General features: G+C 37.4%; 15 protein-coding genes, 1 long non-coding RNA gene and 1 other non-coding gene across 22 annotated transcripts; 6 read left to right on the top strand and 11 right to left on the bottom strand.

Moving 5' to 3' along the window:
* Positions 1-5,062: 5,062 nt before the first annotated feature.
* On the bottom strand, positions 5,063-5,740 carry LOC113771953 (F-box/kelch-repeat protein At1g57790-like). Its single transcript, XM_027316498.1, has one exon. The coding sequence runs from the start codon at positions 5,738-5,740 to the stop codon at positions 5,063-5,065; it is 678 nt and encodes a 225-aa protein (XP_027172299.1).
* Positions 5,741-24,900: 19,160 nt separating this feature from the next.
* Positions 24,901-31,907, bottom strand: LOC113770733 (protein farnesyltransferase/geranylgeranyltransferase type-1 subunit alpha-like). 3 transcript variants are annotated; one of them, XM_027315299.1, is made up of 7 exons: positions 31,708-31,907; positions 30,462-30,574; positions 28,686-28,940; positions 28,188-28,297; positions 27,179-27,299; positions 26,913-27,008; positions 24,901-25,774 (listed from the first exon to the last, which is right to left on the bottom strand). In XM_027315299.1, exons 3-7 carry the CDS (start codon positions 28,920-28,922, stop codon positions 25,307-25,309), a joined length of 1,032 nt encoding a protein of 343 aa, XP_027171100.1. In that variant the 5' UTR covers positions 28,923-28,940; positions 30,462-30,574; positions 31,708-31,907; the 3' UTR covers positions 24,901-25,306. The 3 variants fall into 3 exon arrangements, with proteins under 3 accessions (XP_027171100.1, XP_027171101.1, XP_027171102.1); XM_027315300.1 differs by having other exon boundaries at positions 30,462-30,569; XM_027315301.1 differs by lacking the exon at positions 30,462-30,574.
* Positions 31,908-34,260: 2,353 nt separating this feature from the next.
* On the top strand, positions 34,261-44,314 carry LOC113769959 (DNA mismatch repair protein MSH5-like). The gene is made up of 33 exons (XM_027314307.1): positions 34,261-34,289; positions 34,415-34,509; positions 34,722-34,802; positions 34,880-34,952; positions 35,551-35,614; positions 35,980-36,134; positions 36,250-36,351; positions 36,428-36,455; positions 36,542-36,573; positions 36,663-36,720; positions 36,952-37,038; positions 37,184-37,240; positions 37,865-37,966; positions 38,060-38,104; positions 38,636-38,713; positions 38,826-38,876; positions 38,978-39,059; positions 39,751-39,824; positions 39,937-40,036; positions 40,249-40,345; positions 40,444-40,533; positions 40,663-40,727; positions 40,831-40,889; positions 41,520-41,596; positions 41,673-41,759; positions 41,878-41,939; positions 42,031-42,092; positions 42,885-42,938; positions 43,037-43,122; positions 43,388-43,419; positions 43,511-43,534; positions 43,769-43,884; positions 43,999-44,314. The coding sequence occupies exons 1-33, from the start codon at positions 34,264-34,266 to the stop codon at positions 44,074-44,076; spliced, it is 2,379 nt and encodes a 792-aa protein (XP_027170108.1). The 5' UTR covers positions 34,261-34,263; the 3' UTR covers positions 44,077-44,314.
* Positions 44,315-44,398: 84 nt separating this feature from the next.
* Positions 44,399-47,399, bottom strand: LOC113770678 (GDSL esterase/lipase At5g55050). Its single transcript, XM_027315216.1, has 5 exons — positions 47,070-47,399; positions 46,318-46,442; positions 45,213-45,452; positions 44,884-45,133; positions 44,399-44,772 (listed from the first exon to the last, which is right to left on the bottom strand). The coding sequence occupies exons 1-5, from the start codon at positions 47,347-47,349 to the stop codon at positions 44,552-44,554; spliced, it is 1,116 nt and encodes a 371-aa protein (XP_027171017.1). The 5' UTR covers positions 47,350-47,399; the 3' UTR covers positions 44,399-44,551.
* Positions 45,511-45,583, top strand: TRNAF-GAA. Its single transcript has one exon. It is a non-coding gene; the product is annotated as a tRNA-Phe (tRNA).
* A 5,889-nt stretch (positions 47,400-53,288) lies between the features above and the next one.
* On the bottom strand, positions 53,289-57,070 carry LOC113772066 (probable tetraacyldisaccharide 4'-kinase, mitochondrial). 2 transcript variants are annotated; one of them, XM_027316602.1, is made up of 8 exons: positions 56,889-57,070; positions 56,485-56,608; positions 55,505-55,738; positions 55,130-55,279; positions 54,788-54,997; positions 54,543-54,602; positions 54,091-54,171; positions 53,289-53,712 (listed from the first exon to the last, which is right to left on the bottom strand). In XM_027316602.1, the coding sequence occupies exons 1-8, from the start codon at positions 57,068-57,070 to the stop codon at positions 53,548-53,550; spliced, it is 1,206 nt and encodes a 401-aa protein (XP_027172403.1). In that variant the 3' UTR covers positions 53,289-53,547. The 2 variants fall into 2 exon arrangements, with proteins under 2 accessions (XP_027172403.1, XP_027172404.1); XM_027316603.1 differs by having other exon boundaries at positions 55,130-55,270.
* Positions 57,071-60,641: 3,571 nt separating this feature from the next.
* LOC113770013 lies at positions 60,642-67,519 on the top strand. The gene is made up of 9 exons (XM_027314355.1): positions 60,642-61,664; positions 62,333-62,390; positions 62,485-62,563; positions 62,668-62,713; positions 62,809-62,907; positions 64,413-64,481; positions 64,598-64,922; positions 65,175-65,320; positions 65,395-67,519. Exons 1-9 carry the CDS (start codon positions 61,137-61,139, stop codon positions 66,877-66,879), a joined length of 2,835 nt encoding a protein of 944 aa, XP_027170156.1. The 5' UTR covers positions 60,642-61,136; the 3' UTR covers positions 66,880-67,519.
* An 883-nt stretch (positions 67,520-68,402) lies between these two features.
* Positions 68,403-69,402, bottom strand: LOC113769926. Its single transcript, XM_027314245.1, has 2 exons — positions 68,799-69,402; positions 68,403-68,653 (listed from the first exon to the last, which is right to left on the bottom strand). The coding sequence occupies exon 1, from the start codon at positions 69,314-69,316 to the stop codon at positions 68,921-68,923; it is 396 nt and encodes a 131-aa protein (XP_027170046.1). The 5' UTR covers positions 69,317-69,402; the 3' UTR covers positions 68,403-68,653; positions 68,799-68,920.
* A 2,754-nt stretch (positions 69,403-72,156) lies between these two features.
* Positions 72,157-77,442, top strand: LOC113771952. The gene is made up of 3 exons (XM_027316497.1): positions 72,157-73,025; positions 73,554-76,149; positions 76,624-77,442. The coding sequence occupies exons 1-3, from the start codon at positions 72,552-72,554 to the stop codon at positions 76,800-76,802; spliced, it is 3,249 nt and encodes a 1,082-aa protein (XP_027172298.1). The 5' UTR covers positions 72,157-72,551; the 3' UTR covers positions 76,803-77,442.
* A 751-nt stretch (positions 77,443-78,193) lies between these two features.
* Positions 78,194-80,154, bottom strand: LOC113770468 (autophagy-related protein 8C-like). 2 transcript variants are annotated; one of them, XM_027314932.1, is made up of 6 exons: positions 80,013-80,154; positions 79,771-79,879; positions 79,207-79,262; positions 79,050-79,102; positions 78,593-78,711; positions 78,194-78,467 (listed from the first exon to the last, which is right to left on the bottom strand). In XM_027314932.1, exons 2-6 carry the CDS (start codon positions 79,805-79,807, stop codon positions 78,373-78,375), a joined length of 360 nt encoding a protein of 119 aa, XP_027170733.1. In that variant the 5' UTR covers positions 79,808-79,879; positions 80,013-80,154; the 3' UTR covers positions 78,194-78,372. The 2 variants fall into 2 exon arrangements, with proteins under 2 accessions (XP_027170733.1, XP_027170732.1); XM_027314931.1 differs by having other exon boundaries at positions 79,771-79,870; positions 80,013-80,123.
* A 2,860-nt stretch (positions 80,155-83,014) lies between these two features.
* LOC113770190 (CASP-like protein 2D1) lies at positions 83,015-84,671 on the bottom strand. The gene is made up of 3 exons (XM_027314584.1): positions 84,148-84,671; positions 83,942-84,053; positions 83,015-83,510 (listed from the first exon to the last, which is right to left on the bottom strand). The coding sequence occupies exons 1-3, from the start codon at positions 84,309-84,311 to the stop codon at positions 83,247-83,249; spliced, it is 540 nt and encodes a 179-aa protein (XP_027170385.1). The 5' UTR covers positions 84,312-84,671; the 3' UTR covers positions 83,015-83,246.
* A 676-nt stretch (positions 84,672-85,347) lies between these two features.
* LOC113772297 (probable beta-1,3-galactosyltransferase 2) lies at positions 85,348-90,081 on the bottom strand. Its single transcript, XM_027316886.1, has 11 exons — positions 89,279-90,081; positions 88,313-88,403; positions 88,059-88,120; positions 87,767-87,978; positions 87,606-87,669; positions 87,280-87,352; positions 86,970-87,090; positions 86,680-86,767; positions 86,459-86,584; positions 86,255-86,364; positions 85,348-85,864 (listed from the first exon to the last, which is right to left on the bottom strand). Exons 1-11 carry the CDS (start codon positions 89,392-89,394, stop codon positions 85,716-85,718), a joined length of 1,212 nt encoding a protein of 403 aa, XP_027172687.1. The 5' UTR covers positions 89,395-90,081; the 3' UTR covers positions 85,348-85,715.
* A 4,931-nt stretch (positions 90,082-95,012) lies between these two features.
* Positions 95,013-96,458, top strand: LOC113770438 (heterodimeric geranylgeranyl pyrophosphate synthase small subunit, chloroplastic-like). Its single transcript, XM_027314889.1, has one exon. It carries the CDS (start codon positions 95,347-95,349, stop codon positions 96,268-96,270), a length of 924 nt encoding a protein of 307 aa, XP_027170690.1. The 5' UTR covers positions 95,013-95,346; the 3' UTR covers positions 96,271-96,458.
* An 888-nt stretch (positions 96,459-97,346) lies between these two features.
* On the bottom strand, positions 97,347-98,736 carry LOC113772315. Its single transcript, XM_027316908.1, has 3 exons — positions 98,665-98,736; positions 97,709-98,223; positions 97,347-97,407 (listed from the first exon to the last, which is right to left on the bottom strand). The coding sequence occupies exons 1-3, from the start codon at positions 98,679-98,681 to the stop codon at positions 97,388-97,390; spliced, it is 552 nt and encodes a 183-aa protein (XP_027172709.1). The 5' UTR covers positions 98,682-98,736; the 3' UTR covers positions 97,347-97,387.
* Positions 98,737-103,383: 4,647 nt separating this feature from the next.
* Positions 103,384-104,897, bottom strand: LOC113770590 (ATP synthase gamma chain, chloroplastic-like). The gene has a single exon (XM_027315100.1). The coding sequence runs from the start codon at positions 104,618-104,620 to the stop codon at positions 103,475-103,477; it is 1,146 nt and encodes a 381-aa protein (XP_027170901.1). The 5' UTR covers positions 104,621-104,897; the 3' UTR covers positions 103,384-103,474.
* A 968-nt stretch (positions 104,898-105,865) lies between these two features.
* Positions 105,866-106,150, bottom strand: LOC113772411. The gene is made up of 2 exons (XR_003468537.1): positions 106,010-106,150; positions 105,866-105,935 (listed from the first exon to the last, which is right to left on the bottom strand). It is a non-coding gene; the product is annotated as an uncharacterized LOC113772411 (long non-coding RNA).
* A 75-nt stretch (positions 106,151-106,225) lies between these two features.
* LOC113770854 (NADH dehydrogenase [ubiquinone] 1 alpha subcomplex assembly factor 2) lies at positions 106,226-110,470 on the top strand. 2 transcript variants are annotated; one of them, XM_027315462.1, is made up of 9 exons: positions 106,226-106,790; positions 107,458-107,514; positions 107,831-107,883; positions 108,158-108,209; positions 108,698-108,760; positions 108,837-108,896; positions 109,624-109,660; positions 109,826-109,888; positions 110,164-110,470. In XM_027315462.1, exons 1-9 carry the CDS (start codon positions 106,679-106,681, stop codon positions 110,225-110,227), a joined length of 561 nt encoding a protein of 186 aa, XP_027171263.1. In that variant the 5' UTR covers positions 106,226-106,678; the 3' UTR covers positions 110,228-110,470. The 2 variants fall into 2 exon arrangements, with proteins under 2 accessions (XP_027171263.1, XP_027171264.1); XM_027315463.1 differs by having other exon boundaries at positions 106,712-106,794.
* Positions 110,471-111,160: the final 690 nt, after the last annotated feature.

The following is a 111,160-nucleotide window of genomic DNA, read 5'->3' as shown; positions in this document are numbered from 1 at the left end:
CAAAATCAATTATAATGTGAAACAAATTCAATAAACAAATACTAAAGAAGAAATTAGTTATCAAGATTCAACACAGTGATAAGAGATTTGCAGAAAAAATAACAGTAATACTGTGGCCAAAGTTGTGTTTTACTCAGAACCTTTGGAGCCTTTAAATAGGCAAAATGCACAACTGAAATCCCTAAAGATTGGGTCCCATATCTGGCACCTTCTTCATAACCCAACTACTCCTAAAGACTAGACCAATAAACCACTAAATCTGCTGACTAAATCAAAACTGAAAGACTCCAACGTACAGCAAATCCCTAAACTCTAGGCCACTCCATTTGAAAAACAAATTTAACAATAATATAAATAAAATTTTCAACAATCCCTCCCTTAAACTGATGTTTACTAACATCAGTTTACAACCTTGACTGAACCTAGGGTGCAGAGACCTAGTAATCCTCTGAGCTTCACAAACGATTCCCTCTTGTGCGCCTTGGTGAATATATCAGCAACTTGATCATCACTTTTGCAATGCATCAAATCAACAGTTCCATCTTTGCAAAGATCTTTCAAAAAGTAAAGCTTCACATCAATGTGCTTGCTTCTTCCGTGTAGCACTGGATTCTTTGACAACTTGATTGTAGAGCTGTTATCACATAGCATTATAGTAACTCCATATTGCTTGAACTGCAACTCCTCAAGTATTCTTCTCAGCCATATGGCTTGGCAAGCATAAGTCGTAGCTGCAACAAATTTAGCTTCTGTACTGGATAGAGTGACAATTGGTTGCTTCTTTGACGACCAGGAGATTGCACCTATTCTAAGCATAAAAACATAGCCAGAAATGCTCATTCCATCATCTTGTTCTCCTGCATAATCACTGTCAGTATAACCCACCAAGTTAGGTTTTTCACCCTTCCTGTAATATATCCCTAAGTTTTGAGTTTCTTGCAAACAACGAAGGAATCTCTTGGCGCCTAACAAATGCAACTCCGTGGGACTTTCCATATATCTGCTGATTAAACTCACAGAATACATTATATCTGGCCTTGTTGCAGTAAAATACATTAAACTGCCTACAATTTGCTTGTAAAGTGTGCTATCAACCTTCTTCCCATCATGATCTTTGTGTAGCTTCACGCCACATTCAATTGGAGTACTTATCGAATTACAATCCTTCATCTGAAATCTGTTCAAAATTTCTCCCACATATTTCTTTTGAGAGAAAATTTCCATCATCTGATTACATTACTTCTATGCCAAGAAAATAATGCATCCAACCAAGTAAATATAATGCATCCATCATCAGACATTTCAAATTCATTCATTATGGACTTCTTGAATTCACCAAACATAGTATCACAATTTCCAGTAAATATAAGGTCATCAACATACCAGAAGACTATGAGAAGTTTCCCCCCATCTTCAATCTTAACGAACATTGTATGCTCATAAGGACATTTTATAAAAATCAACCTTAAGAAAATAAGTCTCAATTCGATTATACCAAGCTCTTGGAGTTTGCTTTAATCCATAAAGGGCCTTTTTCAGTCTAAAAACTTTATTCTCATTTCCAACTTTAATATAGCCAGGGTTTGCTCAATAAATACCTGCTTCTCCAAATACCCGTGCAAGAATGCTGATTTGACATCTAACTAGAAGATAGGTTAAGAAATTTGCGCTGTTAATGCAACCACCAATCTGATCGTGTCATGTCTTGCAACTGGAGAAAATACTTCTGTATAGTTGTCAACACCACCATTTTTGTTTAGTTTTGTCTTGAAGACCCATTTTACACCAATGGTTTTGTGCCCCTTAGGAAGATCACACAGCTCCCAAGTGTCATTCTTCTCAATTGAATTGATTTCATCATCCATTGCCTTTTGCCTTTTTCTTCTTTGACGGCACTCTCAAAAGTTGTAGGATCACAATCTGTGAACAAAGCAAAATGAGTAATTGGATTACTTAACATAGTTACCTCATAGTCTTCCATCCAAGCATGCCTTCTTCTAACTCGACCAACCGATTGGGCTCCTTCTTCATTTACTTAAGCAACTGGTTGTGAAATTCTAGTGGCTGTTTGAGTTGTATCTGAAGAATTTTGTGGCATGACAACTGCTGGAACTTGCTCCTGTTTAGCATCATCATCATAAAGGACTTGTTTAGACTGCTGCCCATCCCAATCCCAGGTGCTCTTTTCTTCGTCAGTGGGTTGAATAATTTATAGGTTTTGGAGGATTCACTTACACCAAGAAAGATGCATTTCTCAGCTTTGTCATCAAATTTTTTCCTTTTCGCATCCGGGATGTGGGCATAAGCGAGGCAGCCAAAGATTCTAAAGTGATCTACAACTGGTCTTCTTCCACTCCAAGTCTCTTTAGAAGTCTTGTTTTGAACAGCAAAAGTTGGACTTCTGTTTAAAACATGAATACTCGAAATTACAGCTTCCGGTCAAAAGTCTTTGGAAATCTTCCTCTTGTTAATAGAGTTCTCACCATATTAAGAATTGTTCTATTCTTCTGCTCCGATACACCATTTTGTTGTGGTGTATATGCAGTTGTAAGTTCTCTTCGAATGTCATGTTGCATGCAAAAATCTTCAAATTCTTTTGAGCAATACTTGCTACCCCGATCTGTTCGAAAAGACTTAATAGTCTTGCCTGCTTCATTTTTCACAAGAGCTTTCAAACTTTTAAACGTAGTAAGAGTTTCTGATTTTTCCTGTAAAAAATAAACCCACATTTTCCTTGAAAAATCATCAATGAAGGTAATTAAGTATCTTTTACCTCTATTAGAAGATAGGTTTATTGGGCCACAAATATCTAAATGCACCAGCTCTAACACATCCTTTGCTCTCCAAGACTTCTCTTTGGAAAACTGAGAACGATATTGTTTGCTGACAACACATTCTTCACAAACTAGGAAAGGAACAGTAATTTTCAGAAGCCCTGTCACCATGTTTTTCTATTGAGAGCCCTCAGTCCACCAAAACTTAAGTGGCCATAATGAAAATGCCACAACCATGAGAGGTCCTTTACTTCAGCCATCAAACAAGATTGAATGCTTTCAAATTTCATTGGAAATAACCTGTTAGAACTCATCTGAAGAGTCGCAATAGGATTTCTTCTATCAGGGTCATAAATTTCACAAGCGCCTTTCTTAATTGTAATGACATACCCTTTTTCTTGCTACTTACCAGCACTCAACAAATTACTTTTCAAGTCAGGAACATACAACACAGTAGAAATTATTTTCACAAGACTATTCTTAGTATGTATCTTAACATCACCTTTTTTTATCACTTTCACAGTAGAGAAATCATCAAAACTGACAGTAGAGTGAAAACTTTCATTTAGATTCGAAAAAGAAGACTTACTTCCACTCATGTGATTGTTGTAGCCTGTATCGACATACCAAATATTAGACTCAATCTTTCATCCTTCATGTACAGCCATCAACAAAGTTTCTGGTTAATTCGTTTCTTCCACAAAATTTGAGTTCTCCTCTCTTTTTTTATAATTTGGCAGCTCAGTGAAACATTCAGAAGCATAATGACCATATTTGTGACATCTAAAGCACTCTACCTTAGATTTGTCATGATCTTGATCTCCCCTTCCTCTTCCTCGGCCTCTGCCTCTTCCTCTTGAGCTGTTGGAACGAGTATTGGTAGAAGTTTTTAAAGCTTGTTCCTCTGCTGTTGAGCTTCGGTTCATCTTCTGTTCATGGACTAACAAAGAGCTCTATAATTCATAAAGAGAGAGGTCATCTATGTCGTTTGACTCTTCAATTGAGCAAACAACATAGTTAAATTCTCACATCACAGAACGCAGAATTTTTTCTACTATGTTAATATTTTTCATCTTTTCTTCATAGCATCTCATTTTATTTGTAATTTCCATCGTCCTTCCAAAAAAACTTGTAACAAATTCCCCATTCTTCATTTGCAAAACTTCAAAATCCCTCATCAAGGCTTGAAGCTGTGCACGCTTCACTCTAGAAGATTCTTGATATTTTCTCTTCATTGAATCCCAAATATCCTTGGATGTATCTTTGCAAAGAATACTCTCCAAGATGGGATGATTAATAGCCTGGAAGAGATAGTTCTTCGCTTTCAAGTCTTTGAGCTTTCTAGCTTTAACATCTATTTGCTGCGCATCTATCACGGATGCACCTGTTGGTGGCTCTTGAATTTCGGATTCAACCACTGACCAATATTCTTTGGACTGTAAAAAATTTTCCATGAGCATGCTCCAATGGTCATAGTGACCATCTAAGCGAGGGATAGCGGCTTGCACATAATTTGAATCATTGGCCATTTGGATAGGGTAGTGGGAAATGAGTAGATAATTTCAAGTATTTCACTCTCGGGTCTCAGGAGTCTTGTAGCTCTAATGCCATTGATAAGAGATTTGTAGAAAAGATAACAATAGTACTGTAGCCAAAGTTGTGTTTTACTCAGAACCTTTGGAGCCTTTAAATAGGCAAAATGCACAACTGAAATCCCTAAAGATTAGGTCCCATATCTGACATCTTCTCCATAACCCAACTACTCCTAAAGACTAGACCAATAAGCCACTAAATTTGCTGACTAAATCAAAACTGAAAGACTCCAATGTACCGCAAATTCCTAAACTCTATGCCACTAAATGATTGATTCCATTTGAAAAATAAATTTAACAATAACATAAATAACATTTTCAACACACAGTTCTCTAGTACGTATGCAAATCTTGCATTTACAACTTAATTAGCTCTTCCAATATTAATGACGATGAATGCATTGATTCTTCCATACACCACCTTGGTTCAATCCAACAACAAGTGGACCCCATCGGCTTCTTAGTTCCACAATAGTTCACGAGTGTGTCTTCGCTTTTCGAGGAGTGAAACTTCCCGGTCTCTAAAGTGTAGAAGATCATCATCTCATCATAAAATCTAGGAAAGTAAATCTTGTTTTTCATGCCTGAAGTCTTGGCCTTTGCAGCAACAGTTGACAAACTGCATAGATATAGGCTGTATTCCCTTAAATTTTTTACTTCTTCCCATGCCATTGCCGATTGATTCAATCTGAAAACTCATAGCCATCCGCCAGCCTTGCCTACAAACACTGCTAAAATCTCTCCACCGCATTCTACCAAGAAATTTTCGTCATAAGCACTACAAGGTCTTCTCAGTTTGTGAACTGTTAGAGTCGCGTATGAGTTTTCTAATTTCACAACTCCCAAACAATCATTCTCACCTAAAAAGTAGAAATAATAGTGAAGAAACACAGGGTGAAAATGGGTTTGTCTAAGATAAACACCGTCGTTTTCTTCCTTGTATAACTCTACGGCAATCCATTCACTCATCCAGGGACGAGTCAGGGAGACAGCTTCAAGTTCAGGGAAGAAAGAAATTGCTATAACTATACAATCTGAGAAATTAGGCAAAGACGAGAAGTAATAGGTTTGACAGTGTGGACGAGAATCAAGCAAACACATAATAGACTTGGTTAGAGGATTGTATAGCTTCCAACTCTTGTCTCTGGACATTAATAACCAACCATCTTTGGAATAACATATCATTGCTTCTTCAATTACCTGAGGCATTCTTATGTTGTACTTGTGCTCAACACCGAGTTTAGGATCCACCAAACATTCAACTCTTTCGATTGTGCTTGGAAGCATCAGCCATAGAGATAATATATGCTTCTCTAACTCCACTATTGGAGACATACATCTCCATTGTTTTGCTGCGGCCAAAATCAACACCATTGGCTAACAGCTCAGAAGTTCATGTAGTCTAAGGGTGAAAAATACCTAGCTATTATTTTACCAACATCAACACAAGATCATTCAAACTTGTTATGTTTGTTTCCTCAAGTTTCTCCTCAATTTCACATTGTGCTTTTGCTTTGACTTGTATATCCTACTTTTCATCCTTTATTTGATCTCCGGCTTGTTGATGTAGTGCCGGGTCCCCTCAGGGTCAGGGAACACCCAAATTGATGTGCTCCAGGGTGTCAGTAGATCTGGACAAGGTGAAGATATTGAGATAGTTTTGTCTTCAATGTGGTAGGAGTATAGGGACTTGTCTTGATAATGTGTGAAGTAAACCCGATTTCCTATTCGATCTAAATTAGTTGTCATAGTCCGGCATGAGATTGCTTCGCTATTGCTCAAGAAAAAAGCTCTATCTGGGCAGCTTTCCACTCTATTCCATATCATAGTTGGGAAGTCGAATTTGAAAACAACAATATTCATTACTTCCCCGCAGTGTAACTTAAAATTTATCACGAAGACATCCCCATCGGATTCCGCCGAGTATGTTTTTAGTTGATTGCACATGGATTGAACAAGAGGTAGATAACATTCAAGAGGTCTTATATCAAGGCTTTGTTTCATAATCTCAATCTCTACCAGCTTACCTTTACAAGCGGTAGTAGCATATATTCTACCATCACAGACAATTGGCAAACAAAAATTATTCCAACTAAAATCGGTCTCACGTATACTCTTGATATCTTTACAGTAGCTTCTTTTAAACCACGTTTGGTCTTTGATGTAGCAAAACATGATGGTTTGAGGATTGGGGATGATGTTAACAGGATACCTAATAGACATTATTTAGGTTACAATTGCAAAGGAGTGAGATAAATTGACTCCAAAGTCTTGAGATTCCAAAGATAAAACTGAGTTTTCTCCGATAAAACTAACCATCTGTAGGATGACAACCAAAATCTTTTGTTCTTTAACTCAGGAATTGATCTAATATATTTAGTATTGGGCTGAGACAGACAATAAAAGGTTTGGTTTTTCATTGTTTTGCCATGAAAGAAAACGAGCCAAGGGTACAGACTCGGACGGGGTGGACGACGGCGGATTGGTCTGTTTTTTATTACCTTCGCCATGTTCAATTCTAGACTAGTGTTTCTCTCTCTATGCTATAGTGAAAACGATGTAGGTCTTGTCCTTATATAGGGTCCATGACCACGACCAAGTCCAGTTCCCTTTAGGGCTTCTTCCAATAAGGAAATGGATTTGGACTTCTACTCCTTTAGGACTTCTTCCTCCAATAAGAAAGTGGATTTGGAGTTCTGCTCCTTTTACACGGCAAATTACATCTAAAAATGGATTTAAATTGGCAACCCCCCATCCTACCCTGCTTGTTTTACAAACTCGGACGGGGTGGATGACGGCGAATTGGTCTATTTTTTATTACCTCCGCCATGTTCAATTCTAGACTAGTGTTTCTCTCTCTGTGTTGAAGTGAAAACGATGTAGGTCATGTTTTTTATATAGGGTCCATGACCACGACCGAGTCCTGGTCGTTTAGGACTTCTTCTTCCAATTAGGAAATGGATTTAGAGTTCTGGTCCTTTAGAACTTCTTCTTCCAATAAGGAAGTGGATTTGGAGTTCTGCTCCTTTTACACAGCAAATTACATCTAAAAATGGATTTAATTTGGCAACCCTTCATCCTATCCGGCCTATACCACATTAAATAACATGGTCCTTATTTGATTGATTGCTGTTAGAAAGCGGTCCATCCCATCCCCGTCGAATAATGTAGTGAAATAAAAGGAATTAAATCCACCACCCATGTTTTTATTTCGACTTTTATAAGTAACCATAAATACCAAATAACCCCATCACTTGTAATTTACAAAAAAAAAAGTTATTTAAATTGATATTGTCTGGCATTCTAAAATTCAAAAATACAATGCCTCAGCTAATAAAAAATATCATACTTGCGGATCCAGTTTGGTTTCCACAACAATAGGCCCATTACGGACCAAACATCACAGACCATTCCTGTGCCCTTATTTCAACATTAATAAACAAGTCTTTTCGACAACCTAATACCATTCGCAACCATCAACACCCCAAGCCGCTTTTTAACCAAGAACCTTAATCTATGCCAAACCTTACACAACCTAAATGTAAAATTCAAGATGAAGATGAAGAAAAAAGATGATGCTGATCTGGGATTTATTCATCGGGTAAGCTATCCATGTAACTGATAATATTTCTATCTCTTTTGCATAGATCTACACCTGAACAAATCAACAAATAGATCAGTGTCTAGAGAAACCTTTAAAGTTTTTCTCTTTCGGGCAGACACAGTTTGACATCTAGTGTTTTCTTTTTAAGTTTGGGTTTTTGGATAGCAAATATCGTTCTTTGTGACTTGATCTCAGCAAGATCCCCTTTTTCCCTCTTTTTTAAATGTCCTTTGAACAAAACAGAAGGTTTCTGTAACGTTTTTTTTCTTTTCTCTTTGTTCTTTGTAAAGATTAAATTTTTCTATCTTTTTCCGTGATTGGATTACTGATTCTAGGGGAAAAAGGGGTCGTTAATTTGAAGCCTTTCAATTGTAATCTACAACTGAATCTATTTTTTGGTACATTTTTATTGTTTCTAAAATTAGTTTTTTAGATGGAAACACTTTGATATCCTGAATGTTTTTGTTTTGTGCCTGTGTTGGCAACCAAAGATCTTTCTTTTATGGCTTTGGTCATGGCTATTTTGCTATTTGCCTATATATTTCTGCTGTTTTCATACATACTGCTAGTTTGTTATGCTTTGTCGATGCTTATCCTTGCGTGGGTGAGGTAATTTTTGTTTCAGGTAGTTGGCTTATTCTAGTTGCCTTGGTAATTTTTGACTTTGAATTAGTTGGCTTATTCTAGTTGTCTTGGTAATTTTGGCATTGAAGTAGTTGGCTTATGGTCGTGTTCATGCACTCGTGCGAGTCTTCTTTGTGATGCTCAATCCGTTCTTACGACGTGATATAATAATTGATTTGGACAAATTGAAAATCTAGATGCAATAAGTCATTCTAGACGTTATTTTGTATACTAATGAAATCCTAGCACGCAATCGATATGCATATTCACACATTTGGGTACTGTGATTTCTCTAAAGCAAACGAACTTTTAGGTTTTTCTTTCGCTCTGTCCTGTTGACTATCTTCATTTCCAATGTGTATAACAAGGCTTTTTTTCAAGGTTTGTTTCCTGGCATAACATATTATCCCTTTGATCTTCATGCATCAATTTGATGTTTGCCTTTTTCTGATTTATGCATGCAAGTATTTGGGCTGGCACAAATGTGTAGGGCAACTGGCCAATTGAAAAAAACACTAAGGAAGTAGCTGCTTTGATACATTCTTTACCAGTTGAAAGAACAGCTGAAGCTAATATTTGAGCCTTAGAAGGAAATGTAGGATGTCTTGGAGGTTCACCTACTGGATTTTCTTAAATATTGTATTTAATGGAAGTGGGCTTCAGCTATCGTTCGCGCATCCTTGAAGTTTGAGAAATTTGATAACTAATACTAAAAGCTGCAGAACCAAAAATTGTTTTCGTCAACATCTATGATGATTGGCTTAAAAATGGTTTCCTTCTAGATGGCTTTTTCCAATTGATTCCGATCTTGTGCACACTTCATATGGACAGTTGGAAGGCAAGGATGTTATTGTTGCCTGAGAAGTTAATTGTCATTGAACCACATCATATTTTGCTTTCTTTTACTGGTCATTACTAGATGAAGATGAAATTAACTAAAATATTTCCTTTAATAAAAAAAAGACAACCCAATCTCTAAAAAGATAACATGAATAATAGTAGAAAATGAAAGTCAAACTTTTTTGTCTCTGTGATGGGGTTTTTGTTGATGGAGTTTTTCTTTGAATCAAATTAAGGTTCGGTCTGTTCTACTAGTTGAAGTTGCTTCTAGAGATCCCATATTGCAGTATTATGCCAAGAAGAAGAACGTCAATTTCTGAACCCTTACACAGTCGGAGATTTGTTCTGTAATCTTTGGATCTGACATGACTCTGCCTTCTCAACATCGATCTCAAACTGTAGAGATAGAGACCAGGTGATGTTTTGGTTATGTTTGTATCTGACAGTAATTAGGTTGTGTCTATTCAGTTATTTAATAGTTGCATGAAAGGTGATCAACTGCATGCTGTTATGGGATTGTTCCAATTAATTTGTATTTAGGCTAATGAAGCAAGTCAGTTGACCACAGTTACCACAAGTGTACTTGTAGATGAATTGAATCTTTATCCCAAGTGGATCGCATATATGTAAATTTTAAGGATATGAAGGCTGTTATTTGTTCCCCACTTGAAGTATACAAGTGTTAAGAGTTGGTATTTTGTTGTCTATGCTTCTGTCTAAAACTGATTACATTTGCATTATGTCCAAAAAAAAAAAAAGCTTTGAAGAATTTCATATGCAATTCTAACTTGCAAACTCAGATTGTTGGCTATTTGTATGGCATCAACAAACCCCTAATATTTCTCAAAAAAAAGAAAATTTGTTTTGGGAACTCATCAGTAGGTGCACTATCAGCTCTTCCAGAGGAGGCGACTTCTTCCTAATCATATGAGCGTTTAGGATGGAGGCATAACCAGCCAAATGAAATTCTCAATTATCATCTCAAGTTGCAAGTAGTTCTATCTGCTGTTTATATTCTTTTATTGATTCTAGTTTTGTGATGCTCTACATGTCTTGTATCACACACAAACAGTAACTATTCATCAAATGCTTGAGAAAAGCTAGACATAATCATTGAAAATATTCATGCATTGTTGTCTGGGCTAAATTTGCACAACTGTGCTTGCTTTAGATGCATGTTGTTCAGTTTGTACGTCTAGATTGCTTATGCACTTAGTAGTTAAGCAGTAGAAACATAGCTTTATACATTTTAGCTTTGGCAAATGATGAAGTCAATGGGTCTGTGAGGTCTTGCCATTCCTATTTGATGTTACCTTCCCCTTTGGCTGTTTCCTTAGGCTTCTGCTTGCTGGCTTTTGCATTGTTCTGTTGTTTGCGTTTGCCTTTATTGTTGTCTTGAGCCATCTGAGCTGATTTTTTATTTTTCATTTTGGGCTGGAAAGTGCTTGCTTGACCAGGTGCTCCACTTGGGGCATCAAAATATACATCAGTTCCATCCACAAGTAGCTGAATTTTTAGGTGTGTTTTGCCAATTTTAACTTATTTTTTTTCAATGATTTGTTGGGTGCATAGGTCTGTCTTTTTAACAGTTTTAAAAGAGAGACTATAGACTCTGGTGTTGTGTTCGTAGAGCAACTGGAGAGACAGAAAGCTTATCTTGCATTGTTCGTGACTGCTGCAGCGATACGACCCCTTTCCTTTATTCTTGTCGGTGTTTGCTGCCATGACGTCTGCACAGGCAAAAAAAATGTATATTTAAACTACAAATTAATTAACAAGAATTTAGGATTTAAGATTTGCAAATAGCAATTAAAAGAAATTTTTGATCCAGAAAATCACCAAACAAAAACAAATACAAATATATCTTAAACCGTCATAGGCAGAAATTTCAATCCATTCACTCATCCCAGGACGAGTCAGGGAGATAGCTTCAGGAAAGAAAGAAATTGCTACAACTATACAATCCAAGGAATTAGGCAAAGACGAGAAGTAATAGGTTTGACCGCGTGGACGAAAATCAGGCAAACATATAATAGACTTGGTTAGAGGATTGTATAGCTTCCAACTCTTGTCTCTGGACATTAATAACCAACCATATTTGGAATAACATATCATTGCTTCTTCAATTACCTGAGGCATTCTTATGTAGTACTTGTGCTCAACACCGAGTCAGGATCCACCAAACATTCAACTCCTTCAATTGTGCTTGAAAGCATCAGCCATAGAGATAATATGTGCTTTTCTCCTTTTTTTTGATCTCTGGCTGGTTGATGATAATGCTCGGTCCTCTCAGGGTCAGGAAACACCCAAATTGGTATGCTCCAGGGTGTCGGCAGATCTAGACAAGGTGAAGATATTGAGATAGTTTTGTCTTCAATGTGGTAGGAGTATAGGGACTTGTCTTGATAATGTGTAAAGTAAACCTGATTTCCTATTCGATCTAAATCAGTTGTCATAGTCCGGCATGAGATTGGTTCGCTATTGCCCAAGAAAAAAGCTCTATCTGGGCAGCTTTCCACTCTGTTCCATATCATAGTTGGGAAGTCGAATTTAAAAACAACAATATTCATTACTTTCCTGCAGTGTAACTCAAAATTTATCACGAAGACATCCCCATCAGATTCCACCAAGTATGTTTTTAGTTGATTGCACATGGATTGAACAAGAGGTAGATAACATTCAAGAGGTCTTATATTAAGACTTTGTTTCATAATCTCAATCTCTACCAGATACCTTTGAAGAGGTAGTAGCATATATTCTACCATCACTGACAATTGGCAAACAAAAATGATCCCAACTATAGTCGGTCTCATTTATACTTGATATCTTTACAGCAACTTAATTTTAAGAGATAATTTGACAATCGTCTCCTGAGATTTCACACAATTACAAAGAGCTCCCCTCAGGTTTTAAAAATTATGTATACCTTCTTTACTTTTATTGTTTAGAAACAATATAGGCTTAAGAACTTCAATTTTCTTTCAAAAATCCTAAATTGCCCTTTTGTACAAAACTAAGAAATAAAAAAATATAGTATAGTCAATCATTTTCTTCCATATTTTGCATAAATCAACAAAGCCAAATATCTAACAACCATCTAAGTATAAGTTTTAGAAATATTTAGCAAGTCCTAGAGGTTTTCGAAACGCTATAAATTGTTCAAGAGTTTTATGAAATGATATAGAGTTTTGTACATAAGAGTTGTTTTGTATACAAAGTGTAAGGTCCAAAGACAACCTAAGAGGGGGGTGAATTAGGTTGATTAAAAATACTTTATTGAGTTTATGCACTTTTTCTTTAATTAAAATTTACCTTCTTTTCTAGTAGTGATCAGCCAAGTAAATTTAAAGAAGAGAGCAATGTTGATCAGAAATAAGAGTGTATATAAGCAATGATAATTTTATTAAACAAAAGGAATAAGATAGAGTATCAAACCGATTGTCTACCAAGCTTTCCTCAAACTTGAAGACCAATCACAAAGATGAGCACCTTCTCTTTGATGAAAGATAATCAACTCAATGTACAATGGAGGGATCACTTTCTCCTTGCCCCAAGCCTCACTTAGTTAAACTAGGAAGTTTTACTATCACTCAGATAACTCTTAACAAAGCTACACTATTGAAAAATTCAAACACAAGAGAAGTGCTTACAAGAACTTCACACTACTTGGAGAACAAATCTTGCTTAGGAGACTATTTTCTAGCTAAAATATCTCTTGAAATCTTGTAAATGAAGTGTGCTTCTCGTTCTTTCCTGGTTCAGAATCGTTTGTATTTAAAGGGGACAAAAAATAGGCTTCATTAATGCTTCCAACGGATAGAAGACAGATGAAGAGTCAGCTAGCCGTTGGGGCTGTCGGACGTCCGACAGCTTAATCATCGTCTGATCCCATCGTCCGAAAATCAGCCAAGTTGTCGTTCGGACGTCCGATGGGATTTTATTGTCCGACAGCTTCTGCGTTCGAACGTCGTCAGAGAGTTATCAAAACTTTGCGAAATTTTTCGGATGTCCAACACGATCGATGTGCGTCCGAAGCGTGCGTCCGATCCTCCCGAACGTCCGATGCTTCCTCACGAGCGTCCGACAGAGTTTCCTTCTTGATGTTCTTCATCCTTTCGGACGTCCGACATGAGTGCCCTGTTTTTGCTTCTTCTTTTAGTTGATTTTCTTTCCTTGACACCTTTATACCTAATTCTCTAAAAAGCAAAACACTTATATTTGAAGAGAATTAGATAAACATTTCAAAGTGTTTTGTGATCATCAAAATCAAGAATAACACAAAGTTCTAAAGAGAGAATTCAGTGTAAAATTCTCTAGAGACTTGTATAACTTTCTTAACTTGCCTATAAATAGATCAAACTTCCTCATTTGTAAACAATCTTGTGCAAGTGTTCATAAGAGTAATACAAATTTCCTTTAGCTGCCAATGTTTTCTTTCTTTACTCACTATTTTAGTTTATGCACATTCTTTACGCACTTAGACTTAAGGTTGAATGAGCAAACCGTTCATATACTCAAATCTTTAACGATTGTCATACGGCGTGTTGGCTCATAGGAATTTAAGTAGTCTGTGACAAGTAGATATCCAAAATATTTCAACTTGTATATACAATATCAATACTTACCAAAATAAAAAAAAACACACACACACACATACACAAAAGAGGCTATGGACTTTCTGGTTGTGTTCATGCACCGACTGAGTCATGCATTGTTTGTGATTCATACAAAGATACTGCCATTTTCCTTTATACTTGTGGATGCCTTTGATGCTTGCTGCCATGACTTCTTCTACATGGGCAGCAAAAAAAAAAGTACATTTGAAAATTCATGGTAAAAGCAAAAAAGCAATTGGAAAAATTATAATTCATTAAGGTCAAAGGCATGTCTAATCCATCAGTCTTAATTTGAATTACTTCCCTGCAGTGTAACTCAAAATTTATCACGAAGACATCCCCATCGAATTCCACCAAGTATGTTTTTAGTTGATTGCACATGGATTGAACAAAAGGTAGATAACATTCAAGAGGTCTTATATCAAGGCTTTGTTTCATAATCTCAATCTCTACCAGCTTACCTTTGCAAGCAATAGTAGCATATATTCTACCATTACAGACAATTGGCAAACAAAAATTATCCCAACTAAAGTCGGTCTCACCTATACTCTTGATATCTTTACAGCAGCTTCTTTTAAACCACGTTTGGTCTTTGATGCAGCAGAACATGATGCATTGAGGATCAACACAAAATAGCAGGAGAGTGCTATCAGGATTTGTTGGGGATGATGTTAATAGGATATTTGTCAGACATTGTTTAGGTTGCAATTGCAAAGGAGGGAGATAAATTGACTCCAAAGTCTTGGGATTCCAAAGATGAAACTGAGTTTTCTTCGATAACACTAACCACCCGTGGGATGACAACCAAAATCTTTTGTTCTTTAACTCAGGAATTGATCTAACGTATTTAGTATTGGGCTAAGACAGGCAATAAAAGGTTTGGTTTTCCATTTTTTTGCCATGAAAGAAAACAAAACAAGGGTATAGACTCGGACAGGGTGGACAATGGCGGATTGGTCTATTTTTTATTACCTCCACCATGTTCAATTCTAGACTAGTGTTTCTCTCTCTGTGCTATAGTGAAAACGATGTCGGTCTTTTGTATAGGGTCCATGACCACGACCAAGTCATGTTCCCTTTAGGGCTTCTTCCAATAAGGAAATAGATTTGGACTTCTGCTCATTTTACATGGAAAATTAGGGGATTGCAGCAGGACTTGATTGCAGCAGGACAGTACAATGAAAGACGGTAAGGTTTCTTGAAGACGGTAAATTTACCTGATTGATGAAAGAACTCGGCTCTTGAGATTTTCCGTAATCAAGAGGAGAGAGAACCAGATCGCATAATCAATATTTGAGAGAAATTTTGAAGCAGTTCATCTGTGGTGCATTGATGCGATTTTCATTACGATTGTATTAAAATCAGCTGTACGGGTTCAAGAAAGTCATATTGGGTTAATTTTATTTTCTTTCCATTCCATTCCATTCCTTTTACAATGTTAATTTTTTTCCTTTTCTTTTAATTATTTCCATTTCATGATTTTTTGTCATGGATGTGTATGTCTCTCTATATATACACACATACTTGCACTTAGGTATGCAATTCATGTTGTTCCTTCTACTCATGTATGCATAAATACACAGGCATCGTTATCTTAAAGAAATTAAAATTAAACGAAGAGCACTTGTACAAAAGAATTACAATAATAGATTTTATAGAATTAAAATACCAAGTGCAAAACAAGCACTGAAACTAATTGAAGGAAAATTAACTCGTGAACAAATTAATCATTAGCTTCCATTGAACTTTACTCCTGATTCTTTCTTTCTTTCTTTTTTTTATTTTGAACCAAACATAAATATCATTTCCATTAGATCATATTACAATTGAAAAAGTCATTACATGCAAAGTCATCCCCTCTAGCTAAATTAGCTAACTCATGAGCTCCCATTATCACAGTCCTATCCACTTTGACAAACATGACCGGATTAAAATTCTGAGCCAAGACAATAATGTCCGGAAGTTCCGATCTAATTTCCAAAGAAGAGGTCTCTAATTTTGAGCTTTGCAAATGATTTAATAGACTGATACAATCTGTTTTTACCCCGCCTTGCTTCCTACAAATTACCCCTAGCTCCGCCCCGTTCCCCACCCCCCGCCCCCGCCCCCCACTTCCCCCTGAGTGTCCTGTGGGGCTAATAAAAATTTATTATAGTTAAATTTTAGTAAATAATCAAGTACTAAAATATCAACACATCATCAAATTATTATTCATTGTAATTTCACAATTGAAACTTATAAAAACAATCAAACAAAAGTTATTTGAATACAATCTAACATGATAAAATAAATACAACTAAAGTAGTCAAGTTTTCACTTTTGGCACAAATACAATCACTAATTTATTATTATATTTGTGCTTTTTTTTTGAGAAAAATGTTATTGTATTAAGTGTAATTAGAGATTTAATATAAATGTATTAGTAAATTTAGTATAACTAATTAATAATTTCTATTAGTAGACATATATAATTATTAATATAATTGATAATATCAATTATATTACATATACTAATATACATTATATAATACATATAACTAATAATATCATTATCATAAGTTTATAAATAATTAAATTAAATATTATATATTTAATTATATACATATATAATTGCCATCCTTGGTTTTTATACATAGGGATGCATCGCCAAAACTCCTTGCACGAGTCATTTGCCTCCAAACGTGCGGTTACCTCAACTTGAAAAGTTGACTCTACATTTACTCGTTTAGCTAGTCTGTCATGATCTTGTCCACCGTTTTTTCTATTACAAATCCGATCCCATCGTTTTTTCTGGTTGCAGGCCTGGTTAATTATACTCATTCTACTAATTCTAGTAAAGTGCCGTATACTACATGTCATGAGTAAGATGCTCATATTATAAATTTTAATTAAAGGAATAAGTGAAAAATCACTATTGATCCTCTTAAAAAATTGGATGAATGGGTTGGGTGGTTCGAATGAGAAAATATAAGCGAGAGATCTTACACTCGAGCCATCTCACTTATATAAAGAGAAAAAGAGAGAGAGAGTGTGTGTGTGTGTGTCTGTATGTGTGTAATTTATCAATGAATCTAATACTGCGTCTTAAAAAAAAAAAAGAGGAAGATGAATGAATTGGGTGGTTTAAGAGAGACAATATAAGTCAGAAATTTCAGTTTGAACCCTCCCATTTATACAAAAAAAAAAAAAAAAAAAGAGGGAGAAAGAATGAGATATATCAATGAATCTAATATTACCTGTGGTTACCATTTTTATTTATTTAACGTTTGAATACTTTACATTTTCTTTTTAAAGAAAAGTTATGCTTCGGCTTCTTGGTCCACGCATCACTTAAATTTTTTTAACTTTATAAACGCCAAAATATTTGTCAAAGTTTACTTTATACTTTCTGTTGCAACTTTTCCCAATTTCCAACAAGAAAAGTTGTGCTTTGGCTTCTTGGTCCACGTAACTGTTACATTTGTTTAACTTTATAAATGCCTAAATATTTGTCAAAGTTTACCTTTTACTTTCTGTTGCAACTTTTCCCAATTTCCAACATTTTATTTTTTTATTAACATGGAAGGAATAAAATTTAAAATGCTATGAGGAAAATGAGAATTTAAACCTAAACTCTCTAAATTTTACGGTTTTAATTTTAGGCAATACACCGATTTCCAATTTTCAACTTATATAACTTATGTAAATATATCAATATTTGCAAAATTTTACTTTTACTTTGCATTATTACGTTGTCACAAATTTTCTTTTACTAAAGCTTTTAAGTTCCCTATATCTTTCAGTTAATTTAATATTTTTCTTTTTTTAATTCTTTGAGTATATTAATAACCTTCCCATCAATTTCATCATTCTAATTTAAGAAACAATGAAACCTATTTAATGTATTTCCTTTTAATTAGATAATTCTCATGGAGTTCTAATTTTTAATTAGTCTCCAAACTACTTTTAAATTCTCATATAATTCCATCTAATTTTGTTTTACACGTTTTAGTCCCTAAAGTACTAAAAACTAAAGTTGTCTTCTCCTTGTGCAGTCGATTAATATAAAATACGTTAAATTGTGTAAACATTAGAAAAGAAAAAGAAGGAAACCAGAAAACATTTACTGCAATAGCAAAGTAAAAAAGGTAGAGAGCTGGACTATTATGATGAAACCAAAAAGGTTGAGGGTGGGACTAAAAATTGTTCTCTCGCTATCGTTTAGATTTTTCAACTTCAAATATGTCAGCTTAAAAAAATGAACAATTTCAGCATGGGACCCATAATGAGTTACCTGTAAAGAGAATTAATTTTTTTTCAAAGAAAATTAACAATATTCTTCTTCATTTACCCTTTTGATTACTTTAATAAGTGATCCAACGATTACATGAAACGTTTTACATTCGGATGACAATGGAAGCGGGTACCCGTCCTGTGGGAATGGGGCGGGACGGGGGGAATTTTTTCTCCCCCTATTTTAAATAGGGTGGGGGGGGGGGGCGGGGACGATACTTGTGCCCCATCTCCTACCCATCCCTCACTTTAATTTATTAATATACATAAATGCAATAGATTATATAATATAATAATAATAAATTTAGAATATTTGATAACTAAACATAATTTTTGTTTCATTTCTCTCTAAATTTCTAATTGATATTTGACACAAATATGTTAAACATTTTATGAGTATTCCCAAATGTTATCTATACAATCCAATTGAGTTTCTTAATTTTTTTGGTGTTTTATTTCAACACTTTTCATGTTTCATTTTTATTTTTTCCACTTTTTTCAGGTTCGTATTTTATTCTTTTTTTTTGAATTTAATTTTGCTCTATTAAATAAAAACTTTTACAAAAAAAAAAAAATTATCACCTGCAAGCACCCTGTAGAAAAGACGGGGCGGGACGGGAGTGGGGGGAACATAGACAGGGGATGGGCCGGAGGCGGGAGGAATTTTTTGGTCCGGATCCCCCGCCCAGTTGCCATGCCTAGTTTTACGTTTTAGACTGCTTTTGATTGTCAGATTGCCTGTGCGTTATATTGCCTTCAACTGGGAAAGCCCATCTCATGGGTCAAAACAGCGTTGTTTTCAACACTTGGAAATGTGTCACATTTCCATTGGTTTGTTCGTACTTTTAATACAAATTGAAACTACCTCAATACATTGCAGGAAAAAGGCCTTTTTTGAGCCTTATAGGGCGATGGGCATTAGTGATATGACCTTTTTTTTTTTAAAAAGGATGATGGCTATTAGGGGAAATGGATTTGGGGAGCTTGGAGGAATATTGCCATTTGCCACTACGTTACACCAATTTAGTTGAGCATTTTTCTATTTCCTGATTTTTATTAATCTTTTTTCATGATGCTTGAGTAGTGTTGTCCGCCTTGGAGTCTATCTGCTTACTACCAACTGAAATTAGTATCAAAGGGAATGAATGAATTTGGTGATACGATAAGAGAGAGTATAAGTGAGAGATTCCGAATTCAAAACCTCCAAATCATATTACATTTAAAGAAGAAGAAGAAAAAGAAATTAGTACTAGACAGCATTAAAGCTACACATAGATTTGTCCCATACAATTAGAGAGGAGGTCATGACCACTTTTCTCTTTCCTTTTGTCCAACGAGAAGTGGGTGAAAATGTGAAATAGGTGTTTTCTGTACCCTATGAGTACAATAACCTCCAGTAGGCCACAATATATAAGCATTTCCCTAAGGACCAAATGTTACAAAAATCACTTTAATGGCTAATTTGGGAGTTGAGATTCCAACAGAATCAAAAAGAAAGGAAGAGAGAGATGGATTTTCCTACGTTTGGGAATTTCAAGTGAGACTGAAAAGAAACCAAACGAACGGATTTTGAAAGATGCCACGCGCTACTACAGTGTAGAGGTGGCAAAATGGGCGGGATGGGCGGGATTTGCTTGGGTTTGAGATGGAACCGAGTCATATGGGTTTGGGCTCAACCTTACCCATATGTGTTTTGGGACTAACTTGGGCGGGATCATTTTGGGATGGGTTTAGATTGATCCCGCCCAATACCCAAATCCATTTTCTACATATTTTTTTCCTTTAATTCATTTTTTATTTTTATATAATTTTAATATTTTTGATTTATTAAATTTCTTTTAGTTTTATTAAATAAACATGCAAGTGCTTTATACTCAAGATTCCCACCAAAAATTGGATTAACAAATAAAGGAAAAGATAGATATACAACCATATTCCAACATATATCAAGATGGCCAAGGTCCTTAGGATGTTGAATATTTATCCTTATCATTGTCCAAGGATGACAGGTCTAAACTAACTGAAATGCTGGAAATTCTTGTGGATAATGACTAGGAAGACTACTAGATTATATTCGCTGGTATAACTATAAAAATTGTTAAAGATAATTTTTGAATCTAAGATTCCGTTTGGATTGACTTTTTTTTCAAAAAATAAGTTTTTCAAATACAATGTTACAGTAATATACAATAACTCAAAAAACATCCCATCCATATTAATATATCAAATATTTCAAAAAAATTTTATAGTAAAAATTTTTCATATACACTGCTACAATAAAATATTTCAAAAACACCTACAAAAAACAGCTAATCCAAACGGAGCCCTTGCCATTTGAGCCCAGTGGGTACCCAAGTATTTCCCATCCTTTCCCATTCATTAATGGGTATAGTTGGGATGTGTCCCAACTTAAACCCAATACCAAATTATAATACCCATCCCGCCCAAAGTTCCTTTGGGCATGGGTAGCCCATTGGGACTTGGGACAAATTGCCAACTCTACTACAGTGCAATTTTTTTGACCAAAAGCAGGCCGAAAGTGAATGAAAATGTCACGGACTCGAGGTTAATTTCTGGAATTGTTAGGATTGAAATTGGATTAAAAAGAAGAAATCAGAAGAATTAGAGGAATTGGGGAAGAATCAGAGGAGGGAGAGCAGGAGAGAGGGAGAGAGAGGAAGAAGGCAAGAATGCAAGAGGAAAGGAAATGTGATCAATGATCGTATTCCTTACACGTGAGTCCCACTTATATAACCAACTCTAACAGATTTGTCAGATAGCTAACAATCGACTTAACTACCTAATGACCTCATTAATTGGAACGGCATCGTATTACTGGTACTTAAGTAAGACCAAAACTGCACCGTTTTGCTAATCTATTGAGCTAACTGACTATTGCTCAAATTGAGCCATTATTACGTTTAAGGACCTATAGTTTGCAGCTGACAGAAAACTGATGGAAGCTTACAAAACTTTTTCAAATTGCCCATTTTATCCTCACAAAACTATTGAATGAAATTTTATTGACATATATATCCAAAATCACTATATTTCCTTTTAAAAGTCTCAAACAAAGTTAAAATCTCATATCTTCCTTTTGATTCTATTATTTTCTTTCATAACTTAACATTTCCCATCTTTTCTTTTCTAACCTAAACATCCAAACTAGCTATTCTCTAACTTTTAACTTTTATAATTTTGTCACCCCAATTCCTAATATAAGATTTAAAAATTAATTTTGGGAAAGAAGATTATTTCATTTTGATATTGAAGCTTTTATGGTCTCTTAATGGCTTAATTGTCATAAAAAATCAATTTAATTCCTTAACTTTAATGATAAATTGCAAGTTGTTGACGTTGTTACAAAACCCTCGTGTCATCTGAGTGAACAATAATAATTATAAAATTAATATAGTATATAAAGGTTGTAAATATCACTCGAAATACTTTTCAATAAAAATACCCTTGAAAACACCTCAAATAAGTCTTCAAGTATAGTTTTAAATATTGTATCCTTTTAAAAAAAAAATCTTAGAGTAAGTCAATTTGAAAATAGAAAACTAGGAAATTTAAAAAAATTTAAAACCATTTATGAAACTCCTTCAAGTCAACTAAAACACCTCTATTCACTAAGTAAAACATTTTTATTGGTAACCTGAAAACAACTCATGTAAATTTTTAAACATAAACTGATTGGTATTTTTGATAGTACTTGCTACTTATGATTGTGGGTGCTATATTTTGCTCATCAAACTTACGCCTTCATGCTTCTTGCTTTTATATTTTCAACCTTCTATTCATATACTCATAATTTGTATACAGTTAAACAATAAAGCAAAAAAAAAAAAAAGAAGTAAGGGAGGGCAGGGATGTTAACGAGTGATAATTAACCACAGGGAAAGTTTCTAAATTCATCCCTTCTCTTAAAAAGGAATTCAAAATCACAATAAATAGAAGGGATAATTGCAGAAACCTCCCCTGAGTTTTATGGTAATAGCATTGACCTCCCCTATGAAGTTTAAAATAGCAATCACCTCCCTAAAAAAAGACTGACACAATTTAATACATTCTTCATTGTCAATTTACTAAAATACCCTCACTAAAATTTAATTTTACCAAAGAATGTGATGACTTAAACCTAGTAAAACATTTGTCATTTTGATAATTGTAGTTTACACTAAATTAACTATTTATGCATAGTTTAACTAAATAACTAAATAACTAATAATCTAATTAATTAATTAACTAATTATCTGTTGACATAAATAACTAATTAACTTTAGATGCTTAACTAATTATCTAATTAGTTAATTAACTTCTTAATTTGTTAAATAGCCTGCCTGAAACCCGCTTGCGGGTTTCCCCTTATGTAAAATGACTAAAAGCTGCTTTTCTGTTCTATTTATATCAAACACATACTCTCAAACCCTCACCTGAAGGGTGAGGATGAGAGGGGAGGTTTGCTGGGCATCCTAGGGCCCTCCGATGGGCATGTGCAACTCAACGCAGCTTGCATGTAAAAAAATTTTTTTTTTTTTAAGTAATTTGTTAAATAGCCTGAAACCCGCTTGCGGGTTTCCCCCTTTTTTTTTTAAAAATAAATTCTATGCTAAAATGACTTAAAACAAAAATAAAAGACTAAAAGTAAATAAAAACTAGCATGAAAAATAAAAATAACAGTAAATAAAAATACACTAAAAATTTGGTGTCTACAGTAGTTACTGAATAATCTGGAAACAGATTGAATGAAGACTCAGAAGAAACGGAAGCTGGTCTCTTATTATTAAAGAGTGAAGGCTAAAATAGGCATATCAGGTGAAAGTTTGTGGTGGAAATCTGTTTTTCGCATATGCACGCGCCTTTGCAGTTCGTTTAAGACACACGCCGAATATTTGACGATTTCCGTCCACTTTTCAGGTTAATTCAAACCACGGGGTATCGACTGGTATGATATGAAATCACAAGGGGTTTTTATGTATGATTGCCTAACCACAGGGGGCTTTTTTGTTGTTTACCCAAAAAAGTATAATTTGTTGGGGTTGTTTTCAGACTCAGAAATCTTCAATGTTGCCTTTCTATTGCACCAGCAATATTTGTTTTGTATTGTGAAGGATGTAGGAGAGTTCCATGATGTTCTCCTGTGGCTGGAAGAAGCCATTTTCTGATTTCTGCAATATGACTTGAAACTGCCAAACTGAGTATCAAGCAAGCTGTGTTTTGAGCTGGAAAATTGCTGCTGCATACATGAGTCCAGATTCTGGTATTCATTTTGCTACTGACCATCGTTTATAAGCTAGTGCCTTAGTTACATCAATTAGCCGTTAAGTAGCCGTTGGTTTCTCAGCAAATGAAGTTGTTGCAGGTCATCATCTGGAAGCATGTTGTTGCATTTATACCCCCTGAACTTCCTTGTGCTTAATGAAAAAGCCCCTCTCTTGTTAATACTACTTGTCAACCAACATCAGGGCAAATTTGGAACAAATTTTTTATCTCACTTGTACAGCTAATTTTTTAATGGGAATTGAAGCTGCCTGGACTGATTTTGCAACTTAATGTTCCTGTTGAGGGGTGCTATCTGCCATTTCAGAACTTAGAGGGGAGCTCAGTGCAACTGTCAGTAGTTTCAGGGGAGGTTTCTGCAATTTTCCCTAAATAGAATCCTCCCTTTATAGCGCCTTCAGTTGTTTACTGCCGTCTTAAGCCCACGCCTTCAAAATCAGAAGCCCTTGATTATGGAAGGCGTATTTGACAACTTTAATCCACCACGCCTTCCTCTCTTCTCTACAAAGGCATCACGCTTGGAGCAGCAGCAAAGTCCGACTGATTATTTCGGGACAAACGCATTGGCCACCCCTTCCTGTCATAAGTTGAAGCCTAAAACACAGAATCAATTTTAAATTTCAGTTTTTCGCGCTCTTTCTCTGTTTTTCCCTGTAACGACAAATTCAGCCTATAGGATAATGGAAGAAGTCGACGAAACAGAGGCCACACCTCAGGTAATTCAATTTCGATAAAAATAATCAATGTTTGTTCTGCCATTTCAATTCCAAAATATTTCAGCTGAGGTAGTTTGCTTATTTGAGGCTCACTGCAAAAATAACAAGTAGGCCTCTGGATTTTCCTCAGAGAATTTGAAGGATGGATATATTCTTATGTTTGGATTAATATGGAAGGATTTGATGTGAAAGAACTAAAGACTGTATTAAAGAAGATCAAATTTAGTGAATCTCGAGTCTGTAAATCATAAGCGGAGGAGATTTAGCTAATCGTAATGCGATGTATGGTTTCCATTCACACCTTCATTTCGAGCTCTTCAGCAGTTAGAATCCATGTCTTCACTTTTCCTAATCTCTTCTACGGAATTTTGAAGTTTTAATTGACACCTGCTACATGAATTTGAGCTTTGAACAAATTCATCTCCAACACTAGTGAACCACTGAGACAAACTGACAAGGTTACTTGCAAACAAGTGATACAGGAATATAAACCGACAAAGTCCATCACTAGTTTAATTTCTCCTAGAATGCTTGTCAGTAGTGACATTGAAACGCCTATAGTTACTAGAAACTTGCGGTCTAGAGCCCAAAAGGGGCGAGAATGGAATAGGTGGGGAGCATCCCATTGTCATAAAACTCATTTTCTGCAAATCTTATGGAGGAGGATGCTACATTATGAAAAAAAAAAAAAACAAAAACAAGTCAATATCGTGAAAATAGAAAGACAGAAGACACCAAGTTGCAGAGCTTATATGTTTCGATTGCATCCTTTATCCGGTACTCAAATCGAGTAAATTAGAGGTTCAGCTACAGTGGGTAGTTCAATATGGTGGTGTTGCAACAAAAGGATAGTTCAATATGGCGGTGTCAAGAGCAACACAAGGACTTTCCACATAAGAAGTTCTTTTCTATGCAGGATCTCTCTCCTCTGATAATACCGACGAGTAGAGAAATAAGGTAAGATAAGACGAAAGATCTATGGGCACCTTTATAAACTCAAACCAGTCAATCCATCATCTTTCAAGCATTGAGCTGCTTGAGCAGGCGCCATGTTCCTCCGCCACTTCCAATAGTTTGCTCTCATTGGATCTACAAGTTCTAGGATAGAACAGACCACTTTCACCAAATCAGAACCTTGGGCACCCGAGTCAGAAAGACCATAGACAGCATTTCTTATCTCCAGGCTAGGCTGGAAACCATGGCAGAGAAGGTCCAAAAGCATGCTGAGGGCGTGCACGTAATTGTTTTTGGCAGTCAAAATCTTTAAGCAAACTGACGCTACTTGAGGGTCTTTAACTAGAGCCTGTGTATCATTTCTGTATAAGCCTCGAAGGTACCTCCAAGGACTTTCATTTTCAGGATGCTCCATAATTGCATTAACTGTACAAGTTACTTCTGACTCCCTCATTGCCCCCAGGCCTCCAAGGAGAGGAGATCTTGTTACAACAAAATATCTCTGCAACCAATAATTCAACATGGGATTTCTCAGATGTAGAAATCTACAAAGGTACAACACTGTGACAAGAGATCATGCAAGGACAACTAAAACATGACCTCCTCATAGCATATCAGATGATTATATGACGCAAGTTGGAATCACACAATTAACTATCTGCTAGCATTTGGGATGATGGTACCAGTAAAGTTTTGACATTAGATCCATAAAAAGCTGAATTTTAAATCTCACGTTTTATACGTTCACCGACACACATTGAATACTTTACATATTTATCTATCAGTACAGAACAAATAACAGATGATTTTGTGAACAAGATATCAAAATAGGCATATAAGCACAATACAATTGTGTTGCATAAGGTCAGAGGGTTTGAGTTGATAAGCTTCTAACTAATTAGTTTGGTTTACCTGGAAATACCTAAGATTTAATCAGTTCAACTAGGAAAAGATTTCGAATATTCAATCTAGCACAAATTGGGTCGAAAACATTAACGTTGTTAATCAGATTAGTCAGCATTTTTCTTTCCCTGTTTTCAAGAATTTTCAAGAACATCTGGTCATGAACTTGGAAATTTAAATTAGTTTTACATTAAAACAATGAAGGTTTTACACGAAGTTGGTCACGAAGTTGCAGAATGAGTCATCATGTGAGATGAAATGCGAGATTTTACTAATAACAATGCTGACACAAAAAAGAAAACTCTAGATAGTCCACCTAAGACGATTAGAAAAGAGGAGAGGATTTGGAGTGGCTTTGGGGCTGTTCTAGGCATCTAGCACAAGTGGAGGTTTTATGGAGAAAACAGGAGCAAAATATATATCTAAACTGGAGGAATATTTAAAGTGATGTCAAGACTGGCTAGAGAGTCATGGCTCTCTTTGATTTTTCTACAGTAACTGGCTTCACGGACTTGCATAAATTGGTTTTCTTGATCTTGTACCTTATTTACCAATTTTTTAACTTGCAAAAAGGATAAGGACCAGCTGGTAATTTTTATTTTCAAGCCAACACCATCTTGTATTACTCAATGTATACTGGTAGACCAAAACATAAAAGAGGCCTATTTACCGATGACGTTTGGAGATAGACATCATGACATTTAGGATCTAATCCAAACCAAAGCATCATTCTTTACCTGATTCCAAGCAGAATTATTGAAAATGTCATCTTTGAGGAGTAGTTCACAATAGGCTAGCTCATCTTTCCATCCGCCAAGTGCCTGAAGGACCCACTGCACAAGAGATTTAGATATTCAGTCTCTTCATGTACACATACCAAACAAAAGTCCCTTTACACCTCCTTTACCAGAGCAAACATGGTGATTGTCATTTAAGGCAATTGAGAACTCTTGCACCTCAAAGAATGGAACAGAATAAAGAATAATACTAAATCAAAAATTACCTGTCTATGAGACCAGGCATGATAATGTTTTGCATCCTTAGAAAGAATTTTCTTTGTGAACTCAAGCTCCCTAGTTGAAGCATCAGTTCCCAAATTTTCAGCAACCCAACGCCTATGGTGCCTGGAAAGTCATTTTTCTAATTAGTTTCAAGTCCCTAAAAACAGAATGATTTGAAACTAACCAACAATAGAACTGGATGAAACAACATAAAAAGGAAAGTTTTGAATGCATGCTTGTGCCAAATGTATGTATTAAAAGAATAAAAAAAAACCCATTCTTTTTTTTTTTCAAGCAAGCAAAATCCAATCCAGCTTTCGCTGGTTCCCAGATGGACATTGGTCTTTTTTTGAAATTACATGTCAGGTTATGATTTTAAACCCTCACCGACTCCATAGGGGCCTCCCATTCAATTAAGCAAAATTCAATATCAAAATAGCTTGCCCATGTGATAATATCCCAAAGCCAATAGTTCTATGTTCAAATTTAGTAGCTTACTCTTGTATGTTTGAACTACATGTCAGATTATATTCCATTCAACTATGCATGTTATTATGACACTTTATTTTACCAACCAAAGAACTATAACTGACATGATACGAATTGACATGATATAGGTATTGCAAAGGGTGCTGATAACTTTCCAAATACTACTAGTACAAAGATAATCCTTTTTTTCCCGTTATGTATAAAGTATTTTTAGATTTGGAAATGAACAATGTCCCAGCATAGAAAAAGTTCCTTAGCAACAAACAGAATTCAAGCAAACCCCAGAAGTTAAACGAAACAAAGCTTCCACACAAATATGATTGTTAAAAGCTTAAGAGGAGAGGAGAAAATAAGAGGACATGCAGATAAAACAAGAAAACTATTTGTCAAAAGGATCACCTCACCAATTCAGTCTGCAGACACCTAGACTTTGTCCTTGATCAATTGCACCAGGTACAATAAACAACAAAACTGCAATTATCTACATAAGGGTCCAAATGCAGAAGAAAAATGTAGCTATACCATATCTGATAATTCTTAGAGTTTCCTTCCACAATGCCATCCGAAAAGTCCAATTCCTTGTTCATGTCAGCATTAAGCGCCTCGAGTACTAGCCGCCTAAATTGCCATACCTAAATCAACAGACACGCAAAATAAATGCCTAATACACATAATTCTTCACAAACTAATTCCCCTCCATATTTTCTTCTTTTTTCCGAAGCTTCAAGAGCCTAAAGGGCCCATCTAATAACATCAAGAACTCATGAACAAGATAGCCAACATGCATGTCATGATTATTCAAAAAATCACTTTAACAAAAAGGGTCTTGTTGTGAGAATTTAAAATAGCAGAAAAAGGTCAAAATTTAGACTCTTCTGTGTTGTTTATCATAAAATATTTACTGCAAAATTCCCTAAACAGCAAAAACAATAGGTTCTTACTTCAAAAATTTCTTACTCCAATTTCTCTATAGAGGGTACTAAACATATAAGCATGCATCAACACAAAACAAGAACTAACAGTGTAATTTCCAGGGTTAAGTTTGATGGCTTCTGTGGTGAGTTGAAGAGCTCGATGAGACTGCTCATCGGCTACATATATTGCTCTAAAATAGTCCATTGTCTCTCTAAATTCATCAGTATAGGAGATAGGGACAATGGGATTTGGACCGTCATCCTGGGGGACAGGCTTCACATCGGCATATTCAGGCCTCTGACTCAAAGGGATTCTTTCACTGCTTTTTTGCAAGACATCCATCGCTATCTTGCATGAGTTCTGTACCGAAAAGGGAACCAATTAAAGCCAATTACAACTCAACTAAACAAGAAGATTATTAAGCTAGACAATTAACATTTTTCAGTTCGAAACTTAATGAAAACTTTTAAAACAAACAACTAGAGGCAAATCATGAAAAATAGAAAAGACTAGGGGAGTGGTCAAAACAGAAAAAATGAAAAAGGAAAAATGAAAAATCTACGGTACTAAAGCTGTTTTCATTGAACAATAATGCTACTGATTGGTTTCTGATCAGGATTTTAACTTCGGCCAAGTTGTCACTGCGACTCAGCCCCCCATTCCGGGCTACTTTTACTCGGAGATGCTAGAATCGGAGTTAACTTGATGAACTCTGGCTAGTCCTGATCCAGTCGACCAATTGTGTTAAAAAATATAATATTTATATATATATATATATATATATATATATAAAAGCGAGATTTGCCTGTGTCTAGCGACTCTAGCCTCACAGCTTCAAAATTCAACCCAAAAAAAAGATGGCAGAATAAACAGCTAGAATTGTTTTCCCTTGTCCTAGTGTCACCAATTGTAATCTAAATTTGTCTTCTCAAATCCAAAATACTCAACACATACCAGTTTTAGTCTAAACTTGTCTTCTCAAATCACAATTATCAACAACAACGATGTTTGAGATTTCTACATGGGAGAAGAAGAGGCGAAGAGAACTGGGAGTGAAAGTGAAGCTTCAAGATGTGGAGAGTGGACAGGGTAGGGAAAGAGAAGAATGTAAAGCTCACCAATGGTGAGAGAGGCCCGAGAACAAGAAATAGAAGAGAAGCGGCTTCAGAAGTAGGGATGTAATCGAACCAAGTCAAGCTCGAGTATTGCTATACTCGAGCTCAACTCGACTCATATATATCTAGGCTCGAGCTCGACCGAGTCCAAAAAATCGATACTCGAAGCTTGACTCGAAGAACTCCCTTTAAGCTCGAGACTCGACTCGATTAGGCTCAACCTTTAGTCAAGCCTTATCAAGTCGAGTCTAATCAAGCTTTTTGACTCGACTCGATCAAAAAATGAGGCATATAATCAAGGTGACGTTTTGGGAAGATCCACAAGCAAGCAAGTAGCTATCAGTTGGAGTAAATGAGGCATAAAATCCATGTATTCATCGATACAAATACAAGTATCCACATTCTACCTCCCACAGTTAGCATCTTTAACACCCTGCGAAAGTACCCAAACTAACCAAAATTCCCCACAAAATTCCAAAACTCAGCAAAACATGAGCTGAGCCACCAAATTGAGAGACAAACAATTATCTCAAACAGCCACAATATCCCAACTACCACAAGCTCAATTCAAGAAACCAATGCCAAGATCTATCCAGAAATTCCTTTTCCCCACAAATATCACTAATTACTAACTAAAGAAAGCTGCTTTAAACAAGAACATGTCAGAAAAATATATTCCTGGTTCAGAAATGGACCATAGTCCAGCAGAATTACAAGTGTTTGAAAAAGATATAGAAGAATGAAGTTGAAAACTCTTGTCACTAACCTGACTCGACTAACAGAACAAAGAATAGCTTTGAAGAGTGAAATGCTGGCATGAAGCAGAAAGCAGACAGCCCAGCAAAGATGACCTTATACACTATAGCTGTATCACCTATGCTGACACCAAAAAAGCATGTAAAAAGCTTATCAGCCTCTAAGTCGATGACAGTAAAGTGCCATTTTTTTTTTACTTTGACTATGAACTTTACACAGAACAGACAAAAGAAAGAGGACCAGTACAGAACATAAATAAGTACATTTTAAGCTCCACCTCATAACCATATAACTCCGTATATCAATTCGTGCACCTACGTAAAACTACAGCACAACAAGCTACATGAATTTCAAGAACTAAGAACTACAGCACAATTTGTTTTTTCTTTTGGATTATAATTTGTCTAGTTGAGATTAAAAAAACAATTGAACGAGACATCAATTAAGCAGTATGTAGAAGACAGGGACAGCCACGTTTTAAATGAGACAGAAAGAACAAATGAGAAAAATTGGTCACCACAATTAAATTTTGTTGCTCTGTAGTGCATTTGACTAGAGACGTTAACCATTTTTCACAGCTCTGAAACAAGGCATAAACAATTTATAGCAGTATCCTAAATGCCAATTGATAAAGAAAAGGTAACTCCACTGTTTGTACATACAATTTTTGTAGCTAAAAAAATGTTAAGGATTCATTGTCTGGGTTGCATCTATACCCAAGATTTTGGTTATAAGACACGGCTCTTTTGAAGAAGTAGACAACAAACTTTTAAATCCCCAGAAAACAAAACAGAGCAGCTATTCTGTTCCATCAGTCGACATGGAGAAAGCAGAATTGGTTTTTCAGCCAGTTGGGTCAACTAGAAGAGCTTGGCAAGTTGCTAATCAACTGATCAACCCAGACAAGAAGTTCTCATGCCTATGATTCTAGAATTGAAAGTAAAGAATAATGGTCTAAGAGTACCCAGGCCAATTTGTCGTCTCATGACAAATCAAAACATCTGCTAGAAATACGTAGGGGTTTCTTACCCAATTAAATGTAAACAACCGACAACAATTACAGATGCATGAATCAGGGTCCCAATTCCAGTGGCTCATAATTGCAAAGGATACCATAAGAGCTGCGGCGAAAATTACCAAGACACCAACTTTAACAAACTCAGAGCGCATAATATTTGTCAGGGGGCATCTCAATATGATTGGAGTAACCAGATGCGGTAATCAATCATACTACATTAGAGCAGAGGCAGACATACCAGTAACCAGATGCGGCGAGCTCACTCTGTAGAGATGGCGATGGAGTCTGACAGATGCGGCAAGCAACGGCGTCGGCGACGAACGAGAGACTGAGAGTAACGGAGATAGGGTTTAGATCTAAATCACTCAGAGTCAGTGGTTGGTAGGGATGTACTTCGAACAGAAAGTGAATTTCTTCTCAACTTTCTTCGAACAGACAGAGAAGAAAGCCTTTTCTTCCCTTTTTTAGACTTTTTTTTCTTTTTAGGTATTTTTACAATTATGTTATTACTTTTTTACTATTATTAAATTTTATTATAAAGAAAAGTATATTATAAATTCTGTATAACTTATACCCATAACGTTCATTTTATAATTATAATATATATATTATTTAAATCATAAATATATTATTTAAATACTCCGACTCGACGAGTAGCTCGACAAGCCACGAGCTTCAAAATTTTGGCTCGAAACTCGACTCGAATGACAATCGAGTAGCTCGAGACTCGGCTCGAACTCAGTCAACCCGAGTTCAAGCCAAGCCGTTGATCAAGTTACTCACGAGTAGCTTGACTCGCGTACATCCCTATTCAGAAGTATCATCTAGCTTTTATAAAATATTAATAATTACATAAGAATTTCTTTCAATGGATTATAAATTTTTTTAATATGATTTTATTATGGAGGTGAAATTTATTCTTTATTTTTTAGATATTAATATTTTTAAGAACATAGAAGGTTTATAATGGTAGTTCTAGGCCACATTAGCTTGCATTGAAAATGTATTTAAACATTGATATTTAATTTTAGGATATAAAATTGGTTGTCAATAGGGTTTGTGTGTGGTTTTTTCTTTTTCTTGTGTGGTAAATATTGATACTGTATGTATAATTTGGAATCTTTTGGATGACTATTTAGTTTTAAAATTTATACTTGGATGGTTGTTAGGAATTAGATTTGTTGATTTGTGCAAAATGTGTAAGAAAATGATTGAATATACTATATTTTTCGTTTTTTGTCTTGTACAAAAAGGCAATTTTGTATATTGTGAGAAAATTTATCTTATTTGACCTATATTGTTACTAAACAATAAAAGTAAATGAGGTACATATAATTTTTAAAACTTGAGGGATGCTCTCTATAATTGTCAAAAACCTCAGGGAGGTTTGTGAAATTATCACTTGAAAAAAATTAAAACCATTTATGAAACTTCTTAAAGTCACCCAAAACACCTCACTATAAGCAAAACATTTTTTTTTTGGTAACTTGAAAACAACTCAAGTAAACTTTTAACATAAACCGATTGGAATTTTTGTTAGTACTTGCTACTTATGATTGTGGGTGCTATATTTTGCTCACCAAACTTACACCTTCATGCTTTTTGCTTTTATATTTTCAACCTTCTGTTCATATACTCATAATTTGTAAAAAATTAAACAATAAAGCAAAAAGGAAAAAAAGAAGTAAGGGAGGGCAGGGATGTTAACGAGTGATAATAAGCCACAGGGAAAGTTTCTAAATTCATCCCTTCTATTAAAAAGGACTTCAAAATCACAATAAATAGAATCCTACCTTTATAGCGCCTTCAGTTGTTTACTGCCGTCTTAAGCCCACGCCTTCAAAATCAGAAGCCCTTGATTATCAAAGGCGCATTTGACAACTTTAATCCACCACGCGTTCGTCTCTCATCTACAAAGGCATCACGTTTGGAGCAGCAGCAGAGTCCGACTGATTATTTCTGGACAAACGCATTGGCCACCCCTTCCTGTCATAAGTTGAAGCCTACAACACAGAATCAATTTTAAATTTCAGTTTTTCGCGCTCTTTCTCTGTTTTTCCCTGTAACGACATTCAGCCTATAGGATAATGGAAGAAGTCGACGAAACAGAGGCCACACCTCAGGTAATTCAATTTCGATAAAATAATCAATGTTTGTTCTGCCATTTCAATTCCAAAATATTTCAGCTGAGGTAGTTTGCTTATATGAGGATCACTGCAAAAATAACAAGTAGGCCTCAGGATTTTCCCGAGAGAATTTGAAGGATGGATATGTTCTTATGTTTGGATTAATATGGAAGAATTTGATGTGGAAGAACTAAAGAGTGTATTAAAGAAGATCAAATTTAGTGAATCTCGAGTCTGTAAATCATAAGCCGAGGAGATTTAGCTAATCGTCGTGCGATGTATGGTTTCAATTCACACCTTCATTTCGAGCTCTTCAGCAGTTAGAATCCATGTCTTCACTTTTTCTAATCTCTTCTACGGAATTTTGAAGTTTTTTAATTGACACCTGCTACATGAATTCGAGCTTTGAACTGAAAGCCGTATAGTGTTTCAGTAGAAGATCAATTTCTATATGTGACTCGGTCACTGTATGCTGCAAATTGCAAAAGATGTTGGAAACTTTTAGCCAAATTTAATGGGTTCTTGTCTCTTACATGTCGGCTTGTGCATTAATTCTCAACCAAAAGATAAGAAGTAGAGAGTACTGCCTTCTGATGTAGAACATTTTTTAGTGGTTTTTGTGCGCTGTTGACGATTTTCCTAAAATGTGCCTTTTATTGCAGGTCTATATGGCTTGTATCATGCAAGGTCATAGGTGCGCTCTCTTTTATATTGCACTCTAATGTTTAGAGTGTAATTAGATGTTAAGATAATGTTTGGGATTGTACATTAACTTTTAATCTCAGAAGAGTTTTGTGATAAATGAAATTGCATTTTCAGAATTGGAGTTTCATACTATGATTCCAGTATCCGACAGCTTTACGTGCTTGAGTTCTGGGAAGATGGAAGTGAAGATTTCCCGTTGGTAGATATGAGTATGAATTCTTCCCCCAGTAGAGCATAAAATTGCTTTTCCAGCTTTATGGTTTTCCGAATGGGATTTATTGGTAACATTCCCAAGTGTCTTTTGATTTAATGATAGTTTGGTTTTGGAGATCCCATCTGAAATTTGAGAAAAAGACAAATTGGCTTGGGATGTTTTGTTTCTTCTTCATGCATCTTATAAAATCCTCTTACTCTACTCCAGTAATATATCAAGCCAAACCATCCATCATTTACACAAGCACAAAAAGCGAGGAGCTGTTCTTGGCTGCTTTACAAAAAAATGGTATCTTTCTCACTCTTAAAGTGGCTAGCAAAAATTTCCTGCATGTCAAATCACTGTGACCTGTTTAAATATTGCAGACGGAACAAGTAATGCAGCTACTGTAAAGCTTGTCAAGAGTTCAGTATTCAGCTACGAGCAAGCATGGCATAGGTACGGAAGATACAGTAGGATGTTGCACTATTACATCCCCTTGGATAGTTCTGTTCAGTCTAAAAAATGAAGTGAATTTCCACTGAAGTGAATATAACTTGAAACTGCCCTATACTTCAACTTATTCTCTCTTTCACCAGTAAATTGTCCTTGCTTACAGTTTCATTGCAGTATTTGAATGTTTGCAACTTTCTTTTTTCTGTAAAATGAGGATATGTGTTCCTTATAACCATTAGTTGGCCACTAAAGCACTTCACAAATATGAGAAAATAAGGAATTAGCAGATTGCTACTTTCTTCTGTTTCTTGTTGGGCCGCTATGATGCAGAATCAATGTGGCAGAGTATGTCTATGATTTCATTTCCTTTCATTTGGAGCAATCCTGAACTTCCAAGTTCTTTTATGCATTACTTTCATGAGTTCTTCTGGTGATGCTGTCATCAAATATTTCATTAGCTTTGTTCTCACAGAGAATTTTATCATTCCACCAGCAGTTCGTTGCTAGATTCTTTAGTTAAATCAATTCTACCCAAATGGTATCATTTAATAGAGTGGTATGTTTCACATATATTCTTGTTTGTTTTTCTGTTCTTGTCCAGATTAATGTACCTTCGGGTCACAGGGATGGATGATGGGTTGAACATAAAGGAAAGAATGTCTTTTGTAAGTACAGATAATTTCTCGTTTCAGTGGTAGATTGATCTGTCATGCCTCTTATTATAAGCACTTTGTTTAGCTCAAATTGACTGTTCAATACTATGGGCTACTCCACAGGCTTTTCGTTCAAAAAGATGTTTGATGCTCTTTCCTCATGCTTTCTACAAGAATAGACTCTGGAAAATCTGCAAAGTTGAGATAGAACTAGTTTGGTGGTTAAGGGAGAATTTATAAGAGAACTCATGTTCCCATATATTTGCCAATGTCTTGAAGTAAAGAAAATCTGAGTATTGTAGTGTTACTGAAAATGAAAGATCAACTGTATCCAATCACTCACATCGTATCTAACCGGTTTCTTTTCATAATTTTAGCTGAACTCCATGATGGACATTCAAAGTGAGGTCCAAGTTCGTGCAACTGGAGGGCTTCTTGCGGTTCTAGAGAATGAAAGGATTATAGACACCCTTGAACAGAAGGAGTGTGGAAGTGCATCCATTGCTGTTGACTCAGTCATTGAAATCTCACTGTATCTTAACAAACTTGAATACTAAGTTCTCCAATTTTTGATTCATATGATCTGATTTTCTTGTTATATTTCATCCAAAAGTTTAGTGCAATGCTCTAATTAACAAAAACCGCAGAAACAAGTTTCTCAAAGTTGACTCAGCTGCACATGAGGCACTGCAAATATTCCAAATTGACAAACATCCAAGCCACATGGGGATTGGCAGGGCAAAAGAAGGGTAAATTATGAACCATAGTTGGGGTTCTGAGTTTATTAACTTGAAAATAACTATTGAAGAATACCCTCAAGTGCAGGTTCTCTTTATTTGGAATGATGAATAAGGTCAGCAGCTGCTGTTAGGTTTTAATAGCCTGTTCTAGTCTTAATTTGCAATTGCTGACTGGATAGGTAATTTCTGACTGTGCCAGTGTGTAACGCCAATGGGCAGACGTCTTTTGAGGTTAGTTGACAATCAAGAATCAACATTGTTACTATTGATCTGTCAGTGCTACCTCAATCCTCTGACCAATTAACTCAATTGTCAACTAGGAACTGGTTTTTGAGGCCTATACTGGACATTGAGAAACTGAACAAGCGTTTTGATGCTGTATCCTTCTATTTTGAAGTAGCACCATACCAGTGCTATTGGAGTTACTATTTATTTGAAGTGATGGAAAATGAGATTTGGTCGTATTTGAATGAAATCTTTGATGAAATGTTGCTAAAGAATTTATGCCCAGAGTTGAAGGTTTACATACTTTGAGACTATGTAATGCAGATGGCTGCAGGGATGTGTGGAATACCAGTTCATATTAGGTTTATTCTTTGACAAATCAAGATAACATTCTTCCATTCTGCTGAAGAACTTTTGGCCTCTTTGCGTGAAACACTGCAGTCCATAAAAGATATTCCTCACATACTCAAGGTGCATCCATATTCTCTTTGTTTCACCAAATATGCCCTTCGAGCACTTCTTTATTCGGATTTGTCGAGCACAACCAAATCATTGATGTTCCTGTAAAGAGTTGTTCTTAGTAGTTTAACATGGTGTGTTTTCTTTGTCTTTAAAGAAGTTCAATTCTCCAAGTTCTTTGTGCACAAGTAGCGACTGGAAAGCTTTTGTAAAGGTAGGTTTTTTCTGCTTCATTGTGATCATCTGGTTATTTAATTTGAACTAAAATAATAGCTAAAGTATATCATATTTGCTCAAGTTTGCATAAAAAAAAATTTGCTTAAGTTTACTAAAACCTTTGTTTATTAAGCATATATCACTTTCTGATTAAGTTTTGTCATGGAGATTGCTATAGAAATTTAGGAAATAAACCTCTGGTTGATGGAGCTCTCAATAAATTTTTTTGGACAAGCCTATATTGATATTACAATGGTCAGAAATGGTGTCTGCCATCAACTATTAGGTTGAAGCAACATGTTCTTTCACATCTGCATTAGGTTCAGGGTGGCTACACTTCTGATGTCTTTCTAAGTAAAAGTAAGGCTTAAAAAAAGACAATAACTGCATTGGTTTTTGTTGTAATGAGTTCTTTATGCTGTTATTTGTAGGTATTTGTCCACTCCTGAGCATTGAAGTTGTTATTGTCTAATGCTATACATTAAGATTCTGATAGGGAAGTATTTACTGGATAGGAGATGTCATCATCCCTTGTAGCTGGTGCTACTACTGCCATTAATTTTAGCCTATGTACTGTGTTATTATTGTGCCTAATTTTGTTTCATATGCTTTTGTTTTGTAGAGCATTTGTTCTCTCTTGCACATAAACAAAATATTTGAAGTTGGCATTTCAGAAAATCTTCAAGAAGAATTGAAGTATTTGAACTTGGACATTGTTGAACAGGTCGAATTAACATTTTAACTTGAATGTTTGAATTTGAATCTTCCCCTTTATGAAGTTGTGGCTTTTTTAAAATCATCTTTGAGTTTGTCGCAGGTTGAATTTTACCTATCTGCGGATCTGGCATATGTCTATGAATTGGTCAGATGTTTCTTCTGAACAACTTTTAATTCTATTATCTCATATTTTCTGGATTGCATAGGTCTTTCACTTGCAAATAGAACGTCCTTTAATTGTCAGAAGAGAAGTAATAATAATGAAAAGAAGCATGGAACCTTTGTTAGCATTTGCAGCTTTTGAGAAGCCAAATTATCCAAAAAGTTCAGTTTTTGTTCTTATGAAATTTGCATTTAAAGAGATCTTGTCTGCATCTATTTTTGAGGTCAGTTTTGATTTCATGATGTGCTCCTCACTTGTGGCTTTGGTTTATGCTTTCTTTGCCTGTGTTGTCGCATTTATTAGCATTTTACGAAGGGGGATATTGGGAATTTTTAATCAGCAGAGAGTTTTGCATATGTTGTTGTACTTGCTGAAGATCATTATGCTTGCTTATCTGGATTCTAGTTTAGCTTATATACAAGTAATGGACAATGGTTTGTATAGTGGACAACCATCTATACTTTCTTTCTTTCTGCTGTTTAGTTGATTTGTTGAGGCTGATTGCTGGTGTAGGTTGTTGGCGTTGTTGATGTGAATCGAAGTAAGGATAAAGGTTATGAGACTATTGTTAAAGATGGTTTTTGTGATGAGGTGTGACTTCTCTAAGTGGTATTTCTAAGGTTCTTAGGCTTTGCTGACTAGAGTATTTAACTTCTAATTTCTCTTTTGTGCTTTTCTGACAAGCTTCCTTCTTCATATGTAGTTGGATGAGCTGAGGCAAATATATGAGGAGTTGCCAGAGTTTTTGGAAGAGGTGCTAGCATTTAGCTTTTATTTTTTTTAATGCATGCATGAATGGCATGAAGGTTATTGTGTCTACACATTGTCTAAATTGATGTTACCACTTTTTTGCAGGTTTCATCAGTGGAACTCACACGGCTGCCTTACATGTCTGGAGACAAGTTCATTCCTTGTATTGTGTATATCCATCAGATAGGTACTATTTGCAATTTTTCTGCTCAGATTTACCTTGCAAAAGTTTGTCAGGATATAAAATTATCACTTACATCTAACTACTATGCGTATTTGGATCCTTTCAGTGTCTTTTTTTGGTTGTATTGTTTCTTTTTCTTATGTAAAGACCACAAACAGTTTAATTGTATACAGATATTATGGTGTTAAAATCATCATTGTAGTCAATCGATTCAATTTTGTTGGTTATGCAGCATTAATCTTCAAAATCCTTTTCAGTTCAATGGAATTTTTATTTTAAATTCTACAAATATGTTCACTAAACTGAAGATCAGGCCATGGGCGTCAAATGACTGATGATGATGTTGGAAGTATGAGAAAGTTTATCAGAAGTAATATTAGTTTCTTCGCATCATGAACCATATGGATTTTTTCACTTTGAACAAGAAACGATTTTAAATACCAATTTCCTTAAGTGGATCCTGTTCAGAAAACTTGGGAAGAGTGGTGCATCTACCTGTGACATTATGTACGCTGCAACAACTGTTTATACTTCTCATGTCCTAAGGAGCATAGATGCGTTTCTACTTGTTCCCAGTTGGGAAATAAGTGCAAATAATCTCTTAACAGATACATAGATGGCACATTGCAGAAGATTTTATCTGGTTTAGCTTTATTGGGTCTAATAATGACATTTGTTTGTAATTCATCTGCAGGGTACTTGATGTGCATTTTCCAAGAAAATCTTGACAAAAGCATGTTGGAAAAACTTGAAGATTATGAATTTGCTGTACGCATTTGACTTGTTATGTGAAATGCATAACCTTGTTTTTAGTTAACATTAATTTGCTGTTAGTGAACATTTCTTTACCTGCCATGGAAATTGGGTTTGGAATGTACAGTTCTCCGATGAGGATGAGAATACTAAGAAATTTTTTTATCGCACTGCAAAGACACGGGAATTGGATAGCCTTCTTGGAGATCTATATCATAAAATATTGGGTATGCAGTGAAGGTTGTGAACTCTTTCTGATAATATTTTCCATTAGCTTGAAATGGTATCTGTTTCTATTAAGAACATAGAATGTGATACAATTTCTGTATAAGGTGCAACTTCATATAATCCACAGCCAACTGGCAAGTTTAAAGTTAGAACTAGGTTTGATTTTTCCATCTTCCTGTTATCTTATGAATTTAATCTACTTCCTTCAAAGACATGGAGAGAGCAATCATTGGGGACTTAGTTTCTCGGATTCTTCAGTTCTCTTCACATTTAAAACAAGGTGTTAATTTTGTTGCTGAGCTTGATTGGTAAGCATCATAGTGATGACTACCTTTTCTCTCTAGTGCAAAAGTTCTGACTCTCTTGCATGACAAGTTTCCTGACAATTATTTGTGTTATATCCAAGTTTCTTGTCTTTAGCATTGGTTGCTCGTCAGAACAATTATGTGAGGCCCATTGTAACTGCTGAAAATTTGCTTGATATACTAAACGGAAGGTTAGCGCTATCCTGTCCAATTTAGAGAACATGCACTGATTTTATTAATTCTGTTTTCCTTGTGAATAACCAGGAACTATTACTTATTAAATTTGATAAGGCAGTAACAGAATATTTTCTGTTTGACAGACATGTACTTCAGGAAATGACAGTAGACACATTCATACCCAATGATACAAAGATTCTGCATGACGGTTAGGAAACTATACATGCCTCTTTATGGATTTAAGTTTTGGATTGATTTATCCTCATCTGCATGATTATTACGTTAAAAATTGCGTGTCTTTCATGTTTCAGGAAGGGTTAATATCATCACTGGCCCTAATTATTCAGGAAAAAGCATCTACATAAAGCAGGTGAATAACAGCATATACATATACACATATATATACATATATCTCTATACATATATATTTTTATATATTTATATGTATACGTATGTGTGTGTATAGATGCATGTATATATATCTGATGAACAGCAGTAGATGTTTCTTCATTGTTCCAATTTTGTGTTGTTTCTCGGCCACAAATGCATCCATGAGCTTAAGTACCTCGTTGTGTCCATAGATCTTGTATGGTGTATATCATGCAATTTAATTTTCCTATTATAAGCAGATGTGTTGGTTGTTCTACTTTTCAACTTGTCTAATCATTTACTAGCAAAATTAGAGTTGGAAACTGCATTAAAGTCCTCTATCTGTCAACATGCGTTCTCATCTGCTTTTTATTTCTTGATCTGCTAAATGCTTCTCGAAAAGCTAGCGTCACAATTTGCTGTGTTTCTGAATTTTCTGTATAAAAGCAACACATTCAATGATTTACCATTGTTTGGAAAGCAAAAATTTTATATCAGATTCTCATAGTCCAAGTAAGGAGGAAAATTTCAAATTGATGGTTTTGTTTGTATTAGTCCTTCAGACACTGAACTGAATTCACTTTTGAAATTTTGACGCCCCAGTTTCATATAAAGTATATACTTCTTTCAGGTCGCATTGATAGTTTTCCTTTCACATATTGGGAGTTTTGTACCTGCTGATGCTGCTATTGTGGGCTTGACGGATAGGTTTCACTTTTTGGTCACCCTAATTATAAACTATGTCATTTACTTTACCAACCTTGACGGGAACTTTATATTGTAGGATATTTTGTGCAACTGGGAGCAAATTCATGACAGTTGAACAATCAACGTTCATGATTGATTTGCATCAAGTGGGAGTGATGCTAAGGTATATGTAAAAGAGTAATTAGTCCACTAATGTGTGGCTGAGAGTGCTCATACAGTCATATATAGATTCTCAGAAGTACCTTGTGGCTCACATATAGAGTGCTCATACTACTGTGTAGGCATGCAACTTCTCGATCATTGTGCTTATTAGATGAATTTGGGAAAGGCACGCTTACAGAAGGTCAGTTTCTTCAGCAATTGTTGACTGTTAAGCTCTTAAAAGCTTCAACTTTTCTAACGTTGTTATTTAGAAATGACACAATTTATTTCAGATGGCGTTGGTCTTCTCGGTGGAACTATAAACCATTTTGTCTCGTGCTATGATCCTCCTAAGGTGTTGTTGGCATTACCTATTTGAGCATCAATCATGTTATAGGTGCAGCTTTGTAGGAAAAGCAGTAATTCACTCTGCTAAAAGGAGATCCCCATCACATCACAATAAAGGAGTTCAGTACTTGCCAGTTTCTAGGTTCCTCAACAGGAGCAGATTTCTCAAAAGAAGTAAAATCAAAATCACAGTGTTCATCTCGAAGAATTGTTATGCGTAGAAACAAATTAGAAATGCATGAAGGGGGATAGTAAAAAAGGATGGCCTATATCATGGTCTCTCATGCAGTCAATAATACCACCTTTACTGAGAGCTCTCTTTTCACCTGATCCTTGAACTACTTCCAACAAGAAAGTGAAGAGACTCTAGCTTTTTCCCGTAAACGGTAGAAACACACACACACACACAATTAGATTAGAAACACTTGGAAGTTACGCCCATTAAAACTGTAGAAACACAAGTGAAGAGACTCTAGCAACCTGATAAATTTTGTTGTTCAAGTTGATTCTCTATTTGAACATGCCTGGCATTTTTAAAACTTATATAAGAAAAGAAAACTGTTTTCCTCTCCCTGCTGGTAGTTGACACATATTATCTCTATTCCCCAAATGTTTGTTTCTTTTAAATATTTTCAACTCTTAATTAACACTCTCCCTAGTCAAACTCAGATAGTTATTTTGTGATGGTGCAAATCTTCCAAATATGCTAAAGACATGTAAAACCCTACAGTTTCTTGTGCGTTATATGTGGTTTTTACATTGTTGAGATATGCCTTTTGATCACTGAGTATGCTTGCAGGTTTTTATCTGTACTCATTTGACTGAGCTATTTGACAATAGCTGTTTGCTGGAGGTAGAACATTTAGCAGTGCTTGATAGGACTTGTGTATTCAAATTCTGAATGTTAACTATACTGGTTGAGTTACAATCTTGTAGCTTGACAACTTTCAGTGTGACAAGGTCAAGTATTACACCATGAGCGTGCTGAATCCAGACAATAAAGAGAATGATATTGAAGATATAGTGTTTTTGTATAGGTACGAAATTATTGCTTGGCTTCTGAATATAAATTCTTTCCAAAGTTCTGAAGAATTCTTCCAGGAATAAGGTCAATGTATTTTCTCATATTCTAGTTGATGGCTCACCTCAAACACTTAACTAAAATTTCATTGTGTTTATTGGTCCAGTATGAGTTGCATCTGTGGAGCTTGAAGCTCTCTTTCAGATCATGGCCAGATAAACCTTATCTCATATTGGTATCAGTTCTCTATCATGGTTGTTCTAACTCTTGTACTTTGGCAGGTTGGTTCCTGGACGTGCAGCTCTTAGCTATGGTAAGATTGAGAAATTTTAATGCACCTGCAACATGCATGTCAGAAGATTTACTAACAGCGGCTGAATTGATTTTCATCTGTTTATTTGAAGGTCTACATTGTGCACTTCTTGCTGGTATGTTTCAATTATAATGCTTTCCTGTTTCCTCAGAGAATTGATCAACTTTGTTGTTACTTTCTCTCAATTTAAGAAAGTGATGGACATGCATAGCATCTTAGAAATTGATGTCATAACCAGTGAACAAGTTCTTATAATTGTGGGTTTGGTATGGGTAAATATATGCAACCTGACATGGTTTGGTGCATAGAGAGGCTACTTTTAGGTATTAACTGTATCCAATCATGCTAGGAGTATTCGAGGGAGTCATAAAAAGAGCATCTCTTGTGTTGGATGCTATTCAAGACAACAAGCACATTGAGCGACTAAGCAATGAGAATATATCTGCTCGGGATCAGCAATACAAGGTGTTAATATACACGGATATAAACTGAATGAGTTTGTGTATCTAACTTTAAGCTGTATATTTTTTGCTTTTGGTGTGCCTGACTTTATTATCTCCTCGTACCGAGCAAATGCAGAATGCAGTGGACAAAGTGTTAGCTCTTGATGCCCTCAACGACGATCTATCTGTCTTCTTTCAAGACGTTTTTCCTTAAGCGCAACATAATTGCTATGCTTTTCTGGATCATGCGCATTCTATGGCTGCATTGCTGTGAATTCTGTTCTTTTCAGATTGTTATTCAGCAGATATTTGTTTTGAATAACGGGAACTTGGGCATATGCTTCTGTAGGAGTTATAAGCAGAGAACCAAATAATAGTGTAGCATTCTATGTCTGTTCAAAAATGCTTCTCACAAATATCCTCATTTAACTTCGAGGATAATCTGTTCTTTTTCGAGTTGAAGGTCATTTTATTGTTGTCGTTGTGTTCAACTCACTGATGAAATTATCTCATTATCTTGTAAGTATAGCCACATATGGATGATGAAATAAACATATTGTTAATTTGGTATGCAACATGTTGAGTATATCCAGGCGACACAACGATGACGGTATCCTCTTAGTTTTTGCTCCGGCACACACACAAATAAAAAGGGAAGAATACAACTTCTTGATCTCTCTAGTGCAATTTTATAGAGCAACCAACTGCTTGACATTAATGGGAGACACGTATGGCTGTGAACCAGAGTAGATGGTATCGACCATAATTTTATCCGTTGCTTGTGTGGGATGGACTTTATCCCAGAAGACGTGATCGGTTCTATTGGAGCAGTACACGGCCAGGGGCGTGCAAAACACGTCCGCATTTAGTTTTCCAAATCCACAACAAGCTGCCTTTGCCTCGGTAAAACCTAATAAACGTCGAAAACAGAATGATTCACATCAAAACTTGGTTGGTCATGAGTTTAATTAAAACAAGACTCCTTGACGTCGTAATTCAAGAAAACGCGAGTGGAGATTACCATAAGTTGCTGCGTTGTCAATGATGTCGAGGAGGACTGTATAAGTATCAAATAAGGAGTAGCTGAAGTCGTTCAAAACCGACTTCAGTCCCGCCAACATTGATGCAAGTCCTTGGTTGTATTTGATCGCCAAAGCGTTGATATCTTGATTGCATTGTTCATTGCCGGTGTCATGTCTTTGCCCTGGACAGCACCCAAGTGATCCTAGTCCAACCACAACAAACTTGCGAGCCCCCAAACTATGGATTTGCTGACCAAATTCAGTAAAGATCATCAGAAGCTTACACAAGTCGATAATGCATAACTTCTGTGGGATGTGGATGATGTACCTTCAACAATCCTTGGAGTGTGGAAATCATCTGATCAACGTACTGATCTGGAGTAACCTTCATAACTTTTCTGTTGTTTAAAGACTCGAAATAAGCGAAAGCATCATTGCTTCCAATCACCACAAGAAACAGAGATTTTGATAAATGCTGCTGTGCTGCAGCAGGTCCAAGCTGTTTCACTAGTCTGTCGTGCAGCGCAGTGAAATAATCCACTTGTTGGGGCAGAGAGAGCGTCTTGCGCTGTAAAACAAAGAGTCAGAGAGAATCAGTTCATAAAACTTCTTCACCATCCATCATCGCGGGGATAGCTCAGTTGGGAGAGCGTCAGACTGAAGATCTGAAGGTCGCGTGTTCGATCCACGCTCACCGCATGACTTTTTGAATCTTTTCCAAACGTTTGGATGGTGGGGCTTTTTCGGGCTAGCCCAAGGTTAAGTTTGTTAGACGTGCTGTTGGACTAAAGTACCAGATGGGAAAGATAGCCTTTTACACTTGAGAGAGGGCTTTGTCTCTGAGTGAAGTCAAGTTTTAGAGGTGGGCCTCATGCCAAAAGAAATGCACGGAACCACATCAAACAAGAATCAAGCCTTTTAGATTAACAGTCCCCCTTGTCATCAAATTTTTGGGAAATTCTTTGGTCCCAACTCCCAAGTGTGTGCTCTCCCATAATTCAGCACTGTAAGGCTTTTTGTTTTGCTTAGGTTGGACTTGTCGCACTCAGGCAGGAAACTACCTGTACCCGTATTTTGTGAATTTCCCCAGGGATCCATGAAAATACCTCTTCTCTAGATTTATATACTAACTAATATCTCATTCAGCAAACTTCATATATAGGGTCAGCATGAAATAAAATTTAATAATGGCTGACAGTTTTTTTTCCTTTTTTTACAGGTTATTAGATACACTAAAACTTTTCACTCGCACTAATCTCCATATTTGACCTTCTTTTTTTTAAAAAAAAAATTTCTTATGATGACCAAGACATTTTCCCATCCAATTGATAAGCAATCGCTTTGGTTGTTTTAATACGCGCAAATGGGAAAGGAATCCTGTTATCCTATGATTCTTGCAAGGATTAACCCCAGAAAACAAAAAATGTACTTACGAGGAAGCCTTGGCCGGTGGTGTTGAAGAGCCCTGATCCTCCAGATGCAAAACTTACTCCCTTGAGGAAAACATCGCTTGTATTGGACAAATATGGAGGGGAAGTCGGCAATCCCACTTTTTCAGCTGTCAAAAGTGCCGCATATGTGTATTAGAAAATCTCTCTGTCACTCGTCAAAAAAAAAAAAAATAATATTGAAGAAAGTATTCATTGGCGCAACCGTACGTAGCTTCAGAATTTAAAATCTCAGTAAGCAAAAGGACAAAAGGAAAGAAATGATCGGACACTTTTGTGGCTGACGTCTTTGTCAGTGCACTTAAGTTGTCATCTTCAAATAAATAATAGTAATAATAACAGAAGGCATGTCATCATCATACTCAAATTCTTTTCATACTCTTTGTGTTATTATTATGTGTATTTTTCAAGAAATGGGACTACAATAATTATTTTATTTTATGCTAGGCGCTTCCTGAAATCCATCCCCCTCTCCTTCTTTTGCTTCTTCGGAGTTAGCAAATTATTGCACGAAAATCAGCCATGTGGGGGGACTTTAAATGAAATTAATTGGGGGCAGGGAGTACCGAAACCAAAAATGGCCAAAACATGCATGCAAATTGCAAGGTTAGGAAGTGGCCAAAATAGACCCCATTAACTAACTTGATCGCCATGCAGTAAATGCAAGAATCATCAAGATGCAAAAGGGCAAATTCTTTTCTGTGATGGAGTAAATTTTTTGATAATAAATAATGTACCGATAAGATCTGCAGCGTTTTTGCCATTGCAAAATCTTCCGGTTGGTTTTCCACCAGGGTAATCAATGCCGTTGTAAGGGTAATTTGCCTTGAGAAGCGAGTCTTTAATGTAGTTGTTGTTGCCAACATCAACAAGAGAGTCACCGAAAACATACAAGGCCGGAACTGTTTGTCCTTCTGAGAAACTGATGAGGGCAAAGAAGAAGAAGAATAGGGACATATTTCTGAAGAAGCCGAAAAACCCAGAGCTGGCTATTGTGGAGGACCTGAGACAAGCCATGTCAATAAGGTTCCAGATACCTTTTCAAGGCTTCTCGATCCTCGACTTGTATGATGAGCATCTCCACTAAAGTTGGGGAACTGATGGATGGGTTTTATAGGGATATCCTAAGAGGCAGTGGAGAAGGAGTGCAACCCCGGTAATGTGAACGAGTAGAAGATTTGAGACCTTTTTTTTTCCTTTCTTGGTGGCTTTGATGGACACCATTTACTCGATCAACAAGTCGTGTCGATGTATAGATGCATGGCATTAACGCCAATGTCTGTTTTGACATCTAGTCTGGATATACATTACGATGGCCTGAAAGCGAAATTAATGGTTCGGAATTCTGCATCCATCTGAACTAAATCCAAATTAAAAGTCCTTAGAAAGTAGAAGAAGATACACTTAACATTAATTAATTAATCATTAATGCATGCAGTAGGAAAAAGAAGTTACGTAGTACGAAAACTTTATTACTCCTAAATAATGGTCCTAAAGTTTGTCCTCTAAATTCTCATTATTCTCATTCATGGACCTCAAGCAGTCAAATTTATGATAGAAAGAGAGGGGATTAAGTTTCACGCGCCTGTCAAATTCATGGGCTCGTGCCTCCGTTTCTTAGAACAGTAGAACGAGACGAGTCTCTCTCTAGAGTACGTGGTTCAAAGTCGCGGTCGCGTTTCGGACTGTTTTACGTTGGTTTCGATATATCGATCACGATTTCTATGAGACGTAAATTTTGAAGTATTTAATATTCTAAAAATTATGAATAATATTAAAAAATATACTAAATAAAATAATTAAAAAATGGTCCTAAAGTTTGTTCTCTAAATTCTCATTATTCTCATTCATGAACCTCAAGCAGTCAAATTTATGATAGAAAGAGAGGGGATTAAGTTTCACGTGCCTGTCAAATTCTCATCTCTCTAGAGGCGGAACCACATGCTATGTTGTTGAGGGTGGGCAATTCCCTCCAATTCATATTTGCTACGTACCATTTACTGGAGTGTTAGAAAACTGGGTAAAATACACTAAACCCCCTTGTGGTTTGGGTTATTATCATAAAGCCTTCTCATTATTTGAAAACCCCCAAAGAACCCCCTCATAGTTTGGACTAATTTGGATAATGAACGGAAATCATCCAATTTGACGGAAAAATATGAAATTCCAATATTAACCTTATTTCAACGTATACTAAAAGTTAGTTCAGGGTTTACATAAGATTTTAAAAAAATTTTCACTTTATTTGAGAATAAAGAAACATCAAGTGGCTCATTTGAAAATTTCAAAACTTATCATCTTCTCCAAATCTCCACTTTTTCCTTCAACAATAGTAGAATAGCCACCGATTACCACTGCATCTAAGCTCCTTCCATGGGTAATTGATCCGTGGTTTCTTTCTTAACTATAATGCAAATGTCCGAATGGTGATGAACTAAACAACATTATTGCTACTAATTTTCTTTGAAAACAACCTGCATACCAGAAAAATTCACTAATTTCACTAAAATAAATTCCCTAAATTCGCCATTATCCTACTTAGTACTGCTGCCAGAAAAACTTACGGCTACCCAACTTTCAAAGTTTCCCCAACAAATCGACAACAGCAGGTGAGAACTAGCAAAAGCCCAAGGTGATTTATCTACAATTAAAGAAGGGGGTCTTCTGCACAATCGTAGCCATCAAAATTCATAACAGAGAGCCCCCCAGAAATCTAGATTATCATCAAGGTTCTAACTTTCCAATAACTCTTCCCAGAAATGCAAATTTTGACCAGACGGGCAAAAACAAATCTTCCTCTGCAGCACAAGTCCGCACAGTAATCCTCCACCACCACCCTCATTTTTTCAGTTCCCTGAGTTTTCCGGCCACCTCCGTTCCATTCTTTCAAAACATTGGACGCCGTCGACGAAGACGACGTCGTCGATTCAGCACCATCCGACGACAAGTCCAACAACAAGAAGTCAAAGTCACAAGATTCTCCACCACATGACTGCATGCTCCTACTCGATCATCCTCCTTTTCTTTCTTGATCTCAACACCCATTAGATCACGGAAACTAATTGCCGACGCACCGCTGAATATTTCAAAATCGGAACAAGTGCTGCTGCAAATCGAAGTGGCGATGTTGAGGACTCCGTGAAACCTACCGGAAGGACGCCAGATTTGGACTGCAGTGAACGCCGGAGTTCCAATTGCGTCGGCCAAAGAGGGGAATTTCCGGAGGCAACTACTTAGTAGAAACCGTACAGTGCTTTCTGGTTTGCTGCACCAGTAGGGGGGAGAGAGAGGGAAAAGAAATAGAGAAGGAAAGAAGAAAAAAAGAAAGTAGTTTGGAGCCCCTGTTTGGATAAAGGTTGGTATTGATTTTGCTTCAGTTTTTCTGCCCCAGATGGTTCAAGAGAAAGAAGAAAAAGGAAGAACAAGGAAAAAAAGGAAAGGAAAGAAAAGAAAATGTAAAATTACCACATTAACCTTGATGTATTGTTATCACACTCGCTTATCAAGCATGTGTAAGTCACTCCCCGTCAAATTGGATGATTTCCGTTCGTTGCCCAAATTAGTCCAAATCACAAGGGGGTTCTTTGGGGGTTTTTAAATAATGAGGAGGTTTTATGATAATAACCCAAACCACAATGGGGTTTAGTGTATTTTACCCTAGAAAACTAGATATTAATCCAAGTATAAATTCTGTCGATATTTGTAAATACGATTTGGTAGAGTGATTTTTATTGCTAAATTTTGAGTACAATTTATGCTTTTTAAGCATATTTTATATAGAAAAAGAAATGTATGTTTTACACAGACTTTTATTTAATTTAATTCGTTATTACTACATTCTATACGCCATCGGAGATCGACTCTCCTGACTTTAGGAGTCCAACTGCCTCTCTCCTTTTAAATGTTAGCTTTATTTATATATCAATCCCGTAGTGCACTTGGTTTTTTTCTCCCACTTTGCTCTTTCGCGTCGCTGCTAATAATGCTTATTGCCCGATGATTAAGGAGTTGTTTGATAATCCAATTTAGCATTTAAATTTAATAAATTCAAATCTTCATATATTCAGACCGTTTTTTTTTTTAACAAAAATTGAACATCTGAATTAATTAAGTGGCACTGAATTTTCTAAACAAAACTTACTCTCAAAATTAAGTGCTAAGTTATTCATTTATCACTGAATGTGATATGCAGTCAAATATATTATATTTAATACTTAACAATTCAATAATTTAATAAATTCAAATTTTAGATTTTAGATTTCAAACTTCAATTTCATCAAATACACCCTAAGAAATCATATTCACGCGGCATCGGCATGGAGTATGGGTACCACCATTGAAATGGTCCCATTAGTCCATACTATAGTGATTTGATAGTTATTGTTTGTTGTTCCTTATTTTCGATTTATGGTAATTTTCATCTGGGAACGAAAATGAGAGGTTTTTTTTTTATTCCCCCTCCCCCCCCCCCCCCCCTCCTTGAGAAATGTATCACATTTCTACATTAAAAAGTAAAGAAAGGATAGGCTTCGCAAAAAAAAAAAAATATTTGGAAAAAATATTTGTTATTTTGCCAAAACTTTTAATGTTGCCCAAAATTTTGATCAAATTGGTAATACCTTAGATAACAGAACAGAAATGGGTACGTGTCAAAATGTTCCAATGAAAATTAGCCTACAACTTTCAAATGAAAACAGACTCGGCACCACCGCTATTTTCCACCGTCCCATCACAATTCACACCAGCCAACCCACTACATAGCCTTCTTGGTTAGTTCTTCCCTTCTCAAATCAAATCTCAGCTCTTAACTTGGTACAGGTTTGTTGCCATTGAACATGTGTAATTGCCATTTAGTTTTTTTTTTTTTTTCTACATTTGTGGCTGAGGTACCGAAACAAAACAAAGTCAGAGAAGTCTTTTCTTGCTTTTTGCTGAGGGAGGCAACTACTGAAATTCATGTTTTTCGACGCAACAAGTCGATAGGTTTACACTTGTAAACTCCAATTTTTGTTCCTGAATTTCCTGTTCGACTTGGGCAAAATTTCTCTTGATAATGTGAATCTTATTTAAGTTGGTTGTCAAAGCAGGCAGGCCACAACATATGATTGCAGTGGAGGATAAAGACTTTTGATAACCCCTGCCTGAGTGCTGAGTCTGCTGACTGATAAAATATTTCTTCAAAGGCAGCAATAATGAGACTATGACGCATATTCAAAAAAAACCATCCTTGAATTCAACCAAGATAATCGCCTTTTTAGCTTAACCATTAGCGTAACGTTTCGTTTTTCTCATCCCAGAACCGGCAAGTAGACTTCACACACTGTTGGGATCAGAACTGTAGGCTTTGTTTCGATAGAGTATTATTCCAAATAATTACCGTAATACTTTTTATAATGTAATGTATGTGAAATAAAAAGATGGTTGAGAATATAAAAAGGTGAATTGAAAAATATATTTATGATACAAGTGAAAAGTTTTTTTTGGAAAAATTTGCTATCCAAAAGTAGCCATAGTTATCTGCGTGTGATTTATTTTCAACTTGCACAACATCTTGTTTACTAGTGCTATCTTTTGTTTCACATTCCACGGAAGCACAACTTCTCTATTTTGTCTTCGATTAGTAGTTTGTAGTTCTCAAATGACAATCAACCTTAGAAAGAAATGGAGCTATGACAGAGCTTTCCTCACGATTCCGGAAAAGCTGGCTCTTATCCGGTTGCTGGATTTGGAAGAAACCTACGCCATCTGCCATGCGACAGATGGAAATGGTTTGCAATTTGGCCTTGGATGTGGGCATTCAGCATCTGCAAACTGAACTTGGGACTTTCATGGCTGTTGATAATTTATTTAATTACCAAGTCACCAGCCAACATCACCCGCATCCATTGCATGGAGATGGAGCTAATGAACAGGTTCGTTAGTGTGCTGCAATCACCCACGTTTACTCAGAAGCAAACTTTTCTTGGAGATGCATTGGCAAAGGATGGATCAGATCAAGAACATGATTTTCTTTTGTTTCGATGATATCCCTGAATTTATGATCAACTTTGCAACGAATGATTTGAGAGCTGTTGTTTTGTTTATCCAGGGATGAGTATAATGCAACTTTAATACTATATGCAATTGAATTCCCTTTTCTTGCTACCAAAAAAATAAAAATAAGTGTGTCTCGCACGGTAAATTTTTGCCTAGGTGATCACTGATTCGCTTCTACACTGTATTAATAATTTCCTTATACGGGTCAACTATTAAGTAATTGTGCTTCAAACTGAAAAGGATGTCATCCAAGTGCCCAGTTTGAAGTTTGAACCCGTTTCTGCACGACGGGGAAATAGGCAGCTGCCGGGGGTCCATGCACCTGCACCATCTGTCCATGTCCATGGCCCCAATACGTCTCAGAAGAATCTGAACGCTGTCAATTATAATTCTTTCTACACACTACAATCGGGACAACTCAATCAAGACTTGTTACATACATATATCGCTGCTCCATTGGGTCGGTGAAAACTGAAAAACAAAGCTGGCTTTGTCTTCTGACTTCGGACTTTCACATTCCGTAGCTTCAATTTGGCTGCAAAACTTGAGCTGGAAAAAAAGAAAGCAGTCGGCTATGTAGGCTCAATATTCTCCCTAGGAGTCGGCAGGCGCAGTAAGTAAGACAAAAAATTTGTTTTGTTTAGAACAGAAAGCAAGAATCACCAGCTTTTGGAATGGTGGCCACCACCAAAGTATTAAAGTTGGGTAGGGCACATTAAAAGTGACTTTGTTTAAAAAAAATTAAGACGGGTGCATAATACACCCATTTGATCCATGATGATTCAGTTTCCTCCATATTACCCCTAGACCTCCTTAGATCCGCCCCCTCCTCCTTGTATAGGATAGATTAAATTATATAACAGTTATCGTTTCTGAAAAAAAAAAAAGAAAAAAAGAACAGAAAGCGGAGTAGCTTATAGTTTCATCCGATTATTGTTCCTAATATGTAATAACTGAAGGAAGTAAAGCCCAAGATCCACATCGTACGCCTGATCAAGAATCTCATGTAGGAATAAGAACCATGAATCATATGCGAGAAATAATCTCATGAGTCATGACCAAAGAAAATTATTCTCCCTCCATATTACAAGCTCAAGACTTCCAACTTCCAAGTGATCTTCGAGTCCGAAAATAATCAACGGGGCTCTCCTGGGCCCTCCTTCTTGTAAGTTCAAGGCTTCAAGTAATCTTCGAGTCCGACAATGATTTAAGGCGCTCTCTTAGGAACTTCTTGAAATTATCTTCTGTGCGCCCTTCACGAGGTAGGATTTGCATGCTAGAACAGAGCACCAATACTTGATAAGGATTCACATGATTCAGAACATCTGGAGCACGATCATAATCCTATGCCAAGGAGAGAATTGAAAAGGAAAAGTACAGCCATTCAGTGAAACTTATTCAATTTACATCAGACATCAAAAGTAGCAAGTTAAAAGAAAGCTCATTCCAAAAGGGTCAATATATCAGTTTGATGGGTTAAAAGAAGCCATTTCATGGTTCAGATATGCTAAATCACAGTTAAGTTCACAAAATTACTTTCATTTCTTCAAAGCCATGTAAACAAGAAAGAGTGGGTGAAGATTAATGTCAAGTTACTAGCTCTAGGCAAAAGAAAAGATGGAGGAAATGTTCCAAAGACAGCTTCTTTGATCTATGATGTTTGTTAAAATAATTAGCAATAGACTAGGCTCTATAGACATGTGTTTTGAAAGATCTGCTTACCTTTTCAGTCACAACAACAATTGGCTGCATGCCATATGCAGATTCAAGTTCTTTAAGTCTCCTTCTAATGACAGTAATATCCTACAGAAGTAGAGAACCCGGAGGTAAGCAACAACAGTCAAACTTATAATATGAAAAGAATTAAAGAATAAAGGCAAATTCCACTTTTAGAGAGAGAGAGAGAGAGAGAGAGAGAGGAGAGAGAAATGAAAAGAGATCACTATGTGACCCTTTGTTTAGTTTACGAGCATGAGAGAAGATGTTCTTTGATTCAACTAGTTTGTGAGTATGAGAGAAGGTATTCTTTGATTCAACTTCAGGAACTAAAAAAACAACAAGAACTTTTCTTGAAACTGGATAGCGAAGGAAAGGAAATTTCATTCTTGTCCTTCAAAAAATTGACAATGATAGTCAAACCAAGTGAAAAAGAAAAATTCAAAAAGGAGATTTACCTTAGCCTGGAACAAATGATGATCACTGAAATCTAATCGATCAACATGCTTTGGTCCCATCTGCCATTGTCAATACCAAAACCACCTCTCAGATTTGAAACTGGAATGCAGGTGGACTAATAAAATGAAGGAATCATGTAGACCTCAACTTCTGTTATAATACAAGCATATTAACATAAGCTAAAAGTTAATTATGACAAGATCTTGAACTCACAATGAAAAAGAAGACATGAAAAAAACACTACCTTCAGAATTGTCTGCACAAAGGACTCAGGAAAACCAATAGCAGAAACACACAGGACAATCATATCATATACTGCCCTCAGGGATAAAACACAGGAAGTGTTGCCAGCTTTTAGGAAGTATGAAGGTGCCATTTGTGTCAGGAATATGGGGATAGAGTCACTGACTTTCCAAACTGTTGATTCAATGGCTTCAATATTTTGTTCAGCCACCTGTATGAGTCCCCTGCATTAGACTCATTTATGTATGTTATCCTATAACATACGCTAAGTGGCCATCGAACAATTACAAGCGAATTGATGTTAGTCTAAACAAGAGAAAAACAGAGAAGAAACAACTTGTACCAAGTCTGCATGATGGATTACAACAACATCTGCTCTCCCAAGTGCAGCAAGAGGTTCCCTTAATGGTCCAAGTGGAATCAACTCCAGATTTCCCCATGGCATCATCCCATTCACCATAAGAATCTCTAGGTCACGCCACAGCTGCAAATGCTGCCTTTCAATCGTTCGATTTAACAATCAATAAATAGAAGTCCTAACTGATAATCACCACTTCAATTTCAAGAATTGTGACTAGAAAGCAGCTATTTTTTTTCATGTGGAAATGCATAAATGGCAGAAGGCCTATAATCTGGACTAAGTAATCTCAGAAATGATACTGCATTGCGTGCTGCCGAATGTAATCTAAAATAATGAAGGTCCTTTGGGCTATCATACCTGCATTCCATCATCTAATATTGCCACTCCAATTTTGTCTGAAAAAGAATCAGTCCTTGCTTTCTTGCTCAAGAAAGCTTTTGTGGAGCATGTACTATCAGAAAAGTTCAGATATCCGTGTCTTTCAAGAAAACTAGCAGCAGTGGCAGCCCTGTTAGCTCCAACACCAACTTTAGCAGATGTCCCCTGTAAATGTCGTTGAAGCATTTTGGCTTCATCACCACCGCCATAACCCTGCAAAGTGAACCCTCATGCAAATACATAAGCAAGCAAATTAAATTCCACAGGCAGGAAGTTATTCCTTCTCAACAAGCCTTACTCCATGTTTATTTACATTTACACCTATGGACTAGCCAAGAAAAAGTACTGATCCCTGATCCCTCCCACCTCCATAGCAGCAAATGCATGCTCATAAAGAAAAGAAAAAGAAACCTCGAATATCATAAAATCCAGAAATGATGAGATAAGAAATATTTAGAATAACGCCCAACAAACAAAATAACTTCAAAGGAACTCGCTTACAAGTTACAACATTGGTCAGGCATCACTAGTTTTCACGTTAATCTATGGGTCCCACTCAATCTAGCACTAGCTAATTGTGTGTGTGTTTATTTGCAGAAAACGTTTAATACCAATAGTTGCAAATGATGGTCAAGTAAGAACTAGAAAACTCAAATCAAAGCAGAAAACGACTAAAACATCCAAAACAACGATTGTCTATTATCTCTCAACAGCCAAAACAACTTCTATTATTGCGTACTTGTCTAATTTCTAAACCTTAAAAAACTGAAGCATCAATTTTTTTACCACTCCATACAAGTCAACAATTTCATATAGCAAGACCAAAAGGACCGAGAACAAAACAACATACAAATAACAGAAAAGCTTCAGTTCACTCAAAATTCCATCTTGCAAATGCGTTCTTGCCACAAAAATAAAAAAGAAAAAGAAAAAGAAAAAGAAGGAAGTCTATTGAGTACCCTTGTCAGAATAAGCGGTGAAATCCCAGAATCGATCAACCACCGAGCAACGAACTCAACCATTGGAGTCTTCCCATTTCCTCCCCATGTCAAATTTCCAACACTAAAAACTGGCACTGGCAACCTTAAAGTTCACAACCAACAAAAGTAAAACTGTATCAAGAAATCAGAAGTTCCGTAAAGAAGCAACAAAAAACACCTAGTACAATTATCAGGGCTCTCAAGGGAGAATCAAGGGTAAAAGATGATAAAAATTGAAACTTTGCCTAAAAAATCACAAGGGTTTTGCGATTCTCTCGAGAAAAATGCTTTACGTTAAAAGGGTACAGACTAAAACTTCCTTTCATTGCTTAGTAGATTTTTCTTCCTCCCCCCCCCCCCCGGCGGGGGTTCTTTTTCAATACCTGCGTTTGTGGAAAATTCCCAGATAGAAGAGGCGGTGTCGGATGAGAAGAGCGAGGTTGTAGATGGAGGAAGCGATGGAGAGTAGGGGAATGAGAGAAAGCTGGAGTGGAGAGAGAGCAGAGAATCTCTGGGATGGCGGAGTGCTGGCTATTTGAATCACCAGTCTCCTCAGCTTCTCCATTTTTGGACTGGAGACTGAAGATTGACTGCTTCCACTAACAACTCGAATTTAAAATGGGAAAACTATTTTTTGAATAAATTACACTTTACCCCCCTATGATTTAGTTCTTTTATATATAACTCCCATCTAGTTTAGATCTTGCAATAAATAACACCCCACAAGGGGGTAAAGTGTATTGTGCCCAAAAAAAAACCTTTTTGCCTCAATCATCCTAATTTCTCTGTTTCCTTTTTTTTAGCCAAACTCGAAAAAAGTTTAGATCTTGCTTTTTGATTTATAATTCATTAAGTTAGTATAATAATTATGCTATAAAGTGTTTGAGATGTTTAACGGTTAAAAAGATGATTAAAACAAGGCTTATTCAATAATTCAATAATTATGCATCTGCATCTGCACTGTTTATTGGCTTTATTCAATAATTCGTATATGATGATTGATATCATCAATAGAGCAGATATAGGTTAAATGTTTTCCTCAATTAGATGATCTGAAATGTTTTCCTTGACTTTTTTTTTCTTGGGTGGTGATACAGATAAGATTTGCACGCTAGCAAAAACGTACTAGTTGTGCAGTTAGTACCATAAGTTATAACGCTTATTAACTACTATTAGCCCCCACGGGTAGCTCGGCGGGGACTGGTAAGTCCGTCTTTACGGTATGGTCCCATGTTCGACTCTCGCTGTGATAAAATTACTGGCATTCTTGGGCAGGGCTCTGCTGGCCTTAGGGTGATTAGTCTGGCCATAAAAAGGCTCAGACACCCCCTAAGTGCAAAAAAAAAACTACTACTATATTGCATAAGGATCCTCCATTCAATTAGGTGAACATGATCTTGTTGCATCATTGCTCAATTTGTTAGCTATAACTTTTCTCTTGACAGATAAACTACAGAAATCGAATGGAGAAGCTAAAGGCGACCATGCCTGGAAAATACTCGTGGCCATAGTGAGATGGTAAATTATACTCCTAATAACAAATGAAGGTATAACAATGAACATCTGGATGATAACTAGGAAATATGATCTACAGAATGTGGATAGATAGGTCAGATATGTTGTACTGGAGATGCAGATTGCAGAGTCGTCCACACTGCTTGATTCTTCCTTCCAGTTTGTAATCAGCAACAAACACATAAAATAATCCAATACACGACACATTATCCTGATTCGAATTTGTTGTTGCTGTTCTTCTTCTTCTTCTTCTTTTTTATCAGGGACCAAAGCAGATGTTCAAACAATACTGCAAAGTGCTAAAACACATGAATATACTACCCACCGCAACAACGCTTTTTCAGGACTCAGGAGTAAATGAAGCAAACAAAAAAGTATGTTATCATGCGAGTGACTTGAATGAATGAAGACGAAATAGTTAAAGAAGGAAATAAATGACTCGTCTTGCTGGTTTGGTATGACTGGGAAGGACTCGCAAATTCGCATGGCTGTACAGTCACCAGCCGGTTCTATTTGTTTTGGGTGAATTCCCACAACAGCCAAAAACACCCAGAAATACCCAGAAATTACTTATTAGCCGAAGAAGAACGATTCAGGGCAGAGAGACTTTTTGCCAGTTTAATACCCAGAAATTACAGGCCTCAGGAGGTTCAAATCTTCTCATCTCCACTTCTTAAGTTTCACCCTTTGTTGTTGAACGAAAAAAAAAAAATTAGAGAAAAAGTACTTTGTTGCTAAAAAAAATTATTGTAGGCATTTCCAGTTTGAAATGTAGATTCCACAGACTCTGTACTGAACCATTATTGTGTCGATTTGAAAATTGAGAGTAACCAATCAAATTAGTTGTCGCCACCAATCAGTTTAGTAGCAGTACCATATGATTCAGCAGAGCTTGAAAAGTAGATTTAATTTTTCGTGACAATAATATTTATTGAACGCATCACACGTAGGCGTACTACCAATTCCAATCATGATGATGAATTACTACCGCTCGTCGATGAATTGCATGTAAATTATTGCATCAACAATTAACGCCAGATCTCAAATGATAGTTTTGATCCTCACTCGTCGAGTGGAAAGAACCTCAAAGATAATACACTGCTAAATGGACAAATAGTACGTGAAACGCAGTTGGCCTTTTGACAAGCATAATTCAATTTCTATGCATCATAAGTAAAATAAACTGTTTTAGATAAGAAATATCAATAATTGTAACATTATATTTTGGAAAAAATTGTTCAAAACGGCATCGCACTTCATCAACTGAATTTTTTCGTCATTCACTTTTAAAACATTAATTTTACATCCTTTATAAATTCAAATTAATAAAATTTGGTTCCAATATAAGTTTTAAACCACCTTTTAACTTTAAATCACCATGCGACCAATATACAATCATTTTTATGTAAAAACATGTCAAATCCTATTTTTTTTATGACAAAAATGAATATAGATTAGGTTCGATCTCACTTTTTTTAGAAAAATAAATAAATAAGATTCGAGTTATATCTTATTTTTTATGATAAAAATGAATATGGATCGGATCATTTGTTTTATTGTAAATGGAATCCAACCTTTTTTGCCACTAAAAAATGATCATGTATAGGATCACGCGATGGATTCAAAATAAAAAGCAGTTGGAAACTTAAGTTAGGATTGAATTTTATTATATTGATTTTGTAAGGGACGTAAAGTTATAAATTAAAAAGTAAATGATGAAAAAATTCATTTGACGAAATGTTATGGACGTTTTGAATTATTTTTCTTTACATTTTCAATCTAGGTGATTAAACTTTGGTTCAAAGGATTTAGTGGCTAAAGTTGAAATTCCGAGAATTAGCATTTGTGGTTTTGAATCTCCCATATTCTCTCGGTTTCTTAAATTTCATCATTCTCTTATGTTTTTAATCCAATTAATGCTTATAAATCCTGCCATTTCCCTACCATTAAAAGGAATTAGTATATGTTTTTGATCCAACCAATGCTTTTCGACATTAGCAAATGCTTATACTCCAAAATTATAGAAGAACACATCTTTTATGTTACCTTTTTTTCGTACCGAATCATGAAGTTTCAAGACAAGAGATTCGAGTTTGGACCTCAGTTCTCGACCTTTCCAAATGATGTTTCGATAGTAGATTATTTGAAACAATGTTGTGAAGAAAATACTATAGCACTTTTTTTATGATGTATGTGAAATAAAAAGATAATTGAAAAATTTTGTTGATAATACAAGTAAATATAAATAAGGTGTAGATAATGTGTAAATAGTAATGTTTGGACAGCAAATTATTTGCTAAAATTTATTTGCTTACATTATCATTACCATTTCTAATATACCTATTTATTTTTTTAATTATTTTTTTATCTCACATACATCAAATCATAAAAAGTGATACAGTAAAAATATCTCAAATTCTCAGAAGAATAATTACTCTTTTCCCTTTTTAAAAAATATTTCTCGAGTAAAACTCTATCATGGCCATAAGTCAAAGAATTTACTGTAGTCTCCATTGTCTTATTTGGACGTATCCCAGTGAAGAAGGTACTGCGTTGTTCGGCAGAAAAAGAAAAAAAAAGAAAAAAAAAAGCAGATTTGCTGTATTACAAATCACTTGTAGTCAGCGTCTTAATAGCACAGTGACGTTCACGCGCAAATGATCACCGTTGCCTCAGGATATTTCCAGGAGAACTACTGTGACGTGACAGCACGCGCTGCACCCTGCCAACAAGTATCTCCGGAAATATAGCAATGACAGTCTAGATTGACGCAATAACGGGCAGACCAGTGGACACGCAAGCACTTCGGGCACACCGGGCAGTACCTAACGCCGTCTTTCTCACCCAGTAACGCCGTTTCTCTCTCTACAAAGCTGAGGCAATCATGTCATATATTCAAAACCCCCGAGCCTCCAAGCCTGAGATTCAGAGCTAGGCTCGGAGCTCAAAAGCGACCCCCAAAGAAAAGAAGCCAAAGCAGAGCGCCAGATAAATAATGGAGTAAAAGAAGAGAGAGAAAAGAAATAGTAGAGAGAGAAAGGAAGAGAGGGAAGAGAGAGAAAGACACTGAGTGAGTGTGCGTAGTGCGTGTTTTCTAGAGAGAGACTAAGAGGCGCATGACAAAGATGGGGCAGATCGTGAAGAGGAAGAAGAAAGGGAGACCATCCAAGGCAGATCTCGCTAAACGACGCAGCGTAGGTGAGGATGCATCGGCGCCGGAGCGTGAGCTTCGGAGAAGTCACCGTCAACGGAACGTGAGGTACACCTTCGATTTCGATGATTACCTCGACGACGACGAGTTATTCGAGGGCTTCGATGATGAGGAAGACGAGCGGCGGCGGGAGAAGAAGCTCAAGCTCCTTCTTAAGCTCCAGACTAGCAGAGAAACCACCACCACTGAGTCGACTCCGAGTGAGACTCGGCGTGCGTCACACGCGCCTGCAGCTTCTCAGTCGTCGTCGGACCTCGCCGGTGATGGGAGTTATAATAAGCCGTCGAAGAAGAGGAAAATGAGCGACAGCCTCGCTCGCGGCCGCAGCCGCCAAGGCGTCAATGAAGAAGCTGAAGCCGAGGCAGAGGTAGATGAGGAAGATGAAAATGATGACGTGGATGATGACGATAATGAAAATGTTGAGGATGATGAGGTATAGAAAAACCGGAAACAAAAAGTAAAATCAAATCGATGTGGATCTGATTGCAGCCAAAAAAAATCAAAATTCAGAAAAATTGTAGCTAAGTAGAAGAACAAAGCTAGAATGAATGTTCAACGATGGATGTTGTAAGCAATTTGCATGGGGAGAGAGAAAATGAGCATAGGGTTGTCCAGCTCAGCTGAGGTGGGGAGGAAGTTCAGCTGAGATTTTTCTAATTGGTCCAGACTTGTAAATCACTCCTATCAGCTCACTACTTTCTCTCTCTCTAGAATTATATATATATGTGAAATTGTGTATGTATAGGTGAGTAGTATCAATGTCGGGAGAGATTGGGTTGGAAGAGTAACGGTCGGGTCAACTGTCAAAAACTAACCCCCACAGAATCTGATCACGCTCCCACCTCTCTCTCTCTTTCTATATCTACTTGTCTTTCTCTCTCTTGCTTCCATACAATTTTTCTTGCACACAAAAACACATGGATTAGTACGTACTTCCTTTTCTCTCTCTGTCTGTCTGCTGCTTTGTTTTCTGTCCCCGTCTGAAAGACGCCGACTTTTTGGTTCGTAGTATTGAGCAGAGGGAGCATTTATTTATGTTTGAGCCTGTTGATGTTTTGTTTTATTGTGGTTTGAGGGGTTTCTGTTGTTTGATTTTGACAGGTTGTTAAAGGTGGTGGAAAAGCTGATGAGCCGAAAGGGGTGGAGGACTCTGCTCCAGGTGGGTTTTGAATTTTGATTCGTGGGTCAGGCATGATTTTTGGTGTCACCCTGTGAAAAATTTGATGATGAAATGATTACTTCTGTTCAATCAGAGACACCTACTGAAGCTCCTTCTGGGTTGCCATTGCCAGAAAAGAAGACGTTGGAATTAATTCTTGACAAGCTTCAAAAGTAGGTGTAATCTGTTGTTCTGTTTCTGTTTAGACGGTTATTTTTGTTGGTTTGTGGTAATAAGGTGATTTGGGCTTTAATTGTTTCTGTTTTTATGATGCCAGGAAGGACATTTATGGTGTTTACGCAGAGCCTGCTGATCCTGAGGAGGTTGGCCGTTTTCAGTATGCGTTCTCTTATGGTAATCTTAGGCAGTGTTTAAATGATGAAGATTCTTATTTTGTTTGTTATTTTCTCTTCTCTAGTTACCTGATTACCATGAAGTTATTGAGCATCCTATGGACTTTACCACCGCGAGGAACAAGCTGGGAAATGGATCATATGCAAACTTGGAACAATTTGAGGTGCTTTTCGTAATTCTGCTCAGATTTTTTTCTACTCTTCTTCTTCTTCTTCTTCTTTTGAGCATAACCTCTCCAATTGGTACATGAGACGTCATGAGCTCAGGCAGTTATATAAGGGGTTAATATGTAAATGGAAATAGGGAAGAGTTGTTTGTGGTTGTATCATGTTGGAACGTCGGCCGTTATAGGGCTTTGAATTGAGTGAATAGTATCTGTCTCATTGGTGAATTGCCAAATCTCAAAATACGGATGCTCATTGCCCTAATTCAACTTGTGGGGAACAGATAACAACTTGCTTCTGTACAGCACCTGAAAGACATTTCAATCGATGATGCAACCGAACCTGGTGCTTTTGGATTGATTACAACTGGCCCGTGAGATGCTAAGATTGTTCTGTTCATATTGAAAAATATCATAAAATGTTTGACTTCTGCTAGATCATCAATCAAATTGGCACACAAGTGATGCTGCCTATACGGTATTGTTATAAGAGGACATAAAGAATATAGGTGCTACTACAGACTTGAGAATGAATAGTAAAACCTTTCTGATCCAATGAAGTAAAGGGTGTTATGGAGACATGATCTTAATTTTTATCTGTTCTGCCAAGAAACCGGCTGGTGGACAATCAATCTTTAACTGTTCTTCGTAAAAGCAGTATCAAGTTAATAAAAAAAAGCAGTATAAAGCATTGCGATATATATAATTGGTTAATGTTATTGGTATTATGATCTAACTCTTTGAGATATTCAAGTCTGAGTTTTTAGATCATCTATGGGGATTCTAGAGTATATTATGGCCATTAATATACTAGCTAGGTTTTCTATAGGTTTAAGGTGAAGTATAGGAAAAATCCTCTGCAGGGATTGACACTTAGATGCTTGGTGGCAATTCTGATTGTCAGAGTCTCTCATTTCAGATCTCAAGAGAATATTTGTGATATTGCTTACGTTATCCGCATTCCTAAGCTGCACAGCTTGCATCATTAACATCCAATTTTGTAGAGTTGTTAACCTTCTAGAATGACATTTTGGTTAATGCTGCAATAACCTGTTGCAGCGATGAGCTTTACTTCTTTTCAAGGAATACCCATTTGGATTCTGCGGTGTCTTTTATAGATTCGGTTCACCCCCCTGGAATATACCGGTTGGAGAGTTGGGTTGTTCTGCGCTTGAAACACTTGGCTCTAATATGCTAGGGATAAATTTGTCTTGCTTGTCTGGATGAATTCTTTGAACTGGTTTCTTGGGGGAAGATAGAATATCATGCTTTTTTTTTAATAAAAAAATGTTGGTAACTATTAAACAATTTTGTTGTTGAATCAGGGTATCTTTTTTCAAGCTTCAAGCATTAGAGACACCTGTTTCACTCAATTTTGATTGAAAATGCGAAAAGGAAGAACAAAATTTGATATTCTTTTCATTTAGACTTGTTTTCCTCCACTTAACCTTTAAGCTACTGCCTCTTACTGTTATGCAGTTTCTTAGTTGTTTTTTCCTCTGCAGAGTGATGTTTTCCTTATTAGCTCGAATGCGATGCAATACAATGGACCAGATACCATATATCATAAACAGGTTAGGAATTTGGGTTTTATTTAACCACTTCTCTGTGCACCATGTGCAACCCCATCCCCCTTTTTTTTCCATTCTGGGAGCAATTCGTTAATATACTGCCTATTTATTTTTGAAAGGCTCGCGCCATCCAAGAGCTGGCAAAAAGGAAATTTCAGAAAATAAGACTTGGCATTGAACGGTCGGACGAACTCAAATCAGACCAGAAGACAAGATTAAACTCTGTTGTTAAGAAGCAAATAAGGAAGCCAATCAGCCGGACATTGCAGGACCCTGTGGGGTCTGATTTCTCATCTGGTGCGACACTTGCAACCAATGGAGATATTCAAAATGGTTCAAGTGCAGCTCAGGTTGGTGGATCTGAGAGGGCTAGCAGTGTTGATAGGCTTGAGGTTCCACCTGTCATTGACAACAGCATAGACAAAGCAGAAGAATTGCTGCCGGGTATCCGAGCAAATTCTCTTTTCTCTATGTGTTTTAAAATTCCATTGGCATTAAAATCTGGGCAAGTGATCTGATAGTAAGGATTGGCAGTGAACACTGTTATATCTGTCTAATCATTTAGTGTCGTGTAGTTTGATTGTTTGTCAAGGTGAAAATCATTAGTCAATCTTTTCTTCTATGGGACAAGAAGTTCTATTCTCTACCAAGTTTGCTTGTGGGTAGCCTTCCTGATTGCTTCACTTGTCTTTGCAGGGAAGCGACCTCTGGCTAAGATTGAGAGAAAACAATCATTGAATGATGAGAATCGTCGTGCAACTTATAACTTGTCTACTCAGCCTGTTGCAAGCTTCGATTCTGTATTTTCAACTTTTGATGGAGAAAGCAAGCAGCTAGTTTCTGTACGTTGCGTAAATTGACATCTTATTCTACTGATGACCTTTTAGCTCATGGATTCAGTGATTTCCTGATTCAGGTGGGTCTTTATGCGGATCATTCTTATGCTAGGAGCCTGGCCAGATTTGCAGCAACTCTTGGACCTGTTGCTTGGAGAATCGCTTCCAAGAGAATTGAGCAGGCTCTGCCTTCAGGATCCAAATTTGGTCGTGGGTGGGTTGGAGAATATGAGCCACTTCCAACACCTGTGCTAATGCTTGAAAATTGCACTCTTAAGGAACCACCCTTTTTTACCAAGATTGAACAGACAGTTGTCACTAGAAAGCAGGAGAAAATGCCTACGAAACCTGTTTCTTCCAGGGAGAACATTGTTACTGAACCTTGTGTGGACAAATTGGTGAAAGCAGCACCTTCTTACAAGGACTCCACTGTGCAGAGGAAATCAGCATTTTTTGGTTCTACAGTAATTAAACCAACTGCCTGTTCTAGCCCCAGTATCTCACTTCCGGCTAAAGAGCAAGCTGTTAGGGTTTTGGAGGGGAGATCTTTTTTTGGTTCTGCAAACAAAACTACTTTTTCAGCTTCTTCTGGTTTTCAGCAGCAAAATTCACAACCAAGAAATTTCACTGAGCCTGAGAAAAGGTTTCTGAAGGAGGTTGAACTGAATGGTCCACCCTCAGGCAGTCAAACTGCTGCTGATTTTGTTGTAGAGAGGCAGATTTTGAATAGTTCTGATATACCAGGTTCAAGGTCGAAGGACATGGTTCCGAAGAACAAAAGTCTCTTGCCCTCTGGATCTTTTAAACAATCAAATCTTAATGGAGTGGCTGTTGGTGGACTGCCCAATGGAAAAGTAAATAATATAGATAGCAATAAAAAGTCTAGTTCGGCATCTGACTTGGCCAAAGGGGCGACATATTTTCCTCATGCACAGGATCAGGGTTTAACAGATCCAGTCCTGTTGATGAAAATGTTAACTGAGAAGGCTCAAAATCAACACAAGTCATCTAATCAGTCCCCAGTTGACAGTGGTCCAGTTTTGTCTCCAGCTCTTCCATTGAGAAAAGAAGATTCAGGCAATGCTGCTGCAGCTGCTGCTCGTGCATGGATGTCTATAGGGGCTGGAGGATTTAGACCAGCTGGGGAAAACACAGGCCTCCATAAGAACCAGATATCTGCTGATTCATTGTATAACCCTGCTCGTGATCTTCAGTCCCAGGTTTCAAGATTTCGTGGGGACCCTCCACCATATGCGATGCATTTGCAGCCTGACAAGAACAATTTTCCATTTCATCCCTTTGTGCCTCAACCTACTAGAATAGGCAGTGATGTGCAGTTCCATAATCAACCAATGGTTTATCCTCAATTAGTGACTGCTGACTTGTCTAGGTTCCAGGTGCAGTCTCCATGGCAGCCTATTAGTCCACAATGGCAGCCAATGCAGAAACAGGAATCACTGCCTCCAGACTTGAATGTTAGTTTCCAGTCATCAGGGTCTCCTGGTAGACCAGCTTCAAGTGTTCTGGTTGATTCTCAGCAGCCAGACCTGGCATTGCAGCTTTAAGGCTGGCATACAATTTTGAAGCAATAGGAAAACTTCAGAACTTATGTTGGTTTACGATCCTAAAAGAGGTGGTGTACTTTCTTGAAACTTGGATACCAAATTGTTAGTTGGATGACATCATGGCAAGCTTAGTTTCCAAAATGCTGTGGTGGATTGAAATGTATAAGATGGATATGGAGGATATCTGATATGATTTTCTACTGGGCTTGTTTGCTCGGAAGAGAGGAGGACCTCGGTGCATTAGATTAGGTTTTATGAGTAGGTATTAAGTACGGTGGTCGACTGCATTGGAAAAATTGGTCTAAGCGGCCTCGATAATTTATGATTTGAGGTTTGTTGATCTGCAACGGCTGTATTTATGTGATATCGGCTAGCTGAAGGCCTGGAGGGAGAGGTCGGTTGTAATAATTAACTGTTCGTCATATCCCGATTCAGTGATTTAGACACAGAAAAATGAGGTCGTTTCTTGTAAATTTGGTACAGGCTTTCTTCAAGGAAGATTACTACTGTTATTGTGATTTGGGCATCATGATTATTTTGTGGTAGCATACCTTTATCCTCTGCGGAGTTGGCTGTTTGGCTGTGTGTACATCGCAAACAATCACCCTTGGGGAATGAAAAAGAGCTAGTTATTCTTGCACTTGCACTTCATCTTTATTGGTGCGTCATTTCGTGATGATTATAATTGTTAGGAATCTCTTAGGATCTTTTTTAGTCGCACTATTTTGAAGTCTAATATGTGTTATCTTTCCTTGGTTCTCTTACCCGCCACCGATTGTGATGTCATTTTAATTTCCATACACTCTTGATCAATAATGACATAAATCAGACATTAATCTGCATGGATGGACGAGAAAAGAAGAGATCGCTTTAACAGAGTCAAGGGAACGATTTCATTTCTACATCAAAAAAATCGGGAATAGCTCAATGGTCAGAGGAGGAGCTGTTGTTGTATTCTTGCTTGACATCTAAATGCCTTCGCAATCTAACATTCTCCTCGGACGAGTCTCCTCACATTGGTCTTCTTCGATGTAGTTTCTACTTACATCGGATCCCTCTTCCCCTCCTCTAGATTAAACTAGATTAGATTATAAAAATTCTACCGTTGCGACAAAAAAAAAAAAAAAAAGAGTCTTCTCAATAGCCATCCAATGAATCCAAGCCGAAAGGCTATACGCGCTAAAGGGTTTAAAGCCAGACAAAATATTACGGACGAAATTACAGGACTGGGGTAATCCAATCAGATCCCCGGTCCTGAAAATGACAGCACGAATCCTTGTTGCAACAAAGCATTACTGCATTAGCAATACATATTCAGATTGTTTCTTGTAAGAAGCTCTTGAAAAAACCTACGGAAAAAAAAAGCTTTTCTCTTTTCTTGTGGTGGTGGTGGTGTTCTGTTCTATACAAAAAGTAATACTGGAGGCTTGTGAGGAGCCATTATTGAAAATTTTACATGAAGAAAGATCGATAACATTACACTGAGCTAATCGTGCTTTTCTTTTCGTAAAGAAAAGAGGAAAAAACCTGGGGAGCCCTTAAACTATTGCCGTTGTCAACTTTTGGCCCCTCATCTAAAATTTGTTTCCGATTGATCCTTAAACAATTAAAAATGCATACTTTGAGGACTTCCGATGACTTTGAGCACAAATCTGACCGGAATCAAAGGAGAAGATGAAAAGAAACCATCCAAAACTACAGCAGCCATCAGCAGCAGCAGCACGAGTGCAAGTCCAGGAACTCTACTCAGATATGTCTTCCATCCCTGATTCTTCTGCAATTTCCGATGAATTTAAGCACAATTTGCAAAAATCTCTACGGGAGACACCCCGTATGTTCCAAATTAACATGTTAATTGGACTAATCATTATGCACCAGCGAAGAAGTAGCTTGAGCATGAAATTTCGAAAACTTCTTACCATAATTTGCAGGTCGACCTTTGTTACCTAGCTTATTCAATAATTGAACATCCTTAGCATCTATAATAGCGGCACGAGGAACATCATCAACCATAGAAAGCCGCTGCATATGCTGACCTATTTCATTCTTGTACACTCCCAGCAGATCTTTGCCTAAAAATCACGGGCTGTACCGATTCTCCATCAATTCCACGCGGTGAGCGAGCTGGAGCAGATTGAGACGGAGATGACAACCGCCGAGGAACAATATCTTCTACATCCCCGATATCAGTCAACTGCGCAAAAGGATTCGATGTCTCAATTGGTGAACCCGAGTCTGAATCCGGGTCCGTAAACACGCCATCAACCAGTCCAGCAACCTCCTTACCAGCAGAAGATTCCTTAGTTTTATCAGAAATATTCTCCTGAACAACATCAACTGTCCTATCAGCAACTGGCAAAACATGAACAGACAAAAATGCCCTTTGATTCCGGTTAGATTTGTGCTCAAAGTCATCGGAAGTCCTCAAAGTATGCATTTTTAATTGTTTAAGGATCAATCGGAAACAAATTTTAGATTAGGGGTCAAAAGTTGACAACGACAATAGTTTAAGGGCTCCCCAGGTTTTTTCCTCTAAAGAAAATCGGGCAACAGAAGCTCGAGCTCGTCCACGAGGGACTTCTTGTCGCTTCTTGTTCTTGAGATAGAGGCCCGGGGAAGATGATGATGAAGCCTTGGGATCACGCAAGATACAAACATCACCATTACATACAAATCGCCTGGACTCTTCTGACGACTCCCTGAAGCAATTCATGAAATTCAAGAAAGCCATGGACATGAAGATTCAGAAACAATCAACAGATAAAATGATTGTTGTAATATGTCTGGCCTCTCAGCTGTGTTCTTGAGATCCCATGGAATGCTTTATATAGGACGTGTAGACGAATGAATGGCGAGTATGAAATGGCAACAGCAAATTGAATGGTTCCATGTGATAGAAAAGTCGCCACAGGCAAAATCAGGAGTGGGGTCAAACTTAAAGAGGGGTCCAAGGAACATAACATCAGCTCTGGTCGACAATTTTGACAAGAGACTATTATAATCAATCAATGAGTTGTTTCAGATTTTTAGGGCTGAACAAATGGTGCAGAAGAAATAGGTCCAAAGCCACGTCTGGACTGAGTATGGATGGAGTCTTCTTTGTGGTCTCTGACCAGCATAAAATAGACCTAATAATCTCTAAATTTTTGTCATTATATTATTCCTGTCTATATAACTCGATTAATACTCAAAATTTTTTAGTAATCATTTTATTTCAAAACTTTTAGGACAAAATTTACGATTAATTAATTACATTTGGTAATTAGTTGTTCTTTTTCTTCTCTTATTAGAACTGGGGCTTCAACCCACAGCCTTCTATCGTATTCTTTTTTTTTTTTTTTTGTCGATACAGGGGTGTCCGGGTCAATCCTTACGGGGCCCGACTAATCTCCTGCGGTCTGGGAGAGGAGGCCGCACTCCACACCGAACACGTTAACAGCGGGACTCGAGCCCTGAACAAGCCAGAAAGATCGCCATACCCTAAGGAGGGGGAGCGAACCACTTGAGCTACCCCGTGGGAGTAAAGACCAGCCACGTAAGGTGGCAAATTGTGGGAGGCAGGGGTTGAACCCCTGACCTCCAGCATCCCAAAGAAATGGGTGACCACCGGACCAAATGGCCAGTGGCCTTCTATCGTATTCAATCAGTGGGAACATAGCCCAGAGAAATGAAGAAAGCTGAAATAATTGACAAACAATATTATAATAGCGCGACGTGCTGGTATCTTTCTGGTCTAGCAATACGAGTGGATAATGGATATTGTCATATTGTTGTCGTGTCCCATCACGTTTTTCTTTTTTGGTTTTATACGCGTCTTCGCGGAAAGCTTGGAGAACAAAAAATCGTTTCAGTCTGGGTAGGTGGAGACTAGTGTGAGTCGCAAAAATCAAATGAAAAAAAAAAAAAAAGTAGTATTCTACGATTAAGCCTTTTTTTTTTGTTGGGGGGTGATAATATGTTCAGATATGGCAAACCGTCAATATTGGCTCCTAAAAGTAAAAAAATATGAAGGCTGAAAAGTCACGTATACTTGAAATTTACAAAAAAAAATTTGGATTTGTAGAAGGTGATGATGCCTTAGGGTGACAATCAAGGGTCGACATAGGGAGGATTGAGACCCAAGTTCTTGATAATTTGTTTTCTTTCAAATAGATAATTGAAATTTTTTTTAATTTAAGATTTTTGTCCCCTTAAAGATTTATAGTTATTTTATATCGCATGCTTAGATTTAGATGTATTACAATTCGTGTCTTCGACATCAACTTTATGGTTTCGACCTGTTATGATACAGGTAAACATTTGCATCATACAATAAATAAATTGTTTTAACTAGTGCTAGTGCCTAAAAGTAAATTCTTTATTACAAAAACGTTGTCCTGCTAACCATTATCCTCATTCCAGCTTTCATTTTGTTGGAAAATATCGATTTTCATCTCTAAACTTTAGACTATAAACACATTTAGTTCTCAAACTTTCTGCCGCAACACAATTTAGTATTTAAACTATCAAATTTTGATCAACTTCATACTCAAATGAAAAATTAGTCAATTTGAACAAAATTTGAGTTGGAAGAGCGAAGATCGCTATTCTATTTTACTGATTTTAAATTGTGCAAGTCTTTTTACTTCTTTTCTATATCATGCATAATGTAACGCTGAGAGCATTAAATATACAGCCAATCACTGGGGAGTCAGATTCAAATGAAGATAAGCGATTACCCCTCCTCAACTTTGAAGAATTCTCATTGTTTGCTTTAATATTGTCCAAAAACTACATACACTTTTCAAAAATAGTCCTATATTCTTTTATTTTGCTCCCTTAGTTCTTGAAGTCTACAATTATCACTTACTTTAAAAACAATGACATGTCCCAAAGGAAACCAAATATTAGTTGAAAATTTAAAAAAAAAAAAGGAATTTTAATAAATGAACCTAAAAACTTTGCTGTCTATTGTAAAAAAAAAAAAAGTAATTATCATGTAGGTGTTTCAATATTATTATAAAAGGGAAGATTGGGTCAGATGGTAAAATGAGAGAGGTGATAAGAAAGATTTAAAACAAAATAGATTACCCTCCCTAACCTCGATCTAACCCCGCCGCTGCAACCAATCAAATATCTTGTTGCATTGTTTTGAAACTGGACTTATCTGGCCGCATTTTCTTTCGGGACCTATCACAGACAGCATCCACAAAACGTCTGAGAAAAAAGCGCAAATAATTTAGCAAAATTCTGATCTGGCCTTTGCCTAAATAAAGATGCAAATCCTGTCTAAATCCCTGGCTTTTCCCTAATCCCCCATGCTTTTCCCACCATAATCTGTCTCTTGCTTTCAGAACTTCGTTACCTCAAAAAATCACGAGTTAGGTGTTAATGACAACTATTAACGATCTTAATCAGCAAAAATGTCGCAAATCACTACAAGAATAAGACCAGATTTTTCCGGATCAAAATTCCGTTCCTTTCTTAAAGAATTCGTTCATTTGCATTGACATTTCATATTCTAAGAACAACCCATTAAGGATTCAACTGTTTCCTTGAAGGGTTTTGCAAGGAGGAGGAATCTATATACATGTCAGAACAAATTTAGTCTTGAAGAAAAACCCAGAATAAAAGCAAAAATAGACTTTCCAGAGCTGCATTTGTCTCGCAATCCAAGATCTGTTAAATTCTTGATGACACAAAATGGGGTGGAAGGATGCTTGTTAGGAAGCACCAGCTGCAACCTGGTTTGGTGGTTGCCGGAAGTAAGCTCCGGCGGCCCATTTGACGGCGGGAAGTCCAAGTTAAAGGACCAGCCTTGCATGCTGGAAGAGGGTGACGATCTTGACATCCAAGGTCCTCTCGAAAATGAGGGAGGTAGAGCAGCTGCGGGGGACGAGGGAGACGTGATGGTGGTGAAAAAAGGGCCGTGGTCGGCTGAGGAGGATGAGAGGCTGAAAAAGTGTGTGGAAGAGCACGGGATAGGGAACTGGATAACCATAGAGAAGTATTCAGGGTTGGGTAGGACATCAAAGAGCTGTAGACTTCGGTGGACTAATCATCTAAGGCCAAATCTTAAAAAGGGCTCTTTTACCAAACAAGAAGAGAGACTTGTGGTCAAATTGCACAAAAAATATGGTAACAAATGGTCATACATATCCTCCAAGGTACCTCCTATCGTAGTATTGTGCGTACGTACATGTATAGCTGCAATTTATTTTCTGTAAATGCTGACTGTGTGATATTTGTGCAATCTTCTGTTTTATGTGTTTGGTGTTATTCTTTATACAACTATTTTAGATGGTTACCTGCAGCCCTTCTTGTTTCAAACACAATGTCTCTTTCACCCTGTTGATGTCTCTTTATTCTTCTGACGAGTGAGTCTTAATTGTACTTTGCAAATGCATGAGTTCGGTACATTGTAATCTTGGGATTAGGTTTTGGTGCATTTTGTGTTGTAATTTGTGGTACTTGATTCGTTGCATTTCTGGATTTAGGCCCAAGATCAATGTCAAAGTTGCAAGTGAATTGCTTTTTGAAACTTATTGGTACAATTTAGATATAGCCAAATCATTCTCCTTCCATCTAGCGATTCATACTTGACTCTGAAATGTGAACCATTATGTCTCGCTTTAATTTGTATGTTGTCTTCTGTGTGATTATTCACTCTTGACGCTTTTGAGGGGTATGTGCAGCTACCAGGGAGAACAGACAACGAGATCAAGAATTTTTGGCATGGAAGGGTGCGAAGGTGTCGAAGAAAATTCCTACCTATCTACCCAGAGGACATTGAGGATGGTGGATCACGTGGAGATGGCTTAGATACTGATGGGAAGAACAATATCAATGACAATGATCATAACTCCAGCGCCAAGAATGGTACTAACAGTATTCCTTCATTCCCCTCCATTACGTTGCCTGAATTTCAGCCCCCACTATCACTTTCTGTTCCCTTCCAACAGCAACCAAGTCCTGTAATAAATCAAAACCCTGCTTCATTCTTTACTCCACTGCCTCGAACTCGGCTCCTCTCTCCACAAGAGAAGCCACTCCCATCACCACATGGCTTCTTATCTTCACATTACCCAAGCCCTGCATGCTATCCAACTCACATTCCTCAATCACCCCTTAGTACACCTTCCCAAACTCAATACCACTCAATTCAAAGATCCCAATCAACTGAAACCCCTGATACAACACTCCAGAATCCACTTTTATCATTGCCACCAGACTGCTCATCTATACATCAGTCCAACTCCCCTACTGGTCCTGCATTCACACCTTTGAAACCTCCACCAGTTCTATCCCCTTACGTTGGTTATCTCAAGGGATCTCGAGGAAGCTCCAGCCTGCAGTCTTCACCAACTGCAGTAACTCAATCTTCGGCTCCTGCACAAGGGAGCTCTATCTCAGCAAAAGGATCTTCAGCACCTTCCCCCAAGATAGACGTTTCATCTTCAGTTACTTCTTCTCAATTTAGCTCAACCGCAACAGGATCCCTAATAAATTCTCCTAAACTGCATCTATCCGTACAACTGCCTACCGCATCTTCTGTCCCACTGCAGACTTCATCCCTGCCTTCTGCTCTTTCTTCTAGTAATCTGAACTCACCCAAAATACATGATCCCATGATAGCATCTCCACATTCTCCCCTCCGTTTGAACTTAACAAGCTCAATACCATTAGATTCCCATCTCCAACACAATCGATGTGCATCACCATTTCTGTTATCTTCTCAGTCATGGAATGCATCAAAAGCAGAGCCCCCTTCAGTCCAAACTCCAACATCTGCCTTGAGACCTACCCCTGAGATGAAAGACAGTGAAAGAAGCGTTGCGGTATTGGATGCTCCATTGCAGGAAGCTCAAGCAAAGACAGACACCTTGCACAAGAATTCACCAGAAGAACTGTCTGTTGATGGATACCTGATAAACAATGACCTGCAAGGAAAGATATTGGTGACGGAATCTATCAGGGACAATGTGTTTTATCAAAGCTCAAGCGAAAGAGATTTCTCTTGCGAAAAGCCAAGAACAATAAACTTGCTGGGTCAAAGCTTGAAGCAAGAGAATACAACAAGAGAAACGCCAAAGACTGAAGATTTAATAAACAAAAGGTCATGTAAAAAAGTTTCGCATGATAAATGCTTAAAACCAGGAATTTTAATGGGGAAAATATCCAGAAGACAAGGTTTATTAAGTGAAATATCAAAGACGGGAGTTCTGTTAGTTGAAAGTGAGAAGAAACAAATTTTGTTGCAGGAACTCATGAATAACAATTTGACACAAGACGTTTTAGCAAGACAAAGTTCAAAGACTGTGGACCTGCAGTTGGGCAGACTCACTAAGACAACAAAGCTATTTGGTGAAAGGGTGAGTATTGAAGATCCATTGAGTCAAATCTCTGCAAGAAAAAGTTCAGTGGGTCAAAAATCAGAGGAAGGTGTGTCCACATTTGAAAACTTGACAAGTTTGCGGAACCAAAACTTGGTAGAAGATATTCTTGATATTAGCCCAACGAGGTCAACGTCTAATCGTGACACATTTGGTTTCTCTTACAGCCCAAAAGACACGACTACACAGTTCATATCAGATGATTTGCAATGGAACTTAAGCTCTGGTCAAGTTGTTGCTGGTGAAGTTTGTAATGAGATCTTGAGGGGAGGTGCACCATTGGCTTCACAATTGCAAGAGCATCAAATTGAGACATTTGGTCCTGTATTCAGCCACAGGCCTGAGCTGGTTTTGTCTAATTTTGGCTATGATGGGGGAGGTAAATCGACATGTGGTGAATTCTATGAAGGTGATCACTTGGATAAAAGCTCAAGGGAAAAATGTCCCGACTCTCCCAAAGGAGAATTTATAGAGGACCAGTCCCAAGGTGGTCAAGTTGTTAGTGGAGGTTTTATGACAGAAGGTTTGTTGGTTTCGCAAAACTGGCACGAAATTCTACGAGGGTCAATTTCGGACCTTGACCAATATATCACGGCCAATTTGTTGAGATCACCAACTCCAGATGGTAAACTGAACACTCCTCAAGAATGTGGAGGTGGTATCATGGAAGATCCTCTAAGCATAGAAGGTTCATCAAGCAGAAGCTTGAAAAATGGAGTTTCCCTGGATCAAAGCTCACGAGATATATTTCTTGGAGAAAGCTCAAGCGCAAATGTAATTGGATTGCATGAGGTGGCTTTAACTGAGTTTGTTTCACCAACTAGGCAAACCACTGTAGCCCACCTGTTGACATCTCGTGATCAATTTAGTGAGGCTGGCTCTTCACAGTGCTATGAAGGTGAGTAATGTTTTCATTTCCTGATATGGGAATGAATATGGCAGAAAAGTACCTAAGAATACTAAGAACTTACCATAATTTGTTCATGGTTGAATCATTCCATTCCCACCATTCAATACCATAAGCATTTGGTGTGGATTTTGTATTCTCAAGTCCTGGAAATTGGTTTATCTTGTCCATTGGATATAGGGTCTAAATATAGTTTATTTGCATCATCATATTGTCTACAGAATACTACCTTCTTCTTTGGCCTTGGACAATAATTTACCATGCTGAGAAGCAACTGATGCAATGGCTTATTTTCTTCTAAGCTCAACTTAGTAATTGGAGAACAATGCATAAAGCTCCTATTCTGATTTACAACTTCCATTTTTGCCCGTGTCATTTTAATTGTAACTTCTTTTGTATAATTGGTTGGCCATGCTACAGGTCTTTTATATGTTGTTAACTTGCTGTGTTCCCCTAAACCTTCAGGAGTAAAGTTAAAGCAGGAGATAGAGGAACCCCATCCCTTGCCTGAAGAACTATCCAGCTTGCTGGAATTTTCCCCGACCACCTTACCAGATTGGCATGACATTGGTTGTGAAACTTCAAGCATAATGGACATCACTTTTGGGCTTGAGATGTATCACCTTCATCCTATCATGAGATAGGACCTTAAATGAGGTAAAAGTTTGGTTTCTGCAGTAGTCTTGCATAAGGTTAACTCGAGACATTTTGAACTCAAATGTTCTCACTGTTGACTCAGCAGTTAAAAACATTCAACAGTGAGAAACATTTTGGTTTCAATTAATAGGTAAAAGCGTGTCTCTTGAATTAGGATTGTTGGGTTTAGAGCACGGGTGAACTACACTCATAAATCAAATATAGTATGTAGCTAGATTTCTTTAGCGCTGGCAATGTACTTTTGATTTGAACCAACGGCGAATTTAAGTCTTGATCATCTTCCTCTTTTTTCCCCACCATAACCTTCCGGGAGAGCTTATCCTTATGGCTGATCAAGAGTGTTTGCTGACAAGTTTGGGTAGATAACGTTGCTTTGAAACAAGCTGAAGCACTTCCAAGGTTGACGCTGAATCCGTCCAGTGCGAGGATGTCATTGTTTAGTTTAGAACAAGCTGAAGCACTTCCAAGCTCGTCCAGTGCGACAATGTCATCGTTTAGTTTAGAAATATGCAGTAAACAATGAAATTAGTTTGTCTTCTTTCTCTATGTGTAATAGAAGTTCTTCACCAATGTTCCTAGTAGTTTAGATGCCCTTCGCGGCGAGACAACGATCCATGCTTTTAATTTTTATTGTGAGCTATTATAGCACACTGGTATTCTCGCACAATAGCACTTCGACGCAGAATGCGTTGCTGAAATTGGTGAAATGCAGAACAAAGAAAAAGATTACACCTAATCGATTCTTGTAACTGAAACAACTATATGCCCTGAAGTATAATCCACAGACAAAAGTTTCCGCATGGAAAATGGATCTTTACCAGCCTACATCAGCTCCAATCCTCACTCACCAAATAGACCAACAACGGTGCTGCCATAGCCGCCTCACACCAAAGAAAACCTACTTAGCATTTCGTGATATCCATTTTTTTTTTTCAGCATCTAGCTGGTCGTAGAGAATTCAGATTTGGGATTAAAATGCCAGTATCATCACACACCACATTAGCCCTTTCTTCCACCTCACTTTGGAATCATTCCTGAATTCCCAACAACTAGTGCAGGAAATAGAGATATTCTTGTGAACGCGTCAACTTGGACAATACCACAAAGCTTATTACCGGAACTACAATCTCCACCATGATTCAATATGCAGCTTGACAGCCCACAACCAACCTCCAATTTCCGAATGTACAAACACAATATGCGGTCAGAAAATGTTATCAAAATATCTTCATCTTAACTTCAAACATGTGAGAAGATAGAGAAAAGCCAACCAGATCTACTACTGGTGCTCCGTGAAGGGAGCAATTTAAAAAATTTTGGAAGTGAAAAGGAGAAGCATCTTGTAATGAACAAGAAAACCCATTTCGTAGCATCAACATAATTCGAAGGGAATCAGAATATGCATATATAGATAATCTTCTTGGAATAAGTAAATATTACATGTCCAATAGAAACAAGGCAGATCTTCCAGAAGCAGTTCTTCAACCAAGATCAAAATTAAAAGATATTTACAAGTTCCTCTAAGATCTATATACATAGTTCAGGATGACTTGCACTTCAGCGGCTTCCAAAAGTATTCTCTCCACTGTAAGTCATATATAGGAAACCATCTTCATCTTTGTTTTCCTCATAAATTGCAGACATCATAGCAGCTGCAGTAAGAAGACAGATAAATATCAAGAAAAGAAAGGCCAAATTGCAAGTATGTATTTTAATCCTTAGTCATATTAAGACTCATAAAAGTAGAGAAGATATAAAACTCAAGTTCCTTCTTTACCAGTTGGAGGGAGAATGTTCTTGACAAAGATGAATATGGCCTTCTCAGCACTGAGCTTAATCCTCTTGCGGACAACATAGACAAATTGCCCAACTGTCAGATCAGCAGGCACCAAATACCTACAGATGACCAGAGTTAGAGAAAAGTGCGATAGCTGGGAAAGAAGGCTGCAGAAGCATGATGAGTAAAAGATGAGAAATCATATGCTGAAGGTGAAGAATCAGCTGAACTCATGATGACCATAATCAGAAGAAAAGAATTTCCTCCACTTGTTCTTCAGTAAGGAAAACAATAACCAACTTTATATTTGTAGGAACAATTTAATATTTTCTTGTTACAAGCAAAAGGCACTTCAACACTGAAGAGGCTAGCTACTCCAAGTAAGAAATTAGACACATTGATACAATTACCAACTCATCATATGAAGGCAAACATGTGAGATTATGAAGTGACTAACTTTTTCTTGTCAATGTCAGGTATATCACTCTTTTCAGCCTTTTCCACAATGACCTGCAAAGCAAAAACAAAGCAACGACATTAACACAGAATACAAGTATCAGCTATTGCGAAAGGTACAATCTTGCGAGTACATCAGACAGTGATTTCTTCAGTACCGGAATTCTATCAGGGTACTTCTCCCTGATTCGAGCTGCCTCAGCCTGTCGCCTTTCTGGAAAATCATATAACCATATCATATACTATGGAGAATCATAAGATGGGAAAAAATCAGAGAAGGAACATGTTTTACTTACTAAATAAACAGTAAAAGAAAAAACAAAACAAACAATAACCATAGGCCTAATGGCAATAAAAAGCATCTCATATTTCTTGTAAATACACTAGTACTAATACAAAATCTGTTCGTCCGTAAACTGTAGAAGACCAACTTTTTCATCATCTTTTTCAGCAATATCTTGACATAATTCATTGATTATTAATCTTTTTTCCTTTAACTATCAAAACAAAAAAACGCAATATGTTCTATGTGCACAATCTCAACTGCAAGAAAATCAAGAACCCGTTAAGACAAATAGTTGTCAATCTCAGCGACTATCAATCAACAAGCTAAAAAGCACAAAAGGATCACCAATTCAATCGATCCCAAATAGGAAATCACCAATAAAAAGCCACTTAATTATGAACAAAAAGTATAATCCAATCAAATCAAATCAAGATACCGAGAGGGTGCTCGAGCTTGAAGGAGCTTTTGGCCATGATGACGAATCGACGATAAATCAAAGCTACCTCTAGGGTTTCGCTAACTGCGATTCGAAAGGCCTGAAAAAACTAAAATTTAGGGTTAAAAATTAGAGCTTTCCCCTTTATCTTTATCTTTTTTTTATTCCCTTTCCAAGAAATAATCGAATTAAAAGTAAAAGATTGAGAAAGGCGTTAAACAAAAAAAAAAAAAAATTTCTACCTCGAGAGATCCAGACGGCGGTTTAGTTGTCTGATCAAAGGAATAATTACAGAACTGTCCTCTCAAACTGAAAATTGGGGAGGTTTTGATCGCATAAATATAGTTGCTGCCGTGTGGCCTTGCGTCTTGTTTCGCGTTAGAACTTCTATTGCTAAGGGCCTAAGGCTTTCCAAAACGTCGACGTTAGTAGCTTTGCATCATTCGATTAATTACATTATTCTCTTTTGGGTGCGATAATTACAAGTTGGTCCTTTAAGTAGCCAACAATTTTTAGCTACCCAAAAATATATCAATTTGACCTTTTTCACTACATAATTTTTGCTTCAGTTTGGCTCTTGAATGATGATATAGATTGATTAGTCGTCCAATTACTCAATGATGGATAAGCGATATATACAATTACAATGTCCCAACTGTATAATGCAATGTAGGTATCCATCATATATCAAACGTACACACTAATATAACAAGTATAGATAATGACACCATAATTCGTAAAACTACAATAAATCTTGACACTTCAAAAAAATTATGTTTCCTGTAATCAATCTCATCCAACCCAATTTCAAATTAAATCCATTTTTATCATTAATTGCACTCTACAATCAAAATTGTAACTGTAGGAGCCCTAATCCCTCAATGAGGGCTGATCTATGGTGTAGGTGATGATTGAAGTTGAAGAAAATATGGAGCATACAAACTGAGAAGGATAAATAAAGTAAACTAATATGGAAATTCCAAAGATGATTTACAAGAATAAGAGTATCTGGTATTCATACTAAATTTCATTTTGTCCCCTTCCCTTTTGGGGATTATGAGTTTTGTTGATTGCTAGTACCATTATACTAGAGATATGCACCTAGAAGTATCAACTTTATGGTATGACCATTGATTAGTTAAGGGAAAAAGTCTCAATAGCTCTCCAACTCTTTTCCAGGTAAAGTTTTAGCCGTCCAACAATTAATAATAAAGTTTTGACCCTCGATCTAATAAAATAGCATATTCGTGGCTCTTCTGTCAAACCCAACAGTTAAAATTGACGGGAAGCATCATCTCATGAGACGTGCGACCAAATATCAAAAGTATTATAGTCTCTAAATAAAGACAGAGTAAAAACACTTTCACCGATTTTTCCTCCAACAATTTCCACCCCTTTTGCTCTAAAACCCTAGTGCGAAAAAATCAGATAACTCAATCCGGATGCTGCAGCGAAAGTGCTAATTGCCAGCGTTGGAGAGGTTGTAAAGGCAGAAATGGAGTGGCAAATACGGGAGAATATTGCAGGGATTTGCGAGTATATATCGGTGGTGGTGTTGAGAGATAATTGGTGGCAGCTCTAACCTTCGACAAGGAGTCATCGCTTGGAAACAAGGGAGCAGCTTTTTGGGTCGCCGGAGCTGAGGGATTGGAAGATTAAAGCTAAGCACTCGTCGGGAATCTTGGAGGTATAATCTTGCCCATCCCCGAAAATAGGGAGAGTAAGCTGAGCAATGACGTCGGTGGAAGAGACGGCGTCCGGTTGATTAGCGGTGATGCAGCGGCAGTGGCTGGAAGTCGGGCTTGACCTACCCGGTGAGTATACATGTATAGAAGCAGACTGACCCATTATCCGGAGAGAGAGAAAATGAAGAGCTTATGCGTCTTTGGTCATATGTTATTAACTTAATAGTCCGGCAAGGACTGTGGAAGTAACACGCTGGCGGTGTGATGGGATGGATGGACTCCGTTGATTTCCTTTCCTTATATGGGGGCTTTGAGAAAATCCAATTCGCACATAGAATAGAAAAAATTGGGCAATGGGCTTCTCAAGGAGTTGAAATTGGGTCTAGCCGGAATGTTCATTTGAAGATTTTCGAATGCTGCAACGAAAGTACTAATTGCCAGCGTGGGAGGAGTTGTAAAGGCAGAAATGGAGTGGCAAATACGATTTCCGGAGGGAAAATCAGTAGTGAAAGTGTTTTTGCTCTGTCTTTGCTTAGAGACTATAATATCCTTGATATTTGGACGCGCGTCTCACGAGATGATGCTTCCCGTCAATTTTAACTACTTGATTTGACAGAAGGGCCACAAATATGCTATTTTATTAGATCGAGAGTCAAAACTTTACCGTTAATTGTTGGAGGGCTAAAACTTTACTTGGGAAAGAGTTGGAGGGCCATTGAGACTTTTTTCCCATTAGTTAATGAAGGACAACATGCAACCTTAACAACCTTTTAGTGGCCAGAGTTAGTTTGGCCTCCGGGAGGTCCAGTCCGAGTTTAACTAACTAGGACATCGTACTGCTTTTCTATCAGATGGCATATGAATTCTGCCGAGAATGCAAGGTCTATAATGAATGTCGCCTTCCTTCTGCTGCTATCACCGGTGGGAGTAGCATCCAGCTAAGTCGATTGTGAAAAGGAGCTGCAAATCCTTAGCAAATTATTTATCTATCCATATGTCATTAGATATGAAGTAATTGCATGTTAGATATACGAAGTTTGTGGTCGGAGAGGTTTTGGTTTAGCGACTAAGATTGAAATCTCAAGAATTGTTCAAGTAACTGATTCAGCGACTAGAGTTGAAATCTCAAAAATAGCAGCCAATATAGTAGTGTTGTTTTGGTGGTCGGTGAAAACGGCAATTGTGAGAGATCAAATGGACCTCCTAATTTGCCAACAACGAGTCCTTCAGGGCTTTGATACAACAATATGCCATTAATTCTCTTAATGATTTTTATAATCAAACGTAATGTAGATTATTGGCATAATATAACCGTATCAAGGGGAGATTAGAGGATGAAATAGCTCTGCAATTCAAGAAATTTGTCTTAATTCCTGTTTCAGATGAATTCAGTTTTACGAAACACTTCTTTTTTCTTGGATTGTAATACGTTCCAAAACTTGGTGGAAGAAGCATACTTAGCAGTTACAACATAGAATAAAAAAACTAGCGAGTAATTCCATAGCATCATATTTACTGGTAGCATATCAAAATCTTGATCATATCCCAATTTGGTCCGCTTTGGATGCATTTCTCATTCGTATATATATAAGAGGTGAGATAAACAGAAAATCAGTCGCCGAGAGAGTGGCTATGTAATTTTCCCATTTTCCTATTCCACCAGCAAAAATACCTACCGGTATTCAATTGAGGGATAATCATGGCTTGATTGTTTATGGATCACAAGGCAAGAAGACATGATCTACAGTTGTACACAACAAAAAGAGATGGAACCCAGAAAAAGAAAAGATTTCAGGTTCGTTCTTCCTCAGGCTCTTTAGAAGAAAGGGTAGGAGGACCAAATCTGCTGAAGAGCCTATAAGCTGAAATAACAGCTAAGAGGAGAAAACAGCACAGGGCTACAACATGGAATCCCAAAATCAGCTTCATTCTGTGGCAAAACCTTCCATAAGAAGTACAGGCTTCGCTCCATGTAACTTTCTGGTCACCGTTATACGCCAAATATAGAATTTCCCCCAGTGCAGCCATCGCTGTAACCATCAAGTATGCAACCACCTGCCCCATTTACATATCACCCCCATTTAATGCCGTGTCCATAAACAAAATAGACAATGCAAGATAAAAACAATGCATTTATTGCGTTTGCTCCAACATTATGGGAGTCGTTGGGCAGATCCTCAAGGCCACAACAACATATCAAGGGAATCAATTGCACAGAATTTACTGCTGTTGGACAACAAATTTGTTCTCGAGTTTTAGTACTACTTTGTTACACCTTTTAAGGTTGCAATTGAACTTCACCAAACCTATTTCCCCTTCGCTAATAAATTGAAGAAGCCAATTAAATAACCCATGCCCCATTAGCTCAAAATCTTGATAACCTTTGTAAGTAGCATACATACTTAGTATCCAATTTCAAGTGCTAAGAGCAAGTGTTTGATGGGATTGGTTGAAATCTGTCTTAAGGATTCCAAGTGGAGACATACCTGATCAGATACAAAGAAGATCCATGCTTTACCAACCAAACATCTGACCCACAAAGAAACAGCAGCTAAAAGAGCATATCCAGCTGATACTGCGCTGATGTAAACCATGTACCTGCAGAAAAGCTTGGATTTTTAACATATTGACCACGCGAAAATCATCAGAATCAAAGAACTTGAGAAAGATATATGGTCATATTGCTAATTACTTGAGCCCCATGAAGTAGCTAGAGACCAATTCCCCATAGCTGCTGTTGTCTTGGTGGTTGGTGAGGGTTAACCAGATAGCTGCAATGCTAAAAGGAACAAGAAACAACCTTAGAGCACAATCCAGGACTTTGAGCCCGGATACATTTTCCTCAAAAATCCCCATTTTTTTTATGACAAAAGCAAGAGAAATTGAATAAGCCCTTAAACTTCAAGGAAACAAGAAGTGAGTGGTGTTATCAGGGAAAGAATAAACAGAAGATAAGTAGAAGCTTTGAGTATGAACCAGCAATAGACACATATCAACTGCCTGATCACTTGTACATATGTAAATAATTTTCTCTGGAGATTGAACGGACAGTAGCCAAGCAGCAGCCAGGCTTGTTGAGCTCACTTTGCTAGTGGGAAGAAAGAGAAGCAGTGGATAGCCTTTTCAGTAGAAGAATGATGATCCAAGGGTCGTTGGTTTTGTTATCTGGCAGAAATGGCATCATTGATTCCACACAGCTTCAAACCTTGCATTTACAACTACTACTGCCACAGTCCTAGTTACTAGAAATTTATTTCTGACCTCTCCACTATTCTTTTATTCTTATTTTTTTTCAGACACGACAACTATTGTATAACCTAATCTATTCTACTCTAAGGGGGAGGGGGCGGACCTAAGGAGGCTCAGGAATAATCCGAAGGAAACTAAACCACCACCGGACCAAACGGGTGCACAACACACCCGCCTGAATTTTTTGAAGCAAACCACTTAAATGTGACATTTTGATAGGAGGCAAGATACCAAGCTAGGTGGTGGCCACCAGCCCAAAGGGGCTGGTGGTTATTCTTTTATTCCTTTTTATCTTTTTACCAAGGCGTATTTCTGACTTTTGAAGTATTACTCCTCTAGTACTATTACTTTGGCGAAATGGAAACTACGCCACACTACTTTCCAGTCTCTTTAAGCCTCAGGCACTTTGGTTAGTCTTCGAGGTCAAAACAGCCAATTAGTTTGCGATAACCTTTCGGATAAGACAGCGTCCTAACCTTTACTTCTCTTCTGGCTGTTTTAACATTGAGATCGACCCTCAATTGTCTCTTTCGACACGATCCAAACGCGAATTGTCAAATGCAGAATCAGATCAGATTTTGAGAAACTGGCAAGTAGATGGAGAGCATCACATTTCCACTGATGAAGCAACAAGACACTCGCATGATCGCTTATCGTAGACGTTTATTGAGTTTCGGCAGTCTTAAGAGCTGCAATCTGAACTTGTGCATCTTTTGACACCAAAGAATGGTTGCCTACAATTAAGTTGTCTCTTGGCAACTAAATGATCTTACTCCTGAACAAAAAAAGGAGTTGATCTCCCATCAAATGGGTTGAGGCCAAGTTTAACCCCAATTCCCAGAAGAAAAAGAAAAAGGAAGAAAGGAAAAAAAATAATGGTAAAAAAAAAAAAAAAATCTCTCATGCTTTACATATCGATATAACATACAATTACCTAAAGGGCAATATCTACAACACAAAATTCTCAATGATCAATTTGCATCCTCCAGAGTTTGGATGATATGCTCCATGTCAAAAGACTGCATTCCATAAAGCATTCTCACCTTCTCCACATCTCCGGTGCACCTCCTTAATCCTCTCTACAGAATTGCAAATCCCACTGCACCGCCAATCGAAGGAAGCAACACAGATGTTGCCTGCCTGAGCCTTCCACTCACAATCTGGGTCAACATTAACAGAAAAAATATCAAACCATTTGAGTCTTAAAGCTTGTTCAAACTCTTGTCCAACACTGGGTAGCACCCACTTAACTGATCTTGTTCTTTACACTCTTGCTTTTAACAAGCACAATTCTTTTCTTCCTCATTTTTTCTCCTTTCGGATGGGCAGGGTGCTGATCAAGCTGGGTTTTTAAACAAAATATTTACATATTGGTAGAACTCCGTAGAGTTCAGACTCAATTTACAGGAAGCCATTCACTAAAAAAGACCTATTTCAAATAGGTCTAGTCATTGTGTTAAAGTCCACTGCAGTGTGCCTCGTGTCTTTGGAGCATTGTAACCAACAGATTACAAATTGATTATTCAACAAATAGGCTCGTATAACCTTACCAGGTGGAGTTCCACAACATAATCGCCGATCATCTATGTGCTCCACGTCCAAACCAATGAACCAAGAACCTAGCGAGACGTCCTCATTGGCATATTTGTGAAGCACGTGCCTTATATGAATGAATATACACGATTAAAAGAATAAGGTTAACACATACAAGGCGATGCCATTGCAGCAGTACTATAATGAAATAAGATGCTTACTGGTTTATTGAGATATAAGTAGCCAAATCTTTTGAAATAGCATATAGCTGACCGGTAGCATGACGGAAGTACTTGTTTCCATCCTCTCCAAACTTCCAATGCTCAGGTTCGTGATATCTCACTCCCCTGTTGGAGGAGACAAAGGTTAAAAAACAGGCCACTATCATCATAAATGTACTATCAACATCATTTGGAAGAGCAGTTATGTGGTAGTATCATACTTTTGAGCAAGAACGGGCCCGGACTTCATGCACCCTATGTAAACCCTGGGTTTGGAGAGATGTCTGGATAGAGTTGCTCCCAGGGTTCCTGCAATTGTGCACAAGAACATAGTTATTCAAGTAAATTGAAAACTAACGTCTTTCGAAAATGTTTCCCACAATGGCAATGATACACAACATTTTGAATATACAAGACAAATGAAAGTTTTTGGTTATATAAACAAGAAAGGAAGAATTTACATTGCCACCCAAGTTTCCAAATGATAAACCAAAAAAATCAAATCTTTTACCTATATTCACATGAACATCATCATCAACTTTCACATAGAAATCTGCATCCCACAGGGCAACAGCAGTAGTGAAGTATGACTTGGTCTTTGCTGACAATTCAAGGTATCCCTCAACATGTTCCTATTAAAGCATAAAAATGGAAGCATCAGTGAGCTGTCTTCTCAGATGTTCATGTACTTTATGAAAGTCGCAAAGCAGCAAATTACATTAAGGTCATTACAAGGCAGGCTGGGCTACAGTATATTCTGATCCAATACTGAACAGCAATGCATATCAAGCAAAAACTTAATTAAGGAAAATTGATCATACCAGCCTCAAGATGTCCCCGTGTTTTTTTTCTTCTGCTTCAATAGCTCTATCAAGAATACCACCTGATGTAGCACTGTTGAATAGGCGAGTAAGAATCAGACTTCAGTGATCCTTATTTGCCAAAAAATGAATTGCATCTTGGGAAATTCAAATGATTGTGTAGTATTTTTTCACATTATTCTTTCATAATAAAAGGCACTTCCATGATTATCCTAACAAGTAGCATCAACAAAATTATCACATAAGTTTTTGAAGTGGAAACATAGGAAGAGAACAAACTAGTGGAAACAGGTCAACACAACATCCAGCAAAAAAATCTCTCTCACCTGTGACCTATTACAAAGCGGATTATAATGCCCTTTTCTTCTTCAAGCTTCTTGCGTCTGTCACCTGTTTTTACAGTGTCAGCAATTCATCCACACACCCATTCAATTTAATAGAAGAAGAATTCAAAACCCAAACACAAACTGTCTTAATATTCAGAAACCTTGCGGCATCCAGGTAGCACGAACAGAGTCTCTTCTTTTCCTGCTGCTAAAAGCTGTGTTAATGCCTACAACCATGAGATATTTCCTTCTCTTGATCAATTCTGGAATCTTCAAGTCCCCAGACACTGGTGAACCAGTAAGTAGGGAATCTTGCAAAGCCCTTGCAGCAGCTAATTCCATCTCCAAACTTGAAATTGTTTTATCAAGTGTTCTGAAAATCCGTACAAAACTTTGAAATTGCATGTCTACTAAATTAATGATATCTAAGGTAAACAAGCATAAGGAGCTTACTGTATGCCATGATGCGTCTTTGACACTTCTCCCGGAATATCGTTGGACTTACTTTTCATATTCTAGTAGCAAACAGGAATAGGAAAGCAGAACTTAGTCCCCACAAACCTCTTTACAAAGTCACTGATGACTAGTAACTCAACATCGTACATGAAAATGGATTGACTGTGAGCTTATTATAGCACTCAGTGACAATCTCCAAGCTCAAAATGAGAAACTTAAAATGCAGTCCTCAAAATTATTTAAGTACTCACATTTTTACAGTCCTCCGCAACTAGCTTTAGTTTTTCGTCTTCAACTGATGATGTCCTTGATATACCTTTAGCTTCTGGGACCGTCCACATTCTAACATCACAAAAATTCTAATTAGGGACACAAACAAAACAAGCAACTCTACATAGGAAGTTGCCATGTGCGAACCCAGGCCATATTTTTTCACCAGTGTAATTATATAGTTATTGTGGAATTGAATGGAACTTCACAAGTTTCTGAACATCAAATTATGTCACTTTCGTCCAATCTTCAAGTTCTTGAAACTCCTTTTTAAGGAAAAATGTTTTAATAAAACCACCAAATCAAACTTTCTTTCTTAAACTGAAATCATCAACTAGAACGCTTTAAGCCAGCAAAACATGAAATGATCTAATGGAAGAGAACTGGACTTTTGCCATTTGCGCCAGCTGCAGATTAACCTGCTCTATGGGTATGTCTTCTCCGTTTGTAACATGAGGCACTCCACTTGCAGGTGTTGAACTTTATCTTCTTTTTATTTACTTATTAATTAATCTGAAGATGTTGAACTCAGGAACTGGCACAATGACAAGGAAGATAACCCACAACCTTATTTAGCATCCAAATAAAGACGATTGTACTGAAACCGATGGCAAGATCCTAACACCAATATGCACAACTGTTATACAAATTCTCGTGTCTCTGGCCACGAGAGTTTTCTGCACCGAAAAGCAACTAAACCATACATACTATCAATACGAACTCTAGAAAACCGACGAAATTAATACTTTTTATCACCAAGACACTCAGTAACCAAAAATGGGACTTTGGAACAAAGAATAATCTTTTCTATTGAAAATTTACCACTCAGATGACCAGATTTACAAGACTGATCCAAGAACGACCAATTCAAGTAGTTCTGATGCGCATTTAAATTTTAAAGGGAAAGAGAATCACTAGAAATGTAAAGGAAGATAAGATAAATAAACCTGTCGGTGAAGAGCATCCCGGCACAGAAGCATCCAATACATAGCCAAACTGTTAGTCTTCGAGAGACAACACTTTTATAACTCGACTCTGCTCCTCCTCTGCTCTTCCCAGACATTATGCTATTCTTGCATAATCAAATTCGATGTAAGATTTGAAATAACCCAATTCAAATCTCACGGCTGACTTAGCTGAAGGAAACTCAAGAATAGATTATAAAGTTCAAGACTTTAACTTGAATTCCAATCAGCCACTTCCACAAACCACCGAAATCAAGCTATACCCAATTCAAAATCTGGTTTACCTAAAAAACCCACTTCAAATCTCAACTGAACTATGCTAAAACCTCAACTTTGGACCACGAAGTTCAAGTCCTTCACTTCGATTTCAATCAGCCCTATTGCCACAAGCTACGTGCCCCAGTTCAGTTTCTAATGCACACAGCTCGACAAAAACCGATGAATTCTCTCTTTCTCTGAGCAAAAGATTGAAGAATGTAAAGGAAGAGAAAATCCCAAATCAGGACCAGATAAAAAGCATTGGCCTTTTTTCCAATGCGCTAACCAACTAATTTGTTTGTTTGTGTGACATTTTTTTTTCTAGTAAATGTCTAAAATATATCAAAGTTGGAAACTTCCGGTAATATACTAGTAGTACTAACTTAGAGCTCTAACATTCTAGGTGGAGGAGGAGGAGAAGGTAGGGGGCTGGTGGGTTGTGGAAATCAAGGACAGTTTTGGTAGAACAGAGCCAACCAACTTTAAAAAAACTGCACCGTTTTCAAGACTTGATTTTTCCTAGTGGCATTACACTCTGTTTTCACTACACCGCTTCAACAATTGTTTTCTATGGAAATGTCGGTGACGCGGTGGCTGACTCGTAACAGGAATCAGAAAGCAGCTTCAGCCTCCATTTTGGGATGGAATTACTGAAATGTCCTTTTTCATCTTTCACAATAGGTAGGTGAATTTTCTTGCCAGTGCCCAAGTTATTAGAATTTGAAGCATTTACTGCTTAAATATCCAATAAATTTTCCTTATGTGGGCGAAAGAGCAACAGATAAGACGAAAGAGATTTGTTTCTGCTTTTTTCTTCCTGGCAAGACAAAGATGAGTTATTAAGGAGGTCGGAGAGAGGAAAATGACTTGAGAACGCACGTAAAAGGAAGGGGCATCGAGAAGGAAGCGGGTACTTCCTTTGATATTTTTGGCATTCCAATTTAGTACTAGTCAGATTTGTGTTACCTAATCATTTCGGACTATTTTTGTTGGAGATTTCAAATAACGAAATGATGAGCTGTGGACACATGATGCAAGAGCAAGTAACATGGCCACTCTATTTCATGGGTCAAAAGCCATCTTCAGTTACGTACAGTACACAGAGGACCCGGAACACAGGCCATCGCAACCGCCGCAGAATACTACAGTAATTACTAACGCTAATAACCCCTGCGGTGGCTCCAAACTCATTTGCTACTATTGCTTTTTCCTTGTTCTGTTTGGTCCATCTGCTCAAGGAGACAGACTACAAGGACATAATCCTTACTTAATCAATTACACCCCTTCAAATTCTGAGTTGTGCAAGGGTTGACCTCTATTCTAAAGTGATGTTGTTTGTTTACACTCTCAATTGCGATGGAATGACTATCCGATTTCTCTGGACAAGGGTTGAAATGGAGATGGTAACATCATGCACATTGTAGGGTACTCGATCTACAAGGACTCCGCTATGAATATGATTAGCAAATCGATGACCCTATTGTCCAATGTTTTCTCTTTTTGGTAGGATATATATATACACACACACAAAAGTCAGCTAGCGTTTACAAAATTGAGGCTAGCAAAAACCCCTGCAGTCATCTTCTAATAATCTAGAAATAGAAATGGATCTCCAAGAAAAAGAAGTAAACTCCCTGTTACTCCATTTTTACTAAAAAGTCCACACACCCTGTAAATATGTCTAATATCAGTAAGCTCCCTGTGAGCCTTGCAAGTTGCAATCCTATGTGATTCACAGTTGGTACACGCTTTAACGAGAAAGACCCTACCCCCTCTTTTTTTCTTTCTAGTGATAATAATGTGGCTGGCGCTGCCATTAAAAAACAAAGGCAGGAAACTTCATGATGTGTCACTACTAGCGTAAATAGCCAACCAAATACCACCTAGTCCAAGGTCAGAAACTCCGTGATCAGTGATCACAGAAAGATTGTTCGGAGAGGACTAAGCCCCATGGGGAACACGTTCGAAAGGTTGGTAGGGGGATTTTGATGCGATGAGCAATCACCTGATCCCAACATCTGCTGACACATTTAATCTCACAACTTAGAAAGTTCATGTGCGATGAGAATCACCATGGCTAGGAGATTCTTCTTGAAAACATGAATGTTTTTATTTTTGAGAGAACATATTCGAGGATGCATGCATGTTAGTATCTTGCTTTTGAATAGAGACCCATATTAGGTAGAAAGTCTAAGTCGTGACTTTCTGCAAGTGCCAGCCCTGTTTCCATCCCCTTGTCGTTATCGTTATACTAGACCTAAAAGCAAAGGATTGATTCATAAGCCGCACCAAACTTTACATATTAATGGGGCTTTCTTGTCAATGTTCTCCCGGTGGCCTGTAGGTTGAGGTGGTGGTTGCCTTGCCCTTTTGCCTTCGTAGTGCCGAAACAGGCACGTCTAGAATCTTTGGTGGGATAGTGACTCAGTAGCTAACTACTCGGCAAAATCTTACCCCAATGTATTCCGTTAACATGCATTATCTTATCTCTCCAAATGAAATCAACAAACAGCTTCAAAAGCCTTTTAATTTATTGAGTAGATAAGATGGACATGATTTTGTCTAAGATGGGATTGTATACATGTCAGAAATGCTCAAATTTTATATGTCTCATTAAAAGTTAAGCAATATGTTGCAGTATCAAGTAAAACTGGATTTCGCCTCATTGACTTCACCTGTAATGAAGAATTTATGTAGAGCAACAGATGATTAAGAAGCCTCACAATGCAGACAATCGAAAGGTCGAAATTCTGCAGTTGGTGAACGGTGGTTGTGTTGTGTGACTAATTACGTTAAAAGGCTTGTATTTTAGGTCCTATATTTGAATGGTCCATCTCCTGTTAGAATTTCTTCTCTTATCTTTCTCTCTAAAACTCCTCTAACCAACCCTCCTATGGGAGAGAGATTAGACAAGATAATCTGGTTTTTCTCCATGAGAGGATGCCCTTTCCCAAAATTTATTTCCTTTGTTTGAATAAATTCTTTTTTAGAGCTGTTTAGTGAGAGATTGTTTTCTCCTATATAATTTTCTGATGAGAGATTTTTCTCCATTAAATTTTTCTAGTGGAAGTTTTATTCTCTCGTAAGATATTCTTGTGAAAGTGTTTTTTTGTTTTTCTATCTTTTCTCTTTTTAATGGTCGAGATTAGAGATTTGGTAAATCTTATAAACCAAATTTTTTTGGGTTTGAAGCAGTCTTTTTTCTATCTTTTTCAGTGGATGAGATTAGATATTTGATAGATCTAAGAAACCAAATATAGAAGTCAAATCTAAATTTTTTCAGATCAAATAAAAAAATGTTCTATCATTTAAATTTTAGATTTATATATCTGTATCGTATTTGATGTATTTACTGTCATTAATACTATATTTAATGTAGTTGCTGCCATTAGTGTAAATATTGGAATGAAATTGCGTTTGTTATATATATATATGTAAGATATATATATATATGGTTCAGCAAGTTTGGTGGGGGAAATGGGCTGCAAGCGAATCACAAGTATTCACAACCTCACTCGTGTGGAGCCCCGTAACTGAGCCTAGGAAGCCCACGTCCAACGCAAATTGGGACGTGTACATTGTGCTACTTTGTCTTTTTTAAATCTACTTTTTTTCCTTGTAAAGCCCCCAGTACGGTGTCACAATGCATTGAACACATGGGCTCTGGGCGTAGCTGTCTCAAAGCTAAATGGATATGCACCAAGCGCTGTTTATGCATAACATTTTCCGTGCACGAGTCAATCGAGGCACATGGGTTAGGCCCATATGCCGACAAGATTGATTTGATTGGCCGGAGTATTTTGGCTTGGTAATTATTATCCTCAACTCGGATTAGGGCAGTGTCCTGACATTTCCGATTAAATTCAAAGGTGTGTGCCGATACACTTCTTTGGTTGGTTTATCTCCCTCTAGCTCCTTTTTCCTCAATTAGGCTCTCCCTTAATATATAGATTAATTTAGTAGTCATATAAATGTAGACAATTTTTTTTATTAAAAAAAAAAGAAAGAAAAACATTGACCTCTTCATTAGTGTTATTAAACCCAATCCGATCCGGTGATTTAACCCGATCAATTCAATGAACCAGTAACTAAATTGAATTAAGTCTTTAATCGAATTATTTAAATAATAAATTTATTGACGAATCGACTGTTCAACCGATCAACTTGGTGAGCCGATCAATTTTGTTCGAACGGGGTTCTTCATGGTTTCAAGTGAAATTGAATCATAATAATGCCTCGAGATCTTCACGTCATAAGCATTGAAAGCAAGTTTAAAATAACGTAACTATTGTTGATTGACTGAAATAGTCCCAAATTCATTGATCTCTCCATGGTGCCAAGTGGAATTGAGTCATAATGTTGTCTTGTCTCTAGACCGTTACAAGAATTGTTATAGAGCATATACTATTAAAAAGTGAAATTAATCACTACTGAAGCAATGTAAAATTTGGGAAGAAATGGACTGACTCCTTGGCTAACCCTTTAAATATACTCCCATAGCTATTCAGCGCGTAATTTTTTTTTCCCTTGGAGGAAATCCACGAAATATTCCCAAATACTTATCATTAAAAGTGACGAGGAAGGAATTTACATGTAAGATAAAAAAAGAAGCCATTATTCAGATATATTTCGTTATGACATTGTCGACGACAGGGAGAGGGACTGGTTTGTATTTTTAATTTTTTCCCCCCTTGAAAGATAAGAGACGTGCCGGAAACGTCTAAATGGATTATCCACTGCAAATGGTCAGTTTTGTCGGTTTAGCTCTAGTGCATCAATCCTTTTTTTTTTTGTTTTTTTTTTTTTTTCGACACAGGGTGTCCAAGTCAATTCCTTACGGGATCCGATTAATCCTCTGTGGCCAGAGCCCCGGCCCCCCAACTCGACCAAGGCACGACAAGTGCACAGACTTCCCCATAGCACAGTCTCGAACCCGGGACCTGAAGATTCCAAGGAAACGCTGCTACCATGTGGTTAAACCCGTGGGGCCTAGTGCATCAATCAACCACATACATTTTGCCTAGTTTACAGCACAATAAAAAGGGCAGTGGTCCAGCAAAATTTTATAAAAAAAAAAAGAAGAAAATTTTTTTTGACGATAAATATAAAGATAATTCTTCAGCTCCGTTTGGTAGAATATAGTAGTAGTATTATAAAACCTAGACATCTTCTTCTTCTCTGTGGTCCTCCTTTTCCCTGAAATCAAAATCATTTGTACGTACGTCGTATGTCAACATATCCAGTGCAACGAGTGAAAAGAAGTTTTGATGTACGCATCTGTGCTGCTTGATCCTCCATTCCTCGGACAATTGTCTCTTGCATAAAAAAAACGTTTAAAAGAAAAAACATATTCAATACTACTACAACTTACTTACACGTACTCTTTCTTTCTATAAAATATAAATAAATATCAGGAATGTTGCTAGCTACTCTAAGGCTCTGTCATGTGCAGAGATGTGAACCATTCTACACATGAAACTTCCAAACAAACGTTAGTTGGCGAAAAATGTCAATCAATCGCTCATGTCTCACGCGGTTCCATTACCATTACTAAAATAGCGTGAGACCTAAGGCAGTATACAAACCCGTGCCCCGCGTGCTCATGCACCACCACCACCCAAAAAAAAAAAAGAAAAAAAGAAAGAGTAAGCCATAAAAACGAAATCTTGACTTCATCTATAAAGAGTAAGTCTCCCGCACCAGTTGCAAAAAAAATATTAGCCTGCAAGATCCGGAGTCATCAGCGGTAGTACTATATCATTTCCATATACTCCTATCTAAGCGAAGAGAAGATGGCTAGAGCTCTTTCAACTTGCAATGGAAGGGCGAATCTTTTCGGGTCCTCCACATCAAATCTTCTTAGCCCTTCGTCAGTATGCTACAGGCCTCTGGTGGTCAGAATGTCCCGAGAGCAACCTTACTGGGCAAATATCGAAGCGGACGTCGAAACACATCTAAAGGAAGCCATCCCAATCCGGCATCCGGTTTCGGTCTTCGAGCCCATGCATCATCTAGCCTTTGCAGCGCCGAGAACCACAGCCCCGGCCCTGTGCATTGCTGCTTGTGAACTCGTCGGCGGCCACCGGAGCCAGGCCATGGCTGCGGCGTCTGCTATTCAGCTCATGCATGCAGCTGCGTCTGCTCACGAGCGGCTTCCCTTGACCGACAGGACCAGGCCCAAGACCAAGCCCGCAACGGAACGTAAGTTCGGCCCCAATATTGAGCTCCTGACCGGGGACGGAATCGTGCCATTTGGGTTCTTGCTGCTGGCTGATTCGCTGGATTCAGCCCAAAACAATCCGGATCGGGTGTTGAGGGTAATGACCGAAATCGCCCGGGCCACAGGATCGCAGGGGGTGGTGGATGGCCAATTCAGGGAATTCATCATCAGCCAATCGGATGAGGAAGAGGCGGTCGATGCGAGCTCGATTGAGTATGTGAGCAGGAAGAAAGAAGGTGAACTGCATGCTTGTGCTGCAGCTTGTGGAGCAATATTAGGAGGCGGCAGCGAGGCAGAAATCGAGAAGTTGAGAAGCTATGGACTCTATGCCGGAACCATACAAGGAATGCTATTTGGGATTGGAAGAAATCAAAAGGGAGTGCGAGAAATGGTGGAAAATTTGAGAGCACTGGCCCTGAAAGAAGTGGAGAGTTTCAAGAACAGAGAAATTGAGGCAATTTCTAGCTTGGTGGAGCCTGAACTCAGCTTCGTCTAGAGCCTCATATTTTACGTAGTGTACGTACCTATCAAAAATGATAATAAATGTCATTACCAAAACCAAAAGAAAAGAAATTTCAAAGATGAAGTGTGAAGACAAAATATGATGTAATGTGTCTGGCTGCATGTGTGACATCTTCTTCTTCTGTTTGATTACGAGAAAGCAACTAGATACTCTTCCTGTGACTTTAGACACGCAATTAAATTATTTTCAGCTGCAGAAAATATATATTTGCGCCCGCTTAATTCCAAAATTTCCAAGTCTGATTTTGTGTGTTACGGCCATGCCTTGTTAATTTTCAACGAGGCAATGAGTGTACATTGAATAGAATGGTGGGTATCATGTTAAAAAATGTTCCCTTTTTTCTCTCTGGTTATAATTGAATTGTCAAGGACGAGTTGCGTAGGGTGGTGGCTTCTATTAAAAAAAAAAAAGTTTATAAAAATTGGAATTTTATAGCTTAATACGGTGAAATGAAAACTAATCAATAAAAATCAAGAAAAACGAGGGAGGGCCCTTTTTTTATTTTCGCTCCCCTAGGGCGACGGTCGCACAATTTTATTTGTACTAAATGTTATATCACAATATAAGAATACACAACTTTTTTTTTTCCCATTGCCACCTTGTTTTTACTCTTCGATAATGTCATTTTCGTTGTCCTCTTCTAAATTTGGGTATTTTCTTTATGAACACGAGTAAAGGTACCGTTGGACAAAGGTACTAGCAATACTTTTTGTACTCCTTGTCTGGTTGTATCTATTATTGTCGTGTATGAAAGTCGTATACGTGCTTTAGGTGAAATTTATTGATCAGGAAAAAGAAAAAAAAAAAAGAGAGGTAAACTTGCAAAATTCAGACTAGCAATAAACAAACTATTTTGCATTAAGGAGAGGCAAGAATCATAAAGTAGTTTAAACATCGAATAAAGCGCCAGTGGTAGTGGATATTGGAACCCTTTTTTTTTTTGTCGAAGAACAAGTTTTGATTGATCTCCATGCAGTTAACCCCATTGGTAACCAAAAGAAGAAATAGAAAAACAGAAATGAAAAATTATCAACATCACGTACTTATTTTATTAGTTCACTTTTAATTTGAAGGGCAAGCAGTTAATCTCTTACCCACAGCAGCACCAACCTAACAGGAAAATACACTGGTATTAAATACAGGAAGCACATTGTCTATTTATACCAAATAAGGCAAATTGTCTAATCAGAAATCCTGAAGCAGGCAGACAAACCTGTACAATTGAATTGCGATAAGATAATAGCAGCATGATTTCACAGGGACCCATATTTACTAGCAGTATTACATTACCAATCATATTGATGAAACAGAATCACCATCATGACAATGTTAATCATGTCCATCACAAATAGTTACTCAAGAAATCCTGTTTTGGTTAACACAGCATTTCTGACATTGCTCAGATCTCTACCTTTGAGTGTTCTTCCAACACCTTCGCACACAGAAAATGAGGTTATTTGACTCCTTGCAAGCTTTCTGGCGATCCATTCATGGGGTGGAACCACACTGCCATCATCTTCCTCTTCTTCATCACTGTCCCAACTGTTATACATCACGCCATCGCTATTGCCGTGATCATCATCATCATCAAGCCGTGAAACAGTATTGGATGGTTTTTTGGAGCTGCTTCCATAAATCTTGGACCAATCAGGGATGTTAACAGGGGCTGACTGTTGAATAATTTTGGGTTCGGTCCCAGAATTACTACTGGTGGCTTTTGGAATCATTCTCGATGCAGTCGGCCGGCGCCTCGAAACCATAGAGGACGATTCTCTGTAGGAATCAGAGTTGGACTTCTTCAATTCTTTACTTCGCCCGAGAATACCCCAGACATCTTCTTCTTGAAATTCTTCATTCCTCAAGGTTGACCAACCAGAGCTGCCTTGCCTGTACAAGCTATACTTGCCTTCAGCTGATGACATCCCCCTGAAAACACAAAATCCAATTAAGTCAACTGGCTAAATCCATTAACCAAAAAAGACAGGTGCATACATGCTATTCCAAGTAGAAAAGAGAGGATCTCTCACTGTTGCTTTTCCCACCTCAGAACCAACAATCTCAGAAAGCATCCAAAGTTTTAAGAGAGTGGAATTATCTTTTTACTAGGCAAATCCCGTGCAATCAAAAGTCTTTTACAGAGAGAATCCACAGTTCGCTGAGTTAAGAAGTCATGATTCAGGAATTGCAGCTCTAAATCTGAGACAGTGATTTCAACAATCTATCGGGTGAGAAATGCTGCGTGAGCGAGATTGTGATGTGTGATGCGTGTGTGTATCTCTGAGAAAGAAAGGGAGAGCAACATAAGGGACCGGCTAGCAGATTTAGAAGCTTAAAGCATTACTTCTGCTTAGAGAATCAGTTTCTCACCTACAGTTTATGAACATCAAATGAAGCTGGGAAGTCTGCTGAAAGTAGATAGCCACCAAGAGAGATGGCAGAAGTCGGCCAATCCTAGAAATTCTCTAAATAACGTGTGTGCATGCGTTTCCCTTGTTTTTTAAATGACTCACTCTTGAATCTTGATAGTGAAAGGTCAGAATAACATCTGCAAGTATTATATGCGTTTCACTTTGTATCTACCTAACAAAGACTACAGGACCCCCTTTGTATGCTTAAAAATATCCTATATCAAGACAAGAGCCTCCAATCTCCCAGCCAAAAAAGAAGACAATATGTCTCAAAAAGTTTGAAGGATAGAAGATTGGAAGAGTATGAAGTGGAAGTTCACACAAGATGAGGATTAACTTTCTGATTCTGTAATAGTTAGTGGCTCCGGACTCGGGGGAGAATGCACAACACTATGATAAATAGATTCAATTAGAAATGAGGAGGTGACTCTGCCAATAATAGTAGGGAGACCCATAATTATTTTATTGATTTATAATCTCCTGAAGAAGGTGGTTAATGTCGTCATAAAGGTATAGAAAATTATGTAGTCAAGCATCAAAAACCTTTCCCGGTTGTTTCTCTGATTTGGACTTCATTTGAACTTTGTAAGACTAAAATCCGGATACTTTCTGAAAGACAACTACCACCTGTAATGGTGCTGCTGAGTGCAATGCACATGTAGTTTTTCCACAATCTAATATTATCATATGTATATTCAAACCTTGATTTCATCATCCGCCTGCTGTTTTGCTCTGAACGACTGGTTGCTTTGGTTACTTGCCGTGGAATTTCCTTCAAGCATTTCTTTCAAGTGATCTATGGTTTTTTTACAGTAAAGGGTCCCCTCGCGAAGGGGGAGGTTTCCATCCAGTATCCCACTGATTATAAAGATGGGTCCAGACCATTTTCGACTAATCAGGTTAAGCCCTTGACATCAATTGACTCAGTGAAATGGATATCCGATCCAAATCTAAGCATATCTTTGGATCCAACTTGTTTCTTTTCACTATCTGCATAATAATAGGAAAAGAATCATGATGCCATATGTTCTCATGACTCTGCTATAAGTAGTAATATTTGTCTGTCTATTCTCCTTCCAATCAGTGTATTCCACAAACAACAATAACCCCCACTCCCAGACCCACAGCCACAGGTACGTAAATTTTAACTCCAGCAAGAGGTCAAATTTGGTGGGCAAATCATCTTAGCTTAAAATGATAAAAAAGAACATCTGATAAACATGATACTCAACGTGACATAAGAAAATTTCTAGAGCAACAAGAAAAATCTTTTCAGGACGATAACTTCTCTTTTTGCATTAAATCTTGTAAAATAGTTAATTCTTCCAGCAAAGGTTTTGCTTTATAAAATAATAATGCAGCATGTTTCTTTGTCTTGCTCGTTGAAAATGAGTCCCCCGAAATTAGCTGTTGGCTAACTGGCTTCTACATTGACGTATAAGAGGCATGGCCGCCATTCAATGAATGCGGCTGCCTTCAGCTTTGGACATTCCAGCATGACAAAATTCCAATTTAAACTATTTCGACCTCTCCCTTTTCTTCAAATTTGAAGAAGAGTATCTTTGGTGATAGAGGAGGACATATTCATGTTTCTTCAGTAGATTCATTTGCTCGTAAATACCATGTGACAGCCCCACCTCCCCTAACGCGAACCAAAGGATTCGGCGGACCGCCTACCCAACTCTCGCCAGAACTACTAAGACGAGTATATACAAACTAAAACGTTCCGAAATATATTAGCACGCTTAAACGATTCAATAACCACGAAACGGAAACGAAAATCAAAACTGAAGGATGAATAGTGACTGCCACGTCGCAAATCCGGCCGGATTGTGACATGGCAGTCACTATTCATCCTTCGGTTTTGATTTTCGTTTCCGTTTCGTGGTTGTTGAATCGTTTAAGCGCGCTAATATATTTCGGAACGTTTTAGTTTGTGTATATCCTTTTTAGTAATTCTGGCGAGAGTTGGGTAGGTGGTCCGTCGAACCCTTTGGTTCGCCTTAGGGGAGGTGGGCTGTCACATACCAAATCTCGTCTGGAATCACTAGCAGCCGCCATCAACTAAGTAGTACGGCGGTACGAGGTCCCACAGGTTAGGGCGATTCTGTCCCTCTAATTCAGTCAATTTTTTATATGCAGGCTTGTTCTGATGTTTGTCCGCCAGCTAATTTAATTACTAATAAGAAGGCAAGTTGTCCTCCAACTCTGCGCAATTTGCGTATGCCAAAGCAAAATCAGTTACTGGACCTTCATACTGGTCAGTCATCCAAAATTCCAAATTCTTTGAAGCTAATATGGAATCCAAAAACTTGCAGATGTCTTCTGTTTTAAGTCCAATTTATCTGTCTCTTTTGGACCCCTCGAAATGAAACATTCTGTTACACTGCGTTCACCATGCATACTATAGCAGTTCCAAACCCCAGCAATGCTCCACATGAGACAACGAGACTGGGGCAACATGTTCTCCATGACCGAAAGTTCTCATAAAAGACTTATAAGTGTCTAGAAGAGTTGACATTTTTCTTTCAATTTAGATGTTGAAATGGCCAAAGAAGATTGAATATTTGAATTTGCATTATTACTTGTCACAATGCTAATGTACAGTTTTAGTACGATTTACTTGGGTTATTTTTGCCTTTGGGCTTTGGCTGCAGTTCGTTAGTGTTTGGAGTTGTTACACTGCAACATACAATAATCTTACGCCTTGGGGATTGAAGTACATATTAAACTTAGTTAACATTTATAGTTGACAAGATTCTAGTTAATCACTGAAAAATAATTTTATGGAAGTAAAACTCTTTTTTTGGATCTCGCTAGAAAGAGACTCGATTTAAAAGAGAAAAATCAAGAACTTAAAAGTTAATGTCGAAATTTTTTGAATTTTAAAAAGAGCTACAGCCATGCACGGTTATCACTTGATGACTTGTGATTTGAGTTTGGCCAATACTTAAATCACCACCAAGATCATTCAAACTTCCCTTGCATAATCATTTAAGCACTTCTTAACAACATCAGGTGGCCTGCCAGGCTATCCGCACAACACCCATTTCCTTCTCTCCAAGTGTGATTCAACTCACACTCCCATTCCTTCCTCATCCATTGTCTGAGCTTCCTTCCTCTTCCTCGTCCATTATCTGATCCATTTTCTGATCCTCCCGTTCAAATTTGTTCTATTTGCTTCCTCAAGTTTCTCCTGAGTTTCACAATGTCTATTTGCTCCGACTTGTATATCCTTTTTTCCATTCTCTTTTTTATCTCCGCCTGGATGATGATGGTACTCGGTCCCCTCAGGGTCAGGCAACACCCAAATTGGTGTGCTCCAGGGTGTCGACAAATCTAGACAAGGTGAAGACATTGAGATAGTTTTGTCTTCAATGTGGTAGGAGTATAGGGACTTGTCTTGGTAACGTGTGAAGTAAACTCGATTTCCCATTCGTTCTATATCAGTTATCATAATTCGACATGAGATTGCTTCATCATTGCTCAAGAAAAAAGCTCTATTTGGGCAACTGCCCACTCTGTTCCATTTCCTAGTTGGGAAATCCAATTTGAAAACATCAATATTCATTGTTTCCCTGGAGTGTATCTCAAAATTTATCGCAAAGAGATCCCCATCGGATTCCACCAAGTACATTTTTACGTGATCGCATACAGATTGAAAAAGAGGTAGCTGACAGTGAAGAGATGTTATAACAAGCCTTTGTTTGAAAATCTCAATCTCCGCCAGACGACGTCTGCAACAGGTAGTAGCATATATTCTATCATTGCAGACAATTGGCAAACAAAAATGATGCCAACCATGGTCGGTCCCGCTTATAATCTTGATCTCTTCTTTGCTGCAGCTTCTTATAGTCCACCTTTGGTCTTTGATGTAACAGAACGCAATGCTCTGAGGATTAGCCAAAAATAACAAGAGAATGCTTCCGGGATTTGCAGGAGACGATGTTAATAGGATACCTTCGACATGTTGTCTAGGTTGCAGGTCCAAAGGAGAGAGATAAATTGATTCCAAAGATTTTGAATTCCAAAGATGAAACTGAGTTTTTTCTGACAAAACTAACCAGCCGTGGGATGACAGCCAAAATCTTTTGTTCTGCAACTCAAGAATTGATCTAAAGTATTTGGTACTGGGCTGAGACAGGCAATAAAAGGTTTGGTTTTCCATATTTTTGCCATGAAAGAAAACAAGCCAGGGGTATAGACTCGGAGGGGGTGGACAACGGTGGATTTGGTCTGCTTTTTATTACCTCCGCCATGTTCAATTCTAGACTAGTGTTTCTCTCTCTGTGTTGTAGTGAAAACGATGTAGGTCCTGTCCTTTATATAGGGTCCATGACCTCGACCAAGTCCTGCTCCCTTTAGGGCTTCTTCCAATAAGGAAATGGATTTGGAGTTCTACTCCTTTAGGACTTCTTCTTCTCTTCCAATAAAGAAATGGATTTGGAGTAGAGTTCTGCTCCTTTAGGACTTCTTCTTCCAATAAGGAAATGGATTTGGAGTTCTGCTCCTTTTACACTGCAAATTACATCTAAAAATGGATTTAATTTGGCAACCCTCCGTCCTACCCCGCCGATACCACATTAAAAACCATGGTCCTTATTTGATTGATTGCTGTTAGAAAGCGGTCCATCCCATCCCCGCCTAATAAAGTAGTGAAATAAGCATATTGAACGGATTCAAAAGTTTTGGAATTGAGAGGCTTGGGATAGAATCATAGAAGAGATCATACAATGAATTAAAGATTGCATAGCCAAAACCGAAACAAACTAAATAAGTGCCTCTGCTCCAGCAACAATTTCCAAGATCTCCCCTGTGATCTTAGCTTGCCTTTCCCTGTTATAAGTAATGGAAAGGTTCTTCTTCAACTCCACCGCATTCTCAGTGGCATTGCTCATTGCATTCATCCTTGCAGCTAGCTCACTAGCAAATGACTCCTGCAATGCCCTCAGAATCTGACTATTTAAATAAAGTGGCATCAATGCATCAAGAATCTGAGCAGGGTCTTGCTCAAACTCCAAATTAGGCAAAAATTCCCTCTTTTTTCGAATTGGGCGATCCCTCTCCACAGTCAATCTCCCTTCTTTTGTTGTCAATCGGAAAAACTCATCTTTGCCTACACCAACACGTTTGCCATTTACATCATAAAGCTCTCCTTTAGCAGACAGTGGAAGCAAAGTATGAATTACTGGATCAGACTTTATCAATGACACAAATTTGGTATACAGTAGCTCAACTTTATCAACTTCCTCACTAACAAACAGAGAAAAAACGTCATCAGCAATCACTTGAGCTTCTTTAGAAGTAGGAAATCCCCCGCTCTCGACAAATCTACCCACAAACAAACCATCCCTTCTATGAAAGTAAGCATTGCCCTTTTTCCCAACACTAATCAAATAATAATCCAATCCAAGATTCCTCAACTCCTTAATCCGGGCCTCAGCCTTTTTCAGCATAACATTATTGAAACCCCCACAAAGACCTCTATCTCCAGTCATCACAACGAGAGCAACTTTCTTGACTGGCCTAATATTTGTTAAAGGAACATCTATATCATCCAACTGAAGCTGCTCATTGATATCGTACAAGACTTCAACAAGGGCCTCTGCAAATGGTCTGCTATTGATTACTGCTTCTTGGGCTCTCCGCACTTTTGCAGCTGCAACTAGCATCATTGCTTCTGTCACTTTTTGGGTGTTTTTTACTGTTTCCATCCGCTCCCTGAGCTCACGGAGGCCATTTTGAATAAGGGGCGCTCTCGAAATATGATAAAAATCAAACCTTTTTGTATCTGTAATTGTTTGATAATTTAATATGCGATGGGGGTTGAGCTGAGATGGGGAAGAAATTGAAGAGGGGTCACAAATTGAAGGTTTTAAGGAGACCGTTGTTGATATGTTGGAGCAAGACATCATAGTTTGCACGTTACAGGTTTCATACAACAAGATGCAGCAAAAGAAATCGAGGGTTTAAGATTAGAAAGATCGAGCTTTTGTTGATTTTGGAGATATTTGGAATTTGAAGTTGGATTTTGAACTGTTTTGCTTGGGAGAGAGAATGGTAAAAGAAGATCCAAATAATGAAATAGTTGAACGCCCGCCGGAGATGAAATTCCGGCCAGCGGCTATCAAATTGGTTTTAGATCTTCTTTTAACAGTTCAGGTGAAACCGTGGAAGATGTAGTGAGACTGGGACAGAGGATTGAAATTGGTCGAAGCACAAATTGGGCCTAAACTTTTCAATCATGGGCCTAATGTTTGTCCAAATTTCCAAAATTTTAATAATTGACTAATATTTGCATCGTTTGAGTCACGTGTGCAACATTTGCTGGGAAAGCTTTCTCTAGATTCATCTCCTATGTTTGGATAATTGATTACTTTTAAAAAATGTTTTGTTACTATTTTCTAGATATGGTTTTAGATCACACTTTCTATTTTGTATGCACAATCATATCACCAAAAGAAGAACAAATTTCTAGATAGTTACTCAATTCAAACACCAAACACCTGTAAAATGAAAAATGGATTGAAACTAGTAGTTAAAAGACTATGAAAATGATTAACTTATAGGAATGTTAATGTTATCGTTGCAGAAAAAAAAATAATTGAAAGACATTTTAAACAAGCAGTTGAAAGACATTTTTCAATTTTTTCAATAATTAGAAATTTAGCTGCCCTTAGAATTTAGAGGACCTAAATTCAAATTTATTTTTTTCTTGTGGCATAAATCCTACCCCTCTTCATCTATATGAAAGATTGAAACAAACAGTTGAAAGGCGTCATTCTTTTGCCCTTTTTTCAATAAGAGGATCTAGATTTAGATTTATTTTCTTTTTTGCTGCCACTTAAATCCCCTCTCTCCCTTTATCTGGAAGACATATTTTAAAAGGAAAAATTGCTGCATAAATTCCCCCCCTCTATCTTGTTCCAGTACATTGTCTTACCGAAGTAAGCATGTTTTAAATTCCCCCCTCTATCTAGAAAAAAGATTTAAATGGAAAAATTGGATGATTAAATTTATTTTCTTTTTTGCTGCCACATAAATCCCCTCCCTCCCTTTATCTGGAAGATATATTTTAAAAGGAAAAATTGCTGCATAAATTCCCCCCTCCCTTTATCTAGAAAAAAGATTTAAAAGGAAAAATTGGATGGATTGGATTAAAAGAGTGATGGTCCAATTAGGGCCGCCCATTGGGCAATGATGGGCCAGGAGCGCACCAGCCTGTAGTCCCTCCACTGCAAGGAGCGGGTGGTTTTCGCTGCTCTGTTAAGCCAGCCTCGCGCAGTGTCCACCTCTTTAGGGACCGTGAAACATCAGCCTTCGCCAAGATTACGCGGCCCAGCTCTCCGCTTGGAGTGGGCAGGCCAGTAAATAGCGCTCTCAACCCTACCCTCTGAGTCGGACCAACGTTCCATCACTCTCATGCCCCCGCTTGGGTTACAAGCCCGCGCTACGAGGCTCGGCGGCAGCTGGTTCATTCTCTGATGATTTGACGAAGTCCAGACTCTTCTGTTACTCCGATGTGGGATTCCAGCTATGGAACTGTTTGGCAGATACCAGCGATACTTGAGAAAACAAACCCAACCCAGACTCTACCCAATACTGGGACCAATAGACATCTGTTCTTGATTATTTTGTAATTATGGAGTTCGAAGAGCAAGAGAACATACTTCGGGTGATTTGTTTACGTTGAATCAAGTGATTTTGATCCATAGGAATAGGGAATGGAGCAGCATGAAAAGTGCTGATTACAATAGTTAACGAAGAAGTAAACGTTTCAGGTTGTTTCCAAACACTGTCTTATGTGGTACACAATATTCAAGACTTGAAGCCACCTGGGTTCGAACTCCTTTCTTGAGGTTTCAGGAAGGAAAACAGAAGCTTATGGTTGAGAGTCCAGAAGAAGCAGAAGAAGCTGTTGAAGAACCATTTTTTTCCTGATTACTTCTGATTAATATCGAAAAAGAAAAAGGATGTCGAGATTCTGGGCAGGAATTGTGGGATTATTCAGAAATCGGACTATGGCGGGAATGGACAAAGCTGGGAATCGATACTTTACTCGAATGGAAGAAATTGATGGTGTCAGTAAGTGGGTCCTTTCTTCTTCCTTTTTTTTTTCCTCTCTCGCACTTTGTGCTAGTTTGGCAATATATATAATTTTAGTAAATGAATGGGCATAAAGCATATGGTATTTGGACATGTATTAATAAGTTTGGAACTTTGTGAATTTCGATGTATGAATTGGGAACTTTGGGAGGAATTTGCACACATTCTTGCTGATTCCTTTATTTTTTTTATTTATTGAAATGCTGCTTGAAGAACTTTTGATTTAAAAGCTGAACTAAAGTATAGATGAAATGAAACTGGTCAAGGTGTGATATAGGACGCAGAAAAGTTTGATTTTCGTCGGGTGTTTGTCCAATTATTTTAGTCGCCATTTTAGGCCAAAAGATGTCCTGGCAGTTAAGGCCTACAAAGATGGGAACTTTGAGTTTTAGTGAAGCTTAATATCATGGTGCTAGTAGTTCTTTTTCCACACTCATTTAGTTATTGGAAACTGCTATCATCAGATTATTGTACTGCATGATCTGGCGGAACGTGTAGATAGTTTAATGAGATAAACTACTAGCTTGAGGAAGTCTGTTGGCTCTCTGTTAATATTATGTAGCTGCAATGCCGTTTCTTCAGCTTTTTTGCAAATTGAAATTGTAAATGTGCTTGGCCTTATGTCTTACGTATGTGACTGCATCAGTGAAAGAGAAACGATGGGTGGTATTCAAAGGAGAGCAGGAACCAACTTCAGTTCCAGGTATATCTCTTCGGACAGAGCATTGTTCTTGTTACTTTCCCTTTATTGTGTGGCTTATTTTCTTGGATTCATTTTAAAATTATCGGGGTGAATGGAACTTGTTGTTTAATGTGTTAATTATCTACAATGATATGCTAAATTTAAGGAATTCTTTATTGAGGGAAAATGCTTCTGCTTTTCCATACCCACTTATAAACCTGAATCCTTGATTTTCCTACTTTAAGTTGGTGAAGTTGTTCAATTTTATGATCACAAGCACCTTGCTTCTCCACATTTTGTTCTCATAATCAGTCATTTTATGCTTAAACCATTGTAGTCGAATGGATATGTTGGCTGAATGGACAGCGAAAGATAGCTCCTACGCCTGAGGTAAATTAAGCAACCTTGTCTGTCTTTTGTTTCATATGATGCTAAGCAAACTGAAGGTCACTTCTCTTCTGAATCCCATCCTTTCGATTGTCAATAGGTGAATAGGGTAGGAAAGTGACTTCTTCTATTAGAAATTTTTTATGTTCTATGTGGACAATATACCGCTGTCTTTGTTTTTATCTTCAGGGGATATTCTAGAAGTTCTCCTTACATCATGTACTAAGAAGTTGAAAGAGAACCGAAACATTTAGTTGATTATTAATCTGGTTGTCAGGAAATGGCTGAGCTTGAGGCTAGACGGGAACGTGTTAGACTCAATGTTGCTCGTAAGTATAATTTGTGTAATCTCTTTCAACTTCCATCAGTGCTTATCTTTTCTGGATTTGACTTCCCATAACCTTGTATCTGAAACTTTGGCATGTGATAAAATCTGAGAAAAGAGCTTCTCAATCAACCATGAGTAATAGCTCATGCTATATATTTTCATGTTTCCCGGAACAGTCTAATGTGAGGTGATTCTTTTCATATCTTAGTAAGTTATGGCAGAACGCTAAATGGTCAGTGCTGCAGGGTTTTCATGGAATAATAAGCTTGCATTTGTCCATAAAAGAATATAAAATGTGTTGTCCTCCACTGATTGAAGTCTTTGGTTGCATAATTTTGAACTATTGTTCCTAGATTCAAAAAATCAGCATCTCCAGGTTTTTATGATGAGCTTAATCTTCTTAATTAGATTTCAAAAAATAAAATTGAAGTTGTTGTGATATAGTTTTTCACCAAAGCAAGTGCTTAACAAATATTTTACTGCACTAAGTTCTCAAGAAAGAAGAGGAGGAAAGGGGGGCCAAAGGTCTTAGTCAAGAAGCTGCTAAGACTGGTAAGCCACGCATTTTCTTGTATACTTTCACATGGTGTTATTGTACTAAACTCACAGAAGGCTATCATTGGTATAGGTAAAGTTGTAGGGCCAGACTTGAAGAGTTTTATCCGGCAGCTCCCAGTTACTTCAGAAGGTAGCCAATTATTGTTTTACCATTTTAATTGTTAAATTGGTTGTCCTTTTTATAACATTAGGCTCTGTTATGAACTTGCTTTCTTATACTTGTAATGACCAATAAATTAGCCCACAGCTGAGGGGATAATTCTGCATGGATAATGCAAAGTTTAAACTATTAATATATTGGGCAGAATGCAAAATTCACTAGTCGGCTTTGGAGTTCAAGATACGTGCCATCCTAAGCCTTCTTCTTTGGATTTTGAAATTAAGTCCCTGAACTTTCGTTTCTTAAGTTGAACTTTCCATCCCATAAATGGACAAAAGCTTTTGCTTGACAGACATTTTAAGCCAGCTGTAGAAAGATAAACTTTCTGGAACTACTTCCCAGTGTCTAAACTCTGCTGTCTGCTATCACTTCCATCTTGCATCTTTTCCAGTATTAGTTAGCTTCTATGCCTACAGTCCTTTTACTCCTTGCATAACCCTGTGCCCTCTATATAAAATTTGGAAACTGCGAGAGTTAGATATACACGTTTCTTCATATACTTACTAAAGAACCACTGTCTTGAGAGAAGAGAGGATGCAGAGAATGAACAATTCTGTAATCTGGTTCTGCATTTGTCTATTTATTGAGCATGATTGCTTCCATCCTCCGACCTTACTCGTCTGCTAATATCTCCTTTTCTTTTCATGAGAATATGCCATGTCTCTTACTTTTTCCCTGTGTTATTTTATTCTTGAAGGTGATGGACGTGGGGAAGCACTTGATGCATCAGGGAGGTCAGTCGATTGTATATGCACCTGTTAATGATGTGGTCCAAGTGAATTGAAATTAAACCCGCAACAAGTCTATCCTTGTTCTTTATTTGTTCGTTGTCAATTAGCGTTGCACGGATGTACATCTGATCCTGAAATTTCCCTTTTGGCATGCCTTTGTGGTCACAGGGCCTCCAAAGCAACTGATTCAGAGAAGCAACCACCATATGAAGTTAGACAAAAACAAGAAGAGTAAGTTTCCTGGTTCATTCAGTTAGTGTGTTTCTACTCCTCAATTTCATTTCGTGTATGCCTGCCAGTGTGCTATTGCCAAGATTTCGTCTACTCGACGACATCAGTGGACTTTTAAGAGCGGGCAACTCAAAAGTTGTGAACAAAAAAGTCCATATTAGTGACGTGTTATTATTTGAAACTAGGGATGATCTATTTTACTGATTTCATGTGAAATAGCATAATCATCATCTTCTATACTCAAAATGTTTTGACCCCACAAACTGTTGTTTCAGTTCTTCCGAGCCTACGGGAACAGGTGAATCGTTCAGACCAGGGACATGGCAACCTCCAACATGACTACGTGATACTACTATATGCTTTACCATCGAGTGATGGGTGGTCATTTTGTGATTTTTGCTCCTCAAAGATCGTCTTTTTCAATTATTTCCAAGGGGGTTTTAACGCCAAAATTTTGACCCTTACAATTACATGGACAATGACATGGATTTTCTGAGCTCTCTAGTTAACTGGGAGGCTGAATATGTATTTGCCCTTTTACAGTAGGGTAAATCATTTGTTACAGTAGCGATGAATCATCTCTTCCCTGCAACTACTATGCCGACAATTATGCTTCAACCTGATCAACCATGCCTGTGCGGTAGACCAAGTCTTTTTTATACGTGGGATAAAAAAAATGATTGACTAGATAAAATTGTGTGTTAAAAAATATGTTTGTGATACAAATAAATAATTTTTTGACAAATAAAAGGCTATCCAAACACGCGCCAGCCTAAATTAGTTGGGAATTTTTTGGTTTGACCGATACTTTTTCTTTTAACACATTTATTGATCAAATAATCATGTTAATTCGTAAATAAATTTATCTTTTTAACTATGGAGGCTAACCTAATTTTGATTTATTGTGAGGTCATATGCATTTGAAGAAGTAGCCTATAGAAAACATGGTGCACTGATTGTAAGTGCATGTGATTAAGCATATCAATGAATAAAGTTTGGGTAGAATTAATTACACTGAAAAAAATACACATAAATTCACACCCACCCACTCAAATATAAAGAAATGAAAATGATCATTAATATCTTACTATGTATAATCATCATTCTATACGTGTGTGTGTGCGCGTCTACATACATGCATATAGAATGATGAATATATATATATGTGTATATATATATATATATATATATATATATTACGAAAGAGAACTTGTAAATAATTTAGGTAACTTTGTGGTATACCAAAAATATCCCATTAACGATAGTTTTTTT

This window comes from Coffea eugenioides, chromosome 5 (genome assembly GCF_003713205.1).
Source record: "Coffea eugenioides isolate CCC68of chromosome 5, Ceug_1.0, whole genome shotgun sequence".
NCBI lineage: Eukaryota > Viridiplantae > Streptophyta > Magnoliopsida > Gentianales > Rubiaceae > Coffea > Coffea eugenioides.
This window is presented reverse-complemented; position numbering and strand designations above follow the sequence as displayed.

What these genes read in the sequence shown, in the direction of transcription:
- LOC113771953 (XM_027316498.1), bottom strand. Translation starts at nt 5,740, where the DNA reads ATGGTGTTGATTTTGGCCGCAGCAAAACAATGGAGATGTATGTCTCCA.
- LOC113770733 (XM_027315299.1), bottom strand. Translation starts at nt 28,922, where the DNA reads ATGGATGTCTTGCAAAAAAGCAGTGAAAGAATCCCTTTGAGTCAGAGG. An exon ending in TTAACCCTGGAAATTACACT is followed by an intron (nt 28,298 to 28,685) that starts GTTAGTTCTTGT and finishes CTGTTGATTTAG; the next exon opens with GTATGGCAATTTAGGCGGCT. An exon ending in TCTAAGAATTATCAGATATG is followed by an intron (nt 27,300 to 28,187) that starts GTATAGCTACAT and finishes ATGACTTTCCAG; the next exon opens with GCACCATAGGCGTTGGGTTG.
- LOC113769959 (XM_027314307.1), top strand. Translation starts at nt 34,264, where the DNA reads ATGGCTTGTATCATGCAAGGTCATAG. An exon ending in TGGCATATGTCTATGAATTG is followed by an intron (nt 38,105 to 38,635) that starts GTCAGATGTTTC and finishes TTGCTGGTGTAG; the next exon opens with GTTGTTGGCGTTGTTGATGT. An exon ending in TTTGTTGCTGAGCTTGATTG is followed by an intron (nt 40,346 to 40,443) that starts GTAAGCATCATA and finishes GTTATATCCAAG; the next exon opens with TTTCTTGTCTTTAGCATTGG.
- LOC113770678 (XM_027315216.1), bottom strand. Translation starts at nt 47,349, where the DNA reads ATGGCTTGTCTCAGGTCCTCCACAATAGCCAGCTCTGGGTTTTTCGGC. An exon ending in CACTCCAAGGATTGTTGAAG is followed by an intron (nt 45,134 to 45,212) that starts GTACATCATCCA and finishes GAATTTGGTCAG; the next exon opens with CAAATCCATAGTTTGGGGGC. An exon ending in TGACAACGCAGCAACTTATG is followed by an intron (nt 44,773 to 44,883) that starts GTAATCTCCACT and finishes GACGTTTATTAG; the next exon opens with GTTTTACCGAGGCAAAGGCA.
- LOC113772066 (XM_027316602.1), bottom strand. Translation starts at nt 57,070, where the DNA reads ATGGAGAAGCTGAGGAGACTGGTGATTCAAATAGCCAGCACTCCGCCA. An exon ending in GGAATTTTCCACAAACGCAG is followed by an intron (nt 56,609 to 56,888) that starts GTATTGAAAAAG and finishes GTGAACTTTAAG; the next exon opens with GTTGCCAGTGCCAGTTTTTA. An exon ending in ATCATTTGTTCCAGGCTAAG is followed by an intron (nt 54,172 to 54,542) that starts GTAAATCTCCTT and finishes CTACTTCTGTAG; the next exon opens with GATATTACTGTCATTAGAAG.
- LOC113770013 (XM_027314355.1), top strand. Translation starts at nt 61,137, where the DNA reads ATGACAAAGATGGGGCAGATCGTGAAGAGGAAGAAGAAAGGGAGACCA. An exon ending in CAAACTTGGAACAATTTGAG is followed by an intron (nt 62,908 to 64,412) that starts GTGCTTTTCGTA and finishes TTTCCTCTGCAG; the next exon opens with AGTGATGTTTTCCTTATTAG. An exon ending in ATACCATATATCATAAACAG is followed by an intron (nt 64,482 to 64,597) that starts GTTAGGAATTTG and finishes TATTTTTGAAAG; the next exon opens with GCTCGCGCCATCCAAGAGCT.
- LOC113769926 (XM_027314245.1), bottom strand. Translation starts at nt 69,316, where the DNA reads ATGCATACTTTGAGGACTTCCGATGACTTTGAGCACAAATCTAACCGG.
- LOC113771952 (XM_027316497.1), top strand. Translation starts at nt 72,552, where the DNA reads ATGACACAAAATGGGGTGGAAGGATGCTTGTTAGGAAGCACCAGCTGC. An exon ending in GGTCATACATATCCTCCAAG is followed by an intron (nt 73,026 to 73,553) that starts GTACCTCCTATC and finishes GGGTATGTGCAG; the next exon opens with CTACCAGGGAGAACAGACAA. An exon ending in CTCTTCACAGTGCTATGAAG is followed by an intron (nt 76,150 to 76,623) that starts GTGAGTAATGTT and finishes CTAAACCTTCAG; the next exon opens with GAGTAAAGTTAAAGCAGGAG.
- LOC113770468 (XM_027314932.1), bottom strand. Translation starts at nt 79,807, where the DNA reads ATGGCCAAAAGCTCCTTCAAGCTCGAGCACCCTCTCG. An exon ending in AGTACCCTGATAGAATTCCG is followed by an intron (nt 79,103 to 79,206) that starts GTACTGAAGAAA and finishes TTTGCTTTGCAG; the next exon opens with GTCATTGTGGAAAAGGCTGA. An exon ending in GAACATTCTCCCTCCAACTG is followed by an intron (nt 78,468 to 78,592) that starts GTAAAGAAGGAA and finishes TTCTTACTGCAG; the next exon opens with CTGCTATGATGTCTGCAATT.
- LOC113770190 (XM_027314584.1), bottom strand. Translation starts at nt 84,311, where the DNA reads ATGGGGATTTTTGAGGAAAATGTATCCGGGCTCAAAGTCCTGGATTGT. An exon ending in AGCTACTTCATGGGGCTCAA is followed by an intron (nt 84,054 to 84,147) that starts GTAATTAGCAAT and finishes GCTTTTCTGCAG; the next exon opens with GTACATGGTTTACATCAGCG. An exon ending in TCTTCTTTGTATCTGATCAG is followed by an intron (nt 83,511 to 83,941) that starts GTATGTCTCCAC and finishes TAAATGGGGCAG; the next exon opens with GTGGTTGCATACTTGATGGT.
- LOC113772297 (XM_027316886.1), bottom strand. Translation starts at nt 89,394, where the DNA reads ATGTCTGGGAAGAGCAGAGGAGGAGCAGAGTCGAGTTATAAAAGTGTT. An exon ending in ACGGGGACATCTTGAGGCTG is followed by an intron (nt 87,091 to 87,279) that starts GTATGATCAATT and finishes ATGCTTTAATAG; the next exon opens with GAACATGTTGAGGGATACCT. An exon ending in TGATGTTCATGTGAATATAG is followed by an intron (nt 86,768 to 86,969) that starts GTAAAAGATTTG and finishes GCACAATTGCAG; the next exon opens with GAACCCTGGGAGCAACTCTA.
- LOC113770438 (XM_027314889.1), top strand. Translation starts at nt 95,347, where the DNA reads ATGGCTAGAGCTCTTTCAACTTGCAATGGAAGGGCGAATCTTTTCGGG.
- LOC113772315 (XM_027316908.1), bottom strand. An exon ending in TGTTGGAAGAACACTCAAAG is followed by an intron (nt 97,408 to 97,708) that starts GTAGAGATCTGA and finishes TTTTCCTGTTAG; the next exon opens with GTTGGTGCTGCTGTGGGTAA.
- LOC113770590 (XM_027315100.1), bottom strand. Translation starts at nt 104,620, where the DNA reads ATGATGTCTTGCTCCAACATATCAACAACGGTCTCCTTAAAACCTTCA.
- LOC113770854 (XM_027315462.1), top strand. Translation starts at nt 106,679, where the DNA reads ATGTCGAGATTCTGGGCAGGAATTGTGGGATTATTCAGAAATCGGACT. An exon ending in AGATAGCTCCTACGCCTGAG is followed by an intron (nt 107,884 to 108,157) that starts GTAAATTAAGCA and finishes TCTGGTTGTCAG; the next exon opens with GAAATGGCTGAGCTTGAGGC. An exon ending in GCACTTGATGCATCAGGGAG is followed by an intron (nt 109,661 to 109,825) that starts GTCAGTCGATTG and finishes TTGTGGTCACAG; the next exon opens with GGCCTCCAAAGCAACTGATT.